Below are 142,382 nucleotides of genomic sequence, written 5' to 3'. Positions count from 1 at the left end.
CCTCCCCCTGGAGGAGGGGGGTCAGGGCCTGGTCTGCATACGCAGCCAGGTCCGGACCTTCCGCCTCCAGGCCCTGCAGAGACTCCTCTTCAGTGCAGGTAGTCCGGCATGGGGCACCTTGGCGCGCGCTTTCCTCCGCCGCCTCCGAGGGCTCCGATACGACCGGCAGCTCTTTTTTATCCACCCGAGGGGTCTTCCGCGAGACCTCTCAGAGCTGCCGGAATTCTACCAGGACCTCCTCCAGACCTGGAAGCTGTTCTCGGCGACCAGGTCCGTTGTGGCCTCCGAGGGGGCAGACCTCCTCGCGGAGCCCCTGCTCCACAATCCAGCCTTGTGCGTGCAGGTGGCGGAGTCTCCCTCGGTGCGCCGGAGGCTGATCCTGGCAGAAACCACCACGGTCGGAGACCTCCTGGACTACGACAGGGGGGACTGGGTGGATCCCCGAGCGCTCGCTCGGCGCATGGGGCTCTCCACCCCCCGAACCCCTCTGCGCCTACTCCAGGAGGTGAAGGCGGCTTTGCCGCGGCCCGCTCTCGACTTCCTGCAGCGGTCCTTGCGAGAGGGTACACCCCGCCCCTCCCCTCCTGCAAAGCCTCCGTCCCTGATTATTGGGCCCCTGTTCCACGGGCCCCCCCGGCCTCCCCACCCCTGGACCCCCAGCCGGCTGCAAAATCTGCAGCCGGTCTGTTTTCAAGCCGCGCCAAGGCAACATCTGTACACGCTCGTGCTCCACACCCTGCATTTCCCCACCCTCGTGTCCCGCCCTGATACCAAATGGCGGGACTATCTAAGACCCGTAGAGGGTGGGGAACCCCGGTGGGCCAGCGTCTATTCCGATCTAATTCCGCGGCCCATCGGGGACATCAGTTGGCGGCTCCTTCACGGAGCCGTGAGCACGGGCGTGTACTTGGCGCGGTTTACCCCCATCCCAGACACCTGCCCCTTCTGCGGCGTGAGGGAGAACCTGGCGCACGCCTACCTCGAATGCGCCAGGTTGCAGCCCCTATTCCGGCTCCTCCAGAACCTCTTATTGAGGTTCTGGCTGCACTTTTCCCCCCACCTATTCATTTACGCACACCCTATCCGTGGCCCCACAAAGTCACGAGACCTCCTCGTCAACCTCCTCCTGGCCCTAGCTAAGAGCACCATCTACAATACCAGGAGGAGGATGCTAGACGAGGGGGTTCTCTGCGACTGTGGGGCCTATTTCCGCTCCTCCCTTGTGTCACGAATCCGAGCAGAGTTCCTCTGGGCGGCGTCCACTGGCTCCATCGACAGCTTTGAGGAGCAGTGGGCGCTGTCCGGGGTTCTCTGCTCGGTGTCCCCATCCGGCTCCCTTATTTTGAACCTCTAACCCGCACTCCTTGATCCTTTATTCATTATTTGTCCCAAGGAATTAGTTGGACATGGGTCCAGTGTCCCTCCCATAAGGCTGGGGAGGGGCTTTTAGAAGGTGGGCGGGCTTCGCCCGCCCACCATCCCATGTTTTCAAATAGACCCCCCTACACTTGTGAGAAGGAGGAGAGGCAGCAGGGTGCAGGGGCTGCCCTCTTCCTTCTCCCCCCACCCCGCTGGTTCCTGGTTCCTGCTTCTGCACCAGCCGGAGCCCTCCCTACCCAGCTGCCTACCCGCCCACCCGCCCGCCGAGACCTGCTCCCCGGACGTCACTGCACCCCACCTCCACCACCACCACCTGCTGCTGTTGCTGCCTGGGGGGAGAGGGGGGGCCTGCCAGCTGCCCTCCCTCTCCCCTCCACCACTGCTCCAGAGGAGGAGGAGGACCACCCCACCAGCACCTACCACCCGGAGGCCTTCCACTGCCGCCTGCCTGCTGCTGCTGCTGCACCCCGCTGAGGGGGAGAAAAGGAAGCCACTGAGAACTGTGGAGGGGGTTTGTTCACAAACTGAGCTTTTTCAATCTGCTCCGGGGTGGTGGTGAATTGAACTGTTAAAAGGGGGGCTGGGGGAGAGGCTCTGAGCCCTCCCCCCAGTCCAGCTGCCCCCCCCCACCCGCTGCCACCACCCCCAAGGCCCCCTCCACCACCCTTTGCCACCTGGACTGCCTCTTCTCCCCCTGGTGGGGTTTGCTGCCCTGCCTGCCACCTGGGACTCTGCTGCAGCGGTGGGCGAGGTTGAGCCCCACACAGCGCTCGTGGGTGTGCTCCCTCCCCCCTCTTCTGGACTTGGCCCCCCTCCCTCAGCTACATCTGGCTGGGGGGCCACCCTTACCCCCGGTCACCCACCCTACCCCAGCAGCTTGGTTTTTTCCCCCACTGCCTGCCTCTCCCTGTTAGCTTAGTTTGGTTCCTTCCCTCCCTTCCCAAATCCACTTACCCACCACACCTGCTCCCAAAGTCATCTGCCACGCCCCTGCCCCAGCCAGCCCAAGAGTGTGTGCCCCGCCCCACCCAGCTGTTGTTTGCCTCCATTTTATCCCTCCCCACCCCCCCAGCCACCCCCCAGCCCTCGAGCACCACCTGATTTGCCTCGCCCCCTCCCTGCCCTGAGCGCTTGTGCCCCCCCTTTTAGTTAGCCCCCTTGTTCACTGCACCTCCCCAACGGCCCCAAAACCCCCCCTCCCCCCCGTATCCCAGTGCAGCCGGAGGAGCCGGCCCCCGCCCTGTACCCGTTACCTTGCCCCCTGTCTGCTCTGCCGGCACCCTCCTCCTCCGCTCCAGCCTTGCGGGGAGGAGTGGTTGCTGGCCCCTCGGTTCCCCTGCTCTATCCGCCCCTTTTGGTTCTCTCCCTCCCAGCAACCAGTCGGCGGGAGCGAGTAGTTGCCCCCCCCGCTTTTTCCCCTTCTCCCCTTCCCTCCCAATTATACGCCCCCCACCCTCCCCTTCCCTTGCGTGCCCCTGCCCCTGTATTAGCGACCTCCTCCTCTGCTACAGTCTCAGCAGGGAGGTGAGGCTGCTAACTCCTCTCCCCCCCCCCCATATCTTCAGTTGCCCTCCCCAAAACCAGCACCCTCCCTCTCTCCCACCCCCTCCATTTCAGACACCCTCCTCCCTCGCCTGCTGTCTGGTGGGGAGGAGCGGTGAACCCTTGCTCCCCTTCCTGTTATCCGTGCCTCCTTCCTACCCCCCCCTTCCATGATGGAGGCAGTCCCTACCACGGCCCCCTCGCTACCACCAGGCCCGACAACCGCTGCGGCTGACCTCCCGACCCTAGGCCCGAGCTCCGCCGCCGCCACGGCCGCCGCTCCCTCAGACACGGGAGCAACCATCACCTCGGCCGGAAAAAAGGGCGGGGGGAAGAAAAAGGGCAAAAGCCCGGCCCCGAAGGCCAAATCCATCACGGCCAAAGCCGCCCCGCCCTCCGCAGCCCCTCCTTCCCCTGCTGTCCCCTCCACCAGCTCTGGGGGTGACACAACTAAGGCCCCCAGAGCGTACGCCCAGGTGGCCGCTGCTACCCCCTCACCTGCCCCGTCATCGGCCCCGACTGCCGCCTCCAGCTCCATCCCTGGCGGCCGCGGCCCCTTCCCCACCATGACCAGGAGGCACGGCGTTCGCTGCCTCCTGGTTGCCGCCTCGCCCCACATGGAAACCTACGTGCGGGCGATGGCGAGGGTGGTGGGGGCCTCGGCCGTGGTGGCGGCCTCCAAGATGTACGGCAAGGCGGTCTTCTTCCTTGCCTCGGAGGCCGCCGCCCAGGAGGCGGTGGAGAGGGGCCTGGCGGTGGGGGGCGTGCACGTGCCCCTCGAACCTCTGGAGGACCTGGGCGTACGGGTGGTGCTCACCTCCGTCCCGCCCTTCCTCCCTAATGCCGCCCTGTTACCTTCCCTCTCCACCCTGGGGAAGCCCATTTCGACCATCAGCCCTCTCCCGCTGGGCTGTAAGGACCCCGCCCTCCGCCACGTCCTATCCTTCCGCCGGCAGGTACAGCTGCAGCTGCCGCCGGCGGCGCGTGGCGGGGAGGCGCTCGAGGGGTCCTTCATGGTGCCCTACCAGGGGGCCCATTATCGGATTCATTACTCCTCGGGGGAGACCCGGTGCTTCCTCTGCCGGGCGATGGGGCACGTCCGGAGGGACTGTCCCTTGGCCCGGTCGGAGGAGGCGTCCGGGCCCCCCGGGGCCCGTAAGGGCGCCGGCCCCACCACCGCCGGCCCCCCTGGTAGTCCGGGATCCGCGGCCGCCCCTCCTCCAACCGACGGCCCTGCTCGGGAGCCAGAGGCGTCCCCCCTGGCGTGCCCGAGCGGGCAGGCGGGCCCCACCTCTATTAGGTCAGTCACTGCGGGGCCCGAGGAGGAGAGGGTGGCGCGGTTGCCGCAGGGCGAGGGAGAGGGCCCTCCCCGGGTGGAGGTATCCCCTTCCTTCCCACCCTTGCCACAACGCCGTCCCCGAACCCCAAAAGTGCCCCCCGGCCTTGCCCTCGCTGACCGGCCCTCCACTTCCACCTCGGAGGGCTGGACGCTCGTTGGGGGCAAGCGCAAAGCCCGCCGGTTGCGGGCCCAATCTCCCCCCTCCGATGAGGAGGGCGGGAAGGCCCCCCTCCGAAAGATCCCGAGGGGGGCCGGCGCTGCCCAGAGCGCCCCCGACGAGCATCAGCGGGAGGCGCCGGCCGAGGAAGCCGCGGCGGCGAGGGGGGACGACGCCGCCCCCCCTGCGGAGCTTCTCCATGAGGAGGCCTCGGGTGGAGCCCCCCCGACCCCGGTTCCAACTGAGCCCCCCTCCGTCCCCGCTGAGGTAATTGTTGCCTCGGCGGCCGGAGGGGAAGGCTCCGGGGCCGAGGGGATGGAGCTTAGCTCCATCTTCGAGGAGATCGAGGCCCTGGGTCTGACCCCGCTCACCCAGGGGGAGGACGACCCTCCGCCAGCGGGCCTCGGTCTGGGTGGCGACTCTATGGCGCCGCCCCCTCCTCTCCCCGATCCCGTGTCCCAGGGGGCTGACCCCGTCCTCACGCTCGGGGCGCCCCTGATATTACCCACTGGCCCGGCCGACTCGAGCGCCGGAACGGATGCCGCCGAGCCCTCTGGGGCGACGGCTGGGGCCGAGCGGCCGGGTCCCGGGGTTGGGGGTGCCCCCTTTCCAGCTACCGAGGCGGGGCAGTCACCCCCCTTTCCCGTTGGGGGCCCAGCAGAAAATGCCATCCAGGCCGACGCCGAGGCATTAACACCTGCCTCTCCACTTGAGCCCGGCGTCGGCGCGGGCCCCCTTCCTGTTCCCGACCCCCAACTTCCCATTCGGGAGGCGCCGCAGCCCGGTGGGATTGCCACAGGGGACCCTTTCCCAGACCCCGTCCAGGATTCCGATTCCCTCCCACGTCCCGATCCTTTCCCTACCCCCGCTTCCGCCCTTTACGATCCCATCTCCAGCCCCGAGTCCTCCCCTGTTCCCGATCCCTTCCCTACCCCTACCTCTGCCCCATTCCCTGTCCCCGACCCACTGTCCGGCCCTGAACCTACCCCTCCCCCCGGCTCTGCCGTGGAGGTAACCCCTCCCTTGCCGTCCCCCCCTTCTTTTCCCATCCTGGTCCCCGTCATGTTGCCCGATCCGTCCCTACTGCCCCCCCAAACATCCGCCAGTGCCACCCCCGCGAGGGCCGTCTCGTTCCCGCTAGCTGCGGGCGGCCCTTCGGGGGTCGTTTTTGTATCCCCGGTCCCCAACCCGTTGGGGGCTGCCTTGTTCCCTCCGCCGCCTCCTTCCCTGTCGGGGTCGGGGGCGGGCAGCGCGGCGCCAGCAGCAACGGCGCTGCGTCGGGGATCGGATCCCTGTTTGTCCGTCTCCGTGGCCCGTGAGCTTCATCCGGGGGCCCGGACGGAGGAGAATCCTGGTTCCCCCTCGGTGCTGAAGGGCGAGCTGCGCCAATTCCTCGCGGATAACCGCGGGGCGAAAGGAAAGGTGCAGCTCGCCCTCCAGCGCTGGGGGGACTTCCACTCCATCCTCCAGGCCACTAGAGCCCTGTTGCAGGAGGGGAGAGGGACCAGTAGGCAGGACGACGCGGCCCACCGTCAGACCCGCAGGTTTCGGGACGCTCTCCTGACCTTCGGGTCGGGGAGCGGTCTGCTGCGGGGCCTGCGTGAGGCCGCCGACTCGCCTGTCCGCGAGGATCTACCCCAGCCCTCGCTATGAATTCTACCATCTTCGCAACATTGAATGCCCGGGGCTGTAGGGCGGGTCTCCGCAGGAGCCGGGTGCTCTCCTTCCTTTGGGAGGGGGGGTACTCGGTGGTTTTCCTGCAGGAGACCCACACGACTCCAGCCGTCGAGGCTGGTTGGCGGCTGGAGTGGGGGGACGGGGTGTATTTTAGCCACCTCGGCGCCCGCTCGGCCGGGGTGGCCACCCTGTTCTCCCCTGCCCTACGGCCCGAGGTGCTGGGGACCGCCGAGGTTGTCCCGGGCCGCCTGCTGCACGTCCGGGCCCGCGTGGAGGGGCGGACGTTGAACCTGGTCAACGTCTATGCCCCGAACGCGGGCCCGGACCAGGTCACCTTCTATCGGCAGGCGGCCACCTTCCTCGGCACTCTGGATCCTCGCGAGGGCCTGGTCCTGGGCGGGGACTTCAACACCACCCTCGATGACCGGGACCGTGTAGGACTCGCGAACTGCCAGGCCGCGGCAGACGTCCTCAGGGAGATCGTGGAACATCACTCCCTGGTGGACGTCTGGCGAGACCACCACCCGGACGACAGTACCACCTTCACTTACGTCCGGGTGGGGAAAACACGGTCGAGCCACTCCCGGTTGGATCGCATTTACCTCTCACGATTCCATCTGGCACGAGCCCACTCCTCCAGCATCCGGCCGGCCCCGTTCACGGACCACCATTTGGTGTCCGTGAAGGCCTCTCTGACTTCGGAGAGGCTGGGGCCGGCCTATTGGCATTTTAACAATAGCTTGCTGGAGGACGTGGGCTTCGTGGCGTCCTTCCGGGAGTTCTGGCAGGCCTGGCGGGGGCAGCGGCCCGCCTTTCCCTCGGCGCGGCGATGGTGGGATGTGGGGAAGGTGCGCGCCCGGCTCTTCTGCCGTGACTACTCCCGGGGCGCCAGCCGGCGGAGGGATGCGGCGATAGGGCAGCTGGAGCGGGAGGTCTTGAAGCTTGAGAGGCGCCTGGCGTCCGCCCCCGAGGATCCACTCCTCCGCGAGGCGTGCCGGGAGAAGCGGGAGGAGCTCCGAGCCCTGGAAGATCACAGGGCCCGGGGCGCTTTTGTTCGATCCCGCATCCACCTCCTTCGGGAGATGGATCGCGGCTCCCGCTTCTTCTATGCCCTGGAGAAAAGGAGGGGGGCAAAAAAGCACGTCACCTGCCTCTTGGCGGAGGACGGCACCCCCCTCACGGATCCGGTGGAGATGCGTGGAAGGGCCAGGGCCTTCTACGCCAGTTTGTTCTCCCCGGATCCGACCGAAGCCGATGCCTGCAGGGCGCTCTGGACCGAGCTCCCGACGGTCAGCGCGGGCGACCGAGACCGGCTGGAGCTGCCTCTCACTCTGGCCGAGTTCTCGGAAGCCCTCCGTCTCATGCCCAACAACAAAACCCCGGGCATGGACGGGCTGACCGTGGAGTTCTACCGCGTGTTCTGGGACGTCCTCGGCCCGGACCTCGTCACCGTCTGGGCCGAGTCCCTGGAGAGCGGGGTCCTCCCTCTGTCGTGCAGGCGAGCGGTGCTCGCCTTACTGCCGAAGAAGGGGGACCTCCGCGACCTACGGAATTGGCGTCCCGTCTCGCTCCTCAGCACGGACTACAAGATCGTAGCGAAAACCATCTCGCTGCGACTGCGGTCCGTGCTGGCGGACGTGATCCATCCCGACCAGACCTACACCGTCCCGGGCCGTAGTATATTTGATAACTTGTATTTGGTCCGGGATCTCTTAGAGCTCGGGTGTAGGGACGGCTTGTCGTTCGCCCTCCTGTCCCTGGACCAGGAGAAGGCGTTCGACAGGATGGACCACGGGTATCTCCTGGGCACCCTGCAGGCCTTCGGCTTCGGGCCCCGGTTTGTGGGTTTTCTCCGGGTGCTGTACGCCCTCGCGGAGTGTTTGGTCAGGCTCAACTGGACCCTGACCGAGCCGGTCAGCTTCGGGCGGGGGGTACGTCAGGGGTGTCCGCTGTCGGGCCAGCTGTACGCTCTGGCGATCGAGCCCTTCCTCTGTCTCCTCCGTAGGAGGTTGACGGGGTTGGTGCTTCGGGAGCCGGAGCTGCGGCTGGTCCTGTCGGCGTACGCCGATGACGTGCTCCTCGTGGTCCAGGACCCGGGCGACCTGGCGCGGGTGGAGGCTTGCCAAGCCGTCTACTCGGCAGCCTCCTCCGCCCGGGTCAACTGGGTCAAGAGCTCTGGCCTGGTGGTCGGGGACGGGTGGCGGGCCGGCTCCCTCCCACCCGCGCTTCAGGCCATCAGGTGGAGCGCGGGTCCGCTGCTCTATCTGGGCGTTTATTTATCCGCCACGCATCCTTCTCCGCCGGAAAACTGGCAAGGTTTGGAGGCCAGGGTGGGTGAGCGGCTGCGGAGATGGACGGGACTGCTCCGGTGTCTCTCCCTTCGCGGGAGAGCGCTGGTACTCAATCAGCTGGTCCTGTCCATGCTCTGGCACCGGCTCAACACCCTGCGCCCGGCCCCGGAGGTCCTGGCCAAGCTCCAGAGGGCGGCTTTGGGGTTCTTTTGGCCAGGACTGCACTGGGTCTCTGCAGGGGTCCTGTCCCTCCCCCTGGAGGAGGGGGGTCAGGGCCTGGTCTGCATACGCAGCCAGGTCCGGACCTTCCGCCTCCAGGCCCTGCAGAGACTCCTCTTCAGTGCAGGTAGTCCGGCATGGGGCACCTTGGCGCGCGCTTTCCTCCGCCGCCTCCGAGGGCTCCGATACGACCGGCAGCTCTTTTTTATCCACCCGAGGGGTCTTCCGCGAGACCTCTCAGAGCTGCCGGAATTCTACCAGGACCTCCTCCAGACCTGGAAGCTGTTCTCGGCGACCAGGTCCGTTGTGGCCTCCGAGGGGGCAGACCTCCTCGCGGAGCCCCTGCTCCACAATCCAGCCTTGTGCGTGCAGGTGGCGGAGTCTCCCTCGGTGCGCCGGAGGCTGATCCTGGCAGAAACCACCACGGTCGGAGACCTCCTGGACTACGACAGGGGGGACTGGGTGGATCCCCGAGCGCTCGCTCGGCGCATGGGGCTCTCCACCCCCCGAACCCCTCTGCGCCTACTCCAGGAGGTGAAGGCGGCTTTGCCGCGGCCCGCTCTCGACTTCCTGCAGCGGTCCTTGCGAGAGGGTACACCCCGCCCCTCCCCTCCTGCAAAGCCTCCGTCCCTGATTATTGGGCCCCTGTTCCACGGGCCCCCCCGGCCTCCCCACCCCTGGACCCCCAGCCGGCTGCAAAATCTGCAGCCGGTCTGTTTCCAAGCCGCGCCAAGGCAACATCTGTACACGCTCGTGCTCCACACCCTGCATTTCCCCACCCTCGTGTCCCGCCCTGATACCAAATGGCGGGACTATCTAAGACCCGTAGAGGGTGGGGAACCCCGGTGGGCCAGCGTCTATTCCGATCTAATTCCGCGGCCCATCGGGGACATCAGTTGGCGGCTCCTTCACGGAGCCGTGAGCACGGGCGTGTACTTGGCGCGGTTTACCCCCATCCCAGACACCTGCCCCTTCTGCGGCGTGAGGGAGAACCTGGCGCACGCCTACCTCGAATGCGCCAGGTTGCAGCCCCTATTCCGGCTCCTCCAGAACCTCTTATTGAGGTTCTGGCTGCACTTTTCCCCCCACCTATTCATTTACGCACACCCTATCCGTGGCCCCACAAAGTCGCGAGACCTCCTCGTCAACCTCCTCCTGGCCCTAGCTAAGAGCACCATCTACAATACCAGGAGGAGGATGCTAGACGAGGGGGTTCTCTGCGACTGTGGGGCCTATTTCCGCTCCTCCCTTGTGTCACGAATCCGGGCAGAGTTCCTCTGGGCGGCGTCCACTGGCTCCATCGACAGCTTTGAGGAGCAGTGGGCGCTGTCCGGGGTTCTCTGCTCGGTGTCCCCATCCGGCTCCCTTATTTTGAACCTCTAACCCGCACTCCTTGATCCTTTATTCATTATTTGTCCCAAGGAATTAGTTGGACATGGGTCCAGTGTCCCTCCCATAAGGCTGGGGAGGGGCTTTTAGAAGGTGGGCGGGCTTCGCCCGCCCACCATCCCATGTTTTCAAATAGACCCCCCTACACTTGTGAGAAGGAGGAGAGGCAGCAGGGTGCAGGGGCTGCCCTCTTCCTTCTCCCCCCACCCCGCTGGTTCCTGGTTCCTGCTTCTGCACCAGCCGGAGCCCTCCCTACCCAGCTGCCTACCCGCCCGCCCGCCCGCCGAGACCTGCTCCCCGGACGTCACTGCACCCCACCACCACCACCACCGCTACCACCACCTGCTGCTGTTGCTGCCTGGGGGGAGAGGGGGGGCCTGCCAGCTGCCCTCCCTCTCCCCTCCACCACTGCTCCAGAGGAGGAGGACCACCCCACCAGCACCTACCACCTGGAGGCCTTCCACTGCCGCCTGCCTGCTGCTGCTGCTGCACCCCGCTGAGGGGGAGAAGAGGAGATCATCACCACTGAGAACTGTGGAGGGGGTTTGTTCACAAACTGAGCTTTTTCAATCTGCTCCGGGGTGGTGGTGAATTGAACTGTTAAAAGGGGGGCTGGGGGAGAGGCTCGGAGCCCTCCCCCCAGTCCAGCTGCCCCCCCCCACCCGCTGCCACCACCCCCAAGGCCCCCTCCACCACCCTTTGCCACCTGGACTGCCTCTTCTCCCCCTGGTGGGGTTTGCTGCCCTGCCTGCCACCTGGGACTCTGCTGCAGCGGTGGGCGAGGTTGAGCCCCACACAGCGCTCGTGGGTGTGCTCCCTCCCCCCTCTTCTGGACTTGGCCCCCCTCCCTCAGCTACATCTGGCTGGGGGGCCACCCTTACCCCCGGTCACCCACCCTACCCCAGCAGCTTGTTTTTTTCCCCCACTGCCTGCCCCTCCCTGTTAGCTTAGTTTGGTTCCTTCCCTCCCTTCCCAAATCCACTTACCCACCACACCTGCTCCCAAAGTCATCTGCCACGCCCCTGCCCCAGCCAGCCCAAGAGTGTGTGCCCCGCCCCACCCAGCTGTTGTTTGCCTCCATTTTATCCCTCCCCACCCCCCCAGCCACCCCCCAGCCCTCGAGCACCACCTGATTTGCCTCGCCCCCTCCCTGCCCTGAGCGCTTGTGCCCCCCCTTTTAGTTAGCCCCCTTGTTCACTGCACCTCCCCAACGGCCCCAAAACCCCCCCTCCCCCCCGTATCCCAGTGCAGCCGGAGGAGCCGGCCCCCGCCCTGTACCCGTTACCTTGCCCCCTGTCTGCTCTGCCGGCACCCTCCTCCTCCGCTCCAGCCTTGCGGGGAGGAGTGGTTGCTGGCCCCTCGGTTCCCCTGCTCTATCCGCCCCTTTTGGTTCTCTCCCTCCCAGCAACCAGTCGGCGGGAGCGAGTAGTTGCCCCCCCCGCTTTTTCCCCTTCTCCCCTTCCCTCCCAATTATACGCCCCCCACCCTCCCCTTCCCTTGCGTGCCCCTGCCCCTGTATTAGCGACCTCCTCCTCTGCTACAGTCTCAGCAGGGAGGTGAGGCTGCTAACTCCTCTCCCCCCCCCCATATCTTCAGTTGCCCTCCCCAAAACCAGCACCCTCCCTCTCTCCCACCCCCTCCATTTCAGACACCCTCCTCCCTCGCCTGCTGTCTGGTGGGGAGGAGCGGTGAACCCTTGCTCCCCTTCCTGTTATCCGTGCCTCCTTCCTACCCCCCCCTTCCATGATGGAGGCAGTCCCTACCACGGCCCCCTCGCTACCACCAGGCCCGACAACCGCTGCGGCTGACCTCCCGACCCTAGGCCCGAGCTCCGCCGCCGCCACGGCCGCCGCTCCCTCAGACACGGGAGCAACCATCACCTCGGCCGGAAAAAAGGGCGGGGGGAAGAAAAAGGGCAAAAGCCCGGCCCCGAAGGCCAAATCCATCACGGCCAAAGCCGCCCCGCCCTCCGCAGCCCCTCCTTCCCCTGCTGTCCCCTCCACCAGCTCTGGGGGTGACACAACTAAGGCCCCCAGAGCGTACGCCCAGGTGGCCGCTGCTACCCCCTCACCTGCCCCGTCATCGGCCCCGACTGCCGCCTCCAGCTCCATCCCTGGCGGCCGCGGCCCCTTCCCCACCATGACCAGGAGGCACGGCGTTCGCTGCCTCCTGGTTGCCGCCTCGCCCCACATGGAAACCTACGTGCGGGCGATGGCGAGGGTGGTGGGGGCCTCGGCCGTGGTGGCGGCCTCCAAGATGTACGGCAAGGCGGTCTTCTTCCTTGCCTCGGAGGCCGCCGCCCAGGAGGCGGTGGAGAGGGGCCTGGCGGTGGGGGGCGTGCACGTGCCCCTCGAACCTCTGGAGGACCTGGGCGTACGGGTGGTGCTCACCTCCGTCCCGCCCTTCCTCCCTAATGCCGCCCTGTTACCTTCCCTCTCCACCCTGGGGAAGCCCATTTCGACCATCAGCCCTCTCCCGCTGGGCTGTAAGGACCCCGCCCTCCGCCACGTCCTATCCTTCCGCCGGCAGGTACAGCTGCAGCTGCCGCCGGCGGCGCGTGGCGGGGAGGCGCTCGAGGGGTCCTTCATGGTGCCCTACCAGGGGGCCCATTATCGGATTCATTACTCCTCGGGGGAGACCCGGTGCTTCCTCTGCCGGGCGATGGGGCACGTCCGGAGGGACTGTCCCTTGGCCCGGTCGGAGGAGGCGTCCGGGCCCCCCGGGGCCCGTAAGGGCGCCGGCCCCACCACCGCCGGCCCCCCTGGTAGTCCGGGATCCGCGGCCGCCCCTCCTCCAACCGACGGCCCTGCTCGGGAGCCAGAGGCGTCCCCCCTGGCGCGCCCGAGCGGGCAGGCGGGCCCCACCTCTAATCGGTCAGTCACCGCGGGGCCCGGGGAGGAGAGGGTGGCGCGGTTGCCGCAGGGCGAGGGAGAGGGCCCTCCCCGGGTGGAGGTATCCCCTTCCTTCCCACCCTTGCCACAACGCCGTCCCCGAACCCCAAAAGTGCCCCCCGGCCTTGCCCTCGCTGACCGGCCCTCCACTTCCACCTCGGAGGGCTGGACGCTCGTCGGGGGCAAGCGCAAAGCCCGCCGGTTGCGGGCTCAATCTCCCCCCTCCGATGAGGAGGGCGGGAAGGCCCCCCTCCGAAAGATCCCGAGGGGGGCCGGCGCTGCCCAGAGCGCCCCCGACGAGCATCAGCGGGAGGCGCCGGCCGAGGAAGCCGCGGCGGCGAGGGGGGACGACGCCGCCCCCCCTGCGGAGCTTCTCCACGAGGAGGCCTCGGGTGGAGCCCCCCCGACCCCGGTTCCAACTGAGCCCCCCCTCCGTCCCCGCTGAGGTAATTGTTGCCTCGGCGGCCGGAGGGGAAGGCTCCGGGGCCGAGGGGATGGAGCTTAGCTCCATCTTCGAGGAGATCGAGGCCCTGGGTCTGACCCCGCTCACCCAGGGGGAGGACGACCCTCCGCCAGCGGGCCTCGGTCTGGGCGGCGACTCTATGGCGCCGCCCCCTCCTCTCCCCGATCCCGTGTCCCAGGTGGCTGACCCCGTCCTCACGCTCGGGGCGCCCCTGATACTGCCCACTGGCCCGGCCGACTCGAGCGCCGGAACGGATGCCGCCGAGCCCTCTGGGGCGACGGCTGGCGCCGAGCGGCCGGGTCCCGGGGTTGGGGGTGCCCCCTCTCCAGCTACCGAGGCGGGGCAGTCATCCCCCTTTCCCGTTGGGGGCCCAGCAGAAAATGCCATCCAGGCCGACGCCGAGGCATTAACACTTGCCTCTCCACCTGAGCCCGGCGTCGGCGCGGGCCCCCTTCCTGTTCCCGACCCCCAACTTCCCATTCGGGAGGCGCCGCAGCCCGGTGGGATTGCCACAGGGGACCCTTTCCCAGACCCCGTCCAGGATCCCGATTCCCTCCCATGTCCCGATCCTCCCCCTACTCCCGCTCCCGCCCTTTATGAACCCATCTCCAGCCCCGAGTCCTCCCCTGTTCCCGATCCCTTCCCTACCCCCACCTCTGCCCCATTCTCTGTCCCCGACCCACTGTCCGGCCCTGAACCTACCCCTCCCCCCGGCTCTGCCGTGGAGGTAACCCCTCCCTTGCCGTCCCCCCCTTCTTTTCCCATCCTGGTCCCCGTCATGTTGCCCGATCCGTCCCTACCGCCCCCCCAAACATCCGCCAGTGCCACCCCCGCGAGGGCCGTCTCGTTCCCGCTAGCTGCGGGCGGCCCTTCGGGGGTCGTTTTTGTATCCCCGGTCCCCAACCCGTTGGGGGCTGCCTTGTTCCCTCCGCCGCCTCCTTCCCTGCCGGGGTCGGGGGCGGGCAGCGCGGCGCCAGCAGCAACGGCGCCGCGTCGGGGATCGGATCCCTGTTTGTCCGTCTCCGTGGCCCGTGAGCTTCATCCGGGGGCCCGGACGGAGGAGAATCCTGGTTCCCCCTCGGTGCTGAAGGGCGATCTGCGCCAATTCCTCGCGGATAACCGCGGGGCGAAGGGAAAGGTGCAGCTCGCCCTCCAGCGCTGGGGGGACTTCCACTCCATCCTCCAGGCCACTAGAGCCTTGTTGCAGGAGGGGAGAGGGACCAGTAGGCAGGACGACGCGGCCCACCGTCAGACCCGCAGGTTTCGGGACGCTCTCCTGACCTTCGGGTCGGGGAGCGGTCTGCTGCGGGGCCTGCGTGAGGCCGCCGACTCGCCTGTCCGCGAGGATCTACCCCAGCCCTCATTATGAATTCTACCATCTTCGCAACATTGAATGCCCGGGGCTGTAGGGCGGGTCTCCGCAGGAGCCGGGTGCTCTCCTTCCTTCGGGAGGGGGGGTACTCGGTGGTTTTCCTGCAGGAGACCCACACGACTCCAGCCGTCGAGGCTGGCTGGCGGCTGGAGTGGGGGGACGGGGTGTATTTTAGCCACCTCGGCGCCCGCTCGGCCGGGGTGGCCACCCTGTTCTCCCCTGCCCTACGGCCCGAGGTGCTGGGGACCGCCGAGGTTGTCCCGGGCCGCCTGCTGCACGTCCGGGCCCGCGTGGAGGGGCGGACGTTGAACCTGGTCAACGTCTATGCCCCGAACGCGGGCCCGGACCAGGTCACCTTCTATCGGCAGGCGGCCACCTTCCTCGGCACTCTGGATCCTCGCGAGGGCCTGGTCCTGGGCGGGGACTTCAACACCACCCTCGATGACCGGGACCGTGTAGGACTCGCGAACTGCCAGGCCGCGGCGGACGTCCTCAGGGAGATCGTGGAACATCACTCCCTGGTGGACGTCTGGCGAGACCACCACCCGGACGACAGTACCACCTTCACTTACGTCCGGGTGGGGAAAACACGGTCGAGCCACTCCCGGTTGGATCGCATTTACCTCTCACGATTCCATCTGGCACGAGCCCACTCCTCCAGCATCCGGCCGGCCCCGTTCACGGACCACCATTTGGTGTCCGTGAAGGCCTCTCTGACTTCGGAGAGGCTGGGGCCGGCCTATTGGCATTTTAACAATAGCTTGCTGGAGGACGTGGGCTTCGTGGCGTCCTTCCGGGAGTTCTGGCAGGCCTGGCGGGGGCAGCGGCCCGCCTTTCCCTCGGCGCGGCGATGGTGGGATGTGGGGAAGGTGCGCGCCCGGCTCTTCTGCCGTGACTACTCCCGGGGCGCCAGCCGGCGGAGGGATGCGGCAATAGAGCAGCTGGAGCGGGAGGTCTTGAAGCTTGAGAGGCGCCTGGCGTCCGCCCCCGAGGATCCACTCCTCCGCGAGGCGTGCCGGGAGAAGCGGGAGGAGCTCCGAGCCCTGGAAGATCACAGGGCCCGGGGCGCTTTTGTTCGATCCCGCATCCACCTCCTTCGGGAGATGGATCGCGGCTCCCGCTTCTTCTATGCCCTGGAGAAAAGGAGGGGGGCAAAAAAGCACGTCACCTGCCTCTTGGCGGAGGACGGCACCCCCCTCACGGATCCGGTGGAGATGCGTGGAAGGGCCAGGGCCTTCTACGCCAGTTTGTTCTCCCCGGATCCGACCGAAGCCGACGCCTGCAGGGCGCTCTGGACCGAGCTCCCGACGGTCAGCGCGGGCGACCGAGACCGGCTGGAGCTGCCTCTCACTCTGGCCGAGTTCTCGGAAGCCCTCCGTCTCATGCCCAACAACAAAACCCCGGGCATGGACGGGCTGACCGTGGAGTTCTACCGCGTGTTCTGGGACGTCCTCGGCCCGGACCTCGTCACCGTCTGGGCCGAGTCCCTGGAGAGCGGGGTCCTCCCTCTGTCGTGCAGGCGAGCGGTGCTCGCCTTACTGCCGAAGAAGGGGGACCTCCGCGACCTACGGAATTGGCGTCCCGTCTCGCTCCTCAGCACGGACTACAAGATCGTAGCGAAAACCATCTCGCTGCGACTGCGGTCCGTGCTGGCGGACGTGATCCATCCCGACCAGACCTACACCGTCCCGGGCCGTAGTATATTTGATAACTTGTATTTGGTCCGGGATCTCTTAGAGCTCGGGTGTAGGGACGGCTTGTCGTTCGCCCTCCTGTCCCTGGACCAGGAGAAGGCGTTCGACAGGATGGACCACGGGTATCTCCTGGGCACCCTGCAGGCCTTCGGCTTCGGGCCCCGGTTTGTGGGTTTTCTCCGGGTGCTGTACGCCCTCGCGGAGTGTTTGGTCAGGCTCAACTGGACCCTGACCGAGCCGGTCAGCTTCGGGCGGGGGGTACGTCAGGGGTGTCCGCTGTCGGGCCAGCTGTACGCTCTGGCGATCGAGCCCTTCCTCTGTCTCCTCCGTAGGAGGTTGACGGGGTTGGTGCTTCGGGAGCCGGAGCTGCGGCTGGTCCTGTCGGCGTACGCCGATGACGTGCTCCTCGTGGTCCAGGACCCGGGCGACCTGGCGCGGGTGGAGGCTTGCCAAGCCGTCTACTCGGCAGCCTCCTCCGCCCGGGTCAACTGGGTCAAGAGCTCTGGCCTGGTGGTCGGGGACGGGTGGCGGGCCGGCTCCCTCCCACCCGCGCTTCAGGCCATCAGGTGGAGCGCGGGTCCGCTGCTCTATCTGGGCGTTTATTTATCCGCCACGCATCCTTCTCCGCCGGAAAACTGGCAAGGTTTGGAGGCCAGGGTGGGTGAGCGGCTGCGGAGATGGACGGGACTGCTCCGGTGTCTCTCCCTTCGCGGGAGAGCGCTGGTACTCAATCAGCTGGTCCTGTCCATGCTCTGGCACCGGCTCAACACCCTGCGCCCGGCCCCGGAGGTCCTGGCCAAGCTCCAGAGGGCGGCTTTGGGGTTCTTTTGGCCAGGACTGCACTGGGTCTCTGCAGGGGTCCTGTCCCTCCCCCTGGAGGAGGGGGGTCAGGGCCTGGTCTGCATACGCAGCCAGGTCCGGACCTTCCGCCTCCAGGCCCTGCAGAGACTCCTCTTCAGTGCAGGTAGTCCGGCATGGAGCACCTTGGCGCGCGCTTTCCTCCGCCGCCTCCGAGGGCTCCGATACGACCGGCAGCTCTTTTTTATCCACCCGAGGGGTCTTCCGCGAGACCTCTCAGAGCTGCCGGAATTCTACCAGGACCTCCTCCAGACCTGGAAGCTGTTCTCGGCGACCAGGTCCGTTGTGGCCTCCGAGGGGGCAGACCTCCTCGCGGAGCCCCTGCTCCACAATCCAGCCTTGTGCGTGCAGGTGGCGGAGTCTCCCTCGGTGCGCCGGAGGCTGATCCTGGCAGAAACCACCACGGTCGGAGACCTCCTGGACTACGACAGGGGGGACTGGGTGGATCCCCGAGCGCTCGCTCGGCGCATGGGGCTCTCCACCCCCCGAACCCCTCTGCGCCTACTCCAGGAGGTGAAGGCGGCTTTGCCGCGGCCCGCTCTCGACTTCCTGCAGCGGTCCTTGCGAGAGGGTACACCCCGCCCCTCCCCTCCTGCAAAGCCTCCGTCCCTGATTATTGGGCCCCTGTTCCACGGGCCCCCCCGGTCTCCCCACCCCTGGACCCCCAGCCGGCTGCAAAATCTGCAGCCGGTCTGTTTCCAAGCCGCGCCAAGGCAACATCTGTACACGCTCGTGCTCCACACCCTGCATTTCCCCACCCTCGTGTCCCGCCCTGATACCAAATGGCGGGACTATCTAAGACCCGTAGAGGGTGGGGAACCCCGGTGGGCCAGCGTCTATTCCGATCTAATTCCGCGGCCCATCGGGGACATCAGTTGGCGGCTCCTTCACGGAGCCGTGAGCACGGGCGTGTACTTGGCGCGGTTTACCCCCATCCCAGACACCTGCCCCTTCTGCGGCGTGAGGGAGAACCTGGCGCACGCCTACCTCGAATGCGCCAGGTTGCAGCCCCTATTCCGGCTCCTCCAGAACCTCTTATTGAGGTTCTGGCTGCACTTTTCCCCCCACCTATTCATTTACGCACACCCTATCCGTGGCCCCACAAAGTCGCGAGACCTCCTCGTCAACCTCCTCCTGGCCCTAGCTAAGAGCACCATCTACAATACCAGGAGGAGGATGCTAGACGAGGGGGTTCTCTGCGACTGTGGGGCCTATTTCCGCTCCTCCCTTGTGTCACGAATCCGGGCAGAGTTCCTCTGGGCGGCGTCCACTGGCTCCATCGACAGCTTTGAGGAGCAGTGGGCGCTGTCCGGGGTTCTCTGCTCGGTGTCCCCATCCGGCTCCCTTATTTTGAACCTCTAACCCGCACTCCTTGATCCTTTATTCATTATTTGTCCCAAGGAATTAGTTGGACATGGGTCCAGTGTCCCTCCCATAAGGCTGGGGAGGGGCTTTTAGAAGGTGGGCGGGCTTCGCCCGCCCACCATCCCATGTTTTCAAATAGACCCCCTACACTCGTGAGAAGGAGAAGAGGCAGCAGGGTGCAGGGGCTGCTCTCTTCCTTCTCCCCCCACCCCGCTGGTTCCTGCTTCTGCACCAGCCGGAGCCCTCCCCACCCAGCTGCCTACCCGCCCGCCCGTCTGCTGAGGCCTGCTCCCCGGACGTCGCCGCACCCCACCACCACCACCGCTACCACCACCTGCTGCTGTTGCTGCCTGGGGGGAGAGGGGGGGCCTGCCAGCTGCCCTCCCTCTCCCCTCCACCACTGCTCCAGAGAAGGAGGACCACCCCACCAGCACCCACCACCCCGAGGCCTTCCACTGCTGCCTTGCTGCTGCTGCACCCCGCTGAGGGGGAGAAGAGGAAACCACTGAGAACTGTGGAGGGGGTTTGTTCACAAACTGAGCTTTTTCGATCCGCTCCGGGGTGGTGGTGAGTTGAACTGTTGGAGGGGGGGCTGGGGGAGAGGCTCAGAGCCCTCCCCCCAGTCCAGTTGCCCCCCCCCCCACCCCACCCGCTGCCACCGCCCCCAGCGCCCCCTCCACCACCCCTTGCCATCTGGACTGTCTCTTCTCCCCCTAGTGGGGTTTGCTGCCCTGCCTTCCACCTGGGACTCTGCTGCAGCGGTGGGCGAGGTTGAGCCCCGCACAGTGCTCGTGGGTGTGCTCCCTCCCCCCTCTTCTGGACTTGGCCCCCCTCCCTCAGCTACATCTGGCTGGGGGGCCACCCTTACCCCCGGTCACCCACCCTACCCCAGCAGCTTGGTTTTTCCCCCACTGCCTGCCCCTCCCTGTTCGCTTGGTTTGGTTCCTTCCCTCCCTTCCCAAATCCACTTACCCACCACACCTGCTCCCAAAGTCATCTGCCACGCCCCTGCCCCAGCCAGCCCAAGAGTGTGTGCCCCGCCCCACCCAGCTGTTGTTTGCCTCCATTTTATCCCTCCCCACCCCCCAGCCCCCCCCCAGCCCTTGAGCACCACCCGATTTGCCTCGCCCCCTCCCTGCCCTGAGCGCTTGTGCCCCCCCTTTTTAGTTAGCCCCCTTGTTCACTGCACCTCCCCAACGGCCCCATAGCCCCCCCCCCCCCCCCCCCGTATCCCAGTGCAGCCGGAGGAGCCGGCCCCCGCCCTGTACCCGTTACCTTGCCCCCTGTCTGTCCTGCCGGCACCCTCCTCCTCCGCTCCAGCCTTGCGGGGAGGAGTGGTTGCTGGCCCCTCGGTTCCCCTGCTCTATCCGCCCCTTTTGGTTCTCTCCCTCCCAGCAACCAGTCGGCGGAAGGGAGTAGTTGCCCCCCTTTTTCCCTTTCTCCCCTTCCCTCCCAATTATACGCCCCCCCACCCTCCCCTTCCCTTGTGTGCCCCCGACCCTGTATTAGCGCCCTCCTCCTCTGCTACAGTCTCAGCAGGGAGGTGAGGCTGCTAACTCCTCTCCCCCCCCCCCCCCATATCTTCAGTTGCCCTCCCCAAAACCAGCACCCTCCCTCTCTCCCACCCCCTCCATTTCAGACACCCTCCTCCCTCGCCTGCTGTCTGGTGGGGAGGAGCGGTGAACCCTTGCTCCCCTTCCTGTTATCTGTGCCTCCTTTCTACCCCCCCCCCCCTTCCATGATGGAGGCAGTCCCTACCACGGCCCCCTCGCTACCACCAGGCCCGACAACCGCTGCGGCTGACCTCCCGACCCTAGGCCCGAGCTCCGCCGCCGCCACGGCCGCCGCTCCCTCAGACACGGGAGCAACCATCACCTCGGCCGGAAAAAAGGGCGGGGGGAAGAAAAAGGGCAAAAGCCCGGCCCCGAAGGCCAAATCCATCACGGCCAAAGCCGCCCCGCCCTCCGCAGCCCCTCCTTCCCCTGCTATCCCCTCCACCAGCTCTGGGGGTGACACAACTAAGGCCCCCAGAGCGTACGCCCAGGTGGCTGCTGCTACCCCCTCACCTGCCCCGTCATCAGCCCCGACTGCCGCCTCCAGCTCCATCCCTGGCGGCCGCGGCCCCTTTCCCACCATGACCAGGAGGCACGGCGTCCGCTGCCTCCTGGTTGCCGCCTCGCCCCACATGGAAACCTACGTGCGGGCGATGGCGAGGGTGGTGGGGGCCTCGGCCGTGGTGGCGGCCTCCAAAATGTACGGCAAGGCGGTCTTCTTCCTTGCCTCGGAGGCCGCCGCCCAGGAGGCGGTGGAGAGGGGCCTGGCGGTGGGGGGCGTGCACGTGCCCCTCGAACCTCTGGAGGACCTGGGCGTACGGGTGGTGCTCACCTCCGTCCCGCCCTTCCTCCCTAATGCCGCCCTGTTACCTTCCCTCTCCACCCTGGGGAAGCCCATCTCGACCATCAGCCCTCTCCCGCTGGGCTGTAAGGACCCCGCCCTCCGCCACGTCCTATCCTTCCGCCGGCAGGTACAGCTGCAGCTGCCGCCGGCGGCGCGTGGCGGGGAGGCGCTCGAGGGGTCCTTCATGGTGCCCTACCAGGGGGCCCATTATCGGATTCATTACTCCTCGGGGGAGACCCGGTGCTTCCTCTGCCGGGCGATGGGGCACGTCCGGAGGGACTGTCCCTTGGCCCGGTCGGAGGAGGCGTCCGGGCCCCCCGGGGCCCGTAAGGGCGCCGGCCCCACCACCGCCGGCCCCCCTGGTAGTCCGGGATCCGCGGCCGCCCCCCCTCCAACCGACGGCCCTGCTCGGGAGCCAGAGGCGTCCCCCCTGGCGTGCCCGAGCGGGCAGGCGGGCCCCACCTCTATTAGGTCAGTCACCGCGGGGCCCGAGGAGGAGAGGGTGGCGCGGTTGCCGCAGGGCGAGGGAGAGGGCCCTCCCCGGGTGGAGGTATCCCCTTCCTTCCCACCCTTGCCACAACGCCGTCCCCGAACCCCAAAAGTGCCCCCCGGCCTTGCCCTCGCTGACCGGCCCTCCACTTCCACCTTGGAGGGCTGGACGCTCGTCGGGGGCAAGCGCAAAGCCCGCCGGTTGCGGGCTCAATCTCCCCCCTCCGATACGGAGGGCGGGAAGGCCCCCCGAAAGATCCCGAGGGGGGCCAGCGCTGTCATGATCCCCCCCGGCGAGCGTCAGCAGGAGGCGCCGGCCGAGGAAGCCGTGGCAGCGAGGGGGGACGATGAAGTCCCCCCTGAGGAGCCTATCCACGAGGAGGCCTCTGATGGAGCCCCCCCGGCCCTGAGTTCAACTGAGACCCCCTCCGTCCCCGCCGAGGTAATTGGTGCCTCGGCGGCCGGAGGGGAAGGCTCCGGGGCTGAGGGGATGGAGCTTAGCTCCATCTTCGAGGAGATCGAGGCCCTGGGTCTGACCCCGCTCACCCAGGGGGAGGACGACCCCCCGCCAGCGGGCCTCGGTCTGGGCGGCGACTCTGTGGCGCCGCCCCCTCCTCTCCCCGATCCCGTGTCCCAGGTGGCTGACCCCGTCCTCACGCTCGGGGCGCCCCTGATACTGCCCACTGGCCCGGCCGACTCGAGCGCCGGAACGGATGCCGCCGAGCCCTCTGGGGCGACGGCTGGCGCCGAGCGGCCGGGTCCCGGGGTTGGGGGTGCCCCCTCTCCAGCTACCGAGGCGGGGCAGTCATCCCCCTTTCCCGTTGGGGGCCCAGCGGAAAATGCCATCTAGGCCGACGCCGAGGCATTAACACTTGCCTCTCCACCAGAGCCCGGCGTCGGCGCGGGCCCCCTTCCTGTTCCCGATCCCCAACTTCCCATTCGGGAGGCGCTGCAGCCCGGTGGGATTGCCACAGGGGACCCTTTCCCAGACCCCGTCCAGGATCCCAATTCCCTCCCACGTCCCGATCCTCCCCCTACTCCCGCTTCCGCCCTTTACGAACCCATCTCCAGCCCCGAGTCCTCCCCTGTTCCCGATCCCTTCCCTACCCCTACCTCTGCCCCATTCCCTGTCCCCGACCCAGTGTCCGGCCCTGAACCTACCCCTCCCCCCGGCTCTGCTGTGGAGGTAACCCCTCCCTCGCCGTCCCCCCCTTCTTTTCCCATCCTGGTCCCCGTTATGTTGCCCGATCCGTCCCTACTGCCCCCCCAAACATCCGCCAGTGCCACCCCCGCGAGGGCCGTCTCGTTCCCGCTAGCTGCGGGCGGCCCTTCGGGGGTCGTTTTTGTATCCCCGGTCCCCAACCCGTTGGGGGCTGCCTTGTTCCCTCCGCCGCCTCCTTCCCTGCCGGGGTCGGGGGCGGGCAGCGCGGCGCCAGCGGTAACGGCGCCGCGTCGGGGATCGGATCCCTGTTTGTCCGTCTCCGTGGCCCGTGAGCTTCATCCGGGGGCCCGGACGGAGGAGAATCCTGGTTCCCCCTCGGTGCTGAAGGGCGAGCTGCGCCAGTTCCTCGCGGATAACCGCGGGGCGAAGGGAAAGGTGCAGCTCGCCCTCCAGCGCTGGGGGGACTTCCCTCCTGCAACAAGGCTCTAGTGGCCTGGAGGATGGAGTGGGAGAGGGACCAGTAGGCAGGACGACGCGGCCTACCGTCAGACCCGCAGGTTTCGGGACGCTCTCCTGACCTTCGGGTCGGGGAGCGGTCTGCTGCGGGGCCTGCGTGAGGCCGCCGACTCGCCTGTCCGCGAGGATCTACCCCAGCCCTCACTATGAATTCTACCATCTTTGCAACATTGAATGCCCGGGGCTGTAGGGCGGGTCTCCGCAGGAGCCGGGTGCTCTCCTTCCCTCGGGAGGGGGGGTACTCGGTGGTTTTCCTGCAGGAGACCCACACGACTCCAGCCGTCGAGGCTGGCTGGCGGCTGGAGTGGGGGGACGGGGTGTATTTTAGCCACCTCGGCGCCCACTCGGCCGGGGTGGCCACCCTGTTCTCCCCTGCCCTACGGCCCGAGGTGCTGGGGACCGCCGAGGTTGTCCCGGGCCGCCTGCTGCACGTCCGGGCCCGCGTGGAGGGGCGGACGTTGAACCTGGTCAACGTCTACGCCCCGAACGCAGGCCCGGACCAGGTCACCTTCTATCGGCAGGCGGCCACCTTCCTCGGCACTCTGGATCCTCGCGAGGGCCTGGTCCTGGGCGGGGACTTCAACACCACCCTCGATGACCGGGACCGTGTAGGACTCGCGAACTGCCAGGCCGCGGCGGACGTCCTCAGGGAGATCGTGGAACATCACTCCCTGGTGGACGTCTGGCGAGACCACCACCCGGACGACAGTACCACCTTCACTTACGTCCGGGTGGGGAAAACACGGTCGAGCCACTCCCGGTTGGATCGCATTTACCTCTCACGATTCCATCTGGCACGAGCCCACTCCTCCAGCATCCGGCCGGCCCCGTTCACGGACCACCATTTGGTGTCCGTGAAGGCCTCTCTGACTTCGGAGAGGCTGGGGCCGGCCTATTGGCATTTTAACAATAGCTTGCTGGAGGACGTGGGCTTCGTGGCGTCCTTCCGGGAGTTCTGGCAGGCCTGGCGGGGGCAGCGGCCCGCCTTTCCCTCGGCGCGGCGATGGTGGGATGTGGGGAAGGTGCGCGCCCGGCTCTTCTGCCGTGACTACTCCCGGGGCGCCAGCCGGCGGAGGGATGCGGCGATAGAGCAGCTGGAGCGGGAGGTCTTGAAGCTTGAGAGGCGCCTGGCGTCCGCCCCCGAGGATCCACTCCTCCGCGAGGCGTGCCGGGAGAAGCGGGAGGAGCTCCGAGCCCTGGAAGATCACAGGGCCCGGGGCGCTTTCGTTCGATCCCGCATCCACCTCCTTCGGGAGATGGATCGCGGCTCCCGCTTCTTCTATGCCCTGGAGAAAAGGAGGGGGGCAAAAAAGCACGTCACCTGCCTCTTGGCGGAGGACGGCACCCCCCTCACGGATCCGGTGGAGATGCGCGGAAGGGCCAGGGCCTTCTACGCCAGTTTGTTCTCCCCGGATCCGACCGAAGCCGACGCCTGCAGGGCGCTCTGGACCGAGCTCCCGACGGTCAGCGCGGGCGACCGAGACCGGCTGGAGCTGCCTCTCACTCTGGCCGAGTTCTCGGAAGCCCTCCGTCTCATGCCCAACAACAAAACCCCGGGCATGGACGGGCTGACCGTGGAGTTCTACCGCGTGTTCTGGGACGTCCTCGGCCCGGACCTCGTCACCGTCTGGGCCGAGTCCCTGGAGAGCGGGGTCCTCCCTCTGTCGTGCAGGCGAGCGGTGCTCGCCTTACTGCCGAAGAAGGGGGACCTCCGCGACCTACGGAATTGGCGTCCCGTCTCGCTCCTCAGCACGGACTACAAGATCGTAGCGAAAACCATCTCGCTGCGACTGCGGTCCGTGCTGGCGGACGTGATCCATCCCGACCAGACCTACACCGTCCCGGGCCGTAGTATATTTGATAACTTGTATTTGGTCCGGGATCTCTTAGAGCTCGGGTGTAGGGACGGCTTGTCGTTCGCCCTCCTGTCCCTGGACCAGGAGAAGGCGTTCGACAGGATGGACCACGGGTATCTCCTGGGCACCCTGCAGGCCTTCGGCTTCGGGCCCCGGTTTGTGGGTTTTCTCCGGGTGCTGTACGCCCTCGCGGAGTGTTTGGTCAGGCTCAACTGGACCCTGACCGAGCCGGTCAGCTTCGGGCGGGGGGTACGTCAGGGGTGTCCGCACTTTTTGATCCTTTTGTCTCTAGCCCGCACTTTTTGATCCTTTTGTCATTATTTGTCCCAAGTAATCAGTTGGACATGGGTCCAGTGTCCCTCCCATAAAGCTGGGGAGGGGCTTTTAGAAGGTGGGCGGGCTTTGCCCGCCTACCTTCCCATGATTCCAAATAGACCCCTCTACACCTTGTAATCCCCTTCCCCCCTGTGACGTAGTGGGGGTACTTGCTGGGATGTGGTGACCTCTGCTGTCTGGAGCAAGACCCAGCAGGGAAAACCTCACTAGGCCAAGGTAATGCCAAACTTGTTGAACCAGTGGCCAGACACCCCCCATGGAGAGGAACAAAGGAAGGTGGAATGCTGCCCTGGCTGGGGGGCAGGGCTGGAAGTGAGTTAGTTGGTTGCTGGCTGTCTGTGAGGATGGAGGAGACAGCCTAGGGAGAGGAGCTGGAGTTTAGGGGCCCAGTCTCCCCCATCTCAAGGGGGCCTGAGGCATCCTAGCCCAGCTCTGTGACCAGACTACATCTGTGCTATGCTGTATCCTGGAAAGGCAATAAACTTCCTCTATTCCACCGGCTGGTGCAGTCTGTTTGTGCCATTTCGGGGTGCAGGAGACGGGGAACCCCCAACGCGCCGTCACACCCCCCCCCCAGGTTACTGGGGAGCAGGTCACACTCACAGGTGTGCCTGGGCGCCTGGTGTTTTAACCCAAAAGAAATCCTGAGCACCCCAGTGGTGATGGTGTTTAGTTGGGGAAAGCCCTATCCACCCCCTTGCTGCAGTTCCTTGCTGGCAATGAATGTAAAATGGCGGTGCCTCCACCTGGATGGCCTTGTACACACACTGGTGCCTTGAGAGCCTCCAGGAACATACTCATTCCAACATAAATCTGGATCTAATTCCAGAACAACTACAGATCATAGACATCTGCCTATCGGAAGCAGCCTGCTAGATCCCAGTTCCAACAGGCATCTAGTCCCGGTCTGTAGCTGCACTCCGACAGCCCCTGGACAGGATCAATCTCCTTGGCAGCAGCCTGGCTCCCCTTCTGTTCCAAACTCCAAGGCAGAGTCCCAGACTGCTAAGCCTCTTTCCTTCATGCACATGGAGAGAGCAGTCCTCTCCCACACCAGAGTCCTTCCTTCCTGTTTTTCCCAAGGGCTCATGGGAATTGTAGTCTGGATTGTAGCACACAGGGTCTTTTCAGAATAAAACAGAGGCCCCTTTAGTAAGGGGACTACACCCTTTAGATTTGACACTGATGACTCATCATAGAATCATAGAATAATAGGACTGGAAGGGACCTCAAGAGGTCATCGAGTCCAGCCCCCCGCCCTCAAGGCAGGACCAAGCTCCACCTACACCATCCCTGACAGATGTCTATCTAACCTGTTCTTAAATATCTCCAGAGAGGGAGATTCCACCACCTCCCTTGGCAATTTATTCCAATATTTGACCACCCTGACAGTTAGGAATTTTTTCCTAATGTCCAATCTAAACCTCCCCTGCTGCACTTTAAGCCCATTACTCCTTGTCCTGTCCTCAGAAACCAAGAGGAACAAATTTTCTCCTTCCTCCTTGTGACACCCTTTTAGATATTTGAAAACCGCTATCATGTCTCCCCTTAATCTTCTTTTTTCCAAACTAAACAAGCCCAGTTCATGAAGCCTGGCTTCATCGGTCATGTTCTCTAGACCTTTAATCATTCTTGTCGCTCTTCTCTGTACCCTTTCCAATTTCTCCACATCTTTCTTGAAATGCGGCGCCCAGAACTGGACACAGTACTCCAGCTGAGGCCTAACTAGTGCAGAGTAGAGCGGCAGAATGACTTCACGAGTTTTGCTTACAACACACCTGTTGATACAACCTAGAATCATATTTGCTTTTTTTGCAACAGCATCACACTGTTGACTCATATTCAACTTGTGGTCCACTATGACCCCCTAGATCCCTTAGAGGTAGTACCAAAGACGACAGCAGTTTCACTGTGGCAACAACACATCTCAGCACTTTCCTCCAGTAAGAACACTCCTTTTCAAACCGAGTCTATAATGCAGAATCAATTCTTCCGGACAATTCATGTCTTCGAAAGTTCATATTAATGCTATGTGTAAGTTTGTTCAAAGTTTCATGATCAGCAATAGCTCTTGCAACATTTCTCCAATTAGAGTGACCATTGACAAATGTTTGTTTGCAAATTATTCCCTGACCATAGTCAAGGAAAACATAACAACAGACTGGTTGATTTTTTTTCTCAGAAATTGCCTTGGTGGTTTCTCATTTCTGTGGTCCCATTTTTCTTCATCCTCAGAAAATGGGACTCTCATGAAGACCTCTAACTTGCTTTCATCTTCCAACCTCATACTCTTTTCTCAAGTTTTCCATGTTACCTGTGTTTTTTGGTTTATTTACTAAGAAATATTCTATCATATCCAATGAAATAGATTTTGGCCATGATGCAATGTCTTCAGGGTAGGTTTCTTCCCCTACTTTGAAGTGGCAATGGAACTACAAAATATTAGTAATTTTCTCAGAGTCCACTTGTTCTACTTTTGCAGTCCTCGTGGTAGCCCCATATAAGGAGGGTCTGAATCAGTGTTTCCATTACAGCCAGCTTGAATGGGAAAGGAGTCCTGGCTGTGGTTATGTAAATACACTTCACTCATGGGGTACGTCTACACTACAACGTTAATTCGAACTAACTTAGTTCGAATTAACTAATTCGAACTAAGCTAATTCGAACTAACGGATGTAGATTAAAAAAATAGTTCGAATTAGCAAAATGCTAATTCGAACTAGCATGTCCACATTAAGTGGACCCTGAAGCGGGCTTAAGGATGGCCAGAAGCAGTGCCAGCAGGGCATCAGAGGAGGACTTAGAGCGTGGAGATGCTGCCTCAGGCTAGCCAAGGGCTGTGCTTAAAGGGTCCCGACCCCCACCCCGGACAGACAGGGCACTCCAAGCCAGGACTGCTTTGCAAGCGGGGAACCCCTGAGAACTGAGTGCCCACACTGGGCACATCACAGCACTCGGCCATCAGCCCGGCTGCACTTGCCGCAGGCTGCCATCTGGGGAGAGGGGGCAATTGGGGGGCTGCAGGACAGCTTCCACCCCCAGAAGCCCGCAGAGCCAGCCCAGTCCTCCCCATCGGGGGCTTGTGCCCCATTCCTCCCTCACCTCCTTCCACTTACCCTTCCCTAGCCCCTCTTCTTGATGTACAAAATAAAGATAACGTGTGGACAAAACTAGAAACTCTCTTTATTTAACAAAACTCGGGGAAACTGGGAAAAGGAGGTGGGAGAGGGGAAGAGAGAGGGTGGGAGAGGGGAGGGGGAAAACTGGGAGGAGGGAGCTGAAAGGGGGAAGCAAGGGAAAGGAGGGGGTGGGGAAACTGAAGGATCGGGGTGGGGGTCTCGCCGGGCCAACCGCCTCCCAGCACGGCGAGGGAGGGGGCCTCGGTGTCCCCGGGGGGATGGGGTGGAGGGTGCGGAGGTTGAGGTGGGGGGTGTGGACATTGAGGAAGAGGTTGTGGGGGTTGAGCAGGAACAGGTGGGAGGGGGGGCAGGAGTGGGAGGAGGGACAGCAGTTGGGGGGGCAGCAGGCGCAGGACCGGCACGGGGCACCATGCTCTGCAGCAGGAGCTGCAGGTTGGTGCTCAGCCCTCGGCGCTCAGCCAGCAGCTCGTGGCGGACCTGCAGGTCTTCCCGCATCCAGGCCTGTAGTGTGCGGTGCACGGCTCGCAGGGCCCCCAGGTGCTGGTCCCGGTACTCCTGCTCCGTGCTGGTGGTCCGGAGCAGGCCGCGGGTGCGGGAGCATGTCCCGGGCGGGGTGGTGCGCCCTGCACAAGCAGCTGGTGCAGCTGTAGAGAAAGAAGAGAAGTGGTCAGTTCTCCCTGGGGACGCAGAGGATGATGCCCAGCCCCCTCCCCCACCCCGCAACGTGAGGGTGACCATGTCCTGCACCATCACAGCCGCTGTGCTTGTACAGAGGCCATGGTCAGGATGTCTGGCTCTCCCCGGGACTGGGAGCTGCCCCAAGACCACACCCATGTCCCTGTGCCATGTATAGTGTGGCCGGGGCGGCGGGGGGAGGGGAGATGTCCCCTGCCTCCGTGTAGAGGGGACATGTGAAGGGAAAGCATCCTGCTAGGTCCTGCCCCGGGGTCGGGAGCATGTCACGTCTCTTTGCACAAGCATGTGCCTATTGGGCAATGGCCCCTGGGTGTCACGCAGCTGGAGCCACCTGCCCAAGGGTGGCATGGCACGTGCTCGCACGTGCACAGGTGTCTGCGTGATCCGTGGAAGGCATGGCCCACGTGCACGGTCTCTGGTCCCCCCCCCCCCCCCCGAACTACTTAATTCAAACTACTTACCCGGTACGGTCTCCCTGGTCGACCCTGCTGGAACAGCTGGCGGTGGCCCCTCCGGTGCGCCCAGGTCAGGGCCCTCTGGTCCCGGCTCGCTGTCCCCCGGGCTGGCACGGACCGCCCCTCCCCCCAAGAGTTGGTGGAGGGCGGGGAAGTAGGGGCAGGTGGCAGCCCCTGCAGCGGTGCCGCCCCTTGTGGCCCTGGCGTATCCCTGCCGCAGCTGCTTCAACTTAATTCGCACCTGCTCTTGGGTGCGCCTGTGTCCCTTGCGGGCCATGGCGGCTGCTATGCGGCCATAGACGGCCGCGTTCCTCCTCCTAGTGCGGAGATCATGGACATTGGGGGCCTGCCCCCAAATCTCAATGAGGTCCATGACCTCCGCACTAGACCAGGAGGCCGCGTGCCGTCTACGGCCCCTGGCTGGCCCCTGGGTGCTGGGGGGACTGGGCAGGGGACGGCTCGCTGCCACTGGCTGCCTGGCTCATGGTGGGGCCACTGGCTCAGGGGTAGACACTGCTGGCAGGGCTGTCTGACTCCAGTGCCGTCTGGCCAGAATCTACCCCTTTAAGGGCCCGAGGCTGGAGGAGAGGAGAAGAGTTTTCCTGGTGGTGCCCAGAGAGGCCACCAGGGGGAACCTGGGAAGGGCTAGCCTCCCACTAGTTCGAATTAAGGGACTAGTAAGTTCGAACTAGGCTTAGTTCGAACTAGGTAATCCTCATTTTACGAGGATTACCTAGTTCGAACTAAGCGCTCCGTTAGTTCGAAGTAACTTTCATAGGCGCTACACAAGCGCTCCGCTAGTTCGAACTTAATTCGAACTAACGGAGCGCTTAGTTCGAACTAACTTTGCAGTAATTGTGCATTCCCACAATTACTGCAAGGATTAGTGGTCATAACAGTAAATGCAGGCATTGTAAGCTAACACAGAAAGGTGTTTGGCTGGTGAGGGGGTCACGAACTAACAATTTAATATTGAGCAGGTCTAAGCACCATGGGTATGTCTACACTACAAATTGGTTACACCAGGCAAAAGTCAGACTATTTTTAACTCAGTCAGAAGGAGACACCCTGTGAGTGCAAATACCCTGAAAGAGCAGCCTCTGTCCATCCAAGTGTATGTCTACACTGCAGCACTAATTCGAACTAACTTAGTTTTTAGGTCTAGATGCACTAAGCTAATTCGAACTTAATTTGAACTAATTCGAATTCGAATTAGTTCAAATTAACTAATTAGCATGTCCACATTGAGTGGACCCTGAACCGAAGTTAAGGCTGGCTGGAAGCAGTGCCAGCAGGGCATCAGGTTAGGAGTTAGAGCGTGGAGCTGCTGCCTCAGGCTAGCCAAGGGCTGTGCTTAAAGGGACCGGACCCCCACCCCGGACAGACAGTTCTCAGGGTTCCCCACTTGCTTGTCTACCTCGATGAGGGACAGCAAAGCAGTCCTGTCTTGGAGTGCCCTGAGTGCCCACACTCGGCACATTACAGCACTTGGCCATCAGCCCGGCTGCACTTGGCGCAGGCTTCCATCCGGGGTGGGGGGGGGTCAATCGGGGGGCTGTCAGGATCCAGGAGGCCCTGCAGGAGAGCTTCCACCCCAAGGAGCCCGCAGCGCCACCCCAGTCCTCCCCATCGGGGGCATGTATAGCTGCTATTAAAGTTAATTCGAACTAACAGCTGTTAGTTTGAATTAACTTTGTAGTGTAGACATACCCTCAGAGCCCTATAGATTAAGCTGGGGAGGGAGTCAGTAGGCTGCATGCCCTCCAGGCATTAGCTTTAAGACTGGTTCAACCTGGTTCTCCCCACTTTTTCAATGATAGAGTTAAAGTAGGCTGCGAAAAAGAAACGGGTTTCACTGGTGCACTCCCTCCTGCCAGTCCTGTTGAGTAGGGTCAGCGCGGGAGACAAGCCTAGGACGTTCGGCACAGACCCTTTGTGCTTGAAGGTGGTTCCAGACACAAAGACTCGACAGAAGACACAGTCGGTGCCGACATCTCGAGCACCGCTGGCACCGAGGTCTACAGCTGCACCTGCAGCCCCATCCTCCAGGGGCCCAGCACATACATTAGCACCAACCCCACTGGCACTGGTGCCACCCACTGTTCCGGAGCTGATACTGCAGCCTTCCAGTCTGGCACTGGAGATGCATGATAGATCATCGGCACCGAAAAAGGCTCCCACAAAAATCAATAGGCACCGGCGCCCAAGCCCGGCATCTCTACCCTTTTTGACGGCACCGAGGTCTCTGGTGCCGCACCTTATTGTAACCGACCATGATGCCCCCTCATATATGAGGCAACGGAGGTCCCTATCTCCACCATGGAGGGACCTCCATCATTATGCCCATCCGAGGCACACTTCTCTTTCTCCGCCTCCCTCCTCTAGGGGCTCAGTTATACGCCCCCATTCACCAACGCTGTTTCCACATGCAGCATACTGGGAAGGGCATAGGAGTGCGTTTTCTTCGAGATACTCATCACCCAGATGGTCACACTACCACAGCTACTACCACGACCGTGCACCCTATTGGTCAACTGGCTACTGCCATCACCAGCCTTCACATCCTAGACACTGGTCACTGTGCTGCTACAGATCTTTGCCTTCGCATGGCTAGTCGCCTGCGAGGAGGCACTGAAGCAGAAAACACCCCCCTACACACCACCCCAGAGTTCCTCCCCTCAAACACACCACTCGGAGCCTGAAGAGGTGCAACTATCAGACCCCGAGGAACAGCAGCCTGACACTTCCCCTATAGACCAGTGGTCCTCGTCTCCAGACAAAGCCGTAATTCCAGGGGACACGTCACCTCCAGACGACCGTAAACAATTCCAGGAACTAAGTCCTTAGTTCGGCTTAACTTTAACCTGCCGCGTGTAGCCGCGGGTAGTTCGTTTGAACTAAGGGGGATTTAAAAATGGTGGCCGGACGGGAACATGCAAATAAAGCCCGGGATATTTAAATCCCGGGCTTCATTTGCAACTCCGGTTGCCTGATTTGCCTACCTAGCTCGAATTAACGAGCTAGTGTAGACATACCCTAAGAGCTGAAATCACTGGTTTGACTGGGAGCTAGACTCATTGCAGCCAGTGAAGCGGCGGCAGGCGAGGAGTGGTGACCAGTGGTGCGGCGCGGCTGGTAGGAGCGGCAGCAGGCGACCAGCAGAGCGTCCGGTGGCTTGGAACGAGACAGCTGGTGGAGCGTGGCGGAGTGGCTCGTAAGGTGTCCCCTATCTATCCCCCCACTCCCATTTCTACCCAGGTTGGGAGGTGAAACCCTGCGGGTGAACTTTTGGACTCTGGGTGACACTGACCAGGGACAGAGACTTTTGGGGTGCTGGACTTCGGGTGATTCTTGGCTGGGGGCAGGGGGCTTTGCTCATGTTTGGGTTATGAACTCTGTTTGTGGTATTTTCCCAAGTTAATGCCGTATGACTTCTCTCTCTGTTTCATTAAATGTTTCTTTCCTACACTCAGACTGTGCTTGCAAGTGGGGAAGCATTGCCTCTCAGAGGCACCCAGGGGTGTGTGAATTTCCCAGATTACTGGGTGGGGGCTCGAGCCAGTTCTGTGTGAGATGGACCCCAAGGGTATGTCTACACTACCCCCCTAGTTTGAACTAGGGGGGGTAATGTAATTGAGGGGGAAATCTCGCTCCCCTGGGGTACAGAGCCCCCAGAAGGGTCCGAGGCCAGAGGTCAAATCAGAGAGGCAGGAGAGAAATCTAGAAGGAAAAACTTTATGATGCATGCATGCAGGCTGTTACACCAAGAGTGAAAGCAGCTCTGAGTTACAGGTTTTTGGATCCTTTATACAGAATGCTTAGACAGTTCAGTTGTGGATTGTTTTTTTTTAACATATCAAAGTCTCAGCAGAAGTACTCTGAGACTTCTGTTCACCCCAGGAGTGCTAGAAGTAAGTTTTATAAAACAAAGGCACATGAGAATGTGGAGTGGAGAAGTCTACAAGGCAAACGGTGACAAAGATAAGGGTTTACATGACAAATTGTGACAGACTAGGAGTATCCATGAACTTGAGATAGGCATTGTAAGGGTCTTGATTAGAGCTAATTTGATTTCTCTCTGTTACAGGGAGAGAGGCCTGGAAAACTTTTTAACGCTTACAGCAGTTTTCTTTTAGAGAGTTTTGATTTCCTGCACAGTCCCCCCTTTAGACACAATTGGAGTTATTTGATTTTTCTTCCACATAGTCATACGGAGTTGCAAATGAAGCCCGGGATTTGAATTTCCCGGGCTTCATTTGCATAAAGCTGGCCGGCGCCATTTTTAAATGCCGGCTAGGTCGGACCCCGTGCCGCGCAGCTACACACGGCACGGACTAGCTAGTTTGGATTAGGCTTCCTATCCGAACTAGCTGTACGTGGAACGAGGCGTACAGCTAGTTCAGATTAGGAAGCCTAATCCAAACTAGCTAGTTGGTGCCGTGTGTAGCCGCGCGGCACGGGGTCCAACCTAGCCGGCATTTAAAAATGGCGTCGGCCAGCTTTATGCAAATGAAGCCCGGGAAATTCAAATCCCGGGCTTCATTTGCAACTCCGTATGACTACATTACCCCCCCTAGTTCGAACTAGGGGGTAGTGTAGACATACCCTTTGTTCCGGGCACAATGATTGTTAGGAAGAGATGGGATCCACCTAACAGAGTCCCATGGTGGAAGAAACCGAAGCCCGCTCTGTGACACCACCTGCGCAACCACGCATTTACTTCCTGAATTCGACGATCCCTGCTCAGTCCTTTCCCTTCAACAGGGAGGATGGACGAGAACACCACTTGTGCTCCGAATTTTTTGATCCTTCTTCCCAGTGCTACATAATCCACAGTAACCCGCTCAAGGTCATTCTTGGCCATATTGTTAGTTCCCACATGGAGAGGCAGGAAGGGGTAGCGATCCGAAGGTTTGATCAGTTTTGTAAGCCTCTCAGTCACATCCTGAATTCAAGCTCCCGGTAAGCACCACACCTCTTGAGATTCCTGGTCCGGACAGCAGATGGATGGCTCAGTCCCTCTTAGGAGGGAGTCCCTGACCACCACCACCCGTCATCGTCTTTTGGGGGTGGTGGCCGTGGAACCCCCATCCCTAGGACTACGCATCCCATGCCTTCCAGTAGATGGTGTTCCCTTCCGGTTTCTTCCTTGTGAGGTCCCTTCCAAAGCATTCACCACCGCAGAGCCTGTGGAGAGAGCCTGAAAGCGATTACTTTCCTCTATAGCATTGGGGGGTTCCTGTATGGAACGGGTCCCATATGAGGAGAGGTTAAAGTGACTGGGACTTTTCAGTTTAGAAAAGAGGAGACTGAGGGGGGATGTGATAGAGGTCTATAAAATCATGAGTGGTGTGGAGAGGGCCGATAAAGAAAAGTTATTCATTAGTTCCCATAATAGAAGAACTAGAGGACACCAAATGAAATTCATGGGTAGCAGGTTTAAAACTAATAAAAGAAAGTTCTTCTTCACACAGCATGTAGTCAACCTGTGGAACTCCTTGCCAGAGGAGGCTGTGAAGGCTAGGACTATAACAGAGTTTAAAGAGAAGCTAGATAATTTCATGGAGGTCAGGTCCATAAAAGGCTATTAGCCAGGGGATAAAATGGTGTCCTTGGCCTCTGTTTGTCAGAGGCTGGAGAGAGATGGCAGGAGACAAATCGCTTGATCATTGTCTTTGGTCTACCCTCTCTGGGGCACCTGGTGCTGGCTACTGTCAGCAGACAGGATACTGGGCTAGATGGACCTTTGGTCTGACCCAGTATGGCCGTTCTTATGTTCTTATGTTATGTTCTTATTTGCTGGCCTTTTTCCCCTTCTAGAACTTACATGGTGCCAGTTCTCTACCTGGTCCCGTACTGCCCTCTCTGGCTCTTCCGCCTGCCGTGCTTGCAGGATTAAATGCTGCCTTCTATCGAGGAAGTCTTCATCCTCTCTGATTGAGCGTAGGGTCGACACTTGGTCCTCTGGTCCTCTAATTTTTTTCTTCCAAAATGGCGACCAGCTTGCACTTAGTGCAGATGAAATCCGTTCTTTCTTCTGGGAGGAAGACAAACCTAGCACATGCTGTGCAGGTAACAACAGCAGACCTATCACCATCCATACCTGCTGTCCTGGAGAAAGGATTTAAAAGAAAGGCAAGAGAACCTCGCCCCCTTCCCTCTCCCTCTCTAAACTCCCTGTTAGCACTCACCTGTTTGCAAGCTCCTTGGTTGCTTGCTCACTGCTTTATAAAGCCCTGGACTGCCTGAAAGTCCCTCCCCGTACCAAGGCTCAGCCAACCAGCAGAGGCTTCTAGAATTCAAACTTTAATTAGAAGCCAACAGTTTCCAGCTGCTAGTCACAGCACACACTCTGTGAAGGGAGGGGGAGGGGGAAGGGGAAGGGGGGGGGAAACCATCACTCTCAAACACAGAAGGTGTGTCTACACTGGGCCACTTATTCCGGAAAATCAGCCGCTTTTCCGGAATAAGCCGCGAGCTGTCTACACTGGCCCTTGAATTTCCGGAAAAGCAACGATGCTGTACTGTACAAAATCAGCCGCTATTCCGGAAACTGTACGATGCTCCCGCTCAGGCATAAGTCCTTTTTCCAGAAAAGCTTTTCCGGAAAAGGGCCAGTGTAGACAGCTTTTCCGGAAAAGCAGAAGAAACGTAAAAAAGCGGTTTGGACGGCGGGAGACCCCGTAGAAGCCACGGACTTCCGCATTACCCGAGGGCTTAAAGAGCCCGCACACTACTGGCCGCACGTGGCAGGAGGCCCTCAGAGACCTCCCTTCCTAGCTCTGTCACGTGGCAAGTGTGCTGCCCAGCCACCTCAGCGGAGGCATGGCAGCTCGAGGTGGTCAGCCACCATCACCCGGGGCAGAGGAGGAAGCCCCCAGGGGCCGGAAGCGCAGGGCCCCATCCTGGACCCCCAGGGAGCTGGAGGCCCTCCTGGACCTGTGGGAGGAGGAGGAGGGTCTCCATGACCTCCAGTCCCGCCGCCGGAATGCTGAGCTGTACACCCGGATGGCCCGGAACCTGGCCCAGCAAGGGCACCCCAGCCGCAACTGCGAGCAGGTCCGCTCGAAGGTCAAGGAGTTGCGGCTGGGGTACGTGCGGGCCACGGAGGGGAGGGGAGCAGGACCTGATGCCTGCCCCTATTTTGAGCGGCTGAACTCATTTTTGGGCGAGCCAGCCCCGCAAGGCCCAGCTGTCCCCGTTGACACCTGCCAGCACCCCCCGATCATTCGTCCCACCGAACCGGAGGAGGAAGACGAGAGCGGCGGCGCTTCGGGAGAGGAGGCCAGCGTTGCCACCCAGCAGGCCCCCTCCAGCAGCTCCTCTGTGGCCGGGGAGGAACCCACTGGTGAGTCTTTGAAGGTTACACTCCCAAAGGGCGGGGGGCGGAGGGCGGGGGGGAGCGAGACCCAGGTGTCCGGAGGGGGGAAGGGGAGAGCATGTCACTCAGGCCACGTGAGCTGCACGCTGCATAGCATGCAGCAGTTAGCAGCACGTGCAACCACGTGCAGCCTGGTGACTGAGCGGCAGGTGGCCGTGGCAGGCAGCTGCGGGCACGGCTGGGACCGTGCTTCTCACACACATTTCAGCGGGATCAGGGGGAAGGGTGGATGCCGGCTGGAACCGGCCAGGGCCCGAGGGACTCAGCCCAGAGCCTGCTGCTCCACCAAGGGGTGCAGCACAGGGAATGGCACACTGTCTCAGGCCTGGCTGTGAGGCACAGCCAGCTGCTCCTGGGATAAGTGCAGCGTCACAGTCCCGTGACCGTGGACCGCCACCGAGCCGCTCACCTGCTCCCAGTGCCTTGGCAGGTTCCCCGAGGGAAGTCCCCACTGCGGCCACACCTGTCCCTGGGCTACCAGGCTTGCGGGAGGGATAGTGGGAGGGAGATGGGCCCCTGAGTTTTGCTGCAAGGATGGGACATCCCCCCACCCAGTCACCCTTCTGGTTCTGACCAGGAGATATCGCACGCAATGGGATCTGAGAGCCCAGACCGCCACTGACAGGTGTGCTCCCAGGCACTGCGTGGGGATGCATCTCGCTCCCTGTCAAACACCAGTGATTAGCCCTAAGCTTTTCACAGTGTCCACCGGCAGGGAGTTCCACAGGTGAACGCAGCACAAGCACCCTCCTGCCCTGCACGGAGCCAGGATACAGACCGGTGCTTACAATACTGCAGGGAGGACCCTACTCCCAGGGGTGGTCCTTCTTGCCAACATACAACACCCCCCGGGAGCAGGAGGGGAACTGAGTGGGCCCAAGCCACAACTGTGCGGTCACCTGGGGCTCTGGGGTGGAGGGCATGGAGGTGTGGGGACAGTGGATGGCCTGCCTGACTGACCCGTCCTTTCTTCTCTTCCCTGCAGCGGGACCCAGCACCAGACCCGCGACTCCAGCAGCAGCGGCACCCCCAGCTGCCCAAGCCCGGAGGACCAGGCTCCGACACCGGGACCAGCTGCTTTGGCGTCATGTCACCGCGGTGGAGGGGATCCAGACCTCCATTGCGGAGCGTGTGCAGGGGGACCAGGAGTGGCGGCAGGCGGGATGGGCTGCGTTCCTGGAGGAATGCCGCGAGATGCGTGCCACAATGGGCACCCTGACGGCACATTTAATACATGCCATCCACTATGGCATGGCCGGACCGCATGCCCCCGCCACCCCTCCCGGAGCACAGCCCATGCCCCCTCCTATCCCTGCTCCTCTCCCAGCTCCTGCTCCTCTCCCTGCTCCTGCTCATGCTCCTGCCCCTGACCCTGACCGTGCTCCTGCTCCTGACCCTGCTCATGCTCCTGCTCCTGCCCCTGACCCTGACCGTGCTCCTGCTCCTGACCCTGACCCTGCTCATGCTCCTGCTCCTGACCCTGAAGACCGTGCTCCTACTCGTGCTCCTACTCGTGCTTCTACTCGTGCTCCTACTCGTGGGCACCTCAGCGTGCAGGCTGCCCCAACGCGGTCTGCCCAGCGTGGGCAGGTCCGCCCCCAGAGGGGCGCTCGCAGGGGCCACCCGTCCCAGTAACTGCCCCTCCCTCCTTCTCCCAGTTAAAGTCCCCCCCTCCTTCTCCCAGTTAAAGGTCCCCCCCCTCCTTCTCCCAGTTAAAGGTCCCCCCCCGTCCTTCTCGCAGTTAAAGCTCCCCCCCCCTCCTTTGTAAATAAAAAGTTCTGTTTTCATTTCAATCTTGTGTGGTTATTGTGTTCCTCTAGTAACTGTACAGAAATTATGTGAGATGCCAATTAGCCACTTCAATTTAAGAGGGTTACAACTGTGGACAACAAATTCATGACTCTATCACCGGGGGGGGGGGGGGGGGGGCTTTTTCAGTGGTCATTGGTTCGCGGCGCATAAAGAAATACTGAGACTTTTCAGTAAAGATGTAAACCAGAAACTATATTTACATAGCAACAAACAAGCAGAAAAAAATGGTTACAATATGCAGTACAGTACAGATTCAAAAACATAAGTTAGGCGCAGGGAGGACGATTGTGGTGTTGCTGGCCACCTCGATCCTTTGGTCCTTCCGGGCCTCAGGAGAGGAACAGCCAGGAGATCCCTCGACGGATGATTGTGGTGTTGCTGGCCACCTCGATCCTTTGGTCCTTCCGGGCCTCAGGAGAGGAACAGCCAGGAGATCCCTCGACGGATGACTGTGGTGTTGCTGGCCACCTCGATCCTTTGGTCCTTCCGGGCCTCAGGAGAGGAACAGCCAGGAGATCCCTCGACGGATGACTGTGGTGTTGCTGGCCATGTCAGTCCTTTGGGCCTTCCGGGCCTCAGGAGAGGAACAGCCAGGAGATCCCTCGACGGATGACTGTGGTGTTGCTGGCCATGTCAGTCCTTTGGGCCTTCCGGGCCTCAGGAGAGGAACAGCCAGGAGATCCCTCGACGGATGACTGTGGTGTTGCTGGCCATGTCAGTCCTTTGGGCCTTCCGGGCCTCAGGAGAGGAACAGCCAGGAGATCCCTCGACGGATGACTGTGGTGTTGCTGGCCATGTCAGTCCTTTGGGCCTTCCGGGCCTCAGGAGAGGAACAGCCAGGAGATCCCTCGACGGATGACTGTGGTGTTCCTGGCCATGTCAGTCCTTTGGGCCTTCCGGGCCTCAGGAGAGGAACAGCCAGGAGATCCATTGAAGATGGCACTGATGTAAGCCTTCCACACAAGTCCCAAATCCTGTTGGCTGTTCCTCAGGACGGCGATGGTGGCCTAAACCCTAGCCTAACTTAAAAGAAAAACCCTAACTACACCCGACGCACCCGACGAACAGACTCGATGACGGCCGCGATGTGCTGTGACCCGACGCTTTACTATACTATTGGGGGGGGGAGGTAAGGGGAGGAGGTGGGGAAGGGTAGGAGCTGGGACGGAGTACTCTGGGGTGACCCAAGCGACCCTGCTACGGGGCTTGGGCAAACATGTCCACCAGGGCCTCTCTAATGCGCACCGCCTCCTGGCGCGCCTGGCGGATGGCAGCTGTGTCGGGCTGGTCCAAGGTCTGTGCCTCAGCTGCCACCCATGCAGGGAGGAAGGCCTCCCCACTGCGCTCCACAATATTGTGGAGCACGCAGCACGCGGCCAGCACTTCCGTTGCATTCTGCTCACCCATGTCGAGACGGGTGAGCAAACAACGGAAGCGGGCTTTTAACCGTCCAAACGCCAACTCCACTGGGTTTCGGGCCCGGTTGAGGCGGTCGTTGAACCGGGCCCGGTTCTGGTCCGGCTGCCCCGTGTAGGGCCGCATGAGCCAGGGCATCAGGGGGTAGGCTGCATCCCCGACGATGCAGATGGGCATCGGCACATTCCCGACAGTCAAGTCCCGCCGGGGGAAGTAGGTGCCCGCCTCCAACCTCTGAAATAGTCCTGAGTTCCGGAGGATGCGGGCGTCGTGTGCCCGGCCGGACCAGCCGCCGTAGATGTCCAGGAAGCGACCCCGGTGATCCACGAGGGCTTGCAGGACGATGGAGCAGTACCCCTTTCTGTTCATAAAGTGGGCTGCTCGATGCTCCGGGGCCCGGATGGCGATGTGGGTGGCGTCCAGGGCTCCCCCGCAGTTGGGGAACCCGAGGGCAGCGAAGCCGGCCATGGTCTCATCGACGTCGCGCAGGCGGATGATTCTTGGCAGCAGGACGTCGTTGATGGCGTGGACGACCTGCAGAAGGGTGCAGAGAAACACAAGGGAACACATTACATACAGTCAGGGGTGAGTGTGCGCTCCCTTGGGTCCCCCCCTTGATTCCCTCTGTCCGTCCACACACACACACACACACACACACACACACACACACCCAGGGCCCCCCTCGCCCCACGCCCCACGCCCCCCCTCACCAGTGGGCCGGTGCAAGGGAGGGACGGTCGAAACCCCTGAGCGACCCAGCCTGGAGTCTTGGGTGTCCCTGGGCCTGGAGTGGAGCACCCTCCCCCCATCTCACTCCACCTGGGACTTACCTGGATGACGATCACGCCAACGGTGGATCTTCCCACCCCGAACTGGTGTGCCACCGAGCGGTAGCTGTCCGGTGTGGCCAGCTTCCACAGCGCGATGGCAACCCTCTTGTTGACGGGGATGGGTGCCCGCAGCCGGGTGGCGGTTCTCTGCAGCGCGGGGGTCAGCCAGGTGCACAGCATCAAGAAGGTCTGCTTCCTCATCCGAAAATTCCGGACCCACTGGTAGTCGTCCCATCGTCCGAGGACCACACGGTCCCACCAGTCGGTGCTCGTTTCCAAAGTCCAAATGGGCCGGTCTATCGTCGGGTGCTGATGCCACGCGGTTGCCAGGACCTCCCTGGTGAGGGAGTCCAAGGCAATCTCTGCCTCCTGGTACATGAACACCAGGGCACCAGCCTGCAGCACGAGCTCCAGGCACCTGTACAGGTCTAACAGGGGCCCGAGCAGGTACATGGCAACCCACGGCTCCATAGCAGACAGTGCAGAGCAGAAAAAATAAAATGCCAGGAAAAGCTGGTGGGGGGCCAAAGGGTGGTGTCCCCAAAACTCACAGGGCAACCACCGACCCTGTGAAGGGTGCCAGTCTCTGGCAGAGGTCACAAGGCACGGGAGCACGAGACCAACGGCTGCCCGGCGAGACCCCTTTAACCACGCGTCTGGACGGAGCTCCGGCCCCGCCCCCGGAAAGGTCTGGTGGCCTTTGCCCTTTTCAAAATGGTTCCGGGCTTTTTGCTTTTCCGGAAAAGCGCATCGTTATCACGGAAACTCCGTGGCCAATGTAGACGCTCCTTTTCCGGAAAAGCTGAAAACGGAATGTATTCCGTTTTAAGCATTTCCGGAAATTCATGCCAGTGTAGACGTAGCTAGAAGGAAAAAAAAACCCTCACTCTCAAACACAAGCTCAGCACACAGCAAGAAAGCCCCAAACACAACACACACTGCAGATAGCCACTTCCCTCAAGAGTCCTGTATCTGCTTCTCCTTTACCTGGAGAACTCCCTCTCTAAACTACGTGTTAGCACTCACCTGTTTGCAAGCTTCTCTTTTATTTTGTAATAAAAAACACTTCTTTAAGGTGATGATTTGATTTTTGTGTACTGGAAGGTCTGTCTGTGTGTATCTGCATGCCTCTGACTGAGGGGTCAGCTACCAGAGACTGCAGCTTGTTTTTCTCTTTCTTTTTGCAAGCTCTTTTGGGGCAAAAGAGCTTGGGGTACCCCTGGGGCTGATTTCATGTGTTAACCCCCAGTTTTAGGGATAAAAAAAACACTTGATGGTGGCAGCAAATCCCCCCCCCCCCCCCGAATCACAATACACAGATTTTTTGGGGAAGCTTTTGATAACCTGTGTCTGTAGAGGCAAGGTTTTGAGTCCTTTGCAGGCCGCCATCTTCTGCACTCTGAGTGCCAGAGTGGGGAACAGCCCTGACACCAATGACATAGATTTTGGCCATGATGCAATGTCTTCAGGGTAGGTTTCTTTCCTTAGTTTGACAAAATTGCCAACATTTTGTAGTTCCATTGCCACTTCAGAGTCCACTTGTTCAACTTTTGCAGCAGTTGTGGTATCCCTATGTTGAGGGGTGACAAGCCCTTGGAGGCCCCTCGAGCTTATTCTCCTTGCAGGAGTGACATAACAGCCATAGAGTTTTTACAGGATGGCTCAACGGCCCCAGTCTATACCCCAGCCCCTCTATTCAGGGTAATACAGTCCAGCAGCCTATGTCCATAAACACTGGGAAAACTCCCCCACACAGGGGTATGTAAGGAGGGGTAGGGGGACCCAGGCCCTCCTTCTCCACCACGTCCCAGCCCAGGCCCCTGTTGGCAGTAGCATGATCCACTGGTTGCTCAGCGGGGAATCCTGCCACAGCACACTGAGCGCACAGGGCAATTCCCCGCCCTGGGCTACTTCGTACCGGGACTCATCAGACGCTCTCTCCATCCTCACGCTCAAATCCTCTGGCTTCTCTTGTAGCCCCTCTTGGCTTAGCTGGTGCTGTTTGGTCCAGAAGCACTTCCTCCCCTGGCTCTGCGCCAGCGTATCGTTCCCCTTCAGCAGTTAGCCCAGATTGAGCTGCTCCAGAAGCCTTTATCATCTGTCTCCAGTTGGAGCATGTCCAGCAGGGCTGTGGGGGTGGGGCCCTCTCAGCCAGTGTAACTCAACCCCGCACTGAAGCTGATGGATACACCCCATCACACCCCACAACTCGGCAAGTGATCAGATAATTGAGCTGTTTCATCACGCAAACTTTTCGATGAATGTCCTCTATTCAATACTTCAAGGCTACGTCTACACTGCACGCTTCTTGCGCAAGAGTCTTGTGCAAAAGGTCAGTGCAAGAGCACATCCATACTGCCATGTGCATTTGCGCAAGACCATCCATGGCAGTGTGGACGCTTTCTTGCGCAAGAAAGCTGTGATGGCCATTTTAACCATCGGGGCTTCTTAGCATCATAGAATCATAGAATACTAGGACTGGAAGGGACCTTGAGAGGTCATCGAGTCCAGTCCCCTGTCCTCATGGCAGGATCAAATACTGTCTAGACCATCCCTGATAGACATTTATCTAACCTACTCTTAAATATCTCCAGAGATGGGGATTCCACAACCACCCTGGGCAATTTATTCCAGTGTTTGACCACCCTGACAGTTAGGAAGTTTTTCCTAATGTCCAACCTAAACCTCCCTTGCTGCAGTTTAAGACCATTACTTCTTGTTCTATCCTCAGAGGCCAAGATGAACAAGTTTTCTCCCTCCCCCTTATGACACCCTTTTAGATACCTGAAAACTGCTATCATGTCCCTCCCCTCAATCTTCTCTTTTCCAAACTAAACAAGCCCAATTCTTTCAGCCTTCCTTCATAGGTCATGTTCTCTAGACCTTTAATCATTCTTGTTGCTCTTCTCTGGCCTGTCTCCAATTTCTCCACATCTTTCTTGAAATGTGGTGCTCAGAACTGGACATAATAGTCCACTGAGGCCTAACCAGCGCAGAGTAGAGCGGAAGAATGACTCCTCGTGTCTTGCTCACAACACACCTGTTAATGCATCCCAGAATCATGTTTGCTTTCTTTGCAACAGCATCACACTGCTGACTCATATTCAGCTTGTGGTCCACTATAACCCCTAGATCCCTTTCTGCCGTACTCCTTCCTAGACAGTCGCTTCCCATTCTGTATGTGTGAAACTGATTGTTCCTTCCTAAGTGGAGCACTTTGCATTTGTCTTTATTAAACTTCATCCTGTTTACCTCAGACCATTTCTCCAATTTGTCCAGGTCATTTTGAATTATGACCCTATCCTCCAGAGCAGTTGCAACCCCTCCCAGCTTGGTATCATCTGCAAACTTAATAAGCGTACTTTCTATGCCAATATCTGAATCGTTGATGAAAATTTTGAACAGAGCCGGTCCCAAAACAGACCCCTGCGGAACCCCACTTGTTATGCCTTTCCAGCAGGATTGTAAACCGTTAATAACTACGTTCTGAGAAGGCTTATCCAGCCAGTTATGTACCCACCTTCTAGTAGCCCCATCTAAGTTGTATTTGCCTAGTTTATTGATAAGAATATCATGCGAGACCGTATCAAACGCCTTACTAAAGTCTAGGTATACCACGTCCACCGCTTCTCCCTTATCCACAAGACTCATTGTCCTACCAAAGAAAGCTATCGGATTGGTTTGACATGATTTGTTCTTTACAAATCCATGCTGGCTGTTTCCTATCACCTTGCCACCTTCCAAGTGTTTACAGATGATTTCCTTAATTACTTGCTCCATTATCTTCCCTGTCACAGAAGTTAAACTAACTGGTCTGTAGTTTCCTGGGTTGTTCTTATTTCCCTTTTTATAAATGGGCACTAGATTTGCCCTTTTCCAGTCTTCTGGAATCTCTCCTGTCTCCCATGATTTTCCAAAGATGATAGCTAGAGGCTCAGATAGCTCCTCTATCAGCTCCTTGAGTATTCTAGGATGCATTTCATCAGGCCCTGGTGACTTGCAGGCATCTAACATTTCTAGGTGATTTTTAACTTGTTCTTTTTTATTTTAGCTTCTAAACCTACCCCCTTCCCACTAGCATTCACTGTGTTAGCCATTCCTTCAGACTTCTCGGTGAAGACTGAAACAAAGAAGTCATTAAGCATCTCTGCCAGTTCCAAGTTTCCTGTTACTGTTTCTCCCTCCTCACTGAACAGCGGGCCTACCCTGTCCTTGGTCTTCCACTTGCTTCTAACGTGTTTATAAAAAGTCTTCTTGTTTCCCTTTATTCCCATAGCTAGTTTGAGCTCATTTTGTGCCTTTGCCTTTCTAATCTTGCCCCTTCATTCCTGTGCTGTTTGCCTATATTCATCCTTTGTAATTTGTCCTACTTTCCATTTTTGATAGGACTCATTTGTTATTTTTAGATCATGCAAGATCTTTTGGTTAAGCCAAGGCGGTCTTTTGCCATATTTTCTATCTTTCCTACACAGCGGAATAGCTTGCTTTTGGGCCCTTAACCATGTCCCTTTGAAAAACTGCCAACTCTCCTCAGTTGTTTTTCCTCTCAGTCTCGATTCCCATGGGACCTTACCTATCAGCTCTCTGAGCTTACCAAAATCCACCTTCCCGAAATCCATTGTCTCTATTTTGCTGTTCTCCCTTCTACCCTTCCTTAGAATTGTGAACTCTATGATTTCATGATCACTTTCACCCAAGCTGCCTTCCACTTTCAAATTCTCAACCAGTTCCTCCGTGTTTGTTAGGATCAAATCTAGAACAGCTTCCCCTCCCCTGTAGCTTTCTCAACCTTCTGAAATAAAAAGTGTTGTCCATCCACACTGCCTTCTTGTGGAAGAAGGCCTCTGTTCGGTTGCTTTACTGTAAATCTTCTTGTGCAAGAGTGGGTGGGGTGTGTGGATGCTCTGTGGGTTCTTCCGCAAGAACCCGCCAATGTAGACATAGCCCAGCTCTTTTAAACAACTATTGGTTCTGTCTAGACCAGGGGTTCCCAACCTGGGGTATGTGTACCCCCAGGGGATACGAGAAGTTTGTCAAGGGGGCGCGGAGCATGAAAGAGGTTGGGAACCCCTGGTGTAGGCACCTAGCGAGATAAAACCTCACATGCTCCACTACCCGCAAGCTAATCAATGTCTGTGCGTGAGGGAGCGCATGGCAGCTGGTGTGTGTCTTTAGCTGCTGTGCACCCCTGGCAGGCTGGGGACAGGAAATGAAAGACTTTACGTGCTCTCCGCTCCCAGGCCCTGATTGGTCAAGGTCTATGGGGAACTACACATTCGAGGAGACTGTGCCAGACCATTGACCAAGAGGAGCACTTTTCATGTATTGTACCTGGTAGTTGTAGTCTGTACGTCTGTGGCATAGTTGGGGTACAAATCCTCTTTAGAAACAGAGCCTATGGGAGTCGCGGACATATTGGTTGCTTTTTATGCAAATACATTGAGGACGGCAGCCAATGGAGACCCAGTAGGACGCCTGTATATTTTGCGAGTTCATAGGGAGGTCCCGGATGCTGTGGGCGTGGCCCTAGCCTGCGAAGCGGGTTCTGAACTAGGGGCGGAGTTGACCTCACTCTCTCCCCGTAGTCGTCGCTGCTGTCCAGGCTTGAACTCCGAAGCGTGTTAACGGAAGATGGTGGCGGGGCGCAGAAAGGGACGAAGGGGGATCCGGTTGTAAGGGAGGACTCGGTTCTGAGGCCCGGGGAGGCGCGGGGGTCAGGACGCTGGCGCAGAGGGGCAGCCTGGTTCGGTAGCAGGGAGAAGCTGGAGCGGGCTGCTGTAGCTCAAGTGATCTCGGCCCCCTTCGTGCTGGCTGCTGGGTTGCCCGCGCCATGTTCTCGTTGCTGTCCTATGGCCGGGTGATGGCCCGGGCCGTCTTGGGCGGCCTCTCGCAAACGGACTCCCGCGATTACAGCCTGATGACCGCTAGCTGCGGCTTCGGCAAAGACTTCCGCAAGGGCATCCTCAAGAAAGGCATGTGCTACGGGGATGACGCCTGCTTCGTGGCTAGGCACCGGTCAGCCGATGTGCTCGGTAAGTGCCTGCAGAACCTGCCCCTGACCTCCTTCCCCACTGCCAGCATGGCCCAGGTTCTGCAATGCCGCGCCCCCCCCCCCCCCCCCCCCCCGAATGCCGGAGTCACTTGCGCTATGGACACCAAAACTTAAATCTCTTGGCAAATACTCTTTTTTGTACATGGTTTCATGCAGGGGCTGGCAGGTACTGCCGTTCCTAGCCCGGAGAAGGCCTTGGGGGAGTGGAGTGGCTGCTGGATAATTAGGCCCAGCCTTTGGGATCTATTTTATAATTGCAAGGCCTGTTGTGTGTTAAAAGCACAAAGGTAGCTCTCTTTTGTGTCAGTGGTTACAACTTCAGTGGTGTAAATACCTTTAACAGACTCATTGAAAGAGATACTTCCTGTTTTCAAGACACACTATATCCCTGTCACTTGAAAGGCAAAGTGACATTGAGATGGGTTTTAAGTGTCACCTTTCACTTTCAGCACCTGGTTTACCTTGATTACACAGTGTAGCAGTTTTGATTTATACATAGGACTATGCTAATTGAAATGTCATCATGAGCAGAGACTCACTTTGGGTAATTGTCAGGGTGTAAATAGCTGTATTGTGGACATACATTACCTTCTCCAGACATGGTTAAAGTTGACTTTTTTTTTTAAATCAGAAAAGTTCAGCAGTTGAGCTTTTCAGCAGTTGAAACAGGTTTGCACTGTAACTTTATAGTACTAAAAATATCTTAATAAATTTTTAGCCTTATTAGGCCACAATAGTGGGCTTGTGTTGGAATATGTCATAACTTTGTGATATTGGTAATACTTCAGAATGTGGCACTTCAGTGATAACCTGATTACATGGTACGACCAAAACATTAGTTCAGAAACACATTTAAGTTGCAAAAGCAGCGAGGAGTCCTGTGGCACCTTAGTCACTCTATAACTGAAGTGTTTGAGCATAAGCTTTTGTGGGCAAAGACCCACTTCGTCAGATGCATGAAGTGGGTCTTTGCCCACAAAAGCTTATGCTCCAACACTTCAGTTACTCTATAAGGTGCCACAGGACTCCTCATCACTTCTGCAGATGCACACTAACACAGCTACCCCTCTCATACATGTAAGTTGGTGATAGGAAATAATGTTGCCATTCACCTTTAAGGGAGCCATGGATGATACTGTGGCTGTTCAGGAGACATGGGTCATGGGTGTGTTCAGTACTTTGCAATCTTTTCCACGACGTTTGTTTTGACTATTTTTTCCCATTAAAAGTAGCTGCCAGACTTCTGTACTGTGACCGTTACCCTTATTGGTTGTTTGTACAACTTATTGTACAACTCCACTGCTGATGGATGACCGAATGTTCAGTGTTCAAGCTCCGCACAAATGAAGCACCTGGGGAAACTTGTCTTCCAGATAAACACGAAATCCTCTGGCACCTTATGATGCATCTGCTGAAGTGGGTCTTTACCCATGAAAGCTTATGCTCCAATAAATCTCTTAGTCTATAAGGTGCCACAGGACTTCTCGTTGTTTATGCACACGCATAAGAAAGGCCGTACTGGGTCAGACGAAAGGTCCATCTAGCCCAATATCCTGTCTAGTGACAGTGGCCAGTACCAGGTACACCTGAGGGGGTGGACCGAAGACAATGATCAAGCAATTTGTCTCCTACTATCCTTCTCCACCCTTTGACAAACAGAGGCCAGGGACACCATTACTTACCCTCTGGCTAATAGTCTTTTATGCACCTAACCTCCATGAAATTATCTAGCTCTTCACAGCCTCCTCTGGCAAGGAGTTCCACAGGTTGGCTGTGTGAAGAACTTTCTTTTATTAATTTTAAACCTGCCACCCATTCATTTCATTTGGTGTCCTCTAGTTCTTATATTATGGGAACAAGTAAATAACTTTTCTTTATTCACCCTCTCCACACCACTCATGATAGAGGTATATAAAATCATATCACCCCTCAGTCTCCTCTTTTCTAAACTGAAAAGTCCCAGTCTCTTTAGCCTCTCCTCATACGGGACCCATTCCAAACTCCTAATCATTTGTGTTGCTCTTTTCTGAACCTATTCTAATGCCAAAATATCTTTTTTTTGAGGTGAGGAGACCACATCTGTACACAGTATTCAAGATGTGGGCGTACTATAGTTCTATACAGGGGCACTAAGATACTCTTCGTCTTACTTTCTATCCCTTTTTTAATAATTCCTAGCATCCTATTGGCTTTTTTTGACTGCCGCTGCACACTGCGTGGACGTTTTCAGGGAACTATCCACGATAACTCCAAGATCTCTTTCCTGATTAGTTGTAGTTAAATTAGCCCCCATCATATTGTATGTATAGTTGGGGTTATTTTTTCCAGTGTGTGTTACTTTACACTTATCCACATTAAATTTCATTTGCCTTTTTGTTGCCCAGTCACTCAGTTTGGTGAGATCTTTTTGAAGTTCTTCACACTCTGCTTTGGTCTTGACTATCTTGAACAGTTTAGTATCGTCCTCAAACTTTGCCACCTTTCTGCTTACCCCTTCTCTAGATCATTTATGAATAAGTTGAAAAGGATTGGTCCTAGGACTGACCCTTGGGGGACACCACCAGTTACCCCTCTCCGTTCTGAGAATTTACCATTTATCCTACCCTTTGTTTCCTGTCTTTTAACCAGTTCTCAGTCCATGAAAGGACCTTCCCTCTTATCCATAGCAACAAGCCAGAGTTACTAGTTCCGCAATTTCCCATTTGAGTTCTTTCAGAACCCCTTGGCTGAATGCCATCCGGTCCCGGTGATTTGTTCACGTTAAGTTTTTTTTCAATTTGTTCCCAAACCACCTCTAATGACAACTTCAATTCCGGGACAGTTCCTCAGATTCATCACCCACAAAGGACAGTGCAGGTTTTGGGAATCTCCCTAACATCCTCAGCCGTGAAGACTGAAGCAAAGAAATCATTCAGACTAACACGGCTACCCCTCTGATAATTGTTTTCCAGATAGGTGAACTTGGCACGGTGTCTGTGTGTGGTCTGTGTCTGTGTGTGAGTGAAAGGAAGAAGGCACGTCTCTACTCCCTGACTCTTCATTTTGTTGTACCACGTATGGTAGCCATACCATAAAGTGGTGTGGTTGGTTTTTTTTTTTTTTTTTTTTTATGGTACTGCCCAGTAGGCAGTACTGGCACCGTCCAGTCAGAGCTTACCTGGAAAGAACAGAGTGTACTGCACCTCTGTAATGAAAATAGGCCGTCTTAAAGGGGCCGTGTCTCTTAGGACAATGACAGGCCCACCACCAGGTGTTCTGGTTTTTGGGGTTTTTTTGTTTTGGTTTTTGTTTCTTTTGCTCAACAGCTTTTCCCCTGGAGTACTGGCACCTTTTTTTGTTTGTTTTGTTTATAAAACAAACAAACAAAAAAAAGCACTGATATGATATAGATGTGCTGTTCTTTTCCCAGCACATCTTATCTTCCTGCGGGGCTCAGCAGAGAATTACAATACTGAATTTGTCATTGCCACCACGCTGCCATGAAAATTAATGCAAACACAGAATTTTGACTTTGCTGCAAATCCAAATGTTACAGGTAAGTGAAACAGAAAATTGTTGGCAGACTAATAGAATTTATAGAAGAAGTCATCTTTGTTGGTCTTTTATTGCTTTTGTAACATTAAAATGTACCAATAACTTAAGAATTACTTCATGCTCTGCAGACATTAGAAATCAGGATGAATTTTTAATGTCTCAATCCATACTGCTTGAAATCATGGAAATACAGGACTGGGAGGGCTCTTGATAATTCATCTGCACAGGAGCATGACTAAATATCATCTAGACCAGGGATCAACAACCTTTTCAAACCAAAGAGCCAAACTACATCAAAATTCAGAACAAGTGGTCAACAAAGAACTGTATAAGAATGCCTATTTGCATAACTGAAAATATACAACTTAATACTATTGATAATTGACATGATTAATAATAGCATAGATGAAACATTGTGCTCACAGACTTTATTTAATGGGACTTCTGCTGTTGCATCTTTTCACACATTTCTTTAGAGTTTACATCACAACTGGTCAAATCCAGCTTAATGCATGCATTCACGATGTCTTCTGTCAATCTTATGGCGGGGGTTGGGTATGTGAGGGTGCTGGAGTCTGGGTTGACGTGTATGAGGAGCTCCGGGCAGGGTGTTTGGGTGTATGATGGACTCAGGGCACAAGGTTGGGTGTGTGGGGGTGCAGGAGTGTTATGATGCTGCAGCCAGATGTGGGCTGGGCCCCAATTGGGGGCTTGTTGGCCAGGCTTCATTTTTAAATAAAGTAACATATTATGTCCAACACAAAAGGTTTCAACATTCTTTATTTATGGTAGGGATCGGGAACCTTTTTTTTTTGGGGGGGGGGGGGGGGCGCTCACCCACAGAAAAATCAGTCGGAGACCACACAAGCGAGAAGCAAAAAAAAAAAAAAAAAAAAAAAAACCCAACCAAACCAAAAAACCCTCCAAAACCACCCCAACCTTCACTAATGTGGCTTCCAGACTGAAACATCTCACTCCCCTGGTGCTCCAGCCCCATGGTGGGGGAAGAGATGGGGAGGGCTGAGGTTCAAGGCCTCAGGCCAGATGAACTCTTCTGGGGATCCAGGGTTAGTGGATTTTGTTGGCCCTCTAGGCTCTGGTGTGGGGGGGGGGGGGGCACGGTGGCAAAAATGAGGGGTTAAGTGTGTGGGATAGGGATGGGGGTGCAGGAGGGGTTGAGGGTGCAAGGTCTGCATGGAAAATAGGGTGCAGGAGCAGGTTGGCAATAGGGTATCTGGCTGGTGGGGGAGGAGGCAGGTGCAAGGCTGGGTGGAGGAGTTGGCTGGGGGTGAATAGGGTGTCTGGCCGACAGGGTTTGCAGGAGCAAGGGAGTGTGCAGGAGCAGGCTGGGGTAGGGTGTCTGGCCAAGAGAGAGGGGTCTCGGCAGGGCGGTGAGTGGAGGGGGTGTGGGGGTCTTGGTGAAGGTGGTGAGTGAGGGGGCTGGGGCACAGGGTCTCGGCTTAAGCGGGGGGCGGGGGGGTCACTTGTTTTCATGCTGGTTCCAGGCACTGCCCACTGCTCCTAATTGGCTAGATTCCAGCCAATAAGGGTGTCAAGGCTGTTTCCTACTCTGGCATGCTGAATGCAGAAAGTGGGGGACTGCAAGAGTTTCAAAACCTTGCCTCTACAGGCACAGGTACAAAAACTTCCCCCCACAAAATCCTAATACCCAAATTTTGTGGAATTTGCTGCCACCATTAACTGCTTTTTGATGCATAAAAAAACAGGGGTGAACATTTGAAACCACCCCCAGGGGTACCTCAAGCTCTTTTGCCCCAAAAGAGCTTGAAGAGGGAAAAAAAGAGCTGTAGTCTCTGGTAAGGATGTTAAATATTGGTTAATTTACTAGTCGAGTAGTCAATGGAATTTCCATCAACTACTCGACCAGTTGATAGGCACGTCCGCATAGCCCAGTGGGGACTCTTGTACATATCAAAGTGGCAGCGCAGCATGCAGCCTGGGGTCAGCGGGGGACTCGATAAGCATTTGCTTATTGGATAGTTGACTAGTCCTTCACATCCCTTGTCTCTGGTAGCTGACCCCTCAGTCAGAGGCATGCAGATACACACAGACAGACCTTCTTATGTTTCCTGTCTTCGCATGTACCAGCTCTGCCTTCCCCATTCGATAGACAGCAGCAGAGGGGGGCTGGAGGCAGCAGCACAAGAATGGGGGGGGCAGGCAGCTCCATGGGATCTAGTGCTTTTGGAGAGCTGGCTTTTAAGGTGGCTCCTGCCTGCCCCCCACACACCTGCCTCTGTGGAAGGCAGCAAGGGGTCAGGGGGCTCCCTGGCAGCGCACTGGCTGCCAGCCCTGCCCCTGGCAAGTGTTTTAGTAACTGTGTGACCAATAAAATTGTTTGCGGCTACACAATTAGATAACGTTTACTTTAGTAACACCCCTAGTATATGCTTCATTTAAGTTATTGCTGTGGGGTGGGGGGCATGAGATGAGGCTTTCAGTATGCAGGCTGCCCTGGGGAGAGAAGACTACCCAAGCCTTCTCACCTGCCCAAGCTGCTGCTGAGAGAAATGCCTCTCCATGGCTGCTGTAGGTACAGCTGGAGGAGGGGTGAATGTTTCCCAGTTTGGGTAAGTCCAGGTTTCTCTGCACCCTGCACTCCACACCTAGAGTGAGGAATGCAGCAAACTGTGCACTTCCCTTGCTCACTAATGTATGGGGCCATTGCTGGCTGTTTCCCTCCTCCATGATTTGTAGGACAATCCCCCCCCCCCCCCCCCCCCCCAGCCTAAAGAGTGCCTGTGGGGTAGGAGGTTTGGGGTTGGAGCAGTTCTGGACAAGGGGAAGGACGCGCCCCCAGCAAGCCTTTTGACACGTGCCCTGGTGATTCTGTCTCTTTTTTTCTGTTTGGTTTTCATAGAATACTAGGACTGGAAGGCAGGGCCGGCTCCAGGCACCAGCAAACCAAGCAGGTGCTTGGGGCGGTATTTCGGCCCGCAGGAGGAGCAGGGTGGTGGGGAGCCCCGTGGAGGCCGCCCTGAGCTGGGAACCCCGTGCCTGACTGCTCAGAGTCTGCGCCTGGCCCCAGAGCGCTGGGAGCTTTGCGTGGGCAGCCCCAGGTACTTCCTGGGGGGTGGCTGATGAGGCTAAGCCCGGGGGCCTCTTTTTCACCTTTGAGAGTGTGCCCCCTCCCCCCCCCCCGGTCGGCAATGCCCCCTCTTATGTGCCCTTCCCGCAGCTCCCCCTCTCCCACCGCCCCGCCTGTGTTCTCTCCCCTGCCTCTGAACCCCCCCCCTTGACTGGCTGTCCCTCCCACCCGGCCTGTGTGCCCCTGCCCACTATCCTGCAACCCTCACTACCGCCCCTCCCCTCCTCTCTTCTCTTCCTTGGCTCGGCCTCTGCCCAGCAACCCCACCTCCTAGCCCACTGCAATGCTGCTGTCAGCAGTGGATATAGGGCAGGGTGAGCGGGGCGGCTGCTCCGGTCCCCGAGCTTTAATAGGCCCCGCGCCAGCGCTGGTGTGTTAAACCTCTCATCGGCCCTGCTTAGAGCAGGGTCGGCAGCCTGGGGCCTGCGGCGCTTTGGAAGCTTGAGCCCCGCCCTCACCGCAGCAGGCAGCCCACGCAGGTGCTTCAGTAGCTGGAGCAAACCCCACGCTGGTCGGGTCCGTCCGTGAGGCAGCAACAGCCCCACCCCCACGCAGAACAGAACAGCGTGGCGAGGCCCTTTTGTGGTGCAGGAGCTGCAAGCCGGCAGGGGAGGGTCCCTCAGGGCCGCTTCAGCCAATGGGCTTGGGCGGGACCTGGACAATGGCACCTGCGGGAACCCACCAATCACCGCTCCCCTCAGGCTTTTAATCCCCCAGTACATGGCCAGGCAGGAGATAAGGAATCGCCCCTTACATTGGAGGAGGAGAAGCCCCATACCCCCAAGGCTGGGAGGTCTGCTGCCACCACTGCAAATAGGAAACGTAGGGTAGTGGTGGTCAGAGACTCTCTTCTGAGGGGGACGGAGGCGCCCATCTGTCGCCCTGGCATTTCATCTCGGGAGGTATGCTGCCTGCCGGGGGCCCATATCCGAGATGTTACGGAGGCATTGTCGAGGATTATCCGGCCCTCTGACTACCGGCCCATGCTACTCATCCACGTGGGCACTAACGATACTGCGAGGTGTGACACTGAACAGATCAAGAGTGACTACAGGGCTCTGGGAGTACGGGTGAAGGAGTTTGGAGCGCAGGTGGTATTTGCTTCGATCCTTCCTGTGGCAGGTAGGGGCCTGGGCAGAGACAGGTGCATCCTGGAGGTGAATGCCTGGCTGTGAGGATGGTGTCGCCAGGAGGGCTTTGGCTTCCTCAACCACGGGATGCTATTCCAGGAAGGACTGCTAAGCAGGGATGGTGTCCACCTTTTGAGGAGGGGGAAGACCCTATTTGGACACAGACTGGCTAACCTAGTGAGGAGGGTTTAAACTAGGTTCGAGGGGGACAGGTGAGCAAAGCCCACAGGTACGTGGAGAACATGGAGACCTGGGAGATAAGTCGGAAATGGGAGGGAGTGTGGGCTACAATGGCTGAGAGAAAGGAGGGTCAGGGCAAAACTGGGAGGCAAGGTCAAATCAGTATCTTAGATGCCTATATACAAATGCGAGAAGTATGCATAATAAGCAGGAAGAACTGGCCGTGCTAATAAATAAGTACAATTATGACATTGTTGGCATCACAGAAACTTGGTGGGATAATACACATGATTGGAATGTTTGTATGGAAGGGTACAGCTTGCTCAGGAAGGATAGACGGGGAAAAAAGGGAGGAGGTGTTGCCTTGTATATTAAAAATCAACACACTTGGAGTGAGGTGGAGATGGACGTAGGAGACGGAAATGTTGAGAGTCTCTGGGTTAGGCTAAAAGGAGAGGGTAGGCCCGCTGCTCAGTGAGGAGGGAGAAACAGTAACAGGAAACTTGGAAATGGCCGAGAAGTTCAATGACTTCTTTGTTTCGGTCTTCACCAAGAAGTCTATGTAGGAATGCCTAACATAGTGAATGCTAGTGGGAAGGGGGTAGGTTTAGAAGGTTAAAAAAAAAAAGAGCAAGTCAAAAATCACCTAGAAAAGTTAGATGCCTACAAGTCACCAGGGCCTGATGAAATACCTCCTCTATCAGCTCCTTGAGTATTCTAGGATGCATCTGAGCCTCTAGCTATCATCTTTGGAAAATCCATGGGAGACACAAGAGATTCCAGAGGACTGGAAAAGGGCAAATATAGTGCCCATCTATAAAAAGGGAAATAAGAACTGTGATGTAGTGGGGGTACCTGGCTGGTTTCTATGCTGCTGGCTCTGGGGTAACCCCCACTGGCTGCAGTTGGTACCACGGCCCAGCAAAACAGGATGAGTCATTATGCAAAGGGTGTCTCAACTTGTCTGACCAGCCACCCCCCATGGAGAGGAACAAAGGAAGGTGGATGCTGCCCTGGCTGGGGGGCAGGGCTGGAGGAGAGTGAGTTATTAGTTAGTTTCTGTCTGAGAGCATGGAGGAAGCAGCGTCAGCAACAGGCTGGGGGGTTTAGAAGCCAAGACCCCTGCCCCATATGAAGGGGGGCTGAGGCATCCTAGGCCTGCCCTGTAACCTGATGACATCTGTGCTGTGCTGTATCCTGGAGAAGCAATAAATCACCTCTATTCTACTGGCTGGCGGAGTCTGTTCATGCCATTTTGGGGGTGCAGGAGGCGGGGGACCCCAACGCGTCGTCACAAGAACAACCTAGGAAACTACTGATCAGTTAGTTTAACTTCTGTGCCAGGGAAGATAATGGAGCAAGTAATTATGGAAATCATCTGTAAACACTTGGAAGGTGGCAAGGTGATAGGGAACAGCCAGCATGGATTTGTAAAGAACTAATCATGTCATACCAATCTGATAGCTTTCTTTTGCTGTTCTCCCTTCTACCCTTCCTTAGAATTGTGAACTCTATGATTTCATAATCACTTTCACCCAAGCTGCCTTCCACTTTCAAATTCTCAACTAGTTCCTCCCTATTTGTTGGGATCAAATGTAGAACAGCTTCCCCCCGGTAGCTTTTTCAACCTTCTGAAATAAAAAACTGTCTCCAATGCAGTTCAAGAACTTATTCGATAGTCTGTACCCCACTGTGTTATTTTCCCAACATATATCTGGATAGTTGAAGTCCCCCATCACCACCAAATCTTGGACTTTGGATGATATTGTTAGTTTTTTAAAAAAAGCCTCATCCACTTCTTCCACCTGGGTAGGTGGCCTGTAGTAGACTCCTAGCATGACATCACCCTTGTTTTTTTTTAACCCCTTTTAGCCTAACCCAGAGACTCTCAACATTTCCGTCTCCTATGTCCATCTCCACCTCACTCCAAGTGTGTTCATTCTTAATGTATAAGGCAACACCTCCTCCCTTTTTTCCCCGTCTATCCTTCCTGAGCAAGCTGTACCCTTCATACAAACATTCCAATCATGTGTATTATCCCACCAAGTTTCTGTGATGCCAACAATGTCATAATTGTATTTATTTATTAGCACGGCAAGTTCTTCCTGCTTATTATGCATACTTCTTGCATTTGTATATAGGCATCTAAGATCCTGATTTTGACCCTCGTTTCTCTCTGGGCATTAGAAAGTTTTATGAGAAGCAATCCTATTCCAGGCATATCCCATTGTCCTGACGCAACCAAAACTTTACCTCACTTTAAGTCATGATAAGAGGAAGCTGTATGCTTAATTTGGTGGTCCTACCTCTTACCATTTAGGAGGAGTTCTTGAACAGGCGAAACTCTCTCAAATGTGTAGCAGATTTTATGTGCTTGAAGACTTATGTACCTCCTCAGTCTTCTCCATTTTAGGGATGTAAGCGACTACTTAGGCATACGCTTATTGGATACTCATCGGATTGTCGATTTAACTAGTTACTTCCTCAGCCCCCCCCCCCCCCATTGTTGCCTCTGTCAGAGAGAGGCAGCAAGGGGGCAGGGAGCAGGAGCCGGTGCTGGTGGGAGCCGGCTTAAAATCTGGTTCCGCCCAGCACCATCAGGAGGCAGGGGTGCAGCCGGGACCTGGCAGCGCTTCCGCCTTTCAAATGTAGCAGGAGCCGGCAGGGCTCTTGCTACATTTCAAAGGCAGCGGTGCCCTTATCAACTAATAGATTTGCATCGACTATTCGATCAATGATTCAATTAGTTGATTAATCTAAATTTAATATCCTTACTCCAGATTAAACAAGCCAATTGCGTTTCAATCTTTCCTTGTAGGTCATGTCTTCTAAGCCTCGAATAACTTGTAGTACTGTTCTCTGGACGTCTTCAATTTGTCCACATCTTTCTAATGCCCAGAACTAAACACAATACTTCAGCTGAGGCCTTGTCAATGCTGAGTAGAGTGGAAGAATTGCTTCTCAGATCTTGTTTACAACACTTCTGGTAATACATTCCAAACGGTTGCTCACTGATTTTTGCATCAGTATTACACTGTTAATTGATTTAGTTTGTGATCCATTTATAATTCCCAGATCCTTTTTCCTAGGCAGTCATTTCCCACTTGGTATTTTTTGTAATTGATTGTACTTTGTACAAAGTACAATACTTTGCATTTGTCTGTACTGAATTTCATCCTATTCAGGCCATTCCTCCAGTTTGTCAAGATTATTGTGAATTCTAATTCATTTAAAGCACTTGCATCCCTTCAAGTTTGGTATCCTCTGCACATTTTATAAGTATACTCTGTATGCCATTGTCTAAATTATATATGACAATATTGAATAGACTGGACCCAGAATGTCGGTGTCGCTTTTCCAGCCCTCTCTGTTTCCAGTATTTATGCTGAAATCCCCTTGCTGTTCTGACCTCACTCTCCTCAAATACCCCTTCGTTTTTTTAGTGTATTAAGCTGAAGTTCTTCACCCCTACTTTTTGCCTTGTGTAACTTTGTATTGACTCCCCTGTAGCCACTCTGCTGGGAGAGCTCTCTCCTGTTGCCATCAAGCACCATTGCTGCTTTCAGTGACACTTGTTAGTCTGAGGTGTGGTTTGGTTTTTTTTGCCCACACCCCTAACTGACAAAAGTGCTAGTATAGAAATACCCACAGTATTCCACTCTACTAGAATACTAAAGGTACAAGGGTCATCTTTAAATAAATTGAGATACCGGCAGTCCCCGGGTTACGTACAAGATAGGGACTGTAGGTTTGTTCTTAAGTTGAATTTGTATGTAAGTCGGAACTGGTACATATTGTAGGGGAAACTCTAGCCAAACATTTCTCCAGAGCTCAGTTTTATTCTCCCACACCTCACTTCCCTCGGTCCTTTATTCTCAAGCTGAGGTGTCAGCTGAGAAAAGCCGCCCCGTGTCTCCCTGGTCTGCTGGGGGGAAGCAGCTAGTGCGGGGTTGCCTCACATCGGATCCCTACTTACAAACGGGGTAAGTCGGATCCATGTAACCCGGGGACTGCCTGTACTAGCCCTACAGAACTTGAAAACAGGAGACCAGCATTTTAAAAGAGCGACAGTTCAAATGCAAGAGGGCTTGGAATGGAGATGCTGGAAACAATACTGGGACCTCCCCGTGGCCATGAAGCAACCTCTGTCTGCGGCCAGCCTGGCCTGCTGTGGGCTGAGTCTGCTTCAGGGCAGCTTCCCCTGTTCCCTCCCTCCCTCCCTCAGCAGCCTCTGTCTGTGGGGAGCTTGGACCCCCCCCCCCCCCCCCCAAAAACAGGGACTGCTGCCACCCCGTACTACTGCCTCTATCAGAGGTAGCAGTGGCTGCAGGCACCTGGTCTGTGAGGGGAGCTGGTATTTAAACTGGCTCCTCTCACGGACCGGCTCCTGCCTGGCACCCTGCACCGCTGCCTCGGATAGAGACAGTAGCATGGGGTGGCCGGGGGCTCCCTGGGAGTGGTGCCAGATTGCACTGGCTGCCAGCCCTGCCCCCAGGGACTATAGAATAGTCAACTAACTGCTAAGAATTCATGTGGTTATGCGACTATTCAATTAACCAATAGCTAACATCCCTAAACCAGACTGCAGAACTGGATGGTTCTTTGTGTGATGTCCCTGTGGGTGCTCCACTGTTGGTGTTGGGTTGTCCTGGTGCCGCAGATCGGAGTTTTTCCTAGCAGTAGTCATCCAGACCACACATGCGTGTCAGGTGCTTCATGCCCTTTGCCCCTTCTCTTTGTGTGCACGGTCTGGCTCTTGCCAGTTCCTTCTTTGCCACCCTCGGTCACAGACTCCTCAGCTAAAAGAAGGGCTTCTCCTGCATGGTCTTTACCACCAAGCTGTGTAAGCACCAGGGACAAGCCCAGAACATCTGGCACTGTCCCGGCCCATTCTAAAGACGTGTATGCCAAGATGCACCGTGCTACGCCAGTGCTGGCTACTTCAACTATGGCAACAGCACCCGTACCAGCTCAGGAACTGGCACCGGTTCAGTCTTCAGCACTGGCTCGGATCTAGGGGACCGCAAACTCAGCAGGCCACTACAGCACTGCCGGCACCGAGGGGCTCACCAGCACCAGCTAAGGCACGCTCTAAGACCAATAGACAGACCGCCATTTCCCCGAGTCCGGAACCGATCACATTTTTCTCCGGCACCGTCCTACCCCCTTGCTTCCACCGCTGGCGCTGGTGGGAGATGTGCATCATCGCACTGATAGGAGGCATTACAGATTCTCTCCCTGCTCCTCGGGCCTGTACCGCTCATCTCCTATACCTTGACACATATCAGTGTCTCCTCTGCCCTCTTCAAGAGGCTTGGTCAGATTCCCTGGATCTCCCACTTGATCAGTGTGTGCTACTTATCACAATGACTATAGGAGCACCTTTTCTTCTAGGCACTCCTCCCCCACAAGATCTTACTGTGATCATCATAGACATTGATAATATCGTGTGGCCCAATGGGGGCTATCATAGTAATATCTATCACCAATGCATACATGACACTGCTCTCCTTGGGTATGTCTACACTACAGCGCTAATTCGAACTAACGCATCTAGAACTAAAAACTAGTTCGAATTAGCATTTTGCTAATTCGAACTAGTGTGTCCACATTAAGTGGACCCTGAACCGGGGTTAAGGATGGCCGGAAGCAGTGCCAGCAGGGCGTCAGAGGAGGACTTAGAGCGTGGAGATGCTGTCTCAGGCTAGCCGAGGGCTGTGCTTAAAGGGTCCTGACCCCCACCCCGGACAGACAGTTCTCAGGGGTGCCCCGCTTGCAAAGCAGTCCTGGCTTGGAGTGCCCGGAGTACCCACACTGGGCACATCACAGCACTCGGCCATCAGCCCCGCTGCGCTTGCTGCAGGCTGCCATCTGGGGAGAGGGGGCAATTGGGGGGCTGCAGGAGAGCTTCCACCCCCAGAAGCCTGCAGAGCCAGCCCAGTCCTCCCCATCGGGGGCTCGTGCCCCATTCCTCCCTCACCTCCTTCCACTTACCCTTCCCTAGCCCCTCTTCTTGATGTACAAAATGAAGATAACGTGTCTTCCAAAATGGAATCTGTCTTTATTGAACAAAACTGGGGGAGACTGGGAAAAGGAGGTGGGAGAGGGGAAGAGAGAGGCTGGGAGAAGGGAGGGCAACTAAAATGATCAGGGGTTGGGAACAGGTCCCATATGAAGAGAGGCTAAAGAGACTGGGACTTTTCAGCTTAGAAAAGAGGAGACGGAGGGGGGACAGGATAGAGGTCTCTAAAAGCAGGAGTTGAGTGGAGAGGGTGCATACAGAAGAGTTCTTCATTAGTTCCCATAAAGAAGGACTAGAGGACACCAAAGGAAAGGAATGGGTAGCAGGCTTCAGACTAGTAACAGAAAGTTCTTCTTCACAAAGCAAAGAGTCAACCTGTGGAACTCCTTGCTGCAGGAGGCGGTGAAGGCTAGAACTGGAACAGAGTTTACAGGGAAGTGAGATCAAGTCATGGAGGTTGGTTCCATGGAGTGGTATTAGCCAGGGGATAGGAGTGCTGTCCCTGCCCAAGGTTTGTGGAAGGCTGGAGAGGGATGGCACGAGACAAATGGCTTGGTCACTGTCTTTGGTCCATCCCCTCCAGGGTCCCTAGTGTTGGCCGCTGTCGGCAGACAGGCTACTGGGCTAGATGGACCTTTGGTCTGACCCAGTACGGCCATTGTAAGCTCAGGGCTCAGGGTCGGGGGTCTCACTGGACCCCCTTGATTCTCTTGCACACCTGCTCCTGGGTGGCCAGGCTGGCAGCTATCCTGGCCAAGCTGGCCACTTTCCTGTGCCTAGTGCGGACATCGTGGACGAGGTCTACGATGTCCGCACTAGCCCAGGAGGGTGCCCGCCTCTTGCGGTCCTGGGCAAGCTCCCGGGAGCCGCCAGCCTGGTCCTGGGAAGAGCGGGAGGGCTGGGGGGCATCGGGTGGCTGGCTCGAGCCGTGCCAGGTGCAGGGTCTGCTGGCTGGGTGCTGGCAGGCTTGCACCTGGCACGGGCACCGTAGCCAGCCCGTGCCCCTTTAAGGGGTCCGGGGCCGGGAGGGGGGCAGACGAGTTTCCCTAGTGTTGGCCAGAGTGGCCACCAGGGAAACCTGGGGAGGGCTAGCCTCCCACTAGTTCGAATTAAGGGGCTACACACCCCTTAATTCGAACTAGCTAGTTCGAACTAGGCTTAATCCTCGTAGAATGAGGTTTACCTAGTTCGAACTAAGCGCTCCGTTAGTTCGAATTTAATTCGAACTAGCGTAGCGCCTATGAAAGTTAGTTCGAACTAACATCCATTAGTTCGAACTAACTTTGTAGTGTACACATACCCCTTGTTACTACTGGTCCACCTCCAGATGTTGTTCTATGGTTTCTCCTGCACCAGCCCACAGGCATCCTTCCACCCCACTCCCTTAAACCACCTCTCTCCCTTCCCAGCAATCTGAGCTGGAGGAAGGCCAACTCTCTGAACAGGAACAACTGGACACCTTGCCCGCAGACCACTCCTCCTCTTCTCCAGACAAGGCAGTGATTCCAGGTGATACCTCACCCATGGATTACCTCAGGGAATTTCAGGAGCTGTTTAAAAGAGTAGTGGCCAGCCAAGAGGTCCAATTGATGGAGGTACAGAAGAAGCAACGTCGTCTTCTCAAGAATTTTCAACCTTCACAAAGGGCAAAGAGCGCACTGCCCATTGACGGGGCTATTATGGAGGTGGTCAACGATATATAGCAAACTCCAGCCTCTGCCTCACCGACTAACAAAAGGGCATGGACTTTGTTTTTTCTCACCCCCAAACTGAATTCTCTGGTCGACACCATACAACAAAGAGCTAAAGTGCCCAAATAAAAGAGTGCTGCGTCCGACAAAGAAAGCAAGCGCTTGGACCTTTTTGGTAGAAAGGTTTATTCATCAACTGTAGTACTAAAGATGGCCAATTATGCAGCACTGTTAGCTAACTACGATTTTGATAATTATTCAAAGCTTACAGATCTCATGGAACATTCGCTTGACAACAAGTGGCCAATCCTGAAGTCTGTCATTCAGGAAGGCTATGCATTGGTGCAAACAGCCCTACAAGTAGCTCTGGATGTCACGGAGACAGTTGCATGCTCCACCACCACATCAATTGTAATGCGAAGGACCTCTTGGCTGCAATTAGCCAATGTTCCCAAAGAGCTGCAATCTAAAGTAGAGGACCTCCCTTTCGACAAACAGAAAATATTCGCCGAAAAGACCTGATGAGGTCCTCCATACCAGTAAAGATTCAAGAACAACTTTGCCAAAATTAGGCATGTCTAAGCCGCCCCCCCCCCCCATTGACGAAAACGGTATGTGCCATATCAAAGGCACCGTGAAATTGTGTACCCCAGGTACCAGAATAGGGAATTTGATCAACAGCATAACAGGCAACATCCTCAAAGGAAGCATCTGCAAAATATCTGTACGTTCAATGAGCAGAACAATAAGTAGCAGGTTTCACGTATTGGTTGTGGGCATGCAAGATTTCCCCCCCCCCCCCCCCCCCCCCCCCCCCCGGTCTGTCAACGCCAAGACCAGGTCTGAAACCACTTTGTCATTGGTGGGCTGCCATCACCACTAACTGCGGGGTCTTCAAGCTCATAACCTCAGGCTATGCAATCCTGTTTATATCACTTCCCTCTCCTTCTCTGCCCCTCTTCAGGGACCCCTGTCATGAGGTCCTATTAAAGCAAGAGGTCCAACAACACCTCACCCTCGGGGCAGTGGAGAGGGTACCACATAAGTTCAGGGGCAAAGGCTCTTATTCCCACTACTTCCCCACCCAAGAGAATGGGAGGCTGGAGACCCATTCTTGACCTCCACAGACTCAATCGGCATCTCTGCAAACAGCGGTTCAAAATGGTGACCTTGGCATCTATCATTCCAGCGCTTGACCAGGGGGACTAGTTTGCAGCCCTCAACCTACAAGACACCTACTTCCACGTTATAATTCACCCTGCTCACAGGCGTTTCTTAGGTTAAAAAGGTAGCATGTGGTATTGGAAGTGATCTATTGCTACTGTAAATCTTGTCTTCTGCACCCAGGGTCTTTTCCAAAACACTTGCCATGGCTGCAGCATACTTATGACACAAGGGCATCATCCTATTCCCATATCTCGATGACTGCCTGTCACAGCTCACAGGTTGTGCCCACACTTGGCCCCTCGGCTCCTGGGCGGAACCCCCCTCTTAGTGCAGCGACCCTCTCTTGGGGTGCCCACTCTCACCTGGGGGGGGGGGGGTCCGCCCCTCTGCCTCTGTGACTGGGCCTTCAGCCGCCTACCTCTGCTGTGAGCTCCTTTGGGGAGTCCACTCCCTCTGGAGCCCCGGGGCCTCCCCTCCCAGAAGGAATAGTGCCACCCTGTTCTCTAGACCAGAGCATCTCCCAGCCAGCACAAAACAGGAGGGTTTATTGAACTTTGAACACAGCAAAGGATCTCTCAGGCCAGTAGGCCCGGGCCCTCAACCCTGCACATCAGTCTCCCCTCTGTCTGTCCCCCCCAAAACAGCCCTCATCTCCCAGCAGAGCCTCCACTATCCCCAGCAACGGCCCCTCCCCAGTCCATTGTCTTCTCCCCAGGTAAGAGGGTCGCCTGGGCCCCTTTTCTCCGCCTCCTTTCATTCATCCAATATTCTCCCCTTGCTGGGATCAGCTCGGCCAGTTGCTGGGGTCCCTCTCTGCAGCCGTGTCATCTAAGCAGGGCCGGGGTCACCAGGGACCCAGACACCGTGGCTCCAATTCTGGGCTGTTCTCTGAAACAACAAACTCCCCACCTTTGTCACATTAAATTAGTAATTTCCGGGCACTCAGTGCCCCCCTGTATGTAACACCCCCCCTTGAACCCCCAAAACTCCCCACTCTGCCTAATCAAAGGCCTCTTCTTTGTGGAAACACTCTAATCAATTAATGCAGTGCAAGTGGTATTCGAATCCCTAGGTCTCATGATCAGTCTTCAGAAGTCTTCTCTGACTCAGCACAATCCTTGGAGTTTATAGGCGCCCGCTTGCACTCAACCGCAGCACAGGCGTACCTACCGTTACAGAGGTTCAAGATGATACAAGACCTCGCTGCAGTTGTCTGAGTCCCATGGTACAAATACTTACATTGTGGTGGCCGTGTGCCCCATTAGCTGAAGGACAGGTATGTGGTGGCTCATGCACAGATATGCTTTTGCTGCATACAACATTGTGAATATTGTGCCTGGATGGCGTGTGTACGGAGGGCAAATTGGGGGGGCCCCCCCACCTACCCAGGGTGGTCGTGTCCCTCAGGTGGTGGGCTGAACCCAATAACTTACTAGCTGAGGTGCCCTTCCACCGAGACTAGCCCGTGGCACAAATTATGTTAGATGCCTCTTTCCTCGGTTGGGGATGTTGAAGCAAAAGACTTCTCTGTGTTTAGGTGGCTAACACACAGCTTTATTGATCAATAAGGCACAAAGTGAGCCAAACGTGAACCCAGCAGGACCGGGCCCAGTAAGGCTGCTAATACAAATCAATCCTAGTATCTTTAGACCCTTAACCAAACTAGTCTGAGGTCAGGGCATCCAATTACAGAAATCCATCAATTAAATTCAGAAGAGAAGACTGTTGTCACTCCCTACTGCCTGTTTCTTCTTGGTAAGAGCTTCAGCTCAAATGCATTCTAATGCATTCCAAAGGCCTCATCCTTCTGGCCTTTCTCACATCGGTGAAGGAGAGTTCACGCTCTAGCGTACGTGCAGAAGCAAGAGACTTAAATGGCTTCTGTTATACAGAATGGCTTATAGCTAAATATGAAATGGCTTCCACAGGGAGCACACTTGGACGGTCACCTAGTACAGGGCTGATGGTCCACCAAAGAAACTTTTTTCCACATCAATCTCTTGGAACTGAGAGCTGTCTTCAATGTGTGCAAGCGCTTCTCTGTGTGCATCCAGGGCACCCCAGTCAGAATCCTCACTGACAATATGACCACGATGTACTACATATATCAATAGGGTGGTGCTTTGGCGCATAGGGAGTGGGATCGAGCAATATGCTTATGGAACTGGTGTATCCAACGCAGAGTAACACCGATGGTCAGGGCTCGACAATCTATTGAATCTACTCGCCCGTGGCGAGTAGATTTCAGCCCGGCGGCGCGCGCATGCGCAGTGTGGGGCTGGTGAGTGGCTTTCACCGCAGTTCGTCAAACCCTGCTGATGTTGTCATACTTACCCGGCATCAATGATGTCACAGCAGATGCACTTAGCAGACATTTCCTGAAGGACCACGAGTGGGAGCTAAACCATTGTATACTCCAACCAATTTTCCGCCGCTGGGGATTTCCCCAAATAGACCTCTTTGCTTCATGCCACAATGCCAAATGTCTGCCGGAGTGGGCCTGGGATCCCTCGGAGACACCTTTATCCTCAATTGGAGCGGCCCCTTCATGCCTTCCCTCCAACCCCACTGATCCCCAGGGTCCTTGAAAAGCTCAACAGGGAAGGAGCAACAGTAATCCTCATAGCCAGGGCTTGACAAACCGTGGCAAAAGCCGCTTGCCAGCCCCGCATGTGCAAGAGCTGCATTGCGCATGTGCGTGCTGCCGGTAAACAGGGTGCCGGGCTGAAATCAACCCGCCACGAGCAAGTAGATTCAATAGATTGTCGAGCCCTGCTCATAGCCCCCTTTTGGCCCCGTCAAACATAGCTTCCTTATTTCTTTCGGATGTTTTCTCTTCCACCCTATTCCCTTCCCGAACACCACGATCTGTTGATTCTCAGGACCATGGCGCTCTAACACATCCCCAGCCCAGCCTACTGCGCCTGACAGCATGGTTCCTTGTTGGTTCTGAGAATCCGAAATGAAATGTTCTCATTTCTGCTATGTATCAAATACCTCTTTGACGCAAACATACTTCTCTATCCACCTGTCTTCAGAAGTGGTGTGGATTTGTTTCATGGTGTACAGAAAGACACCTGGACCAGAGTTTCAAGCCCCTTCATGAGATCTTGGAATCTATTCTCTCCTTAAAGTAATCAGGCCTAGCCTTGGCTTCTCTCAAAATTCATCTTGCAGTAATTACTTCATTCTGCCGTACTGTAGATGGAGGGGGGATATGATAGAGATATATAAAATCATGAGTGGTGTGGAGAGGGCGGATAAAGAAAAGTTATTTATTAGTTCCCATGATATAAGGACTAGAGGACAGTAAATGAAATGAATGTGTAGCAGGTTTAAAACTAATAAAAGAAAGTTCTTCATGCAGCGTGTAGTCAACCTGTGGAACTCCTTGCCAGAGGAGGCTGTGAAGGCTAGGACTATAACAGAGTTTAAAGAGAAGCTAGATAAATTCATGGAGGTTAGGTCCATACAAGGCTATTAAGCAGGGGATAGAAATGGTGTCCCTGGCCTCTGTTTGTCAGAGGCTGGAGATGGATGGCAGGAGACAAATCGCTTGATTATTGTCTTCGGTCCACCCTATCTGGGGCACCTGGCCCTGGCTACTGTCGGCAGACAAGATGCTGGGCTAGATGGACCTTTGGTCTGACCCAGTACAGCCATTCTTATGTTTATGTTCTTATGAGTGTCAGTATTGGCACACCTCACTGTTAGCCAGTGGCTGGGGTAGTGAGTGATCTGTGAGCCCTATCACACCTGAGTCTTTGACTGCTAGGACAAAGTCCCTTCGCAGCGGGCAGCCAGGGAGACTGACGGGTGCCTCAAAGAGTCTGCCCCATGGAGGCGCCACAACTCAATGCTCAGCTCTTACTGCGTTTACCCCGACTGGCTATAGTTCTTTTGATTGTGTTTGGTTCTGTTACAGCAACAGGAGTCGTCAGGTTAAAGCTTAAACAGTTACTATTTTATTGTTACAAGGCAAGCTTAGCTGTTAAATGTCACTGCTGTGTTACAGATGACACAGCCACTACAAAAGGCAAAACCGAAAATACAATGAAAAGTCACTTAAAGGTACCATGAAACCCTTTTGGCTCTCTGAGCTCTTATTGAATGTGCGCAAAAATAGACACCTAGCAGATATATTCTCACTCCTGCGATCCTTACTCCGGCAAAGCCAGTGTTTCTCTCAATCCAAATGGGAAGCACTCAGTACGAGACGAAGGTGTCCTAAAGTCTCGGGGGTCCAAGACCGCCTCATCAGCAGGTATATGGGTGGGTCTCCAATTAGAGTGGGGCACAGGGCCCCACTTTATATCCCCGTGGTCACGTAGACGCTTTTCTAGCCATTAAAATGCCAATTAAGTTGGAATGTCTTTGTGACGCCCGTTCCCACAGGGGGTCCAGAGCTTAATTTGCACCTGTGAGGTGGAGGTAACTAAATCATTAGGGCCAGACATCCTTTTTCTGATGGGGCAGTAGATTCCTCTTCTGGGGCAGAGTGTAGGCGTATCAATACTGGTACCAGCCAAAGGTAGCCCAAGGCCCTATCACCTGCTGGCCCAATTGCCGTTATCTGGTTCCTGTCTTGCATCCAGGGCCATTATTATTCCAGCACCTCTGGAGGCCCTGGAGCCTTTGAAGACAGAGTTTCGCTCTCAAGGATTCTCTCACCCAAGGATGTTGGGGGGCGGCGTTTCTTTCTGGCTACACTCACCACAAAAAGATTTACCCAGGGGACTATCGAATCTTCATCCACCTCATAGGACAGCGCCACAGTTGTGGAACCTGGAATGGTCCTAGGCACCCTCACTCAACACTCCCCCCACTTGAGCTACTAGCCGCCTGTCCACTATTGATGTTAACCATCAAAGTGGTCTTCCTATTAGTGAGAACATCTGTTTGCAGAGTGGGTGAGCTCACTGCACTCGCTGTTAAACCACCATACACAGTAGTCAAAAAGGACAACGTTATACTCCATCCTCACCCTTTCTTTGACCCAAAAGTGTCCTCTGAATTACATATTAATGAGCCAATTGTTCTTCCACCCTTCTATCCAAAGCCACACACATCTCAACAGGATGCCATTCTTCTTTTTTTCCTGGGGAGTTCTATTCCAACTTCTTAAACAGATGAACTTCCATGTTCATTCTGTTCAAAGGAATTTTAAGAGTGGGATTTAGATACTGCATACTGTACTTAACATGAACCAGGCTAGTGTCTGAAAGGCTGTGCACTATTTTGGGGAAAATCTGATTCATGTTGATGGGCTATACCGGGGTGGGCAATAATTTTTTGCCTTGGGGGCCACTTCAAAAAATTTTTGAAGTAGCCCTAGGCCACCCCGGAATGGTCTGAGGGTGGGGGAGCCCCTTTGCTCCCCACTTCCCACTAGACACCCATGCCCTGGAAGGAGCTTGGCACGCTCCCCCACCCCCAGGCCAATCAGGGCCTGGGGTGGAGGAGCGTGGGAACCCTCCTCCCGCCCTGCAAAGAGCATGTGGCACTTTGGAGTGCTGCGAGGCCGGGGCAGGGCGAAGGAAGCGTCACGCAGCTCCCCCAGACCCTGATTGGCCTGGGGGCAGGGGAGTGCACAAAGCCCCCACCCCCCCCCACGCCCTGTGAGCTGAATTTCAAATGGTGTCCTATGTGAAGGACATTTGTAGATGAGTAAATTGCATGTTTGTGACGGACTGGGCCGGGTGTGGGCACAGCTGAGGGCGTCCGCTCAGGGCAAATTGCTCAAAATTGGGGGCTCCTTACAGCCCCAGACTGGAAACCTTCCCAAACAGGCCATAAACTGGTCACACCGAACACTTTAGCTGCCTACCTGGCCAGCTAGAAGCCTCATGAGCAAATCCCCTCTGACACCCCAGCAATATCCATGCCCCAAACAGCCCCGGGCCTAACACACAGGTGAGGGGTTATAGGACCCGATCTCACCTACCCCGAACGGGTTCTCCGGTCCCAGAAACCAGCCACAGATCCCAGGTCAGTTTACACTCTGGACCTTACCCACAAATCACACTGAGCCAAACCTTTAGAATCGAACATCTAAAGGTTTATTACAGAAAGAAAGAAAAGCATGAGAGCGAGGTTGTTAAAGTATCGTACATTACATGCATTGAATCTCCCAGTTCTCGATGCAGGCTCGCAGCAAAGATGTTATAACTGCTGGCTTAAAAATCTCTGGTTACATCCTATGTCAGGATGGGTCCGCAGTTCTTTCCGGCTCGTTGTTCCCTGCAAGGCTCCATCTGTGATTCGGAGCCAAGCTGAAGACCAAAAATGGAGGATGGCACTTATATACCTCCTGGGTCTCTTCCAAGCTGGAGAGTCACATGGTCAGTGGCCAGGCCTATAGCTTCATTCCCCAGGTGTGTCTTTGGCCTTTAGAGAGCTGTTGTCCCTAGAGCCCCACTCATTAACATATCCATATGCTGAGCATTCCTCGCCTATTGCTCAACCTTATACAGCAAAGTTTCCAGCATCCATAGAGAGTACATGTTTATAACTTCACGTACAGTTATTATACAACTACCTGAATAGCATATATAGAATCAGAAGACAATAAGCTTTTGTTTGACACCTCACATGGCCCACTTTGTATACACTTTGGGGCAAATACCCCCCCCCCCCCCATGGGTGCAGCAGTGAGCTGGCTGCTCCCTTTAAAATCCAGTAACGTGACAATGTTACTGTTCAAATTTTCACTCAGCTGGAGGTTGGGTCTATCCTTTTTCCAAAATAAACTTTCTAAGTATGCTCCGAAAGTGACTCATTGTGCTGTATCATGAATAATAGCTTCATTTAGGCCTCAGTTGAAGTATTGTGTCCAGTTCTGGGCACCGCATTTCAGAAAGGATTTGGAGAAACTGGAGAAGGTCCAGAGAAGAACAACAAGAATGATGAAAGGTCTAGAGAACATGACCTATGAGGGAAGGCTGAAAGAATTGGGCTTCTTTAGTTTAGAAAAGAGAAGACTGAGGGGGGACATGATAGCAGTTTTCAGATATCTAAAAGGGTGTCATGAGGAGGAGGGAGAAAACTTGTTTATCTTGGCCTCTGAGGATAGAACAAGAAGCAATGGACTTAAACTGCAGCAAGGGAGGTTTAGGTTGGACATCAGGAAAAAGTTCCTGCCTGTCAGGGTGGTCAAACACTGGAATAAATTGCCCAGGGAGGGTGTGGAATCCCCATCTCTGGAGAGATTTAAGAGCAGGTTAGATAGACATCTGTCAGGGATGGTCTAGATCAGTGGTTCTGAAATTGGGGTCCATGGGCCACTAGTGGTCTGCAGACACCTTACAGGTGGTCTGTGGCTCAAGCTCAGCCCCCTCCCTCCCCATAAAATGGGGAGCCCACACTGGTGTTGCAGCCTCATGGCACCTGTCTCTTCCCCCCCCCCCCCCCCCCCATGCCCAAGGTTGGAGTGCCAGCATGTGGGGGGTGGGGGAGGGGGGAGGGTGAGAGTGGAGAAAGCTCCAAGCTGCCTCACTGGATCTGCCTCATGGGGAAGATGTAGATCCAGAAGCTGCTCCACGTGCTGCCACTGCCCCTCCATCGACTTAAACTGTGCACGTGAAACACGGTTAAAACAACATATCCGCTTTAAGAGTGAGTGCAGGGATAGGAACAGGGGAGCGGTTGAGCACTAAGACCCAGGGGAAGCATTGCTTCCCCTAGGTCTTTTGGCCAGCAGCCATTTTGTGCCAGCACCCTTGGGGAACCAGGTAAGCTTGGGAGCTGGGGGGGCGGGCAGGTTCTGAGTGTTTGTAGGGTTGCCAAGTGCCCGGCATTTTTGCCTCCTGGCTGGGGAAAAATTCAGAAAATACTGGACATCTCAGGTGTCCAGTATTCTCTCTCTCTCTTTTTTTTTTTTTTTTTTTAAACCAGACAGGAGCTGAAAATACCAGACTGTCTAGGTGAATATTGGACACCTGGCAACGTTAGTGGTGCCCAGAGCTGGACACAATACTCCAACTGAGGCCTAACCAGCGCAGAGTAGAGCGGAAGAATGACTTCTCATGTCTTGCTCACAACACACCTGTTAATGCAGCCCAGAATCATGTTTGCATGATAGAGTTAATCTGGACTACGGGAAGCCCTACACTTCAGTCATCCCTTTCCCTTTCCCTTCCTCTCCTGCCCCCCCCCCCCCCCCCCCCCCCCCAGGCACCAGGGGAGTGAGGTGTTTCAGTTGGGGGGAGGAATTGGAGGGGTTTTTTGCTCTTTGCTTGTGTGTCCCCCAACTGATTTTTCTGTGGGTCAGTGGCCCCTGACCCAAAAAAGGTTCCCCACCCCTGCCATAAATGAAGACAGTATTGAAAGCTTTTGTGTTGGATGTAAATTTAATATTTTAGTTGAAAATTAAGTTTGAACGAACATGAGACAGTTAAAGCACTTAATCTGTTCAATAATTTTGATTTAGTATTTCCTTTCTTACTGGTTAATTTAAACCAATCTCCCTAGCTGAAGCAGTAGCAAAAATGGCTCTGGTGAGTTCTAAGATTCTGTGACTTTTTTTGGGGGGGGGGGGGGGGGTCACAGAATACTTCAAATTGTAATTCTTATATGCTGATGATCAGACAGATCCTTAACCGAATTAAATCATGCAACATTTTCAAATGGGATTATTTCTTACTGGGTATCTGCAATCTACCTTAATGTGTCCCTTTTTAGGCAATATTTGAATGCAGTAGTGTTAGCATTAAGAACAGACTCTGAAAACTGTAAACATATTTCAGACAGCACATTAGCATTAGCTGTTACCAAGCCACCACACTGCTGTAATTTAGAAGCTTTAACATTACTGTGTGATCAGGTGAGCCAGTCATATTTTGTATACTATTGCAGTTCAGCTTTCTTTTGTACTAATGATGGAACTGACTTGTTCTTTTTTTATTGTAATTTATCTTAATCTTTTACTGCCCAGTCATTTTTTTTTTTTAAACAAGTCTTAAAACATTTTTGCACTTGCAGGGTGGCTGGTAACCTCAGATGGGAATTTAAAGGAGTAAATGAATTGTGTGCTATATTGGTTGTGACATTGTTCATTAGGTTTAGTTTTTATGTTAGTCTCCCTTGTTCTATCTCCCTCACCCCGTTACCTTTGTTTCCTTGCCATGAGTGCTCCCTTACATTTTCCCTACCATTTATCTTGCAAAATAAACATCTCCCTACACTACTTTTGGTCCATACCTCCCCTGCTGCCACCATCCATGCACCCCTTTTGCCATGTGTAAATTTACTATCCACCTAGTAACCAAAGGACTAAACCTAACCAGTCAAAGTTAATACAGAAAAGGATAGAAGTGTGGCACTGTCCGGGACTGCACCGCCCAGGAACTTTTGGGAAAAGCTAGGAGGGTGGGGTCAGAGGTTCATCTCTTGTAGCCTCTGGCTTAAAGGTGCCTTGAATTTTCCTTCCCCTACTTCTGTAAAAACAAAAATCCTCTTACTACTGTGAGAGAAAAGGAACTTTCTCTCTTGCCCACCTTCACACTCCAGACTGCTGCTAGTGGTGAGGGACTCTACTAATCCACCCATCTCCAGCCTCCTGCTCCAGTGTGCATAATTTTAGCACTTGTCTTAGTTGCCGCTCCAAGCTTTATCAGAGTGAAACAGATCTGATTTACTGCTGTCAGTGCTGTTCTGAATGGCTACAGTGAGCTCGAGTCCACTTAAACTCTTGCTTGGTTGAAGTTGTAAGCAGCCACAGAGGCTCTAGAGTGTTCTTTCTGCTGATGTAGAACACAAAATTGCATTGATCTTCAAACACTTTTTTTTAATGGAAGTTCTACTTTCTGCAGAAATTGGTACCACTCACAGGAAAAGGACCACATCACTGTGAATGAGCACTAAAAGAATACCTGTCAGGAGATGTTAGATGGGGGGGGGGAGTTCCTCTACTTTATCTTCATTTCTGTTCTATTTAAATTATTCTATATGCTTCTTCTCCAACACTTCCATTCCTCCTTCTGTGTGCCTGTATCAGAAAGTGTGGTCTGTATCCCTGAAAAGCTACTTAATTCTCCAATAAATCTTTCTTACCGCAAAGTCAGTCTATTCACAGAACATCACTCTAGTTATTTAGCTTTAGACTTTAATCTGTTTTACTAACTGACAGATTACCTGGATCTTTACCCTACAGCTAACGTTTGAAGTTCACCTACATATGTATGCTTTCCATAGTGTGTGGTTTCTTTAAAACCAAAAATTCTCAGGTTTCTAACCATATAGCTCCATGCTGTAGCTGTTCTCCAGTCATAATGAAACTGTAAATAACCATTTGGGGAAAATGTTTAATACAGAAATAGGACTAGCAAACTGTGGCGTCTGTTTTAGATGTTGGACTTTCTACATATATTCAATTCGTTCTAGCATATCAAAGCATTTGAAACATTTATGTTAAGTTGGTTTTTTTTCTCTTTTTAGGGGTAGCAGATGGTGTAGGTGGCTGGAGAGACTATGGGGTTGATCCTTCTCAGTTCTCAGGGACTCTAATGCGAACATGTGAACGTTTAGTAAAAGAAGGACGGTTTGCACCAAGCAATCCTGTTGGAATTCTTACTACAAGTTATTGTGAGCTGCTGCAGAACAAAGTACCTTTGCTTGGTAAGTGCGCTGCTGCAGAACAAAGTACCTTTGCTTGGTAAGTGCAGCAAATATTGTTCTGGTGTGGTGCATGTCCTCCTAGATGCAGATATGTAGACTTAAAGTTGTTTTATTATTTAAACTTGGAACACCAGCATAAGCCCCTGCCAGCTTTTTAATTTAAAGAGGAAAACTCTAAATGAAACTGCAGATCTGTAACCTTGTCTTATGAGGATCTTGCACAGTGGATACAAAATAAGTTCCTGCTGCAGTCAGCTAATACTAGCTATATCTTCAACAAAATAATTCTCAATTTGAAACCTTTAGGGAGTTTTTAGCTTTGTGATTTGAGCTCAGGTTGAACCTATATTTTTCTGAAGATAGTAACTAGAGTATCCTGTTATTGGGTCTCCTTGCCCCTTACTGCTGCTCTTGAGCTTCCTGTACACTGTAAGTTTTAGACTTCGCTGAATGTAATTCAAAGGGGTAAGATTGTACTGTAAATGGTTTATGCTGTATGGTCATTGGCATACTATTGTATTTCCTTTGTGCACTGCATTTAACAAATCATTTGTAGCATATTTCTTTTGCTGTGCTTCAAATCTCTCTTCTCACAAAGTATGCCTTTGGATATGTGCATGCAACACCCCTGGAAATCAGTGGGAATTATGAGTGGACGTGAAGGCAGAATTAGGCTGTGAATAGGCAACCTTGAAAACTGATCCCTAAGGCTATGTCTATACTGCAAAAACTCACGGAGCGTCCACAATACAAGCGCGTCTTTGCACGAGAAAAAATACAGTAGATCGTCAGAAGACGGGGCTTTTTGTGCAAGAGTTATTCCTCTTTCTATGAGGAATAAGCCTTTTTGCGCAAGAGCTCTTACGCAAAAAGGCATGTGTGGATGGGCAGGAGGGGGTTTTTGCACAAGAACTGGCCTCCAGGAAAAAGCACACGTGCTCTGGTGGATGCTCCAGACAACTCATGACAGCTCTATAGTTCCTGTCTGCTGGCCCCTCCTTAAAGGTGCAGGCCCCCTGGACAAGCTTCGTGGCAGGAAGCTGACCCCAGAGAGCAGCACCTCACCCCGTGGCTCTCCCTGCCACAGCCAGGATGAGGCATGTCTGCCCCTGCTACCCCCGGCCCTCATCAGGAGCAGCCCCCGGGGGTCACAGGACCCACCCAGGGGCACCAAAAGGCGCACACCCTCCGGGTCTGGTCCAGAGGTCAAGGCCCTCTTGGAGCTGTGGGGACAGGAGGAGGCCTTGCAGGATCCCTGGGCCCGGAGGAGAAATGTGGATATCTTTGGCCGGATGGCGCAGGCCTTGGCCGAGCATGGACATCCATTCCGGACCTTTGAACAGGTCCGGAGTAAGGTTAAAGAACTACGGCTGGCATATGTCCGTGCCAGCAAGTGCTCGGGGGCAGGACCCCACACCTGCCCCTACTTCAGGGAGCTCCATGCCATCCTCGGGGATGTGGGGGACGAATCCCCATCCACCCTGGTGGACTCTGGGCTACGGACCCCCGTAGTGAGGCAGCTGGAGTAGGAGGGCGAGGGCCAGCCGGCTGTCAAAGCAGAGGAGGAGCCGAGGGGCACTGTGACCCTGTCTTTGGAGCCGGTGCCTGGCAGCCAGGATCTCTCCCAGGCCACCTTGGACAGCTGGGAGGGATCCTCAGGTGAGTGGTCTCCTCATCACTCACTTCAGAGGGTGGGGGAGGCAGGTGCATGGGGGGCGAGTGTTGCTTGGGCTGCTCCGGCTGGACACCGCGCACGTGCCACACACGTCCTGCCACGGGGGGGAATGCCACGGGCTGGAAGCAGACTAGCCACAAGGGTGCAGGCCTGACACCCCCCCCCCCCCCCCCCCGCCACACACACACACACACACCGAGGAGTACTGCACACAGTACGCAGCCATACCTGCCCATACGAGACAGCAGCCGCGTCCGTAGAAAGTGTTGCGAGCCACCCCGTGTGTGCGGCCCCCAGGGAGCCCCAGCCTGCTCCCGGCTCCTCTGCCGCCCCTGAGGGAATCCCACTGTGGCCGGACACTTCCCTGGGCTGCTTGTCTGTGGGCTTGGGGGTGGGGAGGAGGAAGCGGGCACCCCAGTCCTCTGGGCCGCAGACTGTTGGTCGCTGCTCACAGAGGAGGGCACGGCCTCAGGGACAGTGTCTGCAGGGATGACTGACCACCTCTCCCTCTGTGTGTTCTCCACAGCCGGACCAGCTGGGAGTGAAGGGCCAGCCAGTCCACCACTGCCACCTGCCACAGTTCAGGGACCACGAAGATGTGCCAGGGCCCGGCATCAACTCATGCAGCACCATGTCACTGACATAGAGAGGATGGAGGAGATGCTGACCCACAAGGTCCACTCCAACCTTGAGTGGCGGCAACATGCCTGAGGACAGTATCTGGAGCTGTGTGACCGCATGTGCGATATAATGGCCAGCATGGCAGCACACATGGCCAATGCTGCTCCTCCTGGCTCCCACCCTCCTGCCCCTCGGCCATGCCCATGCCCCCTCCTCCTGCCCCCCTTCTTGGCCACCTCCCTCTGCTCACTGCCCCCACCCATCCACAAACCCGACTAAGCCCCCACACCTGAGGTGGCACAGGCAGCTGACCCTCACAGTCATGAGTCCCCCTCCCAGTTTACAGCCCCCTCCCCCTGCCCACCTTTGGTTGATGTTGAATAAATACAGTTTATTCTTGGTTGCAACACTGGCATTTAATTTCAAAAAGGGGAACTATGCAAAAATGAGGCTAGTTAAACAGAATGTCATGGCTCCTTCCCCACGCTGGCACAATAAATGCAGAAGTGGGGGCCAGCAAAAAAGGCAAAGGCATAAAATGAGCTCAAACTAGCTACAGGAATAAAGGGAAACAAGAAGACTTTTTATAAATACATTAGAAGCAAAAGGAAGACCAAGGTCAAGGTAGGCCCACTGGTCAGTGAGGAGGGAGAAGCAGTAACAGGAAGCTTGGAAATGGCAGAGATGCTTAATGACTTCTTTGTCTCAGTCTTCACCGAGAAGTCTGAAGGAATGGCTAACATAGTGAATGCTAGTGGGAAGGGGGTAGGTTTAGAAGCTAAAATAAAAAAGAACAAGTTAAAAATCACCTAGAAATGTTAGATGCCTGCAAGTCACCAGGGCCTGATGAAATGCATCCCAGAATACTCAAGGAGCTGATAGAGGAGGTATCTGAGCTTCTAGCTATCATCTTTGGAAAATCATGGGAGACAGGAGAGATTCCAGAAGACTGGAAAAGGGCAAATCTAGTGCCCATTTATAAAAAGGGAAATAAGAACAACCCAGGAAACTACAGACCAGTTAGTTTAACTTCTGTGACAGGGAAGATAATGGAGCAAGTAATTAAGGAAATCATCTGTAAACACTTGGAAGGTGGCAAGGTGATAGGAAACAGCCAGCATGGATTTGTAAAGAACAAATAGAGTCAAACCAATCCGATAGCTTTCTTTGGTAGGATAATGAGTCTTGTGGATAAGGGAGAAGCGGTGGACGTGGTATACCTAGACTTTAGTAAGGCGTTTGATACGGTCTCGCATGATATTCTTATCAATAAACTAGGCAAATACAACTTAGATGGGGCTACTAGAAGGTGGGTACATAACTGGCTGGATAAGCCTTCTCAGAACGTAGTTATTAACGGTTTACAATCCTGCTGGAAAGGCATAACAAGTGGGGTTCCGCAGGGGTCTGTTTTGGGACCGGCTCTGTTCAATATCTTCATCCACAATTTAGATATTGGCATAGAAAGTACGCTTATTAAATTTGCAGATGATACCAAGCTGGGAGGGGTTGCGACTGCTCTGGAGGATAGGGTCATAATTCAAAATGATCTGGACAAATTGGAGAAATGGTCTGAGGTAAACAGGATGAAGATTAATAAGGACAAATGCAAAGTGCTCCACTTAAGAAGGAACAAGCAGTTTCACATCTACAGAATGGGAAGTGACTGTCTAGGAAGGAGTACGGCAGAAAGGGATCTAGGGGTCATAGTGTGATACTGTTGCAAAAAAAAGCAAACATGATTCTGGGAAGCATTAACAGGTGTGTTGTGAACAAGATACGAGAAGTCATTCTTCTGCTCTACTCTGCGCGGGTTAGGCCTCAGTTGGAGTATTGTGTCCAGTTCTGGGCACCGCATTTCAAGAAAGATGTGGAGAAATTGGAGAGGGTCCAGAGAAGAGCAACAATAATGATTGAAGGTTTAGAGAACATGACCTATGAAGGAAGGCTGAAAGAATTGGGTTTCTTTAGTTTAGAAGAGAGAAGATTGAGGGGGGGGACATGATAGCAGTTTTCAGGTATCTAAAAGGGTGTCACAAGGAGGAGGGAGAAAACTTGTTCATCTTGGCCTCTGAGGATAGAACAAGAAGCAATGGGCTTAAACTGCAGCAAGGGAGGTTTAGGTTGGACATTAGGAAAAAGTTCCTAACTGTCAGGGTGGTCAAACACTGGAATAAATTGCCCAGGGAGGTTGTGGAATCTCCATCTGTGGAGATATTTAAGAGTAGGTTAGATAAATGTCTATCACGGATGGTCTAGACAGTATTTGGTCCTGCCATGAGGGCAGGGGACTGGACTCGATCTCTCGAGGTCCCTTCCAGTCCTATGATTCTATGAAAAGTACCCCAAAACCTTATCTACTAGGCTTTTGTATAAAACTTCCCCCCAAAATCGTAACAATGAAGACTTTGGGAATAAAACGCTGCTGCCACCCCCCAAATATTAATAAAGCAACCAGGGAGAGACTACTTTGGGAAATCTCACCCCTAATGTACAAACCAGGACACACAAATTAACCAATACCAGGTTAATAAAAAGAAAAGAGAAAGAACTTCTATTATGAATCATCACAATTTTCCTGTTGCAAGTATAATGACTAGATGGAACAGTAACAATATAATATACTCATGAAGGAGAAATTTACCATGGGCCACGAACTTAGGGTATGTCTACACTACAAAGTTAGTTCGAACTAACGGATGTTAGTTCGAACTAACTTTCATAGGCGCTACACTAGCGCTCCGTTTGAACTAGGTAAACCTCGTTCCACGAGGATTAAGCCTAGTTCGAACATACTAGTTTGAATTAAGGGGTGTGTAGACCCTTAATTCGAACTAGTGGGAGGCTAGCCCTCCCCAGCTTTCCCTGGTGGCCACTCTGGCCCACACCAGGGAAACTCTACTGCTCCCCTCCTGGCCCCGGACCCCTTAAAGGGGCACGGGCTGGCTACGGTGCCCGTGCCAGGTGCAAGCCTGCCAGCACCCAGCCAGCAGACCCTGCACCTGGCACTGATCGAGCCACCCACCCGATGCCCCCCAGCCCTCCCCCTCTTCCCGGGACCAGGCTGGCGGCTCCTGGGAGCTTGCCCAGGACCGCAAGAGGCGGGCACCCGCCTGGGCTAGTGCGGACATCGTGGACCTTGTCCACGATGTCCGCACTAGGCACAGGAACGTGGCCAGCTAGGGCAGGAGAGCTGCCAGCCTGGCCACCCAGGAGCAGGAGTGCATGAAAATCAAGTTGGTCCACTGAGACCCCCAACCCTGAGCTTACAATGGCCGTCCTGGGTCAGACCAAAGGTCCATCTAGCCCAGTAGCCTGTCTGCCGACAGCGGCCAACACTAGGGATCCTGGAGGGGATGGACCGAAGACAGTGACCAAGCCATTTGTCTCGTGCCATCCCTCTCCAGCCTTCCACAAACCTTGGGCAGGGAGAGCACTCCTACCCCCTGGCTAATACCACTCCATGGACCCAGCCTCCATGACTTGATCTCACTTCCCTTTAAACTCTGTTCTAGTTCTAGCCTTCACAGCCTCCTGCAGCAAGGAGTTCCACAGGTTGACTCTGTGCTTTGTGAAGAACAACTTTCTGTTACTAGTTTGAAGCCTGTTACCCATTCCTTTCCTTTGGTGTCCTCTAGTCCTTCTTTATGGGAACTAATGAAGAACTTTTCTGTATGCACCCTCTCCACCCAACTCCTGCTTTTAGAGACCTCTATCCTGTCCCCCCTCCGTCTCCTCTTTTCTAAGCTGAGAAGTCCCAGTCTCTTTAGCCTCTCTTCATATGGGACCTGTTCCCAACCCCTGATCATTTTAGTTGCCCTCCCCTCTCCCAGCCTCTCTCTCCCCCTCTCCCACCTCCTTTTCCCAGTCTCCCCCAGTTTTGTTCAATAAAGACAGATTCCATTTTTGAACACAATTGTCCTTTATTTTGTACATCAAGAAAAGGGGCTAGGGAAGGGTAAGTGGAAGGAGGTGAGGGAGGAATGGGGTACACGCCCCCCATGGGGAGGACTGGGCTGGCTCTGTGGGCTTTTGGGGTGGAACCTCTCCTGCAGCCCCCCGATTGCCCCCTCTCCCCAAATGGCAGCCTGCGGCAAGTGCAGCCGGTCTGATGGCCGAGTGCTGTGATGTGCCCAGTGTGGATACTCCGGGCACTCCGAGCCAGGACTGCTTTGCAAGCGGGGCACCCCTGAGAACTGTCTGTCCAGGGTGGGGGTTGGGACCCTTTAAGCACAGCCCTCAGAGCGTGGAGATGCTGTCTCAGGCTAGCCAAGTCCTCCTCTGATGCCCTGCCGGCACTGCTTCCGGCCATCCTTAAGCCCGGTTCAGGGTCCAATTAATGTGGACATGGTAGTTCGAATTAGCAAAATGCTAATTCGAGCTAGTTTTTTAGTCTAGATCCGTTAGTTCGAATTAGCTTAGTTCGAATTAACTAATTCGAACTAAGTTAGTTCGAATTAACGTTGTAGCGTAGACATACCCTTAGTTATAAAGGCGAGCAAAACCCATTTCTAAATGCACAGGCCAGATCCCATTTCCCAAACCATAAAACCTAACGGATTTATCTAAACTTTAGGTTACTTACAGACTGTGAAGAGTATTTTTGTAGAAGGATACATTGTGTCCCCTTCAATAGCTGGAGAGAAAGTACCCAGGGACAAAGGACGGAAAAACCCAAAAATTCCTTTGTCCCAGTTGTAAATTCCTACCTACATGTCTATTGGCTGCCTGCCACCTGGTTTAGGTAAGGGACATATTTAACCCCTTAGTCCCCAGGATGCTGGCTAACCCTCATGATCAGAACACAGAAATTAAAAGGTACAGTGACTAAAGTAAAATCCCTGCAAGCTGCATGGACACTTTTCAAAGACACCATAATAGAGGCCCAACTTAAATGCATACCCCAGATTAAAAAAACATAGTAGAAGTAAAAAAGAGCCACCGTGGATCAACAACCATGTAAAAGAAGCAGTGAGAGATAAAAAGGCATCTTTTAAAAAGTGGAAGTCCAATCCTAGTGAGGTAAATAGAAAGGAGCATAAACACTACCAAATTAAGTGTAAGTATGTAATAAGAAAAGCAAAAAAGGAGTTTGAAGAACAACTAGCCAAAAGCTCAAAAGGTAATAAAATGTTTTTTAAAAAAACAGTGAGGAGTCCTGTGGCACCTTATAGACCCGTGGTCCCCAACACGGTGCTCGCGGGCGCCATGGCGCCCACGGGGGCATTTCAATGCGCCCGCCAGGTGCTCGGGGCTGGCCTGGCCCCGGGCACATGGCGCACGGGTGCTTGGCGGGGGGAGCGCCGGGCGTGCGGCACTCGGCGGGGGCGGGCGCTGGCCCCGGGCACGCGGCGGGGGGAGCGCCGGCCCCGGGCGCGCGGCACTCGGCGGGAGGGGGGGAGTGCCGGCCCCGGGCGCGCGGCACTCGGCGGGGGGGACCGCCGGGCGCGCGGCACTCGGCGGGGCAGCGCCGGCCCCGGGCGTGCGGCCCTTGGAGGGGGTCCTGCTCCCGGGCGCGCGGCCATGGGGGTCCCCGCCCCCGGGCATGCAGCTGGGGGGGTCCCGCCCCCCGGGCGCACTAGTGTCCCCGCCCCCTGGCGCCCTGCGGGCAAACGGCCATGCCCCCTGGCGCCCGACAACCTCAAAAGGTTGGGGACCACTGTTATAGACTAACTGAAGTGTTTGCCCACGAAAGCTTATGCTCCAAGACCCACTTCGTCAGATGCATGTTTTTTAAGTACATCAGAAGCAGGAAGCCTGCTAAACAACCAGTGGGGCCCCTGGATGATCAAGATACAAAAGGAGCACTTAAAGACGATAAAGTAATTGTGGAGAAACTAAATGAATTCTTTGCTTCGGTCTTCACGGCTGAGGATGTTAGGGAGATTCCCAAACCTGACGTCCCTTGTAGGTGACAAAACTGAGGAATTGTCCCAGATTGAGGTGTCATTAGAGGAGGTTTTGGAACAAATTGAAAAACTTAACGTTAACAAATCACTGGGACCGGATGGCATTCATCCAAGAGTTCTGAAAACTCAAGTGTGAAATTGCGGAACTAGTAACTGGGTACAGAAGCTGATTTAAAGGACAGGTTACTAGTGACTGGAAGATAGCTAATGTAACACCAATATTTAAAAAGGGCTGTAGAGGCGATCCTGGCAATTACAGACTGGTAAGTTTAACGTCAGTACCGGGCGAATTAGTTGAAACAATAGTAAAGAATAAAATGATCAGACACATAGAAGAACATAATTTGTTGGGCAAAAGTCAACATGGTTTCTGTAAAGGGAAATCCTGTCTTACTAATCTATTAGAATTCCTTGAAGGGGTCAACAAACATGTGGACAAGGGGGATCCAGTAAATATAGTGTACTTAGATTTCCAGAAAGCCTTTGACAAAGTCCCTCACCAAAGGCTCTTGTGTAAATTAAGTTGTCATGGGATAAGAGGGAAGGTCCTTTCATGGACTGAGAACTGGTTAAAATACAAGAAACCAAGGGTAGGAATAAATGGTAAATTTTCAAAACGGAGAGGAGTAAATAGTGGTGTTTCCCCAAGGGTCAGTCCTAGGACCAATCCTAATCAACATGTTCATAAATGATCTGGAGAAAGGGGTGAGCAGTGAGGTGGCAAAGTTTGTGGACGATACTAAACTGCTCAAGATAGTTTGGTGAGATCTTTTTAAAGTTCTTCACAGTCTGCTTTGGTCTTAACTAAGTGATTGGGTAACAAAGTGGCAAATGAAATTGTATGTGGATAAATGTAAAGTAATACACATTGGAAAAAATAACCCCAACTACACATACAATATGATGGGGGCTAATTTAGCTACAGCTAATCAGGAAAGAGATCTTGGAGTCATCGTGGATAGTTCTCTGAAGACGTCCACGCAGTGTGCGGCGGCAGTCAAAAAAGCAAACAGGCTGTTAGGAATCATTAAAAAAGGGCTAGAGAATAAGACGGAGAATATCTTATTGCCCTTTATATAAATCCATGGTACGCTCACATCTTGAACACTGTGTACAGATAGAATCATAGAATACTAGGACTGGAAGGGACCTCGAGAGGTCATCGAGTCCAGTCCCCTGCCCTCATGGCAGGAGGAGATGTGATCTCCTCATCTCAAAAAAGATATACTGGCATTAGAAAAGGTTCAGAGAAGGACAACTAAAATGATTAGGGGTTTGGAAGGGGTCCCATATGTGGAGAGATTAAAGAGACTTTTGCGTTTGGAAAAGAGGAGACTAAGGGGGGATATGACAGAGGTCTATAAAATCATGAGTGGTGTGGAGAAAGTGAATAAGGAAAAGTTATTTACTTGTTCCCATAATATAAGAACTAGGGGGCCACCAAATGAAACTAATGGGCAGCAGGTTTAAAAGAAAAAAAAGGAAGAAGTTCTTCACACAGCGCATAGTCAATCTGTGGAACTCCTTGCCTGAGGAGCTTGTGAAGGCTAGGACTGTTACAGGGTTTAAAAGAGAACTAGATAAATTCATGGAGGTTAAGTCCATTAATGGCTATTAGCCAGTATGGGTAAGGAATGGTGTCCCTAGCCTCTGTTTGTCAGAGGGTGGAGATGGATGGCAGGAGAGAGATTGCTTGATCATTACCTGTTGTGTTCCCTCTCTCTGGGGCATCTGGTATTGGCTACTGTCGGCAGACAGGGTACTGGGCTGGATGGACCTTTGGTCTAACCCATTACGGCCGTTCTTATGTTCTTATTGGGAATGGAGAGGTTGTGGTGGGGATGGGATGTGGCTGCAAGGCAGGGGCCCCTTGGTAGGAGGCGCTGGGCCTAGTTACTGGGGTGCTTGCAAGAACCTCTCCCTCAGGGCCTCCCGGATTTGCACCCCAGCCTGGTGGGCCTGCCGGATGGCAGCTGTCTGGGGCTGCTCAAACGCACGGCCCTCGTGGCTGGCATCTGCGCCCCACCATGGGAGGAAGGCCTCCCCCTTCTTCTCCACAGTGTTGTGGAGGACACAACATGCTGTGACCACCTCGGGGATGTTGTGCTCCCCCATGTTGAAGCAGGTGAGCAAGCAACGGAAGCACGCCTTGAGACGGCCGAAGGCGCACTTTACCTGGTTCCTGGCCTGGTTCAGGTGGGCATTAAATTGTTCCCTGCTGGGGTCCAGGTGTTCAGTGTAGGGCTTCATGAGCCATGCCATGAGGGGGTATGCCGTGTCCCCCATGACGTACAGTGGCATCTGAACATCCCCAACCGCAAATTCCTGGTGGGGGAAGAATGTGCCTGCCTCCAGCCTGCAGAACAGGCTGGAGTTTCGAAAGATGCAGACATCGTGTGCCCTGCCCGACCACCCCACAAAATGTCCGTGAAGTGTCCACGGTGGCCGACCAGGGCCTGCAGCACCATTGAAAAGTAGCCCTTGCGATTGATGAAGTAGGCCACTCGATGGTCTGGTGCTCAGATGGGGATGTGAGTCCCATCGATGGCTCCCCTGCAGTTGGGGAACGAATCCAGCCATGGTCGTGTCCAGGTCTCGCAGACAGATGACCCTCTTCAGCAGGATGGAGTTGATGGCCCTCACCACCTGCAGAAGGACACAGAAAACACACAGAGAATGGGGGGGGGTGCATGAGCCCTTGAGAGGTGCCTGCCCCCCTCCAATGCCCTCTCCCCCCCCCAAACGCCCCAGGAGCCTCCCCATGAGGCTTTCCCCCGAGCAGCAGGGCTGTATGAGGGCGGGATGGCACAACCTCCCAGGGGGCGGAACCCCCCCCAGCCAGGACTCTCCCATCTCCCGTGCAGGGACTGCAGCCCCAGAGGGCCTTACCTGCTTGAGGAGGGCCCCGACGGTGGACTTGCCCATGCCGAACTGGTTGCCCACCAACCGGTAGCTGTCCGGGGTGGTGAGCTTCCAAAGGGTGATGGCGACCCTCTTCTCCACAGAGATGGTGGGCTGCAGGTGGGTGTCTTGTCTCTGGAGGGCAGCGGTGAGCTAGGCACACAGCTCGAGGAATGTCTCCTTCCTCATGTGGAAGTTCTGGAGCCGCTGCTGGTCAGCCCACCGCTCCATCACCAGCCAGTCCCACCAGTCGGAACTGGTGTCCAGCTTCCAGAACCGCCTCTCCACAGTGGGCTACAGTTGCCACAGCGTAGCTACCGCATTCAGGGAGACGGACTCCACGTTGAGCTCGGAGTTGAGCTCCTGCAGGAGCAGCATGGTACCGTGCAGCAACTGCTGCACAAACTGCAGCATGGCCATGTGGGGCCAGAACATGCCCCGGGGCATCTCTGGCTCTATGGCACAAAATGGAAAAGCCATGGTGTCCAAAGAAGCACACAGCATCTACACAGCAGTGTTATTTTGGAATAACGATGTTATTGCAAAATAACATAGGCTATGTCTACACTACAATGATCTATCGGAAAAAGGTATGCAAATTGTGCTCCACAATTTGTGTGCCTTTTTCCGATTAGTTTTTTTAGAAGAGGCTTTTCTGAAATTTGGCCTGTCTATACTTTTCCAAATTTTGGAAAAAACCCTCTTTCAGAAGAGCCCTTCTTCCATGTGGGAGGAGGAAGATAGGGCTTCCAAAAGCGCACGTCTGCTCTTCCTCAAAAAAATGCAGCGCCGTAGCACCGGTGGCTCTGGAGCTGGCACAAGCCAGGACTGCTCAGTCCCCGCTCAAGTCAGTTCCTCTGGCACTACCCCCGCTGCGGCTCTGCACAGTGGCGCTTATCAAATAATCATATAGTTGATATACGATTAGCCAAATAATCGCGTTTTAACATTCTTAGATGGGCATGCCCAGTGTATCTGTTGCTTGGGCCAGGAACATTCACTGAAGAGCTGCCACCATTGTAAGAAGCTCTCATCCAGATCACTGAAGGCAAGAGAGCTCCAGTTAAAGCTCCTCACCATGGAAAAAGTGGAGAGGCCAGCCTGGAACCGGCACCTCAAACCTCCCCAGCCCAGACCTCACCAACAGCGGCTTCATAGAATCATATAGAATCATAGAATAATAGGACTGGAAGGGACCTCGAGAGGTCATCGAGTCCAGCCCCCCGCCCTCAAGGCAGGACCAAGCTCCGTCTACACCATCCCTGACAGATGTCTATCTAACCTGTTCTTAAATATCTCCAGAGAGGGAGATTCCACCACCTCCCTTGGCAATTTATTCCAATATTTGACCACCCTGACAGTTAGGAATTTTTTCCTAATGTCCAATCTAAACCTCCCCTGCTGCACTTTAAGCCCATTACTCCTTGTCCTGTCCTCAGAAACCAAGAGGAACAAATTTTCGCCTTCCTCCTTGTGACACCCTTTTAGATATTTGAAAACCGCTATCATGTCTCCCCTTAATCTTCTTTTTTCCAAACTAAACAAGCCCAGTTCATGAAGCCTGGCTTCATAGGTCATGTTCTCTAAACCTTTAATCATTCTTGTCGCTCTTCTCTGTACCCTTTCCAATTTCTCCACATCTTTCTTGAAATGTGGTGCCCAGAACTGGACACAGTACTCCAGCTGAGGCCTAACTAGTGCAGAGTAGAGCGGCAGAATGACTTCACGAGTTTTGCTTACAACACACCTGTTGATACAACCTAGAATCATATTTGCTTTTTTTGCAACAGCATCACACTGTTGGCTCATATTCAACTTGTGGTCCACTATGACCCCTAGATCCCTTTCCGCCATGCTCCTTCCTAGACAGTCGCTTCCCATCTTGTATGTATGGAACTGATTGTTCCTTCCTAAGTGGAGCACTTTGCATTTCTCTTTATTAAACCTCATCCTGTTTACCTCTGACCATTTCTCTAACTTGCTAAGGTCATTTTGAATTATGTCCCTATCCTCCAAAGAAGTTGCAACCCCACCCAGTTTGGTATCATCTGCAAACTTAATAAGCGTACTCTCTATCCCAATATCTACATCATTGATGAAGATATTGAACAGTACGGGTCCCAAAACAGACCCTTGAGGAACTCCACTTGTTATCCCTTTCCAGCAGGATTTAGAACCATTAACAACAACTCTCTGACTACGGTTATCCAGCCAATTATGCACCCACCTTATCGTGGCCCTATCTAAGTTATATTTGCCTAGTTTATCAATAAGAATATCATGCGAGACCGTATCAAATGCCTTACTAAAGTCTAGGTATATGACATCCACCGCTTCTCCCTTATCCACAAGGCTCGTTATCTTATCAAAGAAAGCTATCAGATTAGTTTGGCATGACTTGTTCTTCACAAACCCATGCTGGCTATTCCCTATCACTTTCTTACCTTCCAAGTGTTTGCATATGATTTCCTTAATTACCTGCTCCATTATCTTCCCTGGGACAGACGTTAAACTGACCGGTCTGTAGTTTCCTGGGTTGTTCTTATTCCCCTTTTTATAGATGGGCACAATATTTGCCCTTTTCCAGTCTTCTGGAATCTCCCCTGTCTGCCATGATTTTTCAAAGATCATAGCTAAAGGCTCAGATACCTCCTCTATCAGCTCCTTGAGTATCCTGGGATGCATTTCATCAGGATCTGGTGACTTGCTGACATCTAAGTTTCCTAAGTGATTTTTAACTTGTTCTTTGTGTATCCTATCTTCTAAACTTACCCTCTCTCTGTTTGTATTCACTACGTTAGGCACACCTCCAGACTTCTCGGTGAAGACCGAAACAAAGAAGTCATTGAGCATCTCCGCCATTTCCAAGTTTCCTGTTACTGCTTCTCCCTCCTCACTAAGCAGTGGGCCTACCCTGTCCTTGGTCTTCCTCTTGCTTTTAATGTATTTATAAAAGGTCTTCTTGTTCCCCTTTATGCCTGTAGCTAGTTTGATCTCATTTTGTGCCTTTGCCTTTCTAATCTTGCCCCTGCATTCCCGTGTTGCTTGCCTATATTCATCCTTTGTTAGTTGTCCTAGTTTCCATTTTTTATATGACTCCTTTTTTATTTTGAGATCATGCAAGATCTCCTTGTTAAGCCAAGCTGGTCTTTTGCCATATTTTCTATCTTTCCTACACAGCGGAATTGTTTGCTTTTGGGCCCTTAACAACGTCCCTTTGAAATACTTCCAACTCTCCTCAGTTGTTTTTCCCTTCAGTCTTGCTTCCCATGGGACCTTACCTACAAGTTCTCTGAGCTTATCAAAATCTGCCTTCCTGAAATCCATAACCTCAATTGTGCTGGTCTCCCTTCTACCTTTCCTTAAGATCATGAACTCTATTATTTCGTGATCACTGTCCCCTATACTGTCTTCCACTTTCAAGTTCTCAACTAGTTCCTCCCTATTTGTTAAAACCAAATCCAGAACAGCTTCTCCTCTGGTAGCTTTTTCAACCTTCTGAAACAGAAAGTTGTCTCCAATGCAGTCCAGAAACTTATTGGATAGCCTGTGCCTCGCTGTGTTAGTTTCCCAACAAGGCTCCTTGGCTCTGATGTTCCAGCCAAGAAAATGGTCAAAAGAAAACACTCTTCGCCCTCAGCAAAGAGGGCAACGAAGAGATCATCTCCCCAAAGTAAGCTTCCATCGCTAAAGGGGAAGGCTACTGGGGATGCGCAGGTACTGGGGAAGTCCGGTACGGACAAACCCCAAGGAGCAGTGTCTTCTAAAGAATCACGCCCTGCAGTCTGGCATCCAACCCAAAGAAAACCGCCACTGTGCCATTGGTACTGATAGTGACGGTACCAATGAAAACAGTACCTAAACTGCCTCACGGTACCACCGACAGGAGGTGCTCTGAACCGCTGGTACGGACAATGGCCAATTTGGTACTGGCCCCGAGTACAGAAGTCTCCCTGGTACTGTCTACATCTAGGATATGGGCAGACTCTCTAACGCATGGACAACTTGCCGCACCGGTGGTACTGACCTTCACTCCAAGACCATTGACTACCCAGCAGGAGCTAGCAACAGCATTGGTACCAGGCACACCCTTATTCAATACTAACGCCACAACAACACTGGAGGGAACGAGCAGGCTCGCCATGCTATTGAGCTTGGTGCCCCCCTTTTCCAGCGACAGTGATGATGAAATCATTCTCCCCACGACACTCATCACCAAAGTCAGCTGCACAGATACAGCTATTGCAGCACATAGCTCAGCCCCAGATGTGGCAGCCTTTTCCATGGCTCCCTCCCATCCCGCTCCCACAACCTTGGCAGGGATGGGACACTTTCAGTACCTTAAAGGCTCAAGTACCAGCACCTCAACTGATGCTGCCACCTAGGCCTCCAACAGTGGCCCACAGGTCCCTTACACCTGCAAGATCTGAGATCACACAGGAGGAGATAGAGGACTTGGACAACTCTCAGGGAGAGGATACATTACCTCCCTCGCACATCTTGTCGTCTTCCCCTGACAAGACAATAATGTCCCCTCCACCAACTGTGGGGGGTGACTTAGTCTTTTCAAGACTTCTAAAAAAGGGTGACTAATACCCTCGACATCTCATTGGTTGAGGTGCCCGAGACACAGCACAAACTTACCAACATTACAGGCCTCACCTTCATCAAAGATTGCACTGCCAGTCAATGAGGTCATATTGGACCCAGCAAAAATCCTATGGCAAACACCAGCTTCTATCGCCCCAACATCAGAAAGAGCTGACAGGAAGTAGTATGTCCCAGTGAAAGGGGCTGAATTTTTATTCATGTACCCAGCACCAAATTCTGTGGTCGTTGATGTAGCCAACAAAAGATGCAAGCAAATGCAATAAAAATCCACCCCCTACAACAAGGAGTGGAAGAAGCTTGACATTCTGGACAGAAAATAATATTCATCTGCCTCCCTCCTGATCAGGATAGCTAACTATGCGGCGCTGTTAGCAAAGTTTAACATATCACCATTTTCAGACCATGAAAAATTGTATTGAATGGCTACCTGACGATAGTAAGGCTTCCTTCCAGTCCAAAAGCTTCCTTATAGCTAAGACGGCACTGCAAGCATCCCTCAGCATAGCTTATACTGTAGCTACGTTGGTAGTCATGTGGTGTCTCTCCTGGCTGCACCTCTCAGGATTCCCTAGGGAGGTCCAGAACACTGTTGAGGATTGCCCCTTTGAAGGCCAAAAGCTTTTTTTCCATGACCACAGATGCCTTACTACATTCGCTCAAGGACTCATGAGCAACATTAAAGACCCTGGGCATGTATGTTCCCCAAACCAGGAAGAAACTAAATAGACAATTCACACCTCAGGGCAGAGCATCCTCATCGTACTCATCCCAGAGAAGCTATGATCTAAGGAGGAGACAGAGGCAACAGAAACATAGATAAACACAGGAACAACCTACCACATCCCAGTCCACCAACATCCGACAAACTTTTTGTAAAAAATTGGATTGATCAGCTAGTTTTTTTTTCTCTTGGTTTGTGCCTATTTCAGTGAGCAACCTTACCCCAGCCTATTCCAGAACTAGTTCTGTGTTTCTGTTCCATGCTGACTAGTACCCTTTTTCTTTCTGAATAATATCTATTATTAAGACAAAAGAATGAAATGCGGCTGTGTTTTGAAACTTGGAGCCGCTAGTGAAAGATTCTGATCTTTTTTCCTCTAACGTATGGTATCAAAAAATCTATTGGAGATGGTTTGTAATAATGTGAGAGAGCTGTTGAAGAAAGATTTGGTTTTTCTAGTTAGAATTACTGTCTATTGAATTCAATGTATTTACTTCTCTATGAAGGACCTGGACAGTGTTGGCCTTTTTCCAATATAATATTTGCTGTGGTTTCTCTACTGTCACCATCAGCCTCCAGTCCTAGAATCATAGAGCTCCCCCTGCTCTAGGCAGGCCCAATCCCAACTTAAATCAACCTAGCCAGGGCTTTGTCAAGCTGAGACTTAAAAACCTCTAGGGATGGAGATTCCACCACCTCCCTAGGTAACCCATTCCAGTGCTTCCCCACCCTCCTAGTGAAATAGTTTCTCCTAATATCCAACCTAGGCGTCTCCCACTGTAACTTGAGACCATTGCTCCTTGTTCTGCCATCCGTCACTACTGAGAACAGCCTCTCTCCATCCTCTTTGGAACCTCCCTTCAGGAAGTTGAAGGCTGCTATCAAATCCCCCCTCACTCTTCGCTTCTGCAGACTAAACAGACCCAACTCCCTCAGCCTCTCATAGGTCATATGCTCCAGCCCCCTAATCATTCTGGTTGCCCTCCACTGGACCCTCTCCAATGCGTCCACATCCTTTTTGTAGTGGGGGGCCCAGAACTGGACGCAATACTCCAGATGTGGCCTCACAAGAGCCGAATAAAGGGGAATAATGACATCTCTGGATCTGCTGGCAATGCTCTTCCTAATGCACCCTAATATGCCATTAGCCTTCTTGGCTACAAGGGCACCCTGTTGACTCATATCCAGCTTCTCATCCACTGTAACCCCCAGGTCCTTTTCTGTAGAACTACTACTTAGCTGGTTAGTCCCCAGCCTGTAACAATGCTTGGGATTCTTCTGTCCCAAGTTCAGGACTCTACACTTGTCGTTGTTGAACTTCATCAGATTTCTTGTGGCCCAATCCTCCAATTTGTCTAAGTCACTCTGGACCCTATCTCTGCCCTCAAGCGTATCTACCTCTCCCCCTAGCTTAGTGTCATCTGCAAACTTGCTGAGGGTGCAATCCATCCCCTCATCCAGGTCATTAATAAAGATATTGAACAAAACCAGTCCTAGACCCGAACCTTGGGGCACTCCGCTAGAAACCGACCGCCATCTTGACATCGAGCCGTTGATCACTACCCGTTGGGCTCGACCGTCTAACCAGCTTTCTATCCATTTCACAGTCCATGTATCCAATCCATGTTCCCTTAACTTGCTGGGAAGAATATTGTGGGAGACCGAATCAAAAGCTTTGCTAAAGTCAAGGTATATCACATCCACTGACTTTCCCATGTCCACAGAGCCAGTTACCTAATCATAGAAGCTAATCAGATTGGTCAGGCACGACTTGCCCTTCGTGAATCCATGTTGACTATTCCTGATCACTTTCCCCTCTTCCAAGTGCTTCAAAATGGATTCCTTGAGGATGACTTTTCTGGGGACTGAGGTATGGCTGCCTGGTCTGTAGTTCCCTGGATTGTCCTCCTTCCCTTTTTTAAAGATGCTAGATTGGAATGAATGAAAACGCCACAGTGCCCTCAGACATAAATAGAATTCCTCCCTTCCTTACTCTACATGTTAATCCATCTAGAATGGTAATTAGAAACGTGTTTACAAGAAATTTAGTAGTAACCCAGTGTACCAAAACCAAGATAACTTTTAAGATCTCCAGAGATAAATACTGGGGAAGAAAACTATCAGATCCTCCCCTGGGATAGTGCTTGGGGTGTGTTATAGACCACCAGGATCCAATTTGGATATGGATAGAGACCTCTTTAATGTTTTTAATGAAGTAAATACTCATGGAAACTGTGTAATCATGGGAGATTTCAACTTTCCAGATATAGACTGGAGAACAAGTGCTAGTAATAGTAATAGGGCTCAGATTTTCCTAGATGTGATAGCTGATGAATTCCTTCATCAAGTAGTTGCTGAACCAACAAGGGGGGATGCTATTTTAGATTTGGTTTTGGTGAGTAGCGAGGACCTCATAGATGAAATGGTTGTAGGAGACAACCTTGGCTCGAGCGATCATGAGCTAATTCAGTTTAAATTAAATGGAAGGATAAACAAAAATAAATCTGAGACTAGGGTTTTTGATTTCAAAAGGGCTAACTTTAGTAAATTAAGGAAATTCGTTAGGGAAGTTGATTGGACTGAAGAAATTATGGCTCTTAAAGTGGAGGAGGCCTGGAATTATTTTAAGTTAAAGTTGCAGAAGCTGTCAGAAGCCTGTATCCCTAGAAAAGGGAAAAAAATTATAGGCAGGTGTGTTAGACCAAGCTGGATGAGCAAGCATCTCAGAGAGGTGATTAAGAAAAAGCAGAAAGCATATAAGGATTGGAAAATGGGAGGGATCAGTAAAGAAAGCTGACTTATTGAGGTTAGAGCATGTAGGGATAAAGTGAGAAAGGCTAAAAGTCAGGGGGTATGTCTACACTACCCTCCTAATTCGAAATAGGAGGGTAATGTAGTCATACCGCAATTGCAAATGAAGCCCGGGATTTGAATTTCCCGGGCTTCATTTGCATAAAGCCGGCCGGCGCCATTTTTAAATGCCGGCAGTTCGAACCCCGTGCCGCGCGGCTACACGCAGCACGGAGTAGCTAGTTCGGATTAGGCTTCCTAATCCGAACTAGCTGTACTCCTCGTGGAATGAGGAGTACAGCTAGTTCGGATTAGGAAGCCTAATCCGAACTAGCTACTCTGTGCCGCGTGTAGCCACACGGCACGGGGTTCGAACTGCCGGCATTTAAAAATGGCGCCGGCCGGCTTTATGCAAATGAAGCCCGGGAAATTCAAATCCCGGGCTTCATTTGCAATTGCGGTATGACTACATTACCCTCCTATTTCGAATTAGGAGGGTAGTGTAGACAAACCCAGGTAGAGTTGGACCTTGCAAAGGGAATTAAAACCAATAGTAAAAGGTTTTCTAGCCATATAAATAGGAAAAAAACAAAAAAAGAAGAAGTAGGACCACTAATTACTAAGGATGGAGTGGAGGTTAAGGATAATCTAGGAATGGCCCAATATTTGAACAAATACTTTGCTTCAGTCTTTAATGAGGCTAATGAAGATCTTCGGGATAATGGTAAGTTAACAAATGGGACTGAGGATAAGGAGGTAGATATTACCATATCTGAGGTGAAAGCCAAACTCGAACAGCTTAATGGGAGTAAATCGGGGGGCCCAGATGGTCTTCATCCAAGAATATTAAAGGAACTGGCACATGAACTTACAAGTCCATTAGCAAAAATTTTTAATAAATCTCTAAACTCAGGGGTTGTACCATTTGACTGGAGAATTGCTAATATAGTTCCAATTTTTAAGAAAGGGAAAAAAAGCGACCCGGGTAACTGTAGGCCTGTTAGTTTGACATCTGTAGTATGTAAGATCCTGGGAAAAATTTTGAAGGAGAAAGTAGTTAGAGACATTGAGGCTAATGGCAATTGGGACAAATTACAACATGGTTTTACAAAAGGTAGATCGTGCCAAACCAACCTGATCTCCTTTTTTGAGTAAGTAACAGATTTTTTAGATAAAGGAAATGCAGTGGATCTAATCTACCTCGACTTTAGTAAGGCATTTGATACAGTACCACATGGGGAATTATTGGTTTAATTGGAAAAGATAGGGATTAATATGAAAGTTGAGAGGTGGATAAGCAACTGGTTAAAGGGGAGACTACAACGGGTCATACTGAAAGGTGAACTGTCAGGTTGGAGGAAGGTTACTAGCGGAGTTCCTCAGGGATCAGTTTTGGGGCCAATTTTATTTAATCTTTTTATTGCTGATCTTGGCACCAAAAGTGGAAGTGTCCTAATAAAATTTGCGGATGACACAAAGTTGGGAGCTATTGCCAATTCAGAAAAGGATCGGGATATCATACAGAAAGATCTGGATGATCTTGGAAATTGGAGTGATAGCAATAGGATGAAATTTAATAGTGAGAAGTGTAAGGTTATGCATTTAGGGATTAATAACAAGAGTTTTAGTTATAAGCTGGGGACACATCAGTTGGAAGTAACGGAGGAGGAGAAGGACCTCGGAGTCCTGGTTGATTACAGAATGACTATGAGCCGCCATTGTGACATGGCCGTGAAAAAGGCTAATACGATCTTGGGATGTATTAGGCGAGGTATTTCCAGTAGGGATAAGGAGGTGTTAGTGCCATTATACAAGGCATTGGTGAGACCCCATTTGGAATACTGTGTGCAGTTCTGGTCTCCCATGTTTAAGAAGGATGAATTCAAACTGGAACAGGTACAAAGAAGGGCCACTAGGATGATCCGAGGAATGGAAAACCTGTCTTATGAAAGGAGACTCAAGGAGCTTGGCTTGTTTACCTTAACCAAAAGAAGGCTGAGGGGGGACATGATTGCACTGTTTAAATATATTAGAGGGATAAATACCAGGAAGGGAGAGGAATTATTTAAGTTTAATACCAATGTGGACACAAGAACAAATGGATATAAGCTGGCTAGTAGGAAGTTTAGACTTGAGATTAGATGAAGGTTTCTAACCATTAGAGGAGTGAGGTTCTGGAACGGCCTTCCAAGGGAAGTAGTGGGGCAAAAGATCTATCTGGTTTCAAGATTAAACTAGATGGGTTTATGAAGGGGATGGTTAATGAGATAACATGATCTTGGTAACTAATTGACCATTCATTATCAGTGGGAAATAGGTCAATGGAGGGATGATAGGAGTTACTACAGAGAACTTTCTGGGTGTTTGGCTGATGAGTCTTGCCCACATGCTCAGGGTTTAGCTGATCGCCATATTTGGGGTCGGGAAGGAATTTTCCTCCAGGGTAGATTGGCAGAGGCCCTGGAGGTTTTTCGCCTTCCTCTGTAGCATGGGGTACAGATCACAGCTGGAGGATTCTCTGCATCTTGGGGTCTTCAAAGTATTTGAAGGCTTCAATATCTGAGATATAGGTGAGAGGATTATTCTAGGAGGGGTGGGTGAGATTTTGTGGCCTGCACTGTGCAGGGGGTCAGACTAGATGATCATAATGGTCCCTTCTGACCTTAAAGTCTATGAGTCTATGAGTCTATGAAATATTAGTAATATTAGTTACAGAACAAGTGATGATGTTTGAATGAACTTCTGATAGTCCTAATTAAAAACTTGGCATATGCTGTTATCAAAACTTTCCAGTTGTTGGGATGTTGGTCAGCCAGCTATAAAGTGTCTAAGCAGCAAACAGTGCCTGCAGGTATTTGTTTAAATATTGGAGCTAATTTCTCAAGCTCTAAAGCAATGCACTTACTTCTGAATGAATTACATTGTATGGTTTATTAATCAGGCCTCCTTTGGAGCCAGTCTTTCAAAGTTTTTTGTCTTTAAAGGAGCATGTTTGTTCTGCCACCAATAGTGGAACAATAATGAAAGTGGTCACCAGATAATCTATTTACTCTATGCCAATTATTTTTAGCTGTGAATGAAAGCATACAGACACCACCACCTAGCATAGTGTAGGTCAGCAATGGGCACCCTAGGCTAGTGAGCTCCTTGATCTCAGTGGGTCGCAAGGTTGCTATAACCAATATGGTCTCCTGAGATAGGGTAGTTCTGCTAACTGTGTTTGTGTACCTAGAATTTGCAGGGTGTGCTGATAACATTGTGAGCCATTCACTCCCTCTGCATCCAAAGTACTGCTATATGCAGTGTGCAATCGGCATGCACCTCACTTCATGTGCCCTTGCTTTACATGCATGTCACCTTTAATAATAGCAGTAGGGAAAAAAGCCTACATGGAATGAAACCAGCAGAATCTGGCAACCCTGCACATGGCCAACGGTAAACAATGTTTACCCACCACTGGTGTCTTCTTAAACCCTTGTACTCCAAGTGGAGCATAGGTCATCTACACGTCTCCTCCACTTCACTCTGTCTTGAGACAAAACTTCTAGCTAACTCCAGGAGTACCCCGGTTGTTGTCCTTCAATCTCAGTAGATCTTCTCCACGTTGTCCGAGGTCTTCCTCTTTGACGTTTTCCTTGCTGGTTCCATGTGAGAGCTTGACAGACTATGCTGGATGATGGTTTTTCTGAGAGTGTGACCTAGCCATCCCCACTTTCGTCTCTTGATTTGATCGTCAAGTGATTTTTGTCCTGCTCTGTTCCAAAGCTCCTCATTTGTGACAAAGTCTTACCATTTGATGTGAAGGATGTACCTCAGGCATCTGTTTACAAAATACTATCAATAGCATCACACTAATCATGGTTTCATTATTCAATCTAGTTTCTCCTATAGGAGACTATTCTTACATACCAACACCTAAATGATGGAAATGTATTGGAATATAGCACACAATGTAATGAGAGAAATCAAAGCCAGATAAGTAAATTTTGTACAAATAAATCTGTAGCTAGGAGTGGAAACAATTGCAGAAATCTCAGTACTTTGTTCCTACTCTTAATGCATATTCACTTTGTATTAACAGGAATTCTGTGGGGGGGGGGGGGGGGGGGGGGCGGGTGCAGGTTGTTGGGTTGTGGTGGGTTTTTTTTTCCCCCCAACAATGATAGGTATTTGAACAGCTGGTCTAAGAAGAAAATCTAGTGAAGAATAGATTTTGTAATCTATATGGTGATCTTGAGTTAATAGAGTTAATTTTTTTCTAGGAAGCAGTACAGCTTGCATAGTAGTTCTGGACAGAACAAGTCATCGTTTACATACGGCAAACTTAGGAGATTCTGGTTTTTTACTAGTCAGAGGAGGAGAAATAGTACATCGGTCTGATGAACAGCAGCATTACTTCAACACTCCATTCCAGCTGTCAATAGCTCCACCAGAAGCAGAGGGAGTCGTCTTAAGTGATAGGTGAGATGGGGAATTAATCAGAAACATGGATCAAGAACTTGAGATTGTCTTCAAAGGATACATGCTTCTGGTCTTTATACTGAAACTTAGCATATGGGCTTTTAATAATAATTCTATTTGAAAGGTGAATCCCCTTCCCCACCAGCTTGTCTTCAACCTAGTCTAAATATTTCACAGACCTAAATTTACCATACACTGTAGGCTGTTGCCACGGCCTAATCCAGGGCTGGGCAAAATACGGTCTGTGGGCCAGATTTGGCCAGCCAAGCCACCAGATCCGGCCCGCGGATGCAGCTGGGAGCCTCAGGAAGACTCCCTGCTTGCCCCACCTGCCCCTGCATGCTGCTCAGAAAAGCAGCTGCCAGGCCATTTGTGTTTCACTGCTGTGAGCTGGGGAGAGGGTGGAGAGGCTTCATGTGCTGCCCCCAGCACAATCCCATCGGCCAGTTTCTAGCCAATGAGAGCTGCCTGTTTGAACAACAGGCAGCACACAAAGCACCTCTTCCTCACTCCTATTTGCAGATGTACGTGGCCCTTGCAGACTGTGCAGGTGCGGGCAGGCAGGGAGGCTGCCTGAGAAATGTGCTGGGCTGCTGGCTGGGAGTCACCCAGCTAAGTCTCCTGGCCAGAGCCTGCCTCTTGCACCCCAGCCCCTCCCTCCCCCCAAACCTCTGTCCCCCACTCCTGCCCCTACCCTCCATAAGCTGAACCCATACCCCCTCCCAGACCCTGCACCCCAGTCCCATGCCCCAGTTCACAACTGCGTACTTCACCCAAACTCCCTCCCATACCCCACACCCCTCCTGCACCTCAATCCCTTACGCCAAGTTCCCTTCTGCACCCGCACCTCTTCCATTAATATCATGAAGAGTGCAGCCCCTGCCCTTGACCACTTTCCAAATCTTGGAGTGCCCCAACCCCAATCAAAAATTATTGCCCACCCCGGCCTAATCTCTGCTCAGAGTAAGAGTGATCTGATTACATGCAGGTGATTCCTTTCTGTAAGGTTAGGTGCACACTGAGTATTAAGTGTTTCGATATCCTCAAGGGGACTTGCTTATTAACTTTTCTGATGAAAATACAAATATACCTCTTTCTGTACACACATGTCTCCACTTAAGGTCTAGGTCCTAGAAATGACTTCACCTGTCATGTGCTGCAATATCTGGACACAACAGGAGAATTAAGGTTGTAACCTTCATGATAAAATCCATTGCTTCTGTGGTTTAAGTTGAGCTCTTAACATTCTTGCAACACAAATAACTTTTAGCTGCTGCCTCTTTATTTGGCAGCATTTGTAGGAGCTTTAAATGCAAGTTAATATTTTGGCCTACTAATGAGTCAATATTTGGTGCATGATCTCTTTCTCTTTTTTTGAACTAAGTAAAAGTAATAGGATCAGGGGCAGTAGCATAAAATATTTTATGTCTTAAAGCTTTTTTGCTAAACGGTGAGCATTACTTGATGGAACTTATGTAAAGTACATATGATGCCATTATCTGGAAAAATACTGAAGCATATAAAAGTAGCTGCCAGGCATCTGGCTACAACATATCTGCAGTGAGATGAAAATTAAAGATGGACATAGTGCACTGTGTATTATAACCCTACTAGCTAGCAAGCAAAGCTGGCCTAATGTATAACACTTTTTTTCATTTGATTTAAGTCAAATATAGTGTGTTCAGGTTGTTGTATATTGGAATAGTGCCTTATCTTATTGCAAGTTGTCCTTCCTAACCCCCATGCATCGTTTGGGACTGATTAGGAATACACTAACATACATAGCCGGGCAGTGAGGTAGTGAATACTTGAGGAACAGAACAGGGAAGTGTGTGATTGCAGCTTGCATTTCAGTACAGCTAAGTTTCCAGCAGCACACTGTGTTCAGTCAAAATGATCAAAACTCCATTTTGGCAGAACATTGAGCTCAGAGATGGGAATGCTATAGCAGTGGTATAGCAAGGGTGTTATGTGCCTGGGGGCAAAGGCAAATTTTGCGCCGCCCCCCCCCCCCCCCCCCCCCATCATTTGTTACTTATGTATTTGATGTTTATTTCTAAGTCAGCAAAAATAAGAATGTACATTTCAAAAAAGAACCGCCCCCAGCTGGATCCCCCCCTTGCCTGTTCTGCCGCCATGTGGGGCTCCCTCCGGCGCATGGGGCTGTTCTGCTTCCAGCCAGACTGACGTGCCCGCTGGCCAATTGGCGGCTGCGGTTTCTTGGAGGGGTGAGCTACAGGCGAAGACCCAGCCGCTGTGGCCCAATGGGGGTTGTAGTCGCAGATGAGGCCTGTGCGCCAGCTGCATTCTGCACCTGCTCAGCCTGAACCCCCGCCCTGTGAGCCCACCCGCATGGGGGGGTTCGCACTCATTTTCGATTTCCTGCAGGTGTGGAAGCAGCTGGCGCCCGCGGGGTCCTAGTGCCGTCCTTCCCTCCACTGTCTGGCTGTCAACATAACTTTTGGCGGCTAAATTGGCGCCCCCCCCGCTGCATGGCGCCCGGGGGCAACTGTCCCCCCCCCCCCTTGCTACGCCACTGTGCTATAGAAGTATACCCTAGCCAATAGAAACTAGTAATTTCAAAGCAGAGGACATGACTTCAAAGCAATATGTATTTCAGAGATGATTATTCATTAGTTTAGAAAAATGACACCTCACTAGTGAAATCTAAAAGTGCAAGGTATGTCTCCTTGTCTAATGTCTGTCTGCTTTTGGGCTGTTTTTGTAATAGAATAAAGGAAATGCTTTTTCTTGACTGGTTTGGTGGTATTTTTATTTAAACATTGTACAAGTTAAATTTCTTAAGTCAAAGATTATAGACTCATTAAAGTGCTCTTTTTTTAAAAAAATAAATAAATAAATCCTGAATATAGAAAGTGACAGAGCTGTGTCCAGGGAATGCAGTATGAATCCCAAGTCCTTGTTCTGAGGTTGTAGACTCCAAATGGGGCAAAGTTTGGGCTTTATGATTTTTTAATACCAAAAAAGTTATTTTGAGGATGTTTGGGAGTAGTGCCAACTACTGTATAGTTTTAATTGTAGGAAAGTATACAAAGAGTGAAGAGAGGAAAGCTGTCATAGGAGTTTGAAATCCTTGCACTTTAAAAATCCACTCTTTATTGCACAATAACTGTAAATAGTTCTATTTCTTGAGTGAGATCTAGGTATCTTCAAAAGTACAGTCCATTGGGCGAAAAGATAAAAGTAGCACAAAAAGAGTTGTCAGAATAACATTCTTGGAAATTAGAAAAACAAAGACTGAGTCACCATGGAATAAGGAAAGTGTGAGATGAATCAGTTTTAAAATGCCCACACTTCCACTCTGACTCATGGTTGTATCAGTTCACTAAGTCTCTTGCACTCTTACCCTTAATTACCTTTGCAATTAATGTTATGTCTACATTGCAGAGTTTTTTCCGGAAAAAACGGCCGTTTTTTCCAGTAAAAATACACTTACGTCCACACTGCAATTGTGTTCTTTCAACACAAAGTCGGAAGAATGCAGGGGGTTTTCCGACCGTGGTAAACCTCTTTCTACAACAAAGAAGCCTTTTTCTGAAAGAGCTATTTTGGAAAAAGGGGTGTGTGGACGGGGAAGAGGGTTTTTTTCCCGAAAGAAGAGTCCTCCAGGAAAAAGCACAGGTGCCCTGGCGGCCACTCCATCCATAGTAATCACAACTTAAATGCGAGATAGATAGCGTCCACATTGATTGGATGCTTTCAAAAAAGATTGCTTTTTTCAATGCGCTTTTGCTGTGTGGACGCTCTCTTTCGAAAGAAGTTTTTCTGGAAGATCTCTTCCGGAAAAGCGTCTTCCGAAAGAAGCCTGCAGTCTAGACGTAGCCTAAACGTGAGAATAAATATTAGTATCTTTCTTCTATCGACTAAGCTTAATGTTAAATTGGTTCTATCCGGGGAAAGAGTCAAGTGATCTAAAAGTCTAGTTTGAAATACTAACCTTTCTGAAACTGCAAGTTCAAATTACAGCCCTGCATCCTTCTAGTAATGGTATGCTATGTCGTTTTTATCCTAAAATCTCCCAGGAAGATCTTGTCTATACCAAAATAAATACTTCCTTCTCTATATTATATACCACTGAACCATCCGGCTACTGCCCATTGTTAGTGATGATGTACCCAGATATCTGAAATACTTTGGGATCCTTCACAATAAAAGGTGCTTCATTATCCAGTAAGCAGGCTTGCCATTTCAATGGTAAATTACCCTTTTAGTTATAGCCCGTTCTACATATTTAAGTGGGAGTGAGAAGAAAACCTCAACAAACTGCAGTACTTCCTAATGGTTACAACAAAGACATATTTACAAAATATATTAAACTGAAGAATTGTCCTAATCAGGCATTTTCAGTGCAATTCTATGGTGTGGTGTTTCTGATGCTCCCTGTTTGTGATCATACTTCTGTTATTCTGGCTGTATTTTTCCAGAAAATAATTTAATAACACCAGTGATTTGCGAAACCTATTCATGCTGTAGTTGAACAAGGTTTGGTACCATTAGCATAAGCTAGTGTCCATTTCTTTGACATGGTGGTGTTATCTTCACAGCCCGGATGCTGCTGACAGTACTACTTTTGATGTTCAGCTAGGAGACATTATTCTGACAGCAACAGATGGACTTTTTGACAACATGCCTGACTATATGATTCTGCAGGAACTAAAAAAGCTGAAGGTAACTGAAAATGAAGTGTGTGCAGTTGAATTTCATTCCCGTAACTCATCTGTAATACGAATAATAGGCAAAAATTACTTTCTCTTAAATGATCCAAGAGCAGCTTTTGTATGTAACTATCGAATGAGTACTCTATTGTATTAAACAACTTTATCTTGGGTGACATAATTGTTGAGCTTGAAAATACAATATAATTCAGCTCTAAAAGAAGAAAATGTGGTATACAAATTAGTATCCGCCTGTCTGAGCGTCTTTGAGGAAGCTATTTTTTCCTTACTAACTTTTCAGTATCATTTCATATTTTGGTTTCAAGAGAGGCTTGTCTGCTGATTATCTCTCTATCTCAGGGATAAGATCCTAAGTGGCTGCCTTGTAGACAGAGTGACTTGGAGATGCTCAAAGAATTTTCAGAACACTTGCTTGAAATTTCTCATCTTTCCTCCTTTTTTTCTGAACAGCATTAAAATCTGAAAGGCCTTGTTTCAATCTAAAGCTATGGCTTGGTTAGGTTTTTGTTTTTTAAAACCTCATATTCTTAGTCGAGATTGGGCATGCTGTAGACAAGAGTTTTATAATGTCTTGTGTAATTTGCTTAATGGGTACTGTGAGGAAAAAAATGTTAAACAACCGTAAGAACGGTCATACTGGGTCCAACCAAAGGTCCATCTAGCCCAGTATCCTGTCTGCTGACAGTGGCCAATACCAGATGCCCCAGAGAAAGGGAACACAACAGGTTATCATCACGTGATCCCTCCCCTGTCATCCATTTCCAGACAAACAGAGGCCAGGAACACCATTCCTACCCATCCTGGCTAATAGCCACTGATGGATCTAACCTCCATGAATCTATCTAGCTCTTTTTTGAACCCTGTTAAAGTTCTAGCCTTCACTGCATCCTCTGGCAAGGAGTTCCACAGGTTGTGCGCTGAGTGAAGAAAAACTTCCTTTTGTTTGTTTTAAACCTGCTGCCTATTAATTTCATTTCGTGACCCCTAGTTCTTCTTTGTTTGAAAATTTGTAGAAAATTTGTTCCTCTTTGTAGAAAATTTGTTCCTCTTTGTTTCTGAGGACAGGACAAGGAGTAATGGGCTTAAAGTGCAGCAGGGGAGGTTTAGATTGGACATTAGGAAAAAATTCCTAACTGTCAGGGTGGTCAAATATTGGAATAAATTGCCAAGGGAGGTGGTGGAATCTCCCTCTCTGGAGATATTTAAGAACAGGTTAGATAGACATCTGTCAGGGATGGTGTAGGTGGAGCTTGGTCCTGCCTTGAGGGCGGGGGGCTGGACTCGATGACCTCTTGAGGTCCCTTCCAGTCCTATTATTCTATGATTCTATTGTGGGAATAAGTAAATAACTTTTCCTTATTCACTTTTCCACATCAGTCATGATTTTATAGACCTCTATTCTACTACCCCCCCCCCCCCCCCCCCCTTGGTCTCCTTTTTTTCTAAGATGAAAAGCCCAAGTCTTTTTAACCTCTCTACGTATGGAACCCATTCCAAACCCTTTTCTGAACCTTTTCTAGTGCCAATATATCTTTTTTGAGATGAGGCGACCACATCTGTACGCAGTATTCAAGATGTGGGCGTACTATGGTTTTATGTAGAGGCAATAAGGTATTCTGTCTTATTCTCTATCCCTTTTTTAAAATAATTCCTAACATTCTGTTTGGTTTTTTGACTGCTGCTGCACACTGAGTGGATGTTTTCAGAGAACTATCCATGATGACACCAAGATAGGTAGTTGTAGCTCAATTAGTCCCCGTCATGTTGTATGTATAGTTAGGGTTATTTTTTACCTGTACCAGCGCGAACAGGAACAGCTAACAGGAGAGTTTGGAGAGGGAGTTCTCCAGGTAAAAGAGGAGTAAAAACGGGACCCTTGTGGTAAGTGGCTGTCTGGAGTGTGTGTTTGTGTGTGAGGGAGTTATTTGCAGTGTGCTGAGCTTGTGTTTGTCTGTTTGATTTGTTTTGTTTGGTTTGTTTTGTTTGGTTGGTTGGTTTGTTTGAAGGAGCTTTGTGACGGGGCACCCTCGGCCCCGTGCACTCCCGCGGACAGCCCCGCGATCCAGGGGCAGGGAGGAGAGACTGACTCACTCCCCCGGCGGTGCGGTGCATGCGCACAGGCTTGCGCACCGCATTTAAAAAGCGGCCAGACCAGCTGGGAGGAGGAGGAAGCGGCAGGAGGCGGCGGACCGGCACGAGAGTCCCCGCAAACGGGCGGAGGCGTGCGGCGGGAGCTACAGGGCGGCGACGGCGGCACCTGAGGAGGGGGAGGGGACAGCTGGAGGTACAGGGCAGCGGAGTAAGGCGCCGAAGCCGGCAGGGGCAGGCGCGAAGCACCGCGCCCGGGCGGCCTGAGGGGCCGACTCGGCAGGGGCTGCTGGGAGCTCACCGGAAGACCGGAGACCCCGGGGCCCTCACGAGGCCCGGGGCCGCGACGTCCGGGGACACCTACATCGACAACACGCCGATAGACCGGGGAGGCTGTGAGTAACCCCCCAGCGGGTGCCGAGCTCTCCCCACCCCAGACAGCAGGTGATCCTGCACCAACCACGGGGATCTAGGGGGGCTTGCTGGGTGGTAGGTTGGTCTTTCCCAACTACCTGGGCGTGGACCGTACCGAGCCCCCTTTACGGCGCAAGCCCAGAATAAAGCTAGGGATAGGAGCCTCCGTGCAGTTAACGCGAGGACCCCATCCCACACGGACTTGGGGCGGGGAGGGGGGGGGGGAAGCGAGGTGAATTCGTGACACGCTTCTAAAAGGTTTGAAATCTAGAAGCCTCTGTTAATTGGCTGCGCCTCAGTCAGGGGGAGGGGCTACCAGAGCTATACTCGGCGACCAGGAACAGCTAACAGGAGAGTTTGGAGAGGGAGGTTAGAGGGCACTAGTGACTTCTGACCTTCTTTAAAACATAACTCTTAGAATAATCTATATTCCAGAGGTGTAAAAAGAATCCCAGTTTATACTTAAACTTATTCATTAGAAAAATGGAGGCAGAAGCCCAGCAGCAGAGTGGGGGCTATCCTGTTTATTGTGTCGAGTGTAACATGTATGATTACCTGCCCTGTGGGCGGGTGGCGTATGTGTGCACCCGTTGCAAGGAGCTCCTGACCCTCAGAGACCGAGTTCGGGCTTTGGAGGCCAGGGTGGCTGAACTGGAGGAGCTAAGGGAGGTAGAGAGATATGTTGATGAGTCTTTCCGGGACACTGTAGTACTGTCCCACCTCCAGTCTGAGAGCCCCAGTGCTCTTAAGGAGGATGAAAGTCTCAAGGGAAAAGAGCATTCAATGGGAGCAGAGGGAAACCATCCCGTAGTTGGGACCCTCCTCCCAGAGGATGCTGCGGTATCCTCTTGCACTGAGGATACCTCTGAGGGGGAGGGGATGCCAGTTAGGAAGAGGCAGGTGTTAGTAGTGGGTGATTCGATCGTTAGAAACATAGATAGTTGGGTTTGTGATGACCGGGAGAACCGTATGGTCACTTGCCTGCCTGGTGCGAAGGTTGCGGATCTCTCGAGGCATCTAGACAGACTTATGTGTAGTGCTGGGGAGGAGCCAGTGGTCGTGGTACATGTAGGTACCAATGACATAGGGAAGGGTAGGAGAGATGTCCTGGAGGCCAAATTTAGGCTGCTAGGAAAGAGACTGAAATCCAGGACCTCTATGGTGGCATTCTCGGAAATGCTTCCAGTTCCACACAAAGGGCCAGGTAGGCAGGCGGAGCTTCAGAGTCTCAATGCGTGGATGAGACGATGGTGTAGGGAAGAGGGGTTTGGATTTATTAGGGACTGGGGACACTTTTGGGAGAGGGGGAGCCTATATAGGAAGGGTGGGCTCCACCTAAACCAGGGTGGAACCAGACTGCTGGCACTAAACATTAAAAAGGCCGTAGAGCAGTTTTTAAACTAAGAGATGGGGGAAAGCCGATTGGTGCAGAGATGCACGTGAATCGGAGGGAGACTTCTCTTAGAGGAGAATCCATTGATAGAGATTCTCTAAGCTGTAGTCAGAAAGAGAGGAGGGGAGAGGGCAAACCATGGGCCAGAGCAGACAAACAACCGCATCCAAAGGAATCCAATGCATCAGGGAAGGGCAGACAAATAAGCAGTGGCAAATTTTTAAAGTGCTTGTACACAAATGCTAGGAGTCTGACTAATAAGATGGGTGAACTATATATAGCGAAAAGATAGAGCAGGCCGTGTGGGTGGCGGAGTGGCACTGTATGTGAAAGATAACGTAGAATCAAATTAAATAAAAATATTAAATGAATCAACATGTTCAATAGAATCGCTATGGATAGTAATTCCATGCTCCAATAATAAGCAATTAGCAGTAGGGATATATTACCAACCACCTGACCAGGACAGCGATACTGACATTGAAATGCTGAGGGAGATTAGAGAGGCTACCAAAATAAAGAACTCTATAATAATGGGGGATTTTAATTACCCCCATATTGACTGGGTACATGTCACCTCAGGAAGAGAAGCAGTGATAAAATTTCTCAATAGCGTAAATGACTGCTTCTTGGAGCAGCTGGTACAGGAACCCACAAGGGGAGAGGCAATTCTCGATTTAGTCCTGAGTGGAGCGCAGGATCAGGTCCAGGAGATAACCGTTGCAAGACCACTTGGGAATAGTGACCATAATATAATAACATTCAACATTCCTGTGGTGGGAAGAACACCTCAGCAGTCCAGCATTCTGGCATTTAATTTCAAAAGGGGGAATTACACAAAAATGAGGAGGTTAGTTAAACAGAAATTAAAAGGCACAGTGACTAGAGCCAAATCCCTGCAAGCTGTATGGAAACTTTTTAAAGACACCATAATAGAGGCCCAACTTTAATGCATACCCCAAATTAAAAAACAAACATATTAAGACCTAAAAAAGTCACCGTGGCTTAACCATCATGTAAAAGAAGCAGTGAGGGACAAAAAGGCATCTTTTAAGAAGTGGAAGTCTAATACCAGTGAGATAAATAGAAAGGAACATAAACATTGTCAAATCAAGTGTAAAAATGTAATAAGAAAAGCAAAAAAAAGATTTTGAGGAACAGCTAGCCAAAAACTCAAAAAGAAATAGCAAAATGTTTTTTAAGTACATTAGAAGCAGGAAGCCTGCTAAAAAAACAGTGGGTCCCCTAGACGATCGACTAACATGACACCGATATTTAAAAAGGGCTCTAGAGGTGATCCTGGCAATTACAGACCGGTAAGTCTAACTTCAGTACCAGGCAAATTAGTCGAAACAATAGTAAAGAATAAAATTGTTAGGCACATAGAAGAACATAATTTGTTCGGCAAAGGTCAACATGGTTTCTGTAAAGGGAAATCATGTCTTACTAATCTATTAGGGTATGTCTACACTACAGCGCTAATTCGAACAAACTTATTTCGAATTAGTTAATTCGAAATAAGCTCATTCGAAATAACGCATCTAGACTCAAAAACTAATTCGAATTAGCATTTTGCTAATTCGAAATAGCACGTCCACACTGATCGGACGCTGGGTCGCATTTAAGGGCAGCTGAAACCGGTTCCGGCAGGGCATCAGGTCAGTAGTTGTTTTGTGTGGCTGTCTAAGGCTATCTGAGGCTTGTGCTTAAAGGGACCCCCCTGGACAGCCGGTTCTCAGCTTTTTTGCTTGCTTGCCTACCTCGCCGAGGGACAGAAAAGCGTTTTCCTCTCCACCTGCCTGTGTCGGTGGTTCCCATTGGGACGTCGCCACAGTTGGCACCTTGGAGCCAGAGCTCGCCCTGGGCATTCTGCTCCAGTTTTTGGACTTGCTGCTGCAAGCCTGCCAGCAATGGCTCGAGGCTGCCTGGCACCATCTGGTGCACGTCAGCCCCCTGCCCCGCCTCCCTGGGGGCCGTGGAGGAGCCGCAGCAGCACCCGGATGCCAGTGTGCCCCGCCGCATCTGGCGTCTGGACACCAGCAGCGACTGGTGGGACCGCATCGTCCTGGAGTGCTGGGGAGACCAACAGTGGACCCAGAACTTCAGGATGAAGGACACCTTCCTGGAGCTCTGCGAGTAGCTCGCCCCTGCTCTGCGGCGACGGGACACTTGCATGAGGCCTGCCATCCCCCTCCAGAAGCGTGTGGCCATCGCCCTGTGGAAGCTCTCCACGCCAGACAGCTACCGATCCGTCGGGAACCAGTTTGGCGTGGAGAAATCCACCGTCGGAGCAGTGCTTGTGAAGGTACGGCACTCACCGGCCACTGGGCAGGGGGGAGGGGAGCTGCAAGGAGGGGATGGGCCGCCCCAGGGAAAACGGGGAGGAGGCGAAAGTGCCCCGCACAGGAGGGTTCAGTCTGTCCCGGCCTTACTACACGCCGCCTGCTGCGGCCAGAATTGCAGCGGGGGTTGCTTCTGGGAGTGGGGCTCGGGGCAGTGCCAGGGAACGAACACTCCCAGCCACCCGGGCACCCCAGTGATTCACAGTTTGGTGTGTTTCCCTGCAGGCAGTCAAGGTCATCAACAGGGTGCTGCTCCGCAGGGTGGTCCGCTTCGCCGACCCGAACGCCATCATCCAGGGGTTCGGGTGCCCTCGGCTTCCCCAACTGCGGGGGGGGCCATCAATGGGACGCACATCCCCATCCGTGCCCCGGAACACCAGGCCTCCCAGTACATCAACCGCAAGGGGTACTTCTCCGTGCTCCTGCAGGCCGTGTCTGACCACCGGGGCCAGTTCGCGGACATTAATGTGGGCTGGTCCGGCAAGGCACACGACACACAGGTGTTCCGCAACTCCTCCGTGTGCTGGAGGCTGCATGCCGGGACCTTCTTCCCCGACCGCCACATCAGGGTCGGGGACGTGGACATTCCCGTCTGCCTGGTGGGGGATGCAGCCTACCCCCTACAGCCCTGGCTAATGAAGCCCTACACGGGACACCTCAACCCCTCCCAGCAGGCCTTCAATGCCAGGCTCACCAGGGCCCGCATCATGGTGAAGGGGGCCTTCTGACGCCTGAAAGCATGGTTTAGGTGCCTTCTCACCCGCCTTGACCTTGCCGAGCACAATATCCCTCCCGTGGTGGCAGCATGTTGTGTGCTGCACAATTTATGTGAGCGGAAGGGGGAGGCTTTCCTGCCAGCCTGGATGGCTGAGGCTGACCGCATGACTGGCCAGTATGCGCAGCCCCGCACCGCCGCCATCCAGGAGGCCCAGCGGGGGGCCGTCCAGACCCGGGAAGCCCTGCGGGAGAGCTTCCTGGTGGAGGAGGACTGAACTCTCCCTGCATGCCCCACTGGGGCTTTCTTCCACCCTCCCCTCCTTCCCCTTTCCCCTCCCTAACCCCCCTTCCTAATGTCAAATAAAGACACCTGTTTGAAAAAAAAAAATCTCTTTTATTTTACATAACTGTATAGCTGCTATTAAAGTTAATTCGAACTAACGGCTGTTAGTTCAAATTAAATTTGTAGTGTAGACATACCCCCAGAGTTCTTAGAAGGGGTTCATAAACATGCATACAAGGGGGAACCAGTAGATATAGTATACTTAGATTTTCAGAAAGCCTTTGACAAGGTCCCTCTGTGACGTAGTGGGGGGGTGCTGTCTGCTGTGTAACCCAGTGTGGTGTGGTGATGGTGCCTTGCTGGTTGCTGGGTTTGGGCAGTGGGCTGTGGGTGACCTCCACTGGCGGCTATTTGTAGCACGGCCCAACAAGACAGCAGATGAGTCACTAGGCAAGGGTCTCACAACCTGTCCGACAGGTTGCCTCCTAGGGAGAGAGACAAAGGGAGGAAGGCGGGGTCGAACCCCTGGCTGAGGGCAGGGCTGGAGGAGAGTTTTAGTTTCGGTCTGGGAAGCAGGGGAGAAGGGGCTAGAGAGGGGGCTGGAATTGCACGCCCTCACCAAAGGCTCTTGTGTAAATTACATTGCCATGGGATAAGAGGGAAGGTCCTTTCATGGATTGAGAACTGGTTAAAAGACAGGAAACAAAGGGTAGGAATAAATGGTAAATTTTGAGAATGGAGAGGGGTAACTAGTGGTGTCCCCCAAGGGTCAGTCCTGGGACCAATCCTGTTCAACTTACTCATAAATGATCTGGAGAAAGGGGTAAGCAGTGAGGTGGTAAAGTTTGCGGATGATACCAAACTGTTTAGGATAGTCAAGACAGAAGCAGACTGTGAGGGACTCCAAGAAGATCTCACCAAACTGAGTGATTGGGCAACAAAATGGCAAATGAAATTTAATGTGGGTAAGTGTAAAGTCATGCACGTTGGGAAAAAATAACCCCAACTATACGTACAGTATGATGGGGGCTAATTTGGCTACGACAAATCAGGAAAGAGATCTTGGAGTTATTGTGGACAGTTCTCTGAAAACGTTCACACAGTGTGCTGCGGTGGTCAAAAAGGCAAATAGGATGCTAGGAATTATTAAGAAAGGGATAGAGAATAAGACACAGAATATCTTACAGCCCCTGTATAAAACTATAGTATGACCACATCTTGAATACTGTGTACAGCTGTGGTCTCCTCACCTCAAAAAAGATATTTTGGCCTTAGAAAGGGTTCAGAAAAGGGCAACTAAAATGATTAGGGGATTGGAATGGGTCCCATATGAAGACAGGTTAAGTTAAAGCGACTGGGACTTTTCAGTTTAGAAAAGAGGAGACTGAGGGGGGATATGATAGAGGTCTATAAAATCATGAGTGGTGTGGAGAGGGCCGATAAAGAAAAGTTATTTATTAGTTCCCATAATAGAAGAACTAGAGGACACCAAATGAAGTTAATGGGTAGCAGGTTTAAAAGTTCTTCTTCACACTGCGTGTAGTCAACCTGTGGAACTCCTTGCCAGAGGAGGCTGTGAAGGCTAGGACTACAACAGAGTTTAAAGAGAAGCTAGATAAATTCATGGAGGTTAGGTCCATAAAAGGCTATTAGCCAGGGGATAAAATGGTGTCCCTGGCCTCTGTTTGTCAGAGCCTGGAGATGGATGGCAGGAGACAAATTGGTTGATCATTGTCTTCGGTCCACCCCTTCTGGGGCACCTGGTGCTGGCCACTGTTGGCAGACAGGCTACTGGGCTAGATGGACCTTTGGTCTGACACAGTACGGCCGTTCTTATGTTCTTATGCAGCGGGTGCGGTGCCCGTGTTTAGGGGAGTTGGATGGTGTAGTCTGTGTTGTGGTCGGGCTCAGCCCAAGGTGGGTAGCGGCTTGATTAGCTGGTCCAGTACCTCTCGCTCTGGTTGCAGCAGTTGCCACTCTAGAGGTCGGGCAGCAGCTCCTTGTCCTTCGGAGGTCTTTTGTACCTGAGCTTCGGGGGTGGGGCCCTGTGACAGGGTGCCTGCCCTGCACTGGCCCTTTAAGACCAGGACTCAGGCCCTGAGTCAGGGTGGGAATAGAGGGACCAGTTGAAGCTGTTGGGCTAATGAGAGCCCAGCTATCAGCTATAAATAGGGTAGCACAGTTTGCTTAGGGGGCCAGTGGAGAGCTGACTGCAGAGGAAGCAGGAGTTCCTTGGAGGGAGACAAGCTGGGGGATAGCCAGCAATGGCTGGAAGAGGGCCAGCCAAGACTCCCCCTGGCTAGGGGCTGGAGACAAAGCCCTGGTTTGGAGGCGGATCATGATGCAGCCTAGGTAAGCAGGGCAGTTGAGACAACCCCGATGCCAATGATGAGCAACCCATACAGACTGTAACTTGCCCTGAGAGGGGCTAGATGAGGACAGTCAGGGGGCACTGAGGCACGATAGGGGGCTTGCACCCTGACAGGCCCACTCAGCCACCTGGGTCAGGTGGACTCCTTGAGCTCGAGTGCGGGGTGGGGCCGCCCTGTCACACCTACTCTTAAATATCTCCAGAGATGGGGATTCCACAATCTCCCTGGGCAATTTAGGAAGGTAGTCAAACACTGGAATAATGTCCAACCTAAACCTCCCTTGCTGCAGTTTAAGCCCATTGCTTCTTGTTCCATCCCTAGAGGCCAAGATGAACAAGTTTTCTCCCTCCTCCTTATGACACCCTTTTAGATACCTGAAAACTGCTATCATGTCCCCCCCCTCAATCTTCTCTTTTCTAAACTAAACAAACCCAATTCTTTCAGCCTTCCCTCATAGGTCATGTTCTCTAGACCTTTCATCATTCTCGTTGCTCTTCTCTGGACCCTCTCCAATTTCTCCACATCCTTCTTGAAATGTGGTGCCCAGAACTGGACACAATACTCCAACTGAGGCCTAACCAGAGTAGAGCGGAAGAATGACTTCTCGCGTCTTGCTCACAACACTCCTGTTAATACATCCCAGAATCATGTTTGCTTTTTTTGCAACAGCATCACATTGCTGACTCATATTCAGCTTGTGGTCCACTATAGCCCCTAGATCCCTTTCTGCTGTACTCCTTCCTAGACAGTCGCTTCCCATTCTGTATGTGTGAAACTGATTGTTCCTTCCTAAGTGGAGCACTTTGCATTTGTCTTTATTAAACTTCATCCTGTTTACCTCAGACCATTTCTCCAATTTGTCCAGATCATTTTGAATTATGACCCTATCCTCCAGAGCAGTTGCAACCCCTCCCAGCTTGGTATCATCTGCAAACTTAATAAGCGTACTTTCTATGCCGATATCTAAATCGTGGATGAAGATATTGAAGACAGCCAGTCCCAAACAGACCCCTGCGGAACCCCACTTGTTATACCTTTCCAGCAGGATTGTGAACCATTGATAACTACTCTCTGAGTATAGTTATCCAGCCAGTTATGCACCCACCTTATAGTAGCCCCATCTAAGTTGTATTTGCCTAGTTTATTGATAAGAATATCATGCGAGACCATATCAAACGCCTTACTAAAGTCTAGGTATACCACATCCACCGCTTCTCCCGTATCCACAAGACTCATTATCCTACCAAAGAAAGCTATCCGATTGGTTTGACACGATTTGTTCTTTACAAATCCATGCTGGCTGTTACCTATCACCTTGCCACCTTCCAAGTGTTTACAGATGATTTCCTTAATTACCCGTGTTGCATAAATTGCAAGGTTCGTCCCCTGGAGGCTAGTCTAATTTGCCCACAGAAGAGTCTCACACTTTTAGGCTGGGTCCAACTCAATTTTATTGTTTGCAAACAATGTTCGGCCAAGGAGCTCAGTGCTCAAAGCAAAGCCGAGCCCGGGCGTTGGCTAGTTAACTTCTTATATAGACTCTTAAAACTGTCTTAAATGGCTTGCTAAAACATAATTGGCTATTTTAACTTTGCTCTTAACTTCCTTCTCAAGCTTGGTTCATTACCAAATAAGGCTTGGTACAGCATACAATAGCGCTTATACAACAAGTACAGCAATTCTCGGAAGTTGCAGACTTAAACGTGGGGCGTGCAGTTTCATTCTTACTCAATGGAGATGGGTTTAGCTTTCTGGTACACCTGCTCCATTATCTTCCCTGGCACAGAAGTTAAACTAACTGGTCTGTAGTTTCCTGGGTTGTTCTTATTTCCCTTTTTATAAATGGGCACTATATTTGCCCTTTTCCAGTCTTCTGGAATCTCTTGTGTCTCCCATAATTTTCCAAAGATGATAGCTAGAGGCTCAGATACCTCCTCTATCAGTTCCTTGGGTATTCTAGGATGCATTTCATCAGGCCTTGGTGACTTGCAGGCATCTAACATTTCTAGGTGATTTTTAACTTGTTCTTTTTTATTTTATCCTCTAAACCTAGTTGTCTTAGCTAGGCCTCAGACCAGGCCCGTACAGTTTGGGCATATGTGAAAGATTCTTAACAGAAACTGTGGTCAAGATCTTACATACTGTCATGGGGCTGGTGCATCCCACGCCCCTTGGGGGTCAATGTGGCCCAGCGGCCTAGTCTCTAGCTCCCCCAGTCTGGGAGTCAATATGGCCCAGCGGCTGAGTCTCTAATGCCCCTTGTCAGGGCATAAGGGTGTGGTGGGGTAGGGGGCCCTGGGCCCTCCCTCTCCACTCTTATGCCTTTCCCGGAGAGGTATAAGGATCTTGCGGAAAAAGGGGGGTTTGTGCAAAATGGCCACGGCCACACTGCCTGTTTTTGCACAAAAACACCTAGCACAAAAAGGGAATGAAAGAGTATACAAATGAAGCGCGGGAAAATGTTAATTGCGCTTCATTTGCATAGACTCTTGTGGCAAAACTAATAGTGTAACCGTAGCCATACTGTGTTTTTTAAATTTGAGATATACATGTAAGTTGGGCCTCTCTTATGGTGTCTTTGAAAAGTTTCCATGCAGCTTGCAGGGATTTTACTTTGGTCACTGTACCTGTTAATTTCTGTTTAACCTCCTCATTTTTGTGTGGCTCCCCTTTCTAAAATTAAAAGTATCAAGAAATTTTATCTCTGCATCCTGTCCTAAGGTGACATGTACCCAGTCAATATGAGCATAGTTGAAATCTCCCACTATTATTGAGTTTTTTTTATTTTGGTAGCCTCTCTAATCTCCCTTAGCATTTCAGTCACTAGCACTGTCCTGGTCAGGTGGTCGACAATATATCCCTACTGCTATATTCTTGTTATTGGAGCATGGAATTACTATCCATGGAGATTCTATGGAACATTTTGGCTCATTTAAGATTTTTACTTCATTTGATTCTACATATTCTTTCACGTCTAGTGCCACTCCCCCACCAGCATGAACTGTTCTGTCCTCCTGATATATTTTGTACCCTGGTATGACCATGTCCCATTGACTGTTCTTATTCCACCAAGTTTCCCTGATGCCTATTATATCAATATCCTCCTTTACAAGGCACTCTAGTTCACCCGTCTTATTTAGACTTCTAGCATTTGTGAGCAAGCACTTTAAAACTATAACTCTGCCGGCCGCCCTTCTCTGGTTAGCAGGGAAGAACAGTCTCAATAAAGAAGCATCAGGCAGACTGCTCGTGTCTGTATCTGATGTCAAGACAGAAAGAGATCAGAAGGTTCTTTGTTGAGAAGCATTACTGGGGGTGCTCCATGAGGTGTTGAGCGCCCCAGCGCTTTCCGACGGATTTTTCTCTCAGCAATGTATCGGGGGCCGTGCATGAGCCTCCCTCAGTACTATCACGCATGCACAGCCCCCCTCCCTTCAGTTCCTTTCCACTGCTCCTGGCTTCAGACGGAACTCTCCTGCTCCGCAAAGACTTCTCACAAATCCCTTTCTTCAAACAGTTGTTCTTAGAATTAGCTTACCTTTACAGTTTTATGGTTAATAGTTAGTTATTCCACTTGTTTAGAGCTAGGTTTAAAAAAAAAACCCACAGCAGTCTTGAACTGCTGTCTTTAGCCACTCGGCTTTAAAGCTGCGGGCTCTGCAAGAACGTAATGCCTATCTCCCACTGCGCTAAGCTGAAAGCACATGAAGACAGAGAGCTACGAATTAAAATGTCCTATTGTGACAAGGACAGACACAATAGGTCTGACCAATGCACCTATGAGGCAAACGTCCCCTAAGCCATCAAAGGCAGGGGCGAGCTCTCTGAACCAGCAGCCCAGACAGCGGCACGCTGAGCGGAGAAAGACACACTGCTCAGGCAATAACCACCTGAGCACGTTTGACCGCCCAGGAACCTCATGCGAGTACAAAAAGGGGCAATAAAAATGTAAAAAAGACTGCCCTTACTGAGGCAACAGGTCTCCCCCCTGCCTCCTCACGTTCTGCGCTGACTGACTCAGCAGTGCTTGCACTGCCCTCCCACTGGCTATAGGAGCTCTTCCCGCTCCTAGCACAGCATTGAGGAATCCCCTCACAGACCAACTGCTGCATGCTGGCCCCCCCTCCCATTACCGGGGCAACACCTCAGAGGAGAGCTATGGGGGGGGGGGGGGAATTGTTTACAGTTACCAGAGCATACTCCCCTCATTAGTCACAAAGACCTGGCAATTTTCCCCACTTCACAGTCGCATAATTTAACTGATAACATACATCCTCAATCTCCATTCTCTGATTATTCTGACTTCCTCTCTGCCCTCTCTGAGGATGAGGAAGAGTGCTTACCTGCCTTTTCACCTCAGCCGTATAGGGAGGGCTCTATAGGGTCTGCTTATCAGCAACAGGGCTTTTTTAGAGCATAAATGGCTCCCTGGGCTCCTTATTTTTGGATGCCACCGCCTATGCTTTGCCCCCCACAGTGGCAAATGTTCAATCAACCACCTCAACAATATAAAAAGAAACCATGCAAGACCAAGCACATGGCAAAGCCCTGCTCTCCCTTAAACTTATCACCCCACACCTCCATGAGGGGAACTGACTGTGAAAGTCATTGCTCTCCTATGTCAGCTTCTACATCTCTATTACTTTCAAACGCAGCCTCCACCATGGAACAGACATTGCTACCACATGTCACTCATGCCTCCGATGATCTCTCCTCTTTTCAAGAATTATTTAAAAGAGTTGCTATCAATTTAAATATATCTATGGAAGAAATTCAGCTCTCTCAACATGAAGTCACTAACATCCTTCAGCCCAGCCCATATTAATCCAGCCATCCTGGAGCTCGCTAAAACACTATGGCAAACACCTGCATCTATCCTCCCAACATGCAGGAAAGCTGACCGAAAATATTATGTCCCCCCTAACGGTTCTCAATTCCTTTTTTTCCCACCCCCCACCCAACTCCCTCATCGTAGACGCTGCACAGCAGAGGAACAAACAACAAAATCGTTCCACCCCATCCAAAAAGGACAATAAACGCCTGGATATGTTCGGAAAGAAGGTTTATGCCTCAGCCACTCTTCAGATGAGAGTGGCGAACTATGCAGCTTTATTAAGTAAATACGACTTCAATAATTATACAAAATTCAAGACTTTTATTGAAGATTTCCCTGACAGTAAAAAGGCACAGTTTCAGGCTCTTGTTTCAGAAGGCTGGATAATATCACGGATAGCCCTGCAAGCTGCACTTGATGCAGCAGACACAGCTACAAGGACTACTGCAACAGCAGTCACTATGGGTATGTCTACACTACAAAGTTAGTTCGAACTAACGGACGTTAGTTTGAACTCACTTTCCTAGGCGCTACACTAGCGCTCCGTTAGTTCGAACTTAATTCGAACTAATGGAGCGCTTAGTTCGAACTAGGTAAACCTCATTTTACGAGGATTAAGCCTAGTTCGAACTAGCTAGTTCGAATTAAGGGCTGTGTAGACCCTTAATTCGAACTAGTGGGAGGCTAAGGCTTCCCAGGTTTCCCTGGTGGCCACTCTGGCCAACACCAGGGAAACTCTATTGCCCCCCTCCCGGCCCCGGAGCCCTTAAAGGGCCATGGGCTGGCTACACAGTTTGTGCCAGTTGCAAGGCTGCCAGCACCCGTGCCAGCACAGCCTGCACCTGCCACAGGATGAGCCAGCCATCCGAGGGCTCCCAGCCCTCCACTGCTCCCCAGGACCAGCCTGGCGGCTCCCAGGAGCCTGCCCGGGGGCGCAAAAGGTGGGCACCCGCCTGGTCAAGTGCGGAGATCGTGGACCTCATCGAGGTTTGGGGGGAAGCCTCCAATGTCCATGATCTCCACACTAGCCACCGGAACGCGGCTGTCTACGGCCGCATGGCTGCCAGCCTGGCCGCCAGGGGCCACCAGCGCAGCCGGGAGCAGGTCCGCTGCAAGGTCTAAGACCTGCGGCAGTCCTACTCCCGGGCCTGCCAGCCAGGGGCCGACCCAGAGGCCTGCCCCCACTTCCACGCCCTGGACTACCTCCTGGGGGCTCATGCCGTCCCTGTCCCCCGGGACGTGATTGACCCCGGGGCAGAGGGCTCGCTCCTGGAGACGGAGGAGGAGGAGGAGGGCTCTGAGAGCCAGGAGCCTGCCGCCAGCCTGCCCGGGACCCGGGACCCCCGAGGCACCCCACAGAGCCGCTCGCCTGTGTCATCTGAGGCCGGGGAGGCGTCCACCTGTGAGTACAATCGTGTTCCCCTTATGTGTACGGGGGGCTGGGGCGAGAGGGAGCCCCGGGACCGTGCGCCTGGGCCTTGCCCACCACGGAGCAGCAGCTGGGGATCCTGCAGGGGCCCTGGCCTTGCAGAGGGGAGCTGGGTTTCACACACCTGGGCCCCTGGGGTAATTGACCGCTGGTCTTGTTGCACCACAGCCGCAGCACCTGGGACTGCAGGGCACACCACCCCGCCTGCAGCAGCCGCCCGCGCCCGGGCAAGCAGGACAGCCAGGAACCAGGAGGAGTACCAGAGGCGGCACCTCCGGTTCCTGGATCGACAGCTCCATCTCCAGGACCACTGGGTCCAGGAGGACCTGAGGCTGCGCCGGAGGAGTCTGGAGGCCCTGGAGGAGCAGGGCCGTGCCCTGCGAGGCCACCTCCAGAGCCTGCTCGACCACTTCCCATTTCCTCCTCCTGCTGCTCCCCCTCTTGCTCCCCCTGCTCCTCCTGCTCCCCCTCCTGCTTCCTCCACACCCCCTGTCCCTCCTGCCCCCCCCCCAACCATTTCCCACCGACACCCCCGGACCCGCAGTGTGGCGAGACGGGAGAGGCAGCCGGACTCCCACCCCTGAGCTTTCCTTTCCCTTCCTCCCTTCCCTCCCCTTCCAGCTCCCTCGTCCCAGGTTTCCCCCTCCCCTCTCCAACCCTCATTCCTCCCTTCCCGCACCCAGTTATGTTAAATAAACAGACGTTTTTGTTTCAAAAACAGGTGTCTTTATTTTACAGTAGATAGGGAGGGGAAAGGGGAAGGGGGGTAGGGTGGAAGAAGGCCCCAGTGGGGCATGCAGGGAGAGGTCAGTCCTCTTCCTCCTCCTCCACCAGGAAGCTCTCCCGCAGGGCTTCCCGGATCCGGACGGCCCCCCGCTGGGCTTCCCGGATGGCGGCGGTGCGGGGCTGACCGTAGTGTCCAGCCATGCGGTCAGCCTCAGCCATCCTGGCTGGCAGGAAAGCCTCCCCCTTTCGCTCACACAAATTGTGGAGCACACAACATGCTGCCACCACGGGAGGGATGTTGTGCTCGGCCAGGTCCAGACGGGTGAGGAGGCATCAAAAGCGGGCTTTCAGTCGCCCGAAGGCCCCCTCCACCACGATGCGGGCCCTGGTCAGCCTGGCATTGAAGGCCTGGCGGGAGGGATTGAGGTGCCCCGTGTAGGGCTTCATCAGCCACGGCTGCAGTGGGTAGGCGGCATCCCCCACCAGGCACACGGGCATGTCCACGTCCCCGACCCTGATGTGGCGGTCGGGGAAGAAGGTCCCGGCCTGCAGCCGCTGGCACACGGAGGAGTTGCGGTACACCCGGGCGTCGTGTGCTTTGCCGGACCAGTCCGTGAACTGTCCCCGGTGGTCACACACGGCCTGCAGGATCACGGAGAAGTACCCCTTTCTGTTGATGTACCGGGACGCCTGGTGTTCTGGGGCACGGATGGGGATGTGCGTCCCGTCGATGGCCCCCCCGCAGTTGGGGAAGCCGAGGGCGCCGAATCCCCGGATGACGGCGTCCGGGTCGGCGAGGCGGACCACCCTGCGGAGCAGCACCCGGTTGATGGCCTTGACCACCTGCGGAGAGAGACACAGCAAAGCGCCCATCAGTGGGGCGCCCGGGTGGCTGGGAGCGTGCGTGCCCTGGCAGTGCCCCGCGCCCCACTCCCAGAAGCAACCCCCCTGGCAGCGTGTAGTATGGCCGGGACAGCCCGACCCCTCCGGTGCGGGGCGCTTTCGCCTCCTCCCGCCCCCCCTTTGTCCCTGGGGCGGCCCATCCCCTCCTCGCAGCTCCCCTCCCCCCCGGCTCGGTGGCCGACGAGTGCCATACCTGCATGAGCACCGCTCCGACGGTGGATCTCCCCACGCCGAACTGGTTCCCGACGGATCGGTAGCTGTCCGGCGTGGAGAGCTTCAATAGGGCGATGGCCACCCGCTTCTGGAGGGGGATGGCGGGTCTCATGCAAGTGTCCCTTCTGCGCAGGGCAGGGGCGAGCCACTCGCAGAGCTCCAGGAAGGTGTCCCTCCTCATCCTGAAGTTCTGGGTCCACTGTCGGTCCTCCCAGCGCTCCAGGACGATGCGGTCCCACCAGTCGGTGCTGGTGTCCAGACGCCAGATGCGGCGGGGCACGCCGGTGCTGGGGCGCCGCCGCGGCTCCTCCACGGCCCCCAGGGCGGCCAGGCGGAGAGGCAGGGGGCTGACGTTCACCAGGTGGTGCCAGGCAGCCTCGAGCCATTGCTGGCAGGCTTGCAGCAGCAAGTCCAGAACGTGCACCAGAAGGTGCAGGGCGAGCCGTGGCTCCATGTTGCCACCTGCGGCGGCCCCCTCGAAGGGAAGCACCAACACAGACGGGCACAGAGACCAACGCTTTGCTGTCCCTCGGCGAGGTTGGCAAGCAAGCAGGAAAAACTGAGAACCGGCTATCCAGGGGGGTCCCTTTAAGCTCGAGCCTCAGATAGCCTCAGACAGCAGCCACACAAAGCAACTGCTGACCTGATGCCCTGCCAGAACCGGTTTCAGCTGCCCTTAAATGCCCCCCTGCGTCCAATCAGTGTGGACGCGCTAGTTCGAATTAGCAAAACGCTAATTCGAACTAGTTTTTAGTTCTAGATGCGTTAGTTCGAATTAGCTTAGTTCGAATTAACTAATTCGAACTAAGTTAGTTCGAATTAGCGCTGTAGTGTAGATGTACCCTTTGAGACAAGCCTCATGGTTCAAGTCCTCTGCTTTCCTCCGCCAAGTGCAGCCATCGGTAGAAGATCTTCCCTTCGATGGAGAAAAACTGTTTTCTGCAAAGACCAATGAACTGCTCCAATCGATGAAAGAGTCCACAGCCATATTGCGGTCACTCAGTATCCAAACCTCTATGACTAGACAGAGACAGTACAGGTACCAACCATATCAGAGACCTAGGTACCCACAATTCACCTACCAGTAGCAGAGGCAAGACCAGGCCCTGTACCAACAGAGGGGTCGCAACAGGCAGTACAGGCGTCGCCCTCAGACTAATAACCCTAACCATTCATCCCAACCCAGCAAGCAAATTTGAAACAACGGTCGAGAGGAGTAAAACTACGCCACATGCATCAGAGCTTGAGATTTGTTCTAAACCTTTCATTTTTCGCTTATTACCTTTCCTTTAAAATTGGGTATCTATTACTCCCTAGGTTATACCATCCCTTTTCTCTCTCCTCCCCCTCCCCAACCTCCCACCCTGTCCCTCTTCAGGGACCCTGTCACGGGACAGGCCACCCCTCAGGCTTACAGCCCTGTCATCATCGGGGTTGCCTGCCCGCGCACCTTCCTCTCACCCGTGTTTCCCCACAGTACTCTACCAGTTCGGCAACAAAAGTCCGTGGCTCGTTTAAGAGCCCCCTGAGTCTCGATCTCCCTAGGCACTATGGGATGACTGCGAGGGGGATTCGGGCCCGCCCTCACTCCGGGTCCCGACCCAGGACCCTAAAGGCAGTGGTGCACTGTCGCTGCCTGGTTGGTGGGGATTCCCCCGTAACTCACCAACCCTCGGGATACGGTTGAGGCGCCCCCGCTGCCTTCCGTCCCCGTCCTGGGTCACTTCCTCCTCCTCGCCGGGCTTGCCTCTTCTGCGACGAGCTGCTCCGCCTCCTCGGCCGCCGGTGAGCACTCCCTCCACGTCGGGCTGGTTCCCCCCCCCCCCCCCCCCCCCCCGGTCAGAGCATCTCTCCTCCTCTTTTGCTCTCCCGGGCGTCCTTTGAAGGGCCCGCATTCCCTGGCCCCGCCCTTCACGCCCAGGCGCCGACTAATGACGTCACCTGGGGGTCCCCTCCCGGTGACGTCTAAGTCACGTGAGCCGGGGCGCCGCACGCGAGCGGCTGCGTTCCCAGCTTCCGGGGCCGTCTGGCCCTCGTGGGTTCAGGAGTGCGGGGTGCCATAGGTTCCTGGGCCGCAGGAACCGGCGCCCCGTCACAGACCCCCTCACGAAATCATATTACAACAAGAAGTTGACCACCTTCTTGAATTAGGAGCCATAGAACCAGTACCCCAAGAGTTCCACGGAACCAGATTCTACTCACATTATTTTCTTGTAGAAAAGAAGACAGGTGGTTGGAGACCGATCCTTGATCTTCGGTTACTAAATAAATACATAAGGAAACAAAAATTCAAAATGGTCACTCTAAACACTATTATCCCAGCTCTGGAGCCTGGTGACTGGTTTTCTTTTCTCAACCTGCAGGATGCATATTTTCACGTATCCATTTGCCCCTCTCATAGACATTTTATCCGTTTTACTTTAGGTCTCCAACATTAACAGTACACGGTACTGCCCTTTGGACTCTGCACTGCACCAAGGGTATTCACGAAGATGCTAGCGGCTGTCACTGCTCACCTCAGAAAGCAAGAAGTCATGATTTACCCGTACTTAGACGATTGCCTTATCAAAGCGAAGACCAGTCAAGACTGTTACCAAGATACCATTACTGTGATAACCTGCCTTCACTCATTAGGCTTCCTAATAAATTACGGCAAATCAACACTCACGCCAACCCAAACAATCCAATTCATCGGAGCTCAGCTCAATTCAATCACAGCCAGAGCCTCTTTACCGACAGACAGATTCACTTGCATCAGTCAACTGGCAAAATCCCTTCAAGATATGTCAGTAGTAAGGGTTTACGATTGCCTTCAACTATTAGGTCACATGGCATCATGCAATCCTGTGGTCCCAAATGCACGTCTCTTTATGAGATGTCTCCAGGGTTGGCTTTGACGCAAGTACAAGCCGCACGTCCATCATATGAACAAAATGATTACACTACCACACCCAGTGAAAGCATCCCTACACTGGTGGACAAAATCATGCAACCTGTGCATAGGCAGTCCCTTTCGAACCCAGGAACCCTCTGTAGTTGTCACTACAGACGAATCCCTTATGGGTTGGGGTGCCCATACAGAAGGCCACACGGCCTATGGTCTCCAACAGATCGCATGCTCCACATCAATGCTCTCGAACTCAGGGCAGTTCGCCTGGCATGCCAACATCTGTTACCAAATGTCACGGGGATACATGTAAAAATACATACAGACAACACCACATGCATGTCCTATATAAACAGGCAAGGTGGTGCCCGATCACGCACTCTATGCCTGGAAGCTATAGCACTTTGGAATTGGTGTCTAGCCTGAGACATTCGCATATCTGCTTGCCATCTTCCTGGGGCCCTCAATTCAATGGTAGATGCCCTCAGCAGAGCTCTGCCACAAGAGCATGAATGGGAACTCGACTATACACTCCTCAGCGACATATTCAACCAATGGGGTTTCCCAGATATAGATCTATTTGCCACTTCAGTAAGCAAAAAATGCCAAAGTTATTGCTCCAGGGCGGGCATGGGGAAAGAGTCCTCCGGAGATGCTCTAGTTATAACCTGGAATGCACTCCTACATTACGCTTTCCCCCTGTTTCCTCTCCTCAACAGAGTCCTCGTAAAGATTCTGAACGACAAAGCCAAAGTTATCCTCATTGCACCCTGCTGGCCCCGACAGCCGTGGTTTCCCCTTCTACTCAGGCTAGCAATATATCAACCAATCACGCTTCTGAACGATCCCAACATTCTTTATCAGCCAGGGATCATGTATACTCACCCACAGTTTCGCACACTCCATCTCAAGGCGTGGTACCTAGATGGTTCACAGGCATAGAACTGCAGTGCTCTCAACAAGTACGTGATGTCCTCTTACAGAGCAGAGCACCTGCAAAAAGAAAAACATACATGAGCAAATGGACTCGATTTGTTCTCTGGGCAACCTCTCGTAACATATGACCTCAAGACGCTCCACTTCCTGATATACTGGAATACCTGTTACACGTCAAACAATCACATCTCTCCCTCAGTTACTGGGTGCGCGAAGACTGTGGTGTCTTCCACTGTTGTGAGAGGTTGCAATGGCTGCTAGGTGGACCCTGATTGAGCTAAGTGACTTTTGAAAGGTCTTCAGGCTCTATACCCAGAGGTGGCACCCCCTCAAGAGCCTTGGGACTTACACTTGGTACTAACAGCCCTCACAAAACCGCTATTTGAACCCATGGTGACATGTTCCCTACGCCATTTATCCTTAAAGTTGGCATTTTTGGTAGCTATAACATCAGCCCGCAGAGTGAGCGAGTTGGCTGCCTTGATGGCAGAACCACCTTTCACCATATTTTTTAAGGACAAGGTCACAATGTGACCACACCCAAAATTCCTCCCCAAGGTGCGCTCCCCTTTCCATTTGAATCAGACAATATACTTACCAGTATTCTTTCCAAAACCCCACGCTAATGCTTTTGAAGCTCAGATGCACACCCTAGATGTCAGAAGGGCTCTCTCCTTCTACATCGACAGAACAAAATCTTTCAGATCCTCTCCTCATCTTCTCGTCTCCATCGCAGATCATAGCAAGGGAAAACAAATTTCATCACAGAGGTTGTCACATGGGAGCTCAGATTGCATTGCTACCTGTCATTCCCTAAACGACCTACCTCCGCCAGTTCAGATTCGGGCACACTCCACAAGGGCAGTTGCCGCATCTGTGGCTTACCTGAGGAAAATCCCACTTCATGACATATGTGCAGCAGCCACATGGTTGTCAGAAAACATCTCTGCAAAACATTATGCTCGCCTCCAGCATAGCAAACTAGCAAAAGCTGTACTACAAACGGCATACTTACCTGATGCAAAGTCCTTGCCTCCATAAGAAAATATTGCTTAACGTCATGTCATGTGGAGCACCCCTAGGGATGCTTCTCGACGAAGAAAAGGAGGTTACTCACCTTCCTGTAACTGATGTTCTTTGAGATGAGCGTCCCTGGGGGGTGCTCCACTACCCTCCCTTCCTCCCCTCTACTTCAGAATGCCCTCATGATAACATCTATAATACATTATTTGCCGGGTTCCGGATAGAGAAGAAACTGAAGGGAGGGGGGCCGTGCATGCGTGATAGTACTTAGGGAGGCTCTCGCGCGCCGCGCATGCGTGGCCCCCGATACATTGCTGAGAGAAAAATCCGTCGGGAAGCACTGGGGCGCTCAACACCTCAGGTGGAGCACCCCCAGGGACGCTCATCTCAAAGAACGTCAGTTACAAGAAGGTGAGTAACCTCCTTATCCTTGTGATTCAGCATGATCACACTGTTGCTTTTAGGAGTAATTAGAATATAGATTGTGTTATAAAGAAAATATGACGAATGATTAAAAGTTGGTACTAATAGAAATTTTGTATTGGAAGTAGATTGATACCTTAACTAAAGCAATTGTATCCCTTTCCCCACATGAAACAATTGTGTAGTTCCTGGGGAGGGGGAATGAATGAGCTTGGAACGTGAGTGTTTGGAGAAAGATAACTTGTAGGCTCAGCAGTTCCAGAGTCCAGATGATCAAAGAAGGGGGAGAAGAAGCTGGAAGACTCAGGGGCATGGAGGTACCATCAATTGGGCCCAAGATAAGACAGACCGGTGCGGGACCTATAGATGGTCTTGGAGTTAAGAGCAAGCACCTCTTCCCAGATGAACACTGGGAAGGAGGCACTAACATACTGATGTCAGATGACAAAGAAAAACAACTTCCAGATAAACAGATGTTAAACAACTCATGGGCTGTAGGAATAAGGAATCTTCCGGAAAAGGGCTTATTTTCCGCAAGATCCCGTCTAGACTGGTGCTTTTCTCCGGCAAAATCCCGAGCCGGAAAAAAGCGGCAGCCATGTTCATGCAAATGCCGCGGGGGATATTTAAATCCCCCGCGGCATTTGCAATTCCGAAGTGTCTCATTAGCATCCCTTTTACGGAAAAGGGTGCCAGTGTAGACACAGCCATGGTGATTAGGAAATGACACAGCAAAATGTATAGACCTGAATGGGTCTCGTCAGGATCGGCATGTCAGTCTGGACCAAGAGAAGCCCCTACTCCTCCCCCTCGCATTTAACTTGCCTGGCCAGTGAGTTCATGTGAGCAACAAACTGGTAACTTTAAGCAATGACAATACGGGGGGTGTGTGTGTGCATATGCATATAATGGAATTAATATTACATTGTCAATAAATATGGCCTTTTGCCTTATCCCCCTAAAAAGATCCTGTAATATTCTTCCAAGTATAACAACAATGGATATACATGGCTCCAGTTTTGAAGAGAAACACAAGTTCCACCTATTGGCACAATTGGTTAAGACACCAAATAGAAATCTGGGTTATGATGGAATGCTGAGCTAAGATTTGTCAAAGTCTGTTGACTTCCCCAAATTGTTGGGGAAATTCAGATATACTCATGAAAGCATGTATAAATTAGAGACGATCAAAATGGTTGTGTGTGAAAGTAGCTGTTTGTCCCTTGTCTTGCTCAGCATGGAAAGAAATCCACTCCTGAGTAAAGCAGCATGTACTGAAAAGTTAAAGGTGATTGGAACTCCTGGAGGAAATTCATTATATAGAAAGCTTGCATTTTCTCTGGATTTTCATCATTGACTTAAAAACTAGATCATAGAATCCTAGGGCTGGAAAAGACCTCAGGAGTCATCAAGTCCAGCCCCTGCCCAAAGCAGGGCCAATCCCAACTAAATCAACCTAGCCAGGGCTTTGTCAAGCTGGGACTTAAAACCTTCTAGGGATGGAGATTCCACCATCTCCCTAGGGAACCCATCCCAGTGCTTTACCACCCCCCTAGTGAAATAGTTTTTCCTAATATCCTGCCCATTAGGACTCAGGCCTTTCAGTTTCAGGTGTTGCCTGCAGCCATTACCAGGGGCGTCCTTAAAGCCAGGAGGCCGCCAGTGGGGGAGCCCTTTGGAGGTAGACCAAGGGCAAGGGTGTGTGCTGTGATGGTAGATTATAATGGAGTATGTCTTTAATTGTGTGTGCTGGTGAGAGCAGCACACTTGGTTGTGTGGTGGTCTATTCAGTCCCTGGTGAGAGCAGGGAGGGCAGGCGAGGGTTCTTGGTGAGAGGAAGTTCCCTTTAGCTACCCAAACTGAAGGTGTGTGTTTGTTCTGCGGCCCCCCCCCTCCCCCCACCGCCACTATGTGGTTTGGCACAGATGGGGTGCCTAAGGAGGAGGGCTCAAATGGCATCGGGGCAGTTGTGACAGGTAGGGGAAGATATGGAAGTAAGATCTGGACTGGCCAGCCAAGGGGAATGAGGTTTAGACAGTTATGTGCTATTCTTTTTTCCGGTCCTATTCCCAGCCTTAACCATTTTGGGAACTTTAATACCTGGCCATCACCCCTGAGGGAGCTGTTGCTGAATGCCAGGTCAGTATCCCAGAAGACAGCTGTCATCCACGATTTAATTCTGAATGAAGGGGCTGACCTGGCTTGTATCACTGAGACCTGGCTGAGAGTGGAGGGAGGCGTCAACCTTTCCCAGTTGTGCTCGGCTGGGTTCTCAGTACAGCATCAGCCGCAGCTTAATGGTCGGGGAGGTGGGGTGGCAGTATCTCGATAGACAATTATCTCACTTGCTAGGGTTGTGGTCCAACAAAGTGTCAAATTCGAGTGTCTGTACTTGATGTTGGGTGGCCAGGATAGGTTGGGTATGCTGCTTGTGTGCCGCCCACCTCACTCTACGGCAGATGCTCTGCTTGAGCTGGCCAACGTGGTCTCAGACGTGGCATTGAAGACGCTGAGGCTTTTGGTCTTGGGGGACTTTAATATCCACGCTGAGTCTGTTCTGTCTGGTCCGGCCCAAGATTTTATGGATACCATGACCACCCTAGGATTATCCCAAGAAATAATTGACCCAACATATGTTGCCGGTCATACACTCAATTTGGTTTTTTGGACTAAGGGTGATAGAGTTCTTGGGATAAGGGATGTGGCTACACTCCCTTTGTCATGGACTGATCACTACCTGGTCAAGTTTAGACTATCTGCTGACCTTCCTCTCCGCAGAGGCGGAGGACCAATTAAGATGATCCGCCCTCGGAGGCTGATGGATCCAGAGCGTTTTCTGAGGTCCCTGAGGGATTGTTCAGGCATTATGGCAAATGGTCCTGTAGATCCCCTAGTTGATACATGGAACACCGAGGTAGCCCGGGCAGTTGATATGATTGCTCCTAAGCGCTCTCTTCGGACCAGTTGAGCCAAGTTTGCTCCCTGGTTTCCTGGGGAGCTGATGGCAGCAAAACAGTCTGTGCGACGGCTAGAACGCCGCTGGAGGAGAGCTAGAGCTGAGTCTGATCGACTGTGGGTTCGAGCTGAACTGCGAGCTTACTCTGTGGCGGTGCTGACAGCGAAGAAAAGCTACTTCTCCACCCGTATCGTGTCCGCACAATGCCGTCCAGTGGAATTGTTTCGAGTAGTGCGGGGCCTGTTGCAGTCTGGCACTCATGATGAAATAGAGGAGCCTTTGGCCCCCCGCTGCAATCTGTTTGCAAAGCATTTTGCTAATTAAATCCAACCGGATGCAGGCGATCTTGACTCTGGTTGGTGTGGGGCACAGAATGTGTTGAGTGCACCACCCAGTCTTTTTTCTCTGGATCAGTTTCAGCTACTGCAGACTGAGGATGTGGACAGCTTGGAGGAGTGCGACCAACCACGTGCTCACTTGACCCCTGCCCTTCATGGCTTATTAAATCTAGCTGGGAAGGGATAACTGGCTGGGTCCAGGGGATTATTAATGCGTCTTTTAGATCTGGTATGGTTCCTGCTGCCTTGGAAGAGGCAGTGATAAAACCGTTACTCAAGAATGTTACAGGCTCCACATGACTTAAATAACTATTGCCCAATTGCTAATATTCCCTTCTTGGGCAAGGTACTTTGGTGAGCGGTGGCGCTGCAACTCCAAGCTTTCTTGGAAGAAACAGACTACTTAGATCCATTTCAGTCTGGCTTTAGGCCTGGTTTTGGAACTGAAACAGCCTTGGTCGCCCTGGTAGACGATTTACCCCGGGAGATAGACAGGGGGAGTGCATCCCTGTTGATTCTCCTAGTCCTCTCAGCGGCTTTTGATACCATTGACCATGGTATCCTTCTGGGACGCCTGGCAGAGTTGGGTATTGGAGGCACTGTTTTGCAATGGTTCTGGTCCTACCTGTCGGGACGCTTTCAGAAGGTGGGGCTAGGGGGCTGCTATTCAATCCCATGGCGATTGTGCTATGGGGTCCCGCAAGGTTCCATCTTGTCCCCTATGCTGTTTAACATCTACATGAAGCTGCTGGGAGAGGTCATAAGGAGTTTTGGAGGGCGGTGCCATCAATATGCAGATGACACCCAGCTCTATTTCCCTGTGACATTAGAACCAGGTGTGGCAGTGACCGATCTAAATCGGTGTCTAGAGGCAGTGATGAAGTCAAATAGCGCTGAAGTTGAACCCAGATAAGACTGAGGTCCTGTGGATCAGGAGGCCATCTGTTCCTGAATGTGGCATGGCACCTGTTCTAGACGGGGTTATTCTCTCCCTGAAAGAACAGGTACGCAGCTTGGGAGTCCTCCTGGACCCTTTAACATTTGAAAATCAGATTTCTTCGGTGGCCAGGAGTGCCTTTGGGCAACTTAGTTTGATCTGCCAGCTGCGACCCTTCCTGAACAAACATGACTTGGCCACAGTGATCCATGCTCTTGTTACATCCCTACTGGATTACTGTAATGCACTTTATGTAGGGCTGCCTCTAAAGAGCCTTCAGAAACTTCAACTGGTCCAGAATGCGGCTGCTCGAGTTTTAACTAACACTCGTTAATACAGAGCACATTATGCCAGTGCTTCAGCAACTGCACTGGCTTCCGGTATGTTTCCGGGCACAATTTAAGGTTTTAGTTATGACCTATAAAGCCTTAAATGAGTTGGGTCCAGGGTATCTGAAGGACCGTCTTCTCCCATATGAACCTGCCTGGGGATTGAGGTCAGCTGGGGAGGCTTTGCTTTGTGTTCCCCCACTTGTGGAGATAAGATTAACATCTACGTGGAACAGGGCCTTCTCAGCTTTTGCTCCCAGGCTGTGGAATTCTCTTCCTCGGGATATTCGCATGGCACCAACGCTAGCGTTGTTTTGGCGTCAGGCTAAAGCCACCCTTTTTACTTGTGCTTTTATTGGTGTTTGAGTCTGTATTTGTGTGTTCCTCCTCTCTATGGCTGTGTCTACACTGTGCCACTTATTCTGGAAAATCAGCCGCTTTTCCGGAATAAGCTGCGAGCTGTCTACACTGGCCCTTGAATTTCCGGAAAAGCAACGACGCTCTACTGTACAAAATCAGCCACTATTCCGGAAAAACTATTCTGCTCCCGCTCGGGCAGAAGTCCTTATTCCGGAACACTGTTCCGGAAAAGGGCCAGTGTAGACAGCCCAGTAGTCTTTTCCGGAAAAAAGCCCCGATTGTGAAAATGGCGATCGGGGCTCTTTTCCGGAAAAGCGCGTCTACATTGGCCACAGACGCTTTTCCGGAAAAAGGGCTTTTCCGGAAAAGCAGCCTGCCAATGTAGACGCGCCTTTTCCGGAAAAACTGAAAACGGAATAGTATTCCGTTTTAAGCATTTCCGGAAATTCATGCCAGTGTAGACACAGCCTATATGTTTTTAGCTGGTTATGTCCCTCTGAGGTCTCATATTTTAAATTCTCATATTTTAAATTTTTATATATATTTGTATTTTTTTTGGTTTGCTCTTGTAAGCCGCCTTGAATATTTTAAATAGAAAGGCGGGGTAAAAATATTTAAATAAATAAATATCTAACTTAGACCTCCCGCACTGTAACTTGAGGCCATTGTTCCTTGTTCTGCCATTCGTCACTACTGAGAACAGCCTCTCTTCAGCCTCTTTGGAACCTCCCTTCAGGAAGTTGAAGGCTGCTATCAAATCCCCCCTCACTCTTCTCTTCTGCGGACTAAAGAAGCCCAAATCCCTCGGCCTCTCCTCGTAGGTCATGTGCTCCAGCCCCCTAATCATTTTTGTCGCCCTCCGCTGGACCCTCTCCAATGCGTCCACATGCTTTCTGTAGTGGGGGGGGGGGGGGAGAATTGGACGCAGAGCTCCAGATGTGGCCCCACCGGTGCCAAATAAAGGGGAATAATCACTTCTCTAGATCGGCTGGCAATGCTCCCCCTAATGCACCCTAATATGCCATTTGCCTTCTTGGCTACAAGCACACACTGTTGACTTATATACAGCTTCTCATCCACTGTAATCCTCACGTCCTTTTCTGCAGAACTGCTACTTAGCCAGTCTGTCCCCAGCCTGTAACAATGCTTGGGATTCTTCCATCCCAAGTGCAGGACTCTACACTTGTCCTTGTTGAACCTCATCAGATTTCTTTTGGCCTGATCCTCTAATTTGTCTAGGTCACTCTGGACTCTATCCCTGCCCTCCAACCTAACTTAGTGTCATCTGCAAACTTCCTGAGGGTGCAATCCATCCCCTCATCCAGGTAATTAATAAAGATGTTAGAATCATAGAATGTTGAACAGAACCAGCTCTAGAACTGATCCTTGGGGCACTCCGCTTGAAACCAACCGCCAACCTGACATCAAGCCGTTGATCACTACCCGTTGGGCCCAATAATCTAGCCAGCTTTCTATCCACCTTGCAGTCCATTTATCCAATCCATACTACCTTAACTTGCTGGCAAGAATATTGTGGGAGACCATATCAAAAGCTTTGCTAAAGTCAAGGTATATCACATCCACCGACTTCCCCATGTCCACAGAGCCATTTACCTCATCATAGAAGCTAATCAGATTGGTCAGGCATGACTTGCCCGTGGTGAATCCATATTGACTATTCCTGATCACCAGGGCTTGCCAAGCGGTGGTGAGCCCCGCTCGCCAGCTGCGTGATTTCGTGCTGTTCTGCATTCTGCGCATGTGCAGATTGCTCTGCGCCGGCTCTTCCGGGTTGTAATCTACTCGCCACAGGCGAGTAGATTACATTATTTGTCAAGCCCTGCTGATCACTTTCCCCTCTTCCAAGTGCTTCAAAATGGATTCCTTGAGGATTCCCTCCATGATTTTTCCAGGGACTGAGGTAAGGCTGACTGGTCTGTAGTTCCCTGGATTGTCCTTCTTCCCTTTTTAAAAGATGGGCACTACATTTGCCTTTTTGCAATCATCTGGGATCTCTCCCAATCGCCACGAGTTTTCAAAGATAATGGCCAAAGGCTCTGCAATGACATTTGCCAACTCCCTCAGTACCCTGGGATGCATTAAATCCAGACCCAGGGATTTGTGTATGTCTAGCTTTTCTAAATAGTTCCTAACCTGTTCTTTCTCTACTGAGGGCTGCCCACCTCCTTCCCATACTGCATTGCCTAGTTCAGTGGTCTCCAACCTTTTTACACCAAAGATCACTTTTTAAATCTCAGAACAGGCGAAGATCTACCGCCCTGCCCTCTCTATTCTCCTCCTGTCCATCACTTGCTATCCCCAGCCCTTACTTACACATTCTGATAAACACTTTGTTAAATTATGCGATGTATAAAATTAAAATCACGTGTTTATAGTTATGAAATAAATGGTCCGTTTTTATTCATGCTATTTAAATCTAAAATGAAGCATTTATAGCTATACATTTTGTGGGGACAGAGTTCTATGGCTGGGGGCAGGGGAGAGGGAACAGGGTCCTGGGAGGGCAGAGGACAGGATTCTGCAGCAGGGGACAGGGTGCCAGTGGGGACAGAGTTCTGTAGCTGGGGACAGGGGACAGGGTGCCAGTGGCAGCAGAGAGTCCCCTGCATCTGCCTTGTCCCAGGATTCTCCCCCCCCCCCCCCCGAGGGAAGCCAGCACATACCTCCTTCCTCCGGGCCTGACTCCCCCTTCTCTCCCCCCCCCCCCCCCCCCCCGCAGTGCAGGGAAACCCCTCGCCTGCCTGCCCCGGGGCCAAACCCCCCTCTCGCGGCCCAGCCCAGCCCAGCCCAGCCAAACAAACCCCGGGGCCAACACCCACTCCCACGGTGCAGGGAAACCCCTGCGCTTAACTCACCCCTCCAGTGCCGGCGGCGCAGGGAAGCCTCCGCACTCCTTTTCTGGGGCCGACGCCCCCTCCCCCAGCACGCAACAGAGGGAAGCAGCCGGAAGTGACGCGGGCTTCAAACAGGACTTCCGTCCACCCCGCAGGAAGCCGGCACTACACTAGGGGCTTCTCGGGGGTGGGGGGAAAATGGGGGGGGGGGGTTGCCCGAATGCCTCGCGATTGACTGGTCAATACCTTGCGATCAACCAGTCGATCGCAATCGATGGGTTGGTGACCACGGGCCTAGTGCATTTGTCTGGGAGCTGACCTTGTCTGTGAAGACAGAGGCAAAGAAAGCATTGAGTACTTCAGCTTTTCCCACATCATCTGTCACTAGGTTACCTCCCTCATCCAGTAAGGGCCCCACATCCTCTCTGATCACCTTCTTATTCTAACATGCCTGTCGAAACCTTTCTTGTTATCCTTCACATCCCTTGCCAGCTGCAATTCCAATTGCGCTTTCGCCTTCCTGATAACTCCCCTGCATTCTCAAGCAATATATTTATACTCCTCCCTGGTCATGTATCCAAGTTTCCACTTTTTATAAGCTTCCTTTTTGTGTTTAAGCTCACCAAGGATTTCCCCGGTAAACCAATCTGGTCGCCTACTATATTTGCTTTTCTTGCTGCGCATCGGGATAGTTATAGGAGAGTGCTTATTGGCTCCCTCTTTGTTAAAACTCATGCAAATGATGTTTTAGTGCATGGGGTAACCTACATTGCTAGGTGCAGGCTGTCTATGCTGGATACCGAAACTCCACAAAATAGTAGCATTGATGATTTCATTGGGTATGTCTACACTACAGCGCTAATTCGAACTAAGCTAATTCGAACTAACGCATCTAGAACTAAAAACTAGTTCAAATTAGTGTTTTGCTAATTCGAACTAGCATGTCCACATTAAGTGGACCCTGAACCGGGGTTAAGGATGGCCGGAAGCAATGCCGGCAGGGCATCAGAGGAGGACTTAGAGCGTGGAGTTGCTGCCTCAGGCTAGCTGAGGGCTGTGCTTAAAGGGACCCGACCCCCACCCCGGACAGACAGTTCTCATGGGTGCCCCGCTTGCAAAGCAGTCCTGGCTTGGAGTGCCCTGAGTGCCCACACTGGGCACATCACAGCACTCGGCCATCAGACCGGCTGCACTTGCCGCAGGCTGCCATCTGGGGAGAGGGGGCAATTGGGGGGCTGTAGGAGAGCTTCCACCCCCAGAAGCCCACAGAGTCAGCCCAGTCCTCCCCATCGGGGGTGCGTACCCCATTCCTCCCTCACCTCCTTCCACTTACCCTTCCCTAGCCCCCCTTCCTGATTTACAAAATAAAGAAAACGTGTGGTCAAAAATAGAATCTCTCTTTATTGAACAAAACTCGGGGAGACTGGGAAAAGGAGGTGGGAGAGGGGAGGGCAATTACAATGATCAGAGGTTTGGAAGAGGTCCCATATGAAGAGAGGCTAAAGAGACTGGGACTTTTCAGTTTAGAAAAGAGGAGACTGAGGGGGGATATGATAGAGATCTATAAAAGCATGAGTGGGGTGGAGAGGGTGCATCAAGAAAAGTTCTTCATTAGTTCCCATAATAGAAGGACTAGAGGACACCAAAGGAAAGGAATGGGTAGCAGGCTTCAAACTAGTAACAGAAAGTTCTTCTTCACAAAGCAAAGAGTCAACCTGTGGAACTCCTTGCTGCAGGAGGCTGTGAAGGCTAGAACTAGAACACAGTTTAAAGGGAAGTGAGATCAAGTCATGGAGGTTGGGTCCATGTTGTGGTATTAGCCAGGGGGTAGGAGTGGTGTCCCTGCCCAAAGTTTGTGGAAGGCTGGAGAGGGATGGCACGAGACAAATGGCTTGGTCACTGTCTTCGGTCCATCCCCTCCAGGGTCCCTAGGGTTGGCCGCTGTCGGCAGACAGGCTACTGGGCTAGATGGACCTTTGGTCTGACCCAGTACGGCCATTGTAAGCTCAGGGTCGGGGGTCTCAGTGGACCACCTTGATTTTCATGCACACCTGCTCCTGGGTGGCCAGGCTGGCAGCTCTCCTGCCCTAGACGGTCACTTTCCTGTGCCTAGTGCGGAGGTCATGGACGAGGTCCACGATGTCCGCACTAGACCAGGCGGGTGCCCTCCTCTTGCGGTCCCAGGCAAGCTCCCGGGAGCCGCCAGCCTGGTCCCGGGAAGAGGGGGAGGGCGAGGGGGGCATCGGGTGGCTGGCTCGAGCCGTGCCAGGTGCAGGGTCTGCTGGCTGGGTGCTGGCAGGCTTGCACCTGGCACGGGCACCGTAGCCAGCCCGTGCCCCTTTAAGGGGTCCGGGGCCGGGAGGGGGGCAGACGAGTTTCCCTGGTGGTGCCCAGAGTGGCCACCAGGGAAAGCTGGGGAGGGCTAGCCTCCCACTAGTTCGAATTAAGGGTCTACACAGCCCTTAATTCGAACTAGTAAGTTCGAACTAGGCTTAGTCCTCGTACAATGAGGTTTACCTAGTTCGAACTAAGCGCTCCGCTAGTTCGAATTAACTTTGTAGTGTAGACATACCCATTCTGATTAGATCCATTATCTAGTGTTGGCAAAATGTATTTTTCAAGGCATGTTTATGCTTCGTGGTAATATAAAGCCTTTGCCCTACACCTCCTACTAAGGATGTAAAATCCTGTTTAATCAGTTAATTGGTTAAACAATATGTTTAACTGGTTAATCACTTACATGGAGTTGGGTGGGTGGCCACTACAGCCCTTTTGGGCTGGAGCAGTGGCCGGGCCAGGCAAGGGGCAGCTCTGGCAGGGCTGGAGCATCCCCTGCCCACAGCAGGCTACTCCAGCCAGGCCAGGCCAGGCCTGCCGGTTGACCATAACAAGTAACCCTTACCTCTGGGCTGGGCAAAATCCAGCCCATAAGCCACCAGGTCCAGCCTGTGCATGCAGCGGGGAGCCTTAGGCAGACTCACTGCTTGCCCTGCCCACTGCTCAGAAAACCAGCAGCTGGGCTGTTTGTGTTTCACAGTTGTGAGCCTGGGGGAGAGGCTTCATGTGCTGCCCCGCCCCCAGCACGATCCCCTTGGCTGGTTTCTAGCCAATGGGAGCTGCCTGTTTGAAGAAAGCACCCCTCCCCTCAGGAATTTCTTCAGACGTACATGGCCCCTGTGCAGGGGCAGGCAGGCAGGGAGGCTGCCTGAGAAATGTGCTAGGCTGCTGACGAGGAGTCACCCAGCTAAGTCTCTCAGCCAGAAGAGCCTGCCCCAGCCTCTCCCTCCTGCAACAGTGCCTGTACCCCCAAAAGCCAAACCCTCTGCCCCCTCCTGAAACCATACCCCCTCCCAGACCCTGCATCCCAGTCCCCTGTCCCAGGTCATAACTGCCTCCTTCACCCAAACTCCCTCCCAGACTTGCACCCCAGTCCCTTTACCCCAAGCTCCCTTCTGCACCCAATCTCCATCCCAGACCCTGCACCTCCTCCATTAATATCATAGAGGAGTGCAGCTCTTGACCGCTTTCCAAAATCTTGGAGTGGCCCTCCCATAAAAATTATTGTCCATTGCTGCCTTACCTGGTAAGGGTGATGCTTACCAGTTAACAATTCACATCCCAACTTCCTACAGCTCATCCTTACTATTAAAAGTAGCTTTATTTTTCCATTCCTTGCTCTAGGATGGTGCTTTTGTGCTATGATTGAGTGCTCTGCATTTTTTGGAGGCGATATTTTTGAGTGAAAACTACTTTGGTTTAGCATTCTGTTTGCAAAGATTGGGTATTGGGCTATACAGAAGAACTGAGCTGGATGAGTGGAGTGTATGCTCTGGGTAGTCAGAATAAGCAAAGGGAAAGCCTAGTTTCTCTGCTAAGATGCCCCTTTGATACGTAAAATACAAAGAAGTTCAGTCTTCTTTCTCCCTTCCTAAGATAAGCATTTGTTCATAACTCATGCACAAATTAGGGATGTCAATGACTAGTTGACTATCCAATAAGCAAATGCTTATCGGATAGTCAACACAGTAGTCGACTAATCGCTTCTCCCCCCCCCCCCCCCCCAACCCCTTGCTGCCTCTATCAGCTGGCCCCATGCTCCTGCAGTGCTTTTGGCTTTGAAGTGTAGCAACAGCCCTGGGGCTGTTGCTACACTTTAAAGGCAAAGGCGCCCTTATCAACTAATTGAATAGTCGATGCAAATTGCATCAACTGTTCGATTAGTCCATTAATCTAAATTTAACATCCCTAGCACAAATGACTAGTGGCAGATAGAGGTTGAGACTTAATTACCTACACACACACATTCTTAAGATAGACTAATTTAATTCAAGATACAATTGAGAGTGCCTCAACATAAGAAAGGTCTACTATCTAACTTGCAACATTGTTAATTATATCAATATTCCAGTCATGCATATGTGCCTATATGAAATTCCCTTTGGTGGTTTGCTTTTGTAAGAATAACTTGTTCTTCCATCAATTTAGAATTCTAATTATGAGAGCATACAACAGACAGCAAGAACCATTGCTGAGCAAGCTCACGAACTGGCCTATGATCCCACTTACATGTCACCTTTTGCACAATTTGCATGTGACAATGGATTGAATGTGAGAGGTAAGATTCCTACTGCTGGATAACATACATTTGATGGTGTCAGTTGAAATTCCTTTGTTGGACTCATGCTAGAGTTCCTGAATAGTAAGCAATAAGAACATAACACAAGAATGGCCGTACTGGGTCAGAACAAAGGTCCATCTAGCCCAGTATCCTGTCTGCCCAGTGGCCAATGCCAGGTGCCTCAGAGGGAGGGAACACAACAAGTAATCCTCACGTGATCTCTCCCCTGTCATCCATTTTCAGACAAACTTAGATATGTTCTGGGAAAGAGGATGCCAGCCTGTCGAGGGGCACGCCCCCTTGACGGTACAGAAAGTCACCAATGTCTGTTGTAGGCCCCCTTTCCCTAGCGCCAACACGACCTGCAGGTTCAGTTTTAACTAGTGCCCCTCTCACAGGGTATATACGGCTCTAAGGCCTAGTCAAGAGTGCATGTCCCTCCTATCAGAGTACTTACAGCCCAGCCCAAAAGTACAGGTCCCTCTGTCAGGGTATTTACGGCTTTGAGGCCTAGTCACGAGATAAGCCCTCCAAAGGCTAGGGAGCTGCCTGGTTGGGGGGTATGGGAGAGGTTGGGGGACCCAGGCCCTCCCACTCCACCGGGTCCGAGCCCAGGGCCCTGTGGGCAGAGGCAAGTGCTGCTGCCTGCTTGGTGGGGATTCCTGCCGATACACACCAAGCTCCCCAGAGGCTAATTCTCCACCCTGGGCTATTTCCTTCCACACTCTATGGGTTGTTCGGTCCGTTGAACTCCTGTAGGCGGCCCCCTTAGTCAGGGCTGTCGTTGGGGCTGGGGCTGTGGCCGCTGGAGGGATAACTTAGGGACTCTGGCCCAAGCTCCTTCCCCTCTGGCGGTCAGCCCCAACTGAGTGGCTCCCTGAGCTTTTATACCCTGCCTCCCCTGGGAGCATGCCTGGTGGGGCCTTTTCAGCCAGCTGGGCCAAGGCAACTCCCTGCCCCTCAGTGTGGGATAGATATGCCCCGTCACACAGCCATAATTGGAAAGTAGTGTGATCCAGTGCATAGAACACTGGACTGGAAGTCACCAGACCTGTGCTCTGTTTTTCACTCTATCACTGACCTGATTTGTGACCTGAACATAGCACATTGCCTCTGTCTTTGTTTTCCCTCCTGTCTTCTGGTCTAATTAGGGGATGTCTGAGGGTGGCCCTAAGCCAGCACCCACAGTCCTTGGGTGGCATGGTCACAGTGCCCCCAGGCTCCAGTCTTGGGAATTGGGTGGCCAAGCAGCACGGTCTCAGCTAGCCCCAGGGATCAGACAGGTTGGGCAGCATGGTGGCTACACTCCCAGCCCCAAGCTCCCCCCAGTCCTCTGCCCTGAGCACCCTCCCTGCCCCCATGGGTTGTGGTAGGACAGTACCTTTAAGTTACTTTCACACCTGGTCCTGAGGGTTCCATTTAATATTCAGTTTAAAGAAACTTCAGGGGGTAGCCAAGTTAGTCTGTACAGGAAAAAACAACAAATGGTCTGGTAGCACTTTATAGACTAACAAAACATATAGATGGGATAAGGGCTGTGCCCACGAAAGCTCATGATGCCATCTACATGTTTTGTTAGTCTATAAAGTGCTACCAAACCATTTGTAGTTTAAAGAAAGTCTTTCAAATGCATGGGGCAAGACTCCCTTCATGGGCCATCGGAACCTCCTCCTGTTGCCGGGAGGTGCTTAGCCTGTGTGCCCCTCTCATTATTCCATCTGCCTTATGGGTGTCAAATCTGTAATCTTCTTAACTCCTGCCAGCTAGAGCATAATCATTAGTTACTTCCCTTTTGACTGCTGGTCCTTTGTATTCACAGGCTTAATTGGAATTTGTGTAATAAAATACCACCTTATGGAGTAACTTCACGAGAACCTTACACAGCATTCTTACAGCACCACAATCCTTTGTAATGGACTATTTTCTTGCATTACAGGGGGAAAGCCAGATGACATCACCGTCCTTCTTTCTATAGTAGCCGAATATACAGACTGATTTGTCTAAAATGTCAATGTCTGTTTTCCATTATCTTGGAGTTCCTACCTACACATGTACTGTTTCCTGCTGGCCGGATCGATTTCTTTCTTTGCAGCTCATCTCAAGGGCCATTACTCAAGCTTGTTGCCTCTTACAAGGCAATTGAGATCCTTTAAGAATCACTACTGCAGTACACTGGTTTTCATCTGCCAGCAAGAAATGAAGAAAAAGGCATGAAGCTTGTCTCTCAAAACTTGGTAATCATTCACAAGGTGGGGGAAACCAGATCCATACGGTTACTACTTCTAAAATATTACTAGTTTAAAATGATTATTATTGGTTACAATTCAAAATGAGATTTAATAAATACAATTGATAAACTCTCCCCAACAGGGTGTACTACTATTCTGCTAGAAACATCCATTATCCAACAAAGGCGATGTTACAAAGCATACTTTCATAAACATAGTCTTGTTTCAGTGATAGGTGAGGATTTGTGATTTTTATATATATAGACACACACACTTTTTCTCTCCAGTTTATGGGGGGTTTATAGCATCTGTAAACATTTTGCTCTTGGCAAACATGGTGTCAACCTTAGGAGCCTTTTTCTAATACAAAATTTGAAATATTAATTTGAGCTGTATGGATGCACAAGTGTTTTGTGATTTCAGGTGCTTAATTGTGATCTTCCACATGAAAGTGGAAGGACTCCTCGCCGCTTTTCCACATGAAAGTTTTACAAATAATTCGTCCATAATGGGGCCTGGTATGTCTAGATGTTTTTTTGTGGTGGGGAACTTTTTGTTTAAAAAGGGTTTAATAATATTTTAAGTTGTAACTCAAATTTACGAAAGCCAGACTATTCAAAGTTGAGATTTAACACAATATCATTCGTCTGTGTCTGATCAGCATGCATGCTGCAATACCTAAGAATGATGGCTTGCATTAAGAACTGATAATCCTCAACTCTGGACTTCGTTGGTATGTTGTGTGGGTTTTTTTGTTTTGTTTTGCAGAGAGCATTACTGTTAACTAGACATGGTTTGTGTCTTGCCATTTTTGTTTTGTATAAAATAGAATCTGTACCAATTAATTTGATTCTTGTCTTGCTAACTCAAAAGTGCACCTCTGCTTATGCTGTAGCAGCAGCAGTAAGTATACAAATGGAAAATTGGTTAATAATTAGCAAACTTTACATTTCAGTAACTGATATTTGCGATTTTCAGAAAAAACCTTCATGATGATTACAATTATTCAGTAGCCACTCTGCAATATAGCATTTCCTTATGAATTTTAGTCATTGGCAGTTGTTTCTCCAGTTCCTGCAAGCTCTTTTTCTGAGGTGCATAAGCTGATAGCTGTAAAGATTATATATATTTTTGGTCACTTTTTCATTACCTTTTTTTGCTGGTAGAAAAGTACTTAGAAATAAATTAAAGCCATGTTTTATATAAAAGTCAGGTAACAATGTCTAGATGAGTGCAGTTATATTTCGTCAGTAAGGAATCTCTCCTTATCTGAAAGGAGATTTTACTACCTGGCTTATTGTATTAAAACTGTTTAAGTTTGAGTAAATCTCAAATTGTTTAAAGAATCTTTTTTTTTTAGTTGTATATTTGCATAGAGTTTTATTTATTTAAAATCACTTAACATGTACAGTAAAACTCCAATTGTCTGGCATCCAGTGGTCTGGCACTCCCGATAGTATGGCACCAACTGGAACCCGAAAGTGCTCCGGCCAGCTGGACAATTGGAGCTGCTCTGCACCGCTTCCCCAAGTCCGCTGCTGCCGCTGCTGAAACTGACGAGTGGAGGACTTGGGGAAGCGACGGGCAGAGCAGCTGGGGTGCTGCCGGGTTGGTCCCGCAGCGCCGCTCAGGTGAAGGGCAGCGCTGCGGGACCAACCCGGCAGCACCCCAGCTGCTCTGCCCCGCCGCTTCCCCAAGTCCGCCACTGCCACTTGCAGCCCCAGCTGGCCTGTCGCCAGCTGGCCTGTCGCCAGCGGCTGCGCAGGGCTT

At 52.8% G+C, this 142,382-nt stretch overlaps 1 protein-coding gene across 6 annotated transcripts; it reads left to right on the top strand.

Annotated features, from left to right (window-relative positions):
• Positions 1-46,654: 46,654 nt before the first annotated feature.
• LOC112544843 (protein phosphatase PTC7 homolog) lies at positions 46,655-142,096 on the top strand. Of its 6 annotated transcripts, none has more exons than XR_012898731.1 (6): positions 46,659-47,155; positions 74,443-74,622; positions 98,113-98,311; positions 102,877-103,000; positions 104,811-109,208; positions 109,471-109,608. XR_012898731.1 is itself a non-coding variant. In XM_075914699.1 (6 exons), the coding sequence occupies exons 1-6, from the start codon at positions 46,954-46,956 to the stop codon at positions 140,377-140,379; spliced, it is 894 nt and encodes a 297-aa protein (XP_075770814.1). In that variant the 5' UTR covers positions 46,660-46,953; the 3' UTR covers positions 140,380-142,091. The 6 variants fall into 6 exon arrangements, 4 of the variants coding, with proteins under 4 accessions (XP_075770813.1, XP_075770812.1, XP_075770815.1 ...); XM_075914699.1 differs by lacking the exons at positions 104,811-109,208; positions 109,471-109,608 and adding exons at positions 138,252-138,381; positions 140,321-142,091 and having other exon boundaries at positions 46,660-47,155; XM_075914697.1 differs by lacking the exon at positions 104,811-109,208 and having other exon boundaries at positions 46,656-47,155; positions 109,471-117,976.
• Positions 142,097-142,382: the final 286 nt, after the last annotated feature.

This window comes from Pelodiscus sinensis, unplaced genomic scaffold (assembly GCF_049634645.1).
Source record: "Pelodiscus sinensis isolate JC-2024 unplaced genomic scaffold, ASM4963464v1 ctg92, whole genome shotgun sequence".
Lineage (NCBI taxonomy): Eukaryota > Metazoa > Chordata > Testudines > Trionychidae > Pelodiscus > Pelodiscus sinensis.
Note: the sequence above shows the minus strand (reverse complement) of the source record. Positions and strands in the feature narration are given on the sequence as shown.

What these genes read in the sequence shown, in the direction of transcription:
- LOC112544843 (XM_075914697.1), top strand. Translation starts at nt 46,954, where the DNA reads ATGTTCTCGTTGCTGTCCTATGGCCGGGTGATGGCCCGGGCCGTCTTG. An exon ending in GAACAAAGTACCTTTGCTTG is followed by an intron (nt 74,623 to 98,112) that starts GTAAGTGCGCTG and finishes ATTTTTTTCTAG; the next exon opens with GAAGCAGTACAGCTTGCATA. An exon ending in AGGAACTAAAAAAGCTGAAG is followed by an intron (nt 103,001 to 109,470) that starts GTAACTGAAAAT and finishes GTTTCCCTGCAG; the next exon opens with GCAGTCAAGGTCATCAACAG.